Source organism: Rhamphochromis sp. 'chilingali' (assembly GCF_963969265.1).
Source record: "Rhamphochromis sp. 'chilingali' genome assembly, chromosome: 22".
Classification (NCBI taxonomy): Eukaryota; Metazoa; Chordata; class Actinopteri; order Cichliformes; family Cichlidae; genus Rhamphochromis; species Rhamphochromis sp. 'chilingali'.
Genome location: NC_137950.1, coordinates 22,726,781 through 22,834,809, shown reverse-complemented (window position 1 = coordinate 22,834,809; position 108,029 = coordinate 22,726,781). Strand labels below are relative to the sequence as shown.

At 40.8% G+C, this 108,029-nt stretch overlaps 10 protein-coding genes across 20 annotated transcripts; 4 read left to right on the top strand and 6 right to left on the bottom strand.

Moving 5' to 3' along the window:
* The first annotated feature begins 2,229 nt into the window (after positions 1–2,229).
* Positions 2,230–19,682, top strand: qki2 (QKI, KH domain containing, RNA binding 2). 6 transcript variants are annotated; one of them, XM_080872383.1, is made up of 9 exons: positions 2,230–2,917; positions 5,421–5,569; positions 6,710–6,826; positions 12,292–12,435; positions 13,615–13,702; positions 13,930–14,214; positions 15,462–15,485; positions 16,154–16,228; positions 18,155–19,682. In XM_080872383.1, the coding sequence occupies exons 1-9, from the start codon at positions 2,776–2,778 to the stop codon at positions 18,175–18,177; spliced, it is 1,047 nt and encodes a 348-aa protein (XP_080728509.1). In that variant the 5' UTR covers positions 2,230–2,775; the 3' UTR covers positions 18,178–19,682. The 6 variants fall into 6 exon arrangements, with proteins under 6 accessions (XP_080728509.1, XP_080728508.1, XP_080728511.1 ...); XM_080872382.1 differs by having other exon boundaries at positions 16,151–16,228; XM_080872385.1 differs by lacking the exon at positions 15,462–15,485.
* Positions 19,683–24,708: 5,026 nt separating this feature from the next.
* On the top strand, positions 24,709–28,865 carry timm23a (translocase of inner mitochondrial membrane 23 homolog a (yeast)). Its single transcript, XM_080873991.1, has 7 exons — positions 24,709–25,109; positions 25,229–25,287; positions 25,379–25,472; positions 26,436–26,520; positions 26,611–26,669; positions 26,858–26,968; positions 28,015–28,865. Exons 1-7 carry the CDS (start codon positions 25,004–25,006, stop codon positions 28,128–28,130), a joined length of 630 nt encoding a protein of 209 aa, XP_080730117.1. The 5' UTR covers positions 24,709–25,003; the 3' UTR covers positions 28,131–28,865.
* Positions 28,866–28,917: 52 nt separating this feature from the next.
* On the bottom strand, positions 28,918–32,506 carry LOC308390751 (elastase-1). The gene is made up of 8 exons (XM_080873027.1): positions 32,382–32,506; positions 31,891–31,957; positions 31,305–31,615; positions 31,115–31,224; positions 30,258–30,352; positions 29,890–30,170; positions 29,376–29,539; positions 28,918–29,277 (listed from the first exon to the last, which is right to left on the bottom strand). The coding sequence occupies exons 3-8, from the start codon at positions 31,438–31,440 to the stop codon at positions 29,098–29,100; spliced, it is 966 nt and encodes a 321-aa protein (XP_080729153.1). The 5' UTR covers positions 31,441–31,615; positions 31,891–31,957; positions 32,382–32,506; the 3' UTR covers positions 28,918–29,097.
* A 1,791-nt stretch (positions 32,507–34,297) lies between these two features.
* On the bottom strand, positions 34,298–38,165 carry LOC308391084 (uncharacterized protein). Its single transcript, XM_080873539.1, has 2 exons — positions 38,085–38,165; positions 34,298–36,526 (listed from the first exon to the last, which is right to left on the bottom strand). Exon 2 carries the CDS (start codon positions 36,509–36,511, stop codon positions 34,544–34,546), a length of 1,968 nt encoding a protein of 655 aa, XP_080729665.1. The 5' UTR covers positions 36,512–36,526; positions 38,085–38,165; the 3' UTR covers positions 34,298–34,543.
* A 2,293-nt stretch (positions 38,166–40,458) lies between these two features.
* Positions 40,459–47,095, top strand: syt15 (synaptotagmin XV). 3 transcript variants are annotated; one of them, XM_080873541.1, is made up of 8 exons: positions 40,459–40,562; positions 40,647–40,839; positions 41,489–41,631; positions 41,936–42,228; positions 43,188–43,355; positions 43,497–43,605; positions 43,750–43,932; positions 44,532–47,095. In XM_080873541.1, exons 1-8 carry the CDS (start codon positions 40,556–40,558, stop codon positions 44,669–44,671), a joined length of 1,236 nt encoding a protein of 411 aa, XP_080729667.1. In that variant the 5' UTR covers positions 40,459–40,555; the 3' UTR covers positions 44,672–47,095. The 3 variants fall into 3 exon arrangements, with proteins under 3 accessions (XP_080729667.1, XP_080729666.1, XP_080729668.1); XM_080873540.1 differs by having other exon boundaries at positions 43,188–43,605; XM_080873542.1 differs by lacking the exons at positions 40,647–40,839; positions 41,489–41,631 and having other exon boundaries at positions 40,537–40,562; positions 43,188–43,605.
* Positions 47,096–47,308: 213 nt separating this feature from the next.
* Positions 47,309–54,441, top strand: nat9 (N-acetyltransferase 9). 2 transcript variants are annotated; one of them, XM_080873365.1, is made up of 6 exons: positions 47,309–47,473; positions 48,416–48,525; positions 48,614–48,754; positions 48,886–48,945; positions 49,113–49,207; positions 49,299–54,441. In XM_080873365.1, the coding sequence occupies exons 1-6, from the start codon at positions 47,397–47,399 to the stop codon at positions 49,446–49,448; spliced, it is 633 nt and encodes a 210-aa protein (XP_080729491.1). In that variant the 5' UTR covers positions 47,309–47,396; the 3' UTR covers positions 49,449–54,441. The 2 variants fall into 2 exon arrangements, with proteins under 2 accessions (XP_080729491.1, XP_080729492.1); XM_080873366.1 differs by having other exon boundaries at positions 47,335–47,473; positions 48,397–48,525.
* Positions 54,442–54,592: 151 nt separating this feature from the next.
* lrrc59 (leucine rich repeat containing 59) lies at positions 54,593–58,308 on the bottom strand. 2 transcript variants are annotated; one of them, XM_080873364.1, is made up of 8 exons: positions 58,143–58,308; positions 57,888–57,997; positions 57,671–57,730; positions 57,153–57,311; positions 56,753–56,857; positions 56,598–56,670; positions 55,183–55,374; positions 54,593–54,998 (listed from the first exon to the last, which is right to left on the bottom strand). In XM_080873364.1, the coding sequence occupies exons 2-8, from the start codon at positions 57,987–57,989 to the stop codon at positions 54,718–54,720; spliced, it is 972 nt and encodes a 323-aa protein (XP_080729490.1). In that variant the 5' UTR covers positions 57,990–57,997; positions 58,143–58,308; the 3' UTR covers positions 54,593–54,717. The 2 variants fall into 2 exon arrangements, with proteins under 2 accessions (XP_080729490.1, XP_080729489.1); XM_080873363.1 differs by having other exon boundaries at positions 54,593–55,001; positions 58,143–58,305.
* Positions 58,309–59,853: 1,545 nt separating this feature from the next.
* LOC308390381 (uncharacterized protein) lies at positions 59,854–65,078 on the bottom strand. Its single transcript, XM_080872327.1, has 3 exons — positions 60,513–65,078; positions 60,276–60,349; positions 59,854–60,105 (listed from the first exon to the last, which is right to left on the bottom strand). Exons 1-3 carry the CDS (start codon positions 60,661–60,663, stop codon positions 59,869–59,871), a joined length of 462 nt encoding a protein of 153 aa, XP_080728453.1. The 5' UTR covers positions 60,664–65,078; the 3' UTR covers positions 59,854–59,868.
* Positions 65,079–70,183: 5,105 nt separating this feature from the next.
* Positions 70,184–80,250, bottom strand: LOC308390582 (5-hydroxytryptamine receptor 3A-like). Of its 2 annotated transcripts, XM_080872757.1 has the most exons (12): positions 80,142–80,173; positions 78,569–78,637; positions 78,248–78,502; positions 76,430–76,593; positions 76,102–76,146; positions 75,857–75,966; positions 75,027–75,196; positions 74,741–74,898; positions 73,004–73,214; positions 71,437–71,613; positions 71,244–71,305; positions 70,184–71,030 (listed from the first exon to the last, which is right to left on the bottom strand). In XM_080872757.1, the coding sequence occupies exons 4-12, from the start codon at positions 76,505–76,507 to the stop codon at positions 70,785–70,787; spliced, it is 1,257 nt and encodes a 418-aa protein (XP_080728883.1). In that variant the 5' UTR covers positions 76,508–76,593; positions 78,248–78,502; positions 78,569–78,637; positions 80,142–80,173; the 3' UTR covers positions 70,184–70,784. The 2 variants fall into 2 exon arrangements, with proteins under 2 accessions (XP_080728883.1, XP_080728882.1); XM_080872756.1 differs by lacking the exon at positions 78,248–78,502 and having other exon boundaries at positions 80,142–80,250.
* Positions 80,251–83,131: 2,881 nt separating this feature from the next.
* On the bottom strand, positions 83,132–99,064 carry LOC308390581 (5-hydroxytryptamine receptor 3A-like). The gene is made up of 11 exons (XM_080872755.1): positions 99,006–99,064; positions 93,575–93,655; positions 92,069–92,232; positions 91,591–91,635; positions 91,345–91,454; positions 84,996–85,165; positions 84,723–84,883; positions 84,360–84,570; positions 84,085–84,264; positions 83,889–83,992; positions 83,132–83,653 (listed from the first exon to the last, which is right to left on the bottom strand). Exons 1-11 carry the CDS (start codon positions 99,040–99,042, stop codon positions 83,426–83,428), a joined length of 1,491 nt encoding a protein of 496 aa, XP_080728881.1. The 5' UTR covers positions 99,043–99,064; the 3' UTR covers positions 83,132–83,425.
* Between the last annotated feature and the right edge of the window lie 8,965 nt (positions 99,065–108,029).

The window sequence follows — 108,029 nt, the reverse complement described above, 5'->3', positions numbered from 1 at the left end:
ACACTTCACTATGGGCCTGAATAAATATGGCAGACAGAAAGAAAAGCAGAGAGAGAAAGTCAGAGAGAGAGAGAGCGAGCGAGAGGCCCGTGACTGGTAGATGTGTGGCCTGTTCAGAGGGGCATTGTTAGAGCTATGAGAGGACAATGCACTGCCCCCGCCCTGAATACTCGCCATACCAGCTGACCAGCCATTACCAGCACTGCTGCACCGTTACAATTCCTGCTGCTCGGACACACACAAACACGTACACACACGGCCTCAATCATAAGTTTGGTCTTACAAGGAAAAAACACACTGTGTGTATAACACTGGAGAGAGGAGAGAAACCAGGTGGGAGGCCAGCACCGCCTGACAAAAGGCTTAAGCTGAGGCATGCATGGGCACACAGACTGTGTCGCCACTATGTGTGTGTGTGTGTGTGTGTGTGTGTGTGTGTGTGTGTGTGTGTGTGTGTGTGTGTGTGTGTGTGTGTGTGAGAGAGAGAGAGAGTGGACGCGAACATGCGTGTGATTTACAACAAGTTAAGTTTAGACCCTCGCACCTATCTGTTTCTTCAGCAGTAACATTTCTCCTGCTGGAGCAGCAGCAGCAGCCGTAACCACCCACAAAGGACAAATGCAGCACTCACACCATCTTATTATTTCAGTGACAAAAGTCTTCAAAGCAGTGAACAGGAGAGGAGAGGAGAGTTTTCCACTGGAGGATGAGTACAGTACTACCAACAAAAAGCAATTAGAATATATACATATACTAATTAAGAGGCACCTCAATGTTCAATTTAGATCTTAGGGCTGTGTATTCTTAACTGATAAATATAATCTGTGTAAAACTGTAATCTGAAAAGAGAAAATCTGTCAATTTTGAATCTATTGGCCAAAATCTCCTTTCAAATAGGAAATTTTTGCTGCTTTTCTCTCTATAGGTGGCTGGATCAAGTGACCATTTCCTGACATTAAAAGCAATCAACATATCAATCATTAATAAATGCAATCAGCAGTGTTGGGAAGCTCTTCGTTCATTTATTCAAGTACTGTACTTGTGCACAGCTGTGAGGTGCTTATATTACTGATTTAACACCTGCATATGAAACACTTTTTTTATTTGACAGCTTCAGCCCACTTCAAGGTTATTTTTTATATACATGTATAGAATACACAGCTCAGAGTAAACCAGTGATTTCCAACATGTGTGGCTTGCGACTTCTTATGAAAGCAATGTTTCAGACATTTAGGAGCATTTAGGTTTCCCTTTAAACGTCTCTGATTAAAGGATCAAATGTAGGAATAAAAGTGTTGATAAAAGCTTAGATTTTTGCAGTTCGTATTCCATTAATCATCTCATGTCCCCTTAAGCTTATCTTAGAGGCTGGGACTCCCTGCTGTATAGGATGAATACTGCTGTTTTCAGTTGCTTCAGTCACAGTAATATCATGTCTGATCATTTGTCAGTCACAAAGGTCATTTTTCAGAATACCTATCTTTGAAGTTTTGATTTTAAGTATTACATTAAATCATGCACAACTTTTTTTCTAGTATTTTTACTGGCTATTATTTGGCAGTTTTACTTTTTATTTATTTCTATGTTGTCATTAGTTATTGTGATTGATTATTGTTGTGTACCATCAAAAATATAATATTTTCCATAAATGCCTTTTCCTGAAAATGTTTGTCAGCATAACCAGTTTGAGGAGGTGTTGGTGCCTGTGTTTAGTGAGACTGGGAGGTATACTGGGAGAGTATACCCCCCCGTCTGTGTTTGTACTGGTGTTCAGTTCTGAACGTCACATCTGCTACCCCTGACAAAATATAAGCCGTGCTACCCATTACATAACGAAGGAAAAGGAAAATTAGTACTGAAAACTCGTGAAAACTAAACCAAAAATCGAACATATTTATAAGAAAACCTAAACTGTAATGAACAGATCTACTGAAATCAAAAGAAAACGAATCCAGTAAGGTAAGAAAAAGTACAATCGTCCTCTCTGCAGGACTTTAAGTTAAAAAATAATAATAATAAAGTGCATGAACCTCAAAACATTCAGATCCTGGGGGCGTACACCCTTCATGATTCGAGTGATGGACAGTAACTGTTGTAGAACAGGTGTGCATACCTATGCTGAGCTGTTTTATTGTTATTCAGTGTGTGTGTGTGCGGGGGTCAGGGAGAAAGAGGGGTGCTGCTTCTCAGGCTGCTGCTGCTGCCGAGGGGACGGGCACGAGCCTCCTCCTCCTCCTCCGCCCATCTCACAGATATCGGCTTCGCGCAGCACGCTCCCGATAGCCCACTCGTCTCGCTGCTGTACTGTAATCATATGATAGTGAGCCGATCCCCGCTGCAGAATACCCACACACCGGCGGACATAAGCAGAGGAGCCGCGGCGGATCAGACTAGTTGATGGTAAACTTGTAACCGCCGGAGACGTGCGCGGAGTCGGGCAAAGTGTCAAACCGAGCTGAACTCTCTCCCCGTACAGGAACTTTTTCAAACTCTGGAGAGTCGGGCAGAGGGGGAACCGTGTGGAAGAAGACAGGGCTCGCATACGAGATATTAACCGAGGGACAGTCGATTTTACAGGAGTTGAGAGTTGAATTTTCTCAGTAGGTGGAGAAGCGGTCAGCGGGTCGCGCTCGGCGGAGTCCTCTGGGATCCTCGCATCGCTTTTCGGGGCGTGTGTTTCTCCCCCTCAAAAAATAATAAATAAGAAAAAAGAAAATAAACCCTTCATCAAGTTTTCCCTGCTCGCTAGGTCACTTTATTGCTTAATCAAAAGCCATGGTTGGGGAGACAGAGGTGAAGGAGAGACCCAAGTCCAACCCGGACTATCTAATGCAGCTGATGAACGACCGAAAGGTGATGAGTTCCCTGCCCAACTTCAGCGGCATCTTCACGCATCTGGAGCGGCTGCTGGATGAAGGTAACCCCCGCATGTGTTTGAAGCTTTGAACTCTGTAGCCACTTGTCACACTACAGGGGGAGATGAGGCCATCTTCTCTCTCTGTCTCTCGTCCAGTTTAGTGGTCAGTGTTCATAAAACGTGGCCGTTATCGACTGACTTTATTGAATTAGTCATTAACTGAAGGAATTCCTCAGTGGCTCCCCAGAAACGTAACAGCAGTGTTACCCACATCACACAGTGGTAAATTATCCTGCTCACAGTCCAATAAGACTGTTTGGATATCAAAACATTTGCCGAGCTGTGAGTGTAAACCCACATTCTTGGCTTCAAATTGTGGATGTAGGGGATGTGTTTGTTGCATGAAGTCACATTTTAATTTGTTGAGAGAAGCAAAGCTCTCTCTCTCTCCCTTTCTCTTTCTCTCTCTCTCTCTCACACACACACACACACACACACACACACACACACACACACACACACACACACACACACACACACACACACACACACACATTCACAGAGGGGCAGTTGGTGATGGGAACAAACAGACAGTTGTTAGTCTTTCCCAGTGACCTAATGCGCAGGCTTGTGTGAATGCTTGAGCCCATCCCTGAGCAGGAACGAGACTCTGTCACTGTGCAAAATATTTGATATCTGTATCTGGCTGCTTACACACCCTGAAGTCATGCTTTCTGCACAGAGGATCAATGCACCTGATTAGTTGTACTTGTTGATATGCAAGATAAAAGAGAGGAATCGCAAAGAGACACAGCTCAAATGTCTCTAGTTGCCACCAGCTATCAAGGCCTGTTTTTGCTGCGGTTGCTGCACATCAGGATCACAGAGGTCCCGACTTTGCGCTCTGTGACAAGTCTCGTGACGCAGCAAGGTTGTTCTCATATCAGACGACCTCTACAGCTCGGTAAAGAGGTCGAGTTAACATCTCTGGTTGTGTTCGTGTTAAGGACTGACAGCTGAGCGTATTCATCCCTCAGTGGCGATAATGTGACACCCATGGTTAGCATGAAAGACATTGTGCCATTCCCATTTTTGAGGCTGCCTGTGTCTTCTGCTTGAGTTATGTGGTCAAGCTGCTCAGACGTAAGGCCTCTATATCAGAAAAAAAAAGTTTATGTAAGGCATTGTCAGGCTACTTGACTCCTCCAAGGCTGCACTCTTGCCCAGTCTATATATAAAGTCCTATGACAGGCTGAAGTGTTAAGATAAGGCCTGCTGCAGCTCCCTGCTTTGTCTTTTTTCCTTGGACTTTCTTGTTCTTCTTTCACTTCTCATTTTCCTCGAGCTACTTTTAACTCAAGTGTGACAAAAGCCGTGTTTGTCTGCACAGATTTGTTTGTGTGCTTGCTTTAATAGTCACTTCTGGTGTCCAATAGGTTAGAATTGGTCATTAGGGGATCATCGGTGTCACTGCGGCAGTGGCTGTAATTATAGCGTCCTACTGTAGTTATTACGGTCAGACTTATCACTCTCAGAGCAGGGAGACGTGCCTGTCAGCGTGCTTAGGTCAGATGATATTTGCGCCTCAAGGCAGTTATTCTGCCGTGTGTGTGTGTGTGTAAGTGTGTTTGTCAGTGTGTGAGTTCAAACCAGGGGTCTGTGTGTATGTGTCACATATGTGTTTGTCTGCTCCAGTACCAGTTATTATTGTGCTAGTGTGTCATTACAAAGGCATCAGAGGCTAGCATTGGTCATCGAGACAGCACTAAACAAACACACAGGCAGACAAACATAGTCTGTTTTATAACGGTGCTTCTGTAGCAAACCCCAGCCACAGATTAGACCTTTTAAGAAATTAATTTTTACACTTAAGTCAGCTGTTCTGGTTTTTCAGTGACTGCGTATGCTAATATGTTTTATAGTCTCTTCTGATGTTTCGTCGAGCTGAAACGTTTCAGAAAATCATTCGGGATCTATTTTTAAAGTTAATTTTAAAGCCAAATTCATTGATTGTAACTTATCCAAGTGATATTTGGACAAAACAAGATATTCGTACACAAAAAAAATGCTGATAAGTGAAAAAAGCGATTACAGATTAAAATTCTTGCTAATACTAGTATTAATACTAATACTTACTCATATTGCTTTATAAGATACCTTTTCCATATTTGCCTCTGAACGACTGCCCTGCACAGGACCCTCATTGACTGGTAGGTCACTAAGGCCCCCAGTAACTTCTGTTTTTCACTCGCATTATTTACACAGCGATCTGATCTATAGTTGTGTGTGTGTGTGTGTGTCACACAGAAAGAAATAGACAGGAGGCTGTCAGAAATGGAGGACACCTTATTGCAAAGCATACAGATTTTACATTGTGGTGCAGAATGCTTGTCTCCTGCCTGTTTGTCTGTCAGAGCTTCCTTTAATTCTGGCGACGGTGAGTCATCGTCCTAAGAAACGGACAGAAGAGAAGAAAGAAATGTGAAACTTGCTGTCCCCCTCCTCCATGGACAGACTTTCATAGTTCCTCCTCCTTTCTCTCTTTCTCCCCCCCCCCCCAAAGAAATTGGCAGGGTACGCAAAGACATGTACAACGACACGCTGAATGGCGGCATGTTCAACGGACGGGACATGGAGGAACTTCCCGAAGCTGTCGGTCCCGTGGCTCAGCTGCAGGAGAAGCTCTTCGTGCCTGTCAAAGAGTACCCAGATGTGAGTGGGCAAATCAGTGACCTTTGACCTTTCTGTTTACTTTTCACTGTTGTCGCTTTATCTCTTCTTAGTGCAGAAAGGATGCCAGAAAATCAGCGTGGCTCCTGATCACAGGGACATTTTGATTTAGATTTCATCTAAAAGCTGATTTCATTCTGAGATCATCTTTGTCTACACCCAGTGATGTAATCTGAACTTAAAATAGATCAATAATGAACCATAGCCAGTGGGTCCAATGGCATATAAATGAATAATTTGCAGGAATATCTCGGTTTGTTTACTCCAAAAGCCAATATTGTGATGTAAATCTCCCCACTGTGACGCTGTTTTCACCTTTAGGTTTATACCATAAATATTTACAGGAGCTCAAAACAGTGGATTAAGATTTTCCACCAAATATAAAGACAAGTGCACTGCATCCAGCACATCCCTGCTCACGCCAAGTACAGCTAAGCTAAGCACTTCAATATGAGTTATGCTGATCCAGATTGAACGACTCACATGATTTTCTCCACGCATCAGCTCGCCAAATTACCAAATACAATGACAGGCTGTCCTCGCTCACATGACAAGAGACTAACAGGACACATGCAGGACTACATTGGAAAATGGTTGAGATCAGGGTTAAATTTAGAGAGGAGTGTGCACACAAACCTGGATTTGTGTGAGTGTAGGTGAAAGTCGAGGGTGACCTTAGAGGTTGAAATATGTTGCAGCCATTACTCAAGTTAACTTCTGGTTAAACTGGAGGGAAGAAAAGGTGGAAGAAGCTGGACAGTTGTTATCAGACAAGTGGATAAAGACAGAGCAATAGGGAATAGTGGCAGAAAAAAAAGACACACACACACAAACACACACAGGGGGGCAGCTGTCCAGTTAATCACTCAGTCTTAGTGACAGATAAGGTTAAGAGAATGTCGCTATCCTGTCATGCCACGAGCACCAGCCAGCACCCATATAATGAGCTATTTTTGTCTCTCTTAGTAACACAAACACATCGCAGATGCACAAACCTCAAAGGCACACTCGCTCGTACAAATACTGGCACATAGTAAAGACACAGTTTTGGCTTGCAGTGCGCATCAAATCATTTCTTCCTTCAGCTCTGTTTATATCTGTGTGTTTCGCTCTTTTGCGCAGTTCAACTTTGTTGGGAGGATCTTGGGCCCACGTGGACTGACGGCCAAGCAACTGGAAGCGGAAACCGGCTGCAAGATTATGGTGCGAGGAAAGGGCTCCATGAGAGACAAGAAGAAGGTAAACGCACCAAGTAACGCTGAAGATACGTGTGTTTTATCATCACATTTAGGACTGTTTTCGTACATCTTCACGTTATCTTTTTTAAAAGTGAGTCTGATGTACTTTTCTCGATTTTCAGTCATCTCTATCCACAGGTTCAATGATGGGGTTAATTTTAATAGGTCATACCATTGCACCAAAAATGCAACTGCTTGGTTGGTTTCTCTTCTTTGATCTGTGAAATTCTAATTCTGGTTGCGACCTTTGAAGCTCCAACCACCTGCTGATCAAACCTTCTGTTTTTGAGGGGCAGCCAATGAGAAGAAGGCTAGCTAAAAGGAGCCTTAAAGGGAGAAGAGTTAAATGAGCTGTTTAATGCAGAAGATGACCTGAAGGGTCTACATAAATAGCTAGTATAAGAAGGATTACTTTGCATGGTGAATCAGGCAAAGCTACTCTACTAGAATCTGACAGCATGGAGGTGGGAGTGAGCAAATATATTTTGGGAAATATGAATTTGAAAGACTATTGATGAAGGGAACTGGTATAGAATGATTGCACCTCCAATCTTTCCACCTCAGATCCATTGTTCACTTGTTTTTTTACATATTAAAGAAAATGATATAACATTTTAACAAGTGGGGCCCAGGTAGGTGGATTTTATTGCCTCGGGGCATTGCAAAGCTGGCCGTTTTCCTCTCTTTTCAGTCTGCAGCCAATCTAAGCTTTTAGCTGTGGCAGTGATGGTATTCTCTTCATGTAACTCTGGAAGAAATCAAATCAAAGTGTAATAGTGTTTCATGGCAGGTTTACATTCCTTTTAGCTTGAAAGTCGACTTGGAGAAACTCTGGCTGAGGCAAGACATTACTGTCAAAGCTTCATTTTTGGTGTGTTTCCTATAGATCTTAGTTTTAGATGCTTTACAGCTCAACAATGAGATGAATCTGAAAAGCCTTTACACTCCTCCAGAGATTTAAAAACTGCTAAGACTTGCTTTGTAACTTGTTAACAGTACCTGTGATTTGGAGAAAGAATGTTTTAACCCACCACACACTGAAACATGGCTTAAAATTGTAGAAATCTATATGATATATAAGCTGAGTGAATCATCAAGCATCCCCATATGGAAAAGAAATAGAAAAACCTTGCATCAGATGTGGCCTACTTCATATAGTGAATCATATAAGGCTTATATGATTCACTCATGAAAGTGTCCACTTTCATATATTGTTTTAGTAAGTATCCAAAACATACAAGTTTCATTTATATAATTTTTCTAGGGATCTTATATCTGTTTTCACACAAGACAGATACAAACTTTATAAGATTTATATATATCTTTTCCATGTGGGTCTATATAATTCTAAATGAAAAATGTTTATATTAGTAAGTGTAATTTAAAAAAAATATGTTATTTTGTGGTTTAGATGATCTTAGTGTCTAACCTTTAACGAGTAGCTTAATTTTATCCATGTTCAGCAGCATGCACGATTAGCTTCTATGTTCAGGACATTGGGGACGTGTGATAGATATAGAGAGCGAGGCTGAAGTGGACGAAGAGAGACGGGTTTTTCCAGGCCCAGAATGGGACTTCTGAGGTCGTGGGGGGGGGGAGAGACAACAATATACGCACATGTGGTTCATGCACAGGAGAAACAATGAGTCCTTTTTCCTTCACTTCATATTTTATTTGCATGTAAAACTCCAAATTAAAAATACCCAAATTTCCCCCTATGCAGGAAAAACCCTGACAGAGAGCAACTAGATGTAACAGTTTTGGAAATCTCGGGGCCTTACTGGGTGAAATGATTAAACTGACGCATAGTTATGCATGACTTTTTGACCACTCTGCCACATCTAGCCACAAACACAGTTTAATGTTTCTCCGAGACCATGATAATTGTCATCCTAACGAGCTGACGTGCACGCAGAAGCAGACCATGTATCCCATGATGGGTCAAAGAGCTGAAAGACAGAAAGAAGGGTGGATAGATAAATAAAATGTAGGTTATATATAATTTTCTAGCTAATTGGAAAAGGCAGTGAGTTGAGATGAGTTGGCTCAGAAACTGAGAGACAGATTAAGTGGGAGCAAATCTATCTATCTATCTATCTATCTATCTATCTATCTATCTATCTATCTATCTATCTATCTATCTATCTATCTATCTATCTATCTATCTATCTATCTATCTATCTATCTATCTGTCTGTCTGTCTGTCTGTCTGTCTGTCTGTCTGTCTGTCTGTCTGTCTGTCTGTCTGTCTGTCTGTCTGTCTGTCTGTTCCTTCTCTCAAACTGAGTTTTGCTGCTCCGTTTTTCTTTCCTGTCCTGGTGTTCGGTCCATCTGTCCTCCCTTCCTCTCCCCTGGTGTCTGCTGTTGGACGGAGTCGGCTCAAGCTTTCCAAACGGCAGGTGGAGCAAGTCCAGCATTCCACCCCCCTCCCCAGTCACTCTCTCTCTCTCTCTCTCTCTCTCCAGAACATTCCCTACCCTGCACGCCCCTCAGTCAGAGACTCACACATACAGAAACACACAGAGACAGAGAGGGAAGGAAAACAGAGACACAGTGGGAGGCAACTGGGGGAGAAGGGAGAAAGATGTTGACTTTTAGTGCTCTTCAAAAATGATACATCTCACTTGACAAAACAGCCACAGAGGACACAATCTGCCGGAATGCCACACTGAGATCTCGGAATTTCTGTTTTAACTGTAGCTGCACCTCGCAGTTATCTTCACTGGGAAAATAGTCTATTTATAATTTGTAATATCTGGCAGTCAATTCTGAAAAACAAAATTACGATTCTGCTGTCGCGTTAGAAGTTGTGTGAAGCTTCACTCAGAGGATTAGCTCTGAAGGACAAGCTTGCTCATTCTTTCCTCGGAGTTAGATGATGAGATTGCTATCACTTTCATTTCTGTATAACAAATTTGAAACTGAAGAGGATTCACTTATCTTGGCATGAAGACTGAAAGGAAAGAAGCAAGCCTGGCAACTAAACTGTGCATAGTCAAGAAATGTTTCCTCACATAAGCCACGAATTTGCCATTTTGTCAAACTTTTGTTGTTTGGTTTGTTACTCGGCGGATTTTGTTATTCTAGGCTCGACCCAGATCGCTTGTTTCCCTCCCCTTGCACTACACTGCGAGTGTCGTGTCTGCTTGTTTATTCAAGTTGCTGCAAACAATGTGCTGCTCCTCTATGCACCGCTGTGCTTGAAGCTAAGGCTAACATCAACAACAACAATGGCAAACCAAAGCATTTGAAAAAAGGAAATTTGTACTGACAGAGTTGCTGGAGGAAAAGTTGTAGGCAAAGCTGTAGCGGTTGATGCTGGGGGCGGACGTGAATTTCCACAGCAGTCCCATTCACGTGCTGTTTTATTTAGTTGAAAACCAAGAATGTTCCTGTCAGACTTGAGTGGAAAAGATCTCTGGTGAACCATGAATGCCTAAGAAAAATCTGAAACCTTTGCTCAGATATTTTAGTCTAGACCAAGGGTATCAAACATGCAGCCCGGGGGCCAGAAGCAGTCCATCAAAGGATCTAATTTGGTCCAATAGGTGGATTTGCAAAGTCTGAAAAATAGTTGGAAGTTCAGCAAAGATACTTACTACACAGGAGAAGGAACCTGCTGTGTGAAAGTAAAGAGTATGTGTATCTGCAAATAAGTTGTGTAAATCTTAAAAAGTACACTAGTATTGTTGCAAGTGAAGAGTTTGTGGCTCTCCACTGTAATCTCTTAATTTCTTATCCACACAGAGTGAGTATAGGCTTACATGTGGAGTTGAACTGAAATCGCACCTTGTCTTATGACATCTCATGCTGCTCATCATCCATTTTCTAAATGGATCACTTATTAAATGTGAAAATTATTAACCAAGATCTATGTCTTGCTTTGTCTGGCAGATTTTTAAAAGAATGGGGTCAGTGTTCAGCTTTTAGGAGGAAATCTCCAGAATGTACTTATTTACATCACTAAAGAAAGAGAAAACTTTGGAGTGTCAGAGTTCTGGTATTTTCTTTTAATAAATAAAGTTTTAATGTAATGTTTTTACTAGTGTGGCTGACCGAATCACCCAACAGATTTTGCCAACCCAGGTGTCCATGTGAGGCTGACGATAACAAGCTTATTCCCAAACAGACTTTCTTCAAATTGCTTGAATTACATGATAGGAAATTGCAATTCACCGTTTTCAGCTACATGACTGGCGCCTGTTCCAACATACTGGACACACTCCATTAAACTCCAACACAAGCCTGTTGGTTTTTCCATCTGTTGTGAGCCTTAAATATTTAGATGATCTTCCCAAAAAATAAAAGATGTGTAAACAAACTGCAAGTTTTGGGTACCTGCAATCCATATACTGCATCTGTCACAGCATTTCACTAAAAGCTGTGAAGTCTGTGCCAGAGCTCAGCATTTGCAGTGTTTTACATATGTGTTGTGGGTTATACCTTCTTTTGGAAGAACAGCAGTTTTACGTACAGTTTATTCAATCTGAGCCAACATTTATGACATTTGGGAGATGAGACAGGAAAAGGACTTGTTCCTTGTCAAAGCAATAGTAAGGACTAGTTAAGGGAAGCATGCCATCTAACATGGATTGGTTGTTGTTAGATTGAGAGTCATTGTTCTGGGGCATTAAAAACAAGGCAGTAATATTTTGAAAAGGTTACATGACGTTTTTTAATCAAAACCCATGTCTGATGTCGGTTTTAATGACCCACCATTGACAGAGTTGCTGTGATCAATTGGTTTGCATAGCTGCACTCTGCTCTTCCCTATCAGTTGCGAAAAAAACGAGTAGCTCATTAGTGCATCCGAAAAACCGGCATTTCGGCAAAACAAAGCTGGTAAAAAAAATAACTCGGGCAGTGTAAGAAAGCTTTGTGTTGCCCTCCAGGTGGGCCCTTGTATAATGATGTGTCACATGAAAACTATGAATTATCTGTAACACACAAAAGCAGATAATGGAGCTATTTGGAACACAGATGCATCCAAAACATGTGTGTAACCAGGTTTACCAGGAAACCGACAAATGCAATCAGCTGCAGTGTCGTTGGTGTTTTACTTGACAACGACTTCATAAGCGTTGATTTATTAGTCATTTCACTATCAGTTTTAACGAAGTGACAGAGCAGGGAGAAGGGAAGAAAGGAGGTGTTAAAGACAAAAGAGATTTAGGGAGATGTTACACAAAAACTCAAGAGTGCAAAACCTTCAGTTCAGTTCAATGCAACACCAATCTTGTGTAACCACTGAAGAACAGCACGTTGTTCCACGAGTTTGATACGCCTCCCGAGTTGCATTAGACAACCTTGAGCCTTGTGTGTAGTTTGAGGGCGAACCAGAACCAGAGCCAAAGAAGAAAGAAAAGTGAAAATCCTGTTCCCTCTCCGTAGCAAAAGGACCGAGGTTGTGTGTGGTGCATTCAAAAAAGAGCTTCTTTTTTTTCTTAAACTGTTTGTGTGTTTCAGGAGGAGATGAACCGAGGGAAGCCCAACTGGGAGCACCTCAGCGAGGACCTCCACGTCCTGATCACAGTGGAGGACACACACAACCGCGCCAAGATCAAACTCCAGCGGGCCATCAACGAGGTCAAGAAACTTCTCGTGCCCGCTGTGAGTATCAGTATAGCGTTTTACGTACAGAACCGAGGGAAAAACTGTGTGACTGGATCAGAGTTCGCTGTGTTGGTATGCATGGAAGGGGGAAGGGGGATTGTCAGACCAAAAGTGTGTGTGTATATGTGTGTGTTTGTGCCTTTTTTTGTGTGTGTCTCTGTGTGTATGAGAGAGTATGTGTAAAGGGTTAGGGTAATTAGGGAACACGCATAAAGGGGTTTCCATGGAAACCCCGGGTTGTTTGAAAGGCTGAGGGAATGAATGGAGAGTCTGTTCACTCGTTCTCCCCACTCCATCACTGCTTTCACTCGTTCACAACTCACTTCATTCCCAACTACTGGCTACAGTATTCCTTTTTCTCCATGTTTTTTCTTTTTTTTTTTGTCCACACAAGAGAACATTTTGATTGCACTCCTCAACATTTCTCACATTCCCCAGCCCACCTACTGCCCCCCTACAGACTCACATAAACGTACACAGTGATCACACTGGAACATTGCGCACACACGGGCATATAGACACAGGGACACACACACCAATACTCTAAATTATCCCGTGTTTGACACATAACCACAAAGGCACATATTTCGAAATCACAAAGCCTTTCCTTTTTCATCTCTGCATTATTTGCAACAATAGAAACAGAATGAAAAGCCCAGCGGGAGGGGGGGGGGTCTATTGCAGCAATCAGCCGTCACTTCCCGTTCAGTCACAGCACGGTACACGCCAGCCCTCAGCTTTAAAGTATGTGAGGAGTGTGTGAAGGCAGTCAGGAGCTAAAACACCTGTTAATCTATGGTTGTGCATGTATGTGTGTTTGTGTGCAGGATAACGTCAATGATATGTGTTAGTTTAACCCAGCTGACCTTCCTCTCGAAATGTAAATCAGTCAAGCTTTTCACCACGCTGTAACTAGAGCTAAGAAGCTAGCGTCGCTGACACTGAATATGTCTTGTGTGGTGGGGCGGCTATGTTCAAGGTCTGCTCGGCTTCGTCACAGGCAGTGTTTAAGATCCCCGACGTTTTTCCCTTTAGAAAACATTTAGCATACTGTAAGATTTGATGACTTCTTGAAGGGAATCTGACAAAAGTTCATTCATTTGCTTGTGAATTGGTCAGTGACAGTCATGGCTAAGGAAGCTGATTGTGCTGCTCTGCTTGCATGTGCTGGTGTAGGCTGAGGGGGAGGACAACCTGAAGAAAATGCAGCTGATGGAGCTGGCCATTCTCAATGGGACCTACAGAGACGCCAATGTCAAGACGCGTAAGGATGACATCATAGATACATGTGGAGGAGGGTTGGTGGGTGACAAAGGAAGGGTCTTGGTACAGGAGTCCACTGTATATATGAACAATGCCTCTGTTTCTCCTTTTAAATAGACTGTTTGTTCTCCCTTCTTCTTCTCTGTCTATTGTATGTGCACTTTGTGTGCGCTCACATGTGGGTGTGTGCTCAGATTTTTCATTATTATATGTTTGTGTGCTTTACAGCCACCGCTGCCTTTCCTCTAGCGACCCCTCAGGCGCCTCGGATCATCACAGGCCCGACGCCCGTCCTGCCCCCCACCCTGCGCAACCCCGCCCCTGTCACCACACCTACACTCATGCCTCTGATCCGTCAGATCCAGAGCTCCACTCTCGTGCCGGGAGCCAATCCACATCCGGCGCTGGTGCAGCAAGGGCCCGAATCTGGAATCATCTACACGCCCTATGAGTATCCCTACACACTCACGCCCTCCATATTGGAATACCCGATTGACTCAACTGGAGTATTAGGTATATAAAAATGGAAAGTCCTGCACTGTCATGCGTAGTCAATGGATGTATTATGAGAACTGGATACTGGACTCCAATAAAAGTTTCTTACCAAACATTAGAAAAGAAAATCCTTCCGTAAGGGTTTCTTTTCCTTGCCCTTCCCATTTACCCCCAAAATTTCACACTGAAATACTGAACAGGGCCACAGCAAAGTTCTGCACTAGCATCACCAAACCTACATTTATAGATTTGTGGTTAGCAGAGTCATATAAAAGTGCACATTATTATTTTACTACATTTAATTTAAAGATAAGATTATCACAGTGTAGCTCACCGTGCAGTGCTGTCAGAGGTGCTGCTTGGGGCTCCCGGCCCCAGGGCTGACGAACTTTAAACTACAGCAATGGAAATGTGCATCCTTTATGATGACAGTAGGAGAGACCTGACCTCCCTAACAGGGCCTCTCCTGACTCCACTCACTCCCCTTCTACTGTGGCACGCATGAATCTGTTTAAACAACCCTACTAACGACTCAACGAAAGTGTCCCTCAGAATATAATGCTAATTGCTAGTCTAGCTTTAACGCTGGTTAACGGACACTTAAATAACATAACTTCCTCAAGCATCAAATAATTTGTTTTGTTTACTTTGATGTTTGCCATTTGTTATCGTAGCTAGCAGAGCAGCCTGGTGTGTCCAGATCTGCTGGCCATGACGTGACAGTTGAATGTGAGTTGGGAAGTCTGTTTACAATTTACTTGTTAATGTAGCCTGCAGGCTAGATGAACGTAGAAGCTAATAGTTACAGTATTAAAACGTCATAATCAGTCAGCTTGGTGCTGTTGCAAAAATAAAAATTAGATTAATGTGTTACCTGTTTGTTTTACAGGACTGCTGTTGGTGTTGTATCAGATTATTTAGTTGGAGAGGCCCTGTTGTGAAATTTTGTCCAAGGGCTAAAAAGATTCTATAATCGCCACTGGACACTATCACTATACAGTTACAATACAGCAATTGTACCAATCTTGATGCATTTCAAGGCAGTTAACTACGATAAATCATGATAACTGTGTTTCTAAACCCTTTCAAAAGATAAAAAGCAGGAATAAATTATTTATTCACTGCACTTTAGCGACAAAGTTTTCAGTTTAACTTAATTAAAGGGCCCAGTTTGCCACAGGGACAAATTGGTTACCATATCCAGTTCTTGTAATACATCCACAGCATATATAGATGCATGCAGAAGCTCATTGCTGGGCTAACAGTCCCTTCTCCCTGTGTTTTTGCAGGTATGGCTTTCCCAACCAAAGGCTAAGCGATAGCAACCCTTCCTAGCACACACACGGACTGGCTTGCAGAGACCCCTCCTCCCCTTTCCTCCTCCTCTCCCTCCCATCCTCCTACACACTTATCCCACAGAGCAAACATGCAAAGTTTGCTTATACTTTAGGATGACAGATTCCTCAACAGTCATTATGTAGTCAAGTGTCCATTCCTGTTAATTTCCTCTTTGTATTAGCACACTAGTGTTGTGGTGTGACAGCTATTTAACTTTTTTTAATAGTTCAGCTTCCGCTTGTAATTTTTTAACCTATTTTAGTGAACCCATAGATATTTTAGAGCTGCTGTTTGTGATTTAACCTATGTTAAAGCTTATTTTGATCACAGAGCTATATAGAGTGACTTTGCTTACAGCTGATGTTGAATCTACTAGTGAAGCTTAATGAGAAATTAGTGGTTTGGTTTAATATTTTCTTTAGAGAACAGAAGACCACAAAACAACAAAAGATTCTCTCTCTTAGAAGCGAGATGTGTTTGACTTATTTTCACCCTCAGCCTTGAACACTTTGTAAATTCCTGGTTTCACTGATGTTGGTGCCATGGGTGGACTGTCTGATGTCTTTCTGATGAGTAACCTTCTGTGTTCTGTTTTGGCGATGCCAATGGCTGTTAGCAGGTGCCATGACCACTAAGGTACGACGCCACGACAAGAGAATCCATCCTTACCAAAGGGTAGTGACCACAGACAGAGGTTAGTTAGCTCACCAGCCACTTTATGTGTATGTGTATCTGTATGTGTGAGTGTTAGCGTGTGTGCATGCAGACCAATGGACCAATTTCAGTTTACATGTGTCTGTAATATGGCATGCCTAAATAAGAAGTAACTGTGTCAGGCGAAAAGGTCACAATGTGAAACAGTATTTGTTGCAGTGAAAGTGAAATAAGTGAGCGGATTGGGAGGAACCATGTTAGGGGTGACAGCTGCAGCGGTTATCTGTGCTCGCCTGTTAACTTAAACTGGATGGCTCTCAGGCCGGGAACCTCTCAATTAGAATGGATCGTTCCATTCATGTGACTCGGTCCTTGTGACTCTGGATTCGGAGTCCTCTCTCAGAAACTTTTTTTTTTTTTTTGTTGTTGTTGTTTATCTCTTCAGTACTACTTTTGACCCTGCAAATACTGTGGGAAACATATTTATACCCAACTTCATTCCACTAGATTCCACAGATATTTTTTTATTACTGATGAAATCCTGTGTTACGCCCACTTACTACATGACACTTAAACGGATTTTCTTTCTTCTAAAGATCTTTCAATTCATGGCGATCTTTAGTTTTTACTACTAAAACACAGCGTGTGATAACTACTGAAGTCTGTGTTACAAGCTCTTTTGTACGAAATACTGTTGTTTGTGGTCTTATCGGTCGCCCACTGGACTTTATCATTGGGGCTGTTTACATCTTTCATTTATTTCCTAGCCAGAGTGGTGCTGTTACCATGTATTTAGCTGCAAAATAAATTTGTATATAGGGATTTTAAGTAAGGATTTAAGTGCTTATATAAAGCTTATGGAACAAGATCGCTTGGAAATACTTGTAGTTTGTTTTTGGTTTTTTTTTAGTTTGTAAATTTTTATTTTTGTTTTTATGGTATGCTTTTTATAGATGAAGTGTCTCCATGTAAAACTTTATTCAAAGTGTGTAGCTACTACTGTTTTAGTCACCGCGAAGGTGGCAATGAAGGCAGTGTTTTGCTCTGTGTATTTAAGATGAGGTGACCTTCTCGATTCACGGGCCTCGTGACTGTTTTATGCAATAGAAATGGACTTAGCTAGCTACAATATATGTGTGTGTGAGCGGTGGCGCTCTTGTTGTACACAATGGACAAAAAAACACTAAAAGGCAATAAAGATGACTATTGAAAAAAAAACAACATCTCTAAGGAAAACCAAAGCCTCTAAATTCTTGCAGATAGACTTGTCTATTGTGAAACTGTTTCTTAAGTCCCTCTAAAATCACCATCTCTTAACCTCTCATTGCTGTCTCTTACGGTGCCTCTTTGCTTACTGTAGTTTTTAGGCGCTCTTCTAATACTTCATAGCAAATGGATCAAACCATAATCAATAATCAGTTAATCACCAAGATCTTATGCCTGCTGCTAAACATGAGCTCCACTTGTGAGTAAATGAAAGTTTTTCTGAGGCCTGAGCACTTTTTTCCTTGGACATAAAGGTCACTCTCTCACCCACATGAAACCATGCCGTCTCCCTCTCTGTCCATGGTTTCACTGTCTGTCTGTGCTAGACGTAGCCCAGCTAGCATGAGTAGTATCACTATAGCAGCAGTCTCATGACAGGAGGGGCGCCTCCTAAACCTCAGCCCTGCTAACGCATTCATGAGCACATGTGAGCATTGCTAACCAGCCATTCCTTATGTCAACACCCAGAGGTTGATGTAAGTTTGCGCGAATGGTTATGCGGAGCTCATGAAGGTGTTGTGCAGCTCTTGTGTAATGCGCCTCCTGCTGTGTGACTGCAGTAGATCTGCCTTGTTGTCATCCCGACGCCACTAGCTGACACTAATCTCTCTTCTATCTTTTTTTCTTTTTATGTCCCCCCTTTTATGTGCCCTTTTTGTTTCCTTTCCACGTCTGTCCGTCTCTGTCCGTCTAACTCTAGCTGCCACGGCAACTAACCCATGACCCCTTGACCTTCTGACCTTTCCGTCCACTGATGACCCACCCATCTCTGCCCGCTGGCGCGCTCATTGGCCCGCGGCCCTGCCACTCCCCCAAGCTCAGCCAACCAGAGACCAGAACATTGGGAGCAACCCAGCTGCTTCTGTTTAACCAACCAACCAGACGACAGCGATCATGGGAATAAACCTCAGGACCCCGCCCATCACCGAGTCCTAACCCAAACTTTACCAAACGTGCCTTCTTCCGATAGCCCAAAGCCAGTCGAAATTACAACCTTAAGCAGTAGACTTTACTGAGGATGGGCCACAAACTGGTGAAGGGCTCCTAAATAACCCCCGGCTGTGCCACACTGTCTCTCTGAGCTGCCATGCCTTCAGTCCATTTGATGCAATAATAATAACATGGTAACTAAACTGATAATGGTGATACTTATCCAGCACAGAAACCCTCCATAAATACTAAACTGACGGAGATATGTTGGTGTTTTGATACATTTTTTTCCTCAGCGGGCACCTCTCTTACCTTATTCACATTATAACATTTATAATTCATTTACAAATGCTCACGTATTGTCATGCTTTCCTTTTAAAAAGACGGTTCCAGATATGCATTTGACAGGTCAGATACTGCACAGCACGTACCGTCAAAAATGTCTCTTACTTCCTCTTGGTAACACATAAAATGCCAACGTGGAGCTTTTTAAAAAAAACTTCTTTCATTATAAAGCGACAGGTGCTCGATGGGGAAAAAGAACAAACTGGAATCCAAAATGCCAAAGTATCTCTGAGTGTTTCCTAATAGGTAACGTGTCTTTATACTGAGACGACACATACAGGACGAATGCCAAGCCTGTGCAGTATGAATACACACATAAAGGGGAGGGAAGGTTGAACTCCTTTTGTCAAATTCTCGAGGACTTACACAACGATGCCTTTTTTTTCTCCACACTACAGTATTCAGCGAGCTTGAACAACAGTGCCTTTATTTATTGAGAGCAATGGAACAATGTTACACCTAAATCTTTTACTATGGCATCATGGCATTGTGCCCAGCTTGGTATTATATCATCTCCATTTTTACGACTTTACATCCACGGCTCTTCTCAATTCAAATTACGGTGCCAAGAGAATAAATAAAAATAATAAAAGGTGGCTCATTTGAATTAGAAGTGCAGCGCAGTATCGAAGCTACGTCTGAAATGTTTATGTGAGGTTCGGACGCCTCCGTAGAACAGTGTTACATTTTATGTCTTTGTTTTATTGTTTCTTTCGGGTGATTGTGCTGCTGGAGATGAAGTCGTCCTTATGTCTCTGCATGTGTTGTTTTTTTTGTTTTTTTTCGAGGGTGTGGTACGGTTTTACAAACACGCGCACACACACACACAAGCCAAGTGATGCCTTGATATAAGAGAAAACATGCATTCGTAACATCTGTAACAAGTTTATAATGTATTTTTATATCCTATTTTGTACGTGAAAATAACATTAAATGACCTTTTCAGATGAGAACATTATGCCTTATTATGGAGAATAATTTGATAACTATCACTATCCTTCATGTGTCATAAGTAATCATGTCACAATGTCCTGATAAACTGGAGTCTCTGATGTTCTCTGTATTAACTTGAGCCTCCTTTGCTTGCCTTCTGTGCCTTTTTGTATACTATGAGTGTGACAATTAACAGTGTAGTACAACATTAATCTACTCTTCAGTGCCAAGTGTAGGTTACTAACTGTTACCACTTCTGTGATTATTAACCTCTTTAATGGTATCTGTCTCTGCCTTTTAAAAAAAAATACATGTGTGTCTAAAAAGAATTAAAATGAAAACAGGAAGATACGTGTTGAACGATGATCTTTTAACTTTTAAAGTATTCTGAGCAGAAATAACTCTTTGTAAACGATTAAACTCATAGTTGTAAAACTAACAAACTTTGTTGCTTTTTCTCTGTAGCACTTAATTATGCAAATCGGCTTCCTTTCCGCATACTAATCACAAAACACTCCTCAGATTCACAAGGGGTGGGGAAAAAACCCAAGCTGATACTTAAAGACAAAAAGGAGGGAAAAGGGCCAAAACATGTTTTTCCCACTTCTCCTTTTTTTTTCTTCCTGTGTTCTGGCTCTCTGTCTTCCTCTGTTATTTAAGTGGACATTACACACATTGATGTGTGTAATAAGAGAGAAGAAAACACCCAGCTCACCATGGTTTCTCACAGGCATGCACATGTATAACAGAAAAAAAAATAAAACCGGCGTGTGGGTTTCAGGTTTGGGGGACGAGATGGCTGGGGAATTGAAGGGAAATTGATTGTGCAAGCTCGCCCTTAAACATCTGCAGAGTAAATATTCCACATGATCACGGTCCGTCCCTGAAGCCTCAGAAAACCACAGCTAATAACCCACATGCTGTGTGTCATGGTAGCTATTGCTTGTTTTCATTTAAACTGAGAAATTTGAGCCTGTCGACACCTGTAGTTAAGTAAAAGTTCTTTTTAAAACTGCAGATTTAAAGTTTCTCACATGCAAAAAAAAAAAAATCACATGAGGGTTTTTTCTGTGGTGAATGAACCCGTGGGTGGCTCATTCGCCCTCTCCCTGCCCTTCCTGCTTTCATTGTGGAGTCGGGGGGTGAGGGGGTGGGGGGGTTGATATTGAACTTCAGGCTTGGAGTTGAGCCTGCACTGTGGAGGCAACCCCACTGATCACAGAGAGAGAGAGAGAGAGAGAGAGAGAGAGAGAGGGGACATAATGTGACCGCTGCTGACAATCCTCTGGACAGGAAGAAGCAGAGTGGAAGCACTGAGTGGACATAGCAAGAGAGAAAAAAAGAGAAGAGAGAATGTGTGTGTGTGTGTGTGTGTGTGTGTGTGTGTGTGTGTGTGTGTGTGTGTGTGTGTGTGTGTGTGTGTGTGTGTGTGTGTGTGTGTGTGTGTGTGTGGATAGAGATGGGTGGGGGTGCGTGCATGTCTGGATGGGTGTGTACCCTTGTCTTCGTTTTTCCTGTTTTCACTTGAGTTTTTGTGCTTTTTTTAAATTCTTGTTCTCTGGTATGAAACACTCTTTAAGCATCTGGTAATGTATTCTGCAGTCAGCGCTCTCCATTGCCAACACTGGGGCCCAGGGCTCCCAGAGCTTACAATCAAAGTGTGTTAGCGTGTGCGTGTGTGTGTGTGTGTGTGAGAAAATGAGCAAAAAGTGAGAAGGAAAGACAGGTTGATTTACATTGCTATGTATGCACAGCATTCTCCACATAATGAACAACCCCTGATTTCCTCTGCTTGGTAAATATTTGATGACTGAGCGGTGGAATGATTTTAGCTGAAATTCAGAGGACTCCTACAAGCTGCTTAAAAGTTGTATTTCAAACCCCTCTCTCTCCCTCTCTTGTCCTCTTCCCATGTAAATAAGGCCAACTCCCCCTAACTCCACACACCCTTCTGAGGCAGTTTAAAGACCCAACACTGTCTCCTTGTATCCTTGGCAACCAGCATACACTGGGGTCCTGTCGTGGCCTCTCTGTCTTTTGTGTTTGGGAGCTCAGAGAGACAGAGAGAGAGAGAGGGAGAGGAAGAAGAGAGGAGAGGAAGGAGACGAAAACAAGACTTACTGAAAAAGACAACAAAGATGACATCACTGCTATTTTATCCCACAACTGAAAATTTGGTTTGTAGCCCAACAGTGATGATGACTATGATGATGAGTAGCCAGAGGCACAAAATGGGTAGCAGCTCAATCTGAGAGAGAGGGGGGGAGAGGCCCAGGGCTGAATGGGGCATTGTGGGAAAGACAGTGGGCACACTGGGCAGTAACACAGAGAACACTAACTCACAGATCATGCCAGAGAGTCTGAAAACACCCACACTGGGCGACAATGGCAAACTTCATCGCTCCACTTGGCCCCCTCTGAATACACACATACAATGGCAGAATCCAAATAAGATGCTCTGTTATTCGTGAAATTTAACACACTACATTCCTTCAGTGCCTCCATCCCTTTGGCCAGCAGCAGATGGCCTGGTCCGAGCTGCACTGAACGTGCACGTCATGTGTTGCACGACAGGTAGGGCACCCAGCTGGCCTGAAAGGTGTGACAGGTGTCGTGGAAGTTGTTTTACCTCCTCAGCTCTGCTTCCCTGCTTCAAGTAAATGCAAACGGCGTCATGCAAATTTAACTTGTATGTGCCACGACTGGTAACAAATTTAACCTAATCATTTAATTAAATCAAGCCTAATTAGAGCGAGGACCGAAAGGACCAGAACCAGCAGGTTTGACCCTCTGCAACCGGTTTCATCTGTACGGTGGGCTCTCTGCTGCCGCCCTGTGCCGAATGTGAGGAATTGCACCTTTTACTCGCGAAATGTTTGCAATAAACCGAACAGGTAAGGAGTTAAAAGACAGGAAAATAAAAAACCCACAGCATGCGTCAGCAGTAGAGCTCAATTCGTTATCTGATTGAATGACTAGTTCCAAGAAAGGTAAGACAATGAGTCTTGATGGGGATTTTTTTTTCACAATTTCACAAACTTCTGATAGAAGGATTAGATTAGAAATAAAATAAGTAAAAGTTGCAGTAAATCTATGAGAATTAAATAATGATTAATAATCATGGGGTTATCTGTTGTACATCTGATTTGTTTTATTGCACCATATGTCAAACATCTGAAATTCATCTACTTCATCTGGTGATGTTATCGGTTCATTCAATAGATGTGTCTATCAGACAATGAGGCATAATGATTGGATTTTTAAGACGTTCAAGTTTTTATACCCATTAAGTAAAAAGAAGTGTGCCGTGAGTATTTTGTACATAAAATAATTGTTGGTATATTTGCAAATTGCTCATTAAAGCATTTTTGAAGCTGACAATGGATACTTACAAATCATGAAGTCAAACTTGTTTTCAAGTGCAAGAACAATATTATATATTTACCAGTTTATACTGTATAATCATTATTACCAGGAGTAGCAGAATGTTAAAACAGATTACTTGATTGTTCCTCTTTCTCTTTTTTTTATTATATTTGACCATTATTGACATTTTCATATAATTACTTTTACTTACACGGAATATATTCTTGTACTACCAATGCAGTTTCTATCTTAAAAACATTCTATATCTGCTTTTATTATGCAAGGAATCATGAGGCTGGCTGCAGAACAATATGGATTTATCCTAGCCAATCAGCAAAGATCAGGCTATGTGACAGATAATGACATTATTGCATGCAATCAATCAGCAGTGACCTGGGGTATTTCACACCTCAGTGTTCTTTCAGGAAATTGAATTTTTCTACCCCCTACCAACTCCCACACCTGCGGTCATAACATTGAAACTAACAGTGGTAAAGTTGTTCTATTTTTTGTGGCATAAAAATGGTGGCACCTTATTTGATCACAGGCCCTGTTCACCTGAAACTAGTGCAAGCAATGGTAAGAACATTTTTTGACATACACCGGATGGATCTGTGAACCGTACTTATTTCGTATTTCAGACATTTTCAGGCTATAATAGTTAAATATGTGTAATTTTACGTTTTTTTTTTTTTTTTACCTTTTAGCAGTTTTTATTATACTTAAGTTGCATATATTGGTGTTTATTTTCCCTGTTAGTCTTATTAATGCTAAAAATGATTTAGTAATTCAATATTTGTGATTTACTTAATTTTGATTTGATTTACTTAATTTTGATTTCATTACATGTAAGAAAAAAACTGTACCACCAGTAGTTCTAATGTTTTTTCACTTTGTATTATATATTTAAAATTTCTGCATCAATATTTTATCATTTCATTTTTGGTAGATCTATTTTTTTTTTCTTGTTTCTTTTTGCAGTGGTCTACTTGGCTCTTGTATGGAAGCTTGCCCATTCAGTACTATGCAAGAGAATAACATAACATATTTGGGTTTAGACAAAACTGTGTGACTGAACTTACATTAACTTAAATATTTGAAGAAATGTATAAATCATTTGCCAAATTATCTTACTTGAGATTACAATAGCTTCACCAAGTACCATGAAGCAGTTGGCTGTGACTGGTGATATGCAGGTTTGTGTGTAAATATGTTATATACCATAATAACCACATTGTCTTATTGGATACTACTACCTTAGAGTAGTTTCACAAAGTATCACAAAGTCTGTCACTGGTATATGTAATATTCTGATTCATCAGAATTCTGATTTATCAGAATATTACATATATTATTATATTATATGATCTCTATAGGGTTGAAATTCTGAATTTCCATAGGTTAAAAGGATCTCGTGTCCACAACTACCATGCAGTCAGTTTTTTATGCTCTGCCTGCTCCTCAAGTTTGCCCTTCAGTTAAGTCAACAGATCCCAGATCCGTTGAACTGTCGTAAAACCGTGGTTTTATTAACGACATCAGAAAGACTTTTTAGTCGACTTATCACTAATAGATACGCAGTAGTACGAACTTTTGGTGTTAAAAATAAGTCTGAGCCGATTTTTTCTCTCATTTTTCACAAGTTACTGTGGGTTTTGATGACGTAACGACAGTGCAGCACCGGTCATCGCTTTACGGCGGAGCGTGCTGCTGGAGGTCAGAGGCATGACGATAACGCGAGATTGGTAATATCGAAGCAAAAAAGACGTAGTTTTCGCTCCAAAAATCCAGCAAGACCAACAAATACGACCTGTGTTGACGTTTCCTTTTGACAGCAGTGAATTCAGGAGCTCGTCTGATATACGTTTGTCTAATAGCTTAAGGGTTTCGACATATCTTGCTAACGTTAGCCAGTCGGCTGCTGTAGCAGCTCCCCTTCAGCCTCCTGTTTGACACTCGGAACATTTATCCAAGCATGGATAACAACTCACAAGGATCAGGGGGTGTTAAAGCAGGCCTGGGGAGTCTTTTTGGAGGGGGTGCACCTCAATACTCCAACACAGAGCTCGCAGGTGTCCCACGTAAGTGTCATGTAATCTAACTGTGATGCTAGCTGCTGTTACATTACTTCAGTGTTGCTGTACTGTCATTCAGTATCTGAAAAATCAACTCGGTCGATAATTGATCGTTTACATTACAGTGACTGGAATGAGCCCATTGTCCCCTTATCTGAACGTGGACCCACGTTTTCTGGTTCAGGTAAAGCTGAGTCTGTCTCCTTTTCTTTGCTGTGAGTGAGAATGTTTTGGATTTTTTTTCCGGGCATCACTGTTTGAATCTTGTGTTTTAGGACACAGATGAATTCATCTTACCTACAGGGGCCAATAAGACAAGAGGAAGATTTGAATTGGCTTTCTTTACCATCGGAGGCTCCTGCATGACTGGTAAGAAACTGGTACACTGACAAAACGGGTTTAATGCTGAATATGACTTGGAAATACAAATTAAAGTACTGTATAGTACAGACTAAGTACAAGTATGTTGATGTCCTTGTTTTGTCTGTCCAATTGATCTACATTTTTTTCTGTTGAGAGCGACAGCTGTGGTCAGAAGATTACATAAAGGAGGAATGATTGCACTGCATACATCTTTAGTGAAATCAAGATTTAATTTATTTTTGACAGAGTCTAAATTGCACGTAGAGGCTCAAATATAGTATACCAGCTATTATTTGGTTAGCAAGTTCCACCTGGATCAGATGCTTTTGGTTTCCATCAACAAGCTTCTGGTATAACTGTGGCTGGATATTTGATGACACTTCTTGGCAGAATTGATAGAGTTTATTTGCTGTTTCCCGCATGGACCTGGCTTTTAAGCAGAGTCTGTAACTTTGGAACATATTCATGTAACATTTACAGATATGTTCATATGGGTAACTGCAAATTTAAGACGAGCTTGAAGGTTTTTGGAGCAGGGGATCTTTCATGGTTGGCACTTTCTCAGCCCATGGTAATGTAAAACTGGCTTTTACATTGAATTTGACTTATGGACAGTGAGGCTGGTGTTTCGGTTTCCAGTTCATGGTAGGCTTGAGCCTTGGTGGTTCCTAGGTTGTTCCTGAACGTGTTAACCAATTTCCTGTCATATGAGGGTGACAGTTTTGGTCATCTTCCAGACCTTGAGCTTCAGCTATGTTTAAAAAGCAAAACAAAACAACAAAAACACAAGAGACAGACATAAAGTGTGGGCATAGAAACACAAATGCAACAAGAACACACACAGTTAATGGCATATAAATCTGTCCATGTTATTTATTAAACCCAAAGCATGATGCAGGTGGAATAGTGTGAAATAATTCTTTCACTGACTCTTTGTTGACCTGTTCTGCATCCTTGTTTGAAATGCAGGGGCGACATTTGGTGCTTTAAACGGCCTTAGAATGGGCTTGAAGGAGACCAGAGACATGGCATGGTCCAAACCACGTAACGTACAGTAAGTTTGGTTACAGAATTCAGTTTATCGAATGGTTTTACGCTTGGATTTGGGTTGCATATTGTTCAAATGTTTATCTTCCCTTCCCAGGATTCTCAACATGGTGACAAGGCAGGGCGCTTCATGGGCCAACACTCTGGGCTCTATTGGTAAAGCTTTATTGTTACTTAAAAATGATGTAGAGGTGTTACTGTAACAAGAATATCTATGAATCCCATGGTTGGAAGATCTTAGTGTTACTGATTTAAATGGATGGATGTATTTATAGGATTTTAAGTTTTCTAAATCAGTATATAATCATACTTTAATTATTTTGTTTTTCTTTATGTCACTGCAGCCTTGCTGTATAGTGCTTTTGGTGTTGCAATAGAGAAAGCCAGAGGAGCAGAAGACGATATCAACACAGTGGCTGCTGGGACATTAACGGGGATGCTCTTTAAATCCGGCGGTTGGTGTCTTTTCCTTTTTTCTGCTTCTACTTTATATCTGGCATTAATGTATATTAATGTACCTCTGTGTGTTTTTAACCTTTTAAATATTAGTTTTTACAAATAAATGATCCAAACATTAGTTTTAGCAAATATCAGGCTGTCAGCAAGCAAAATGGCATTTACCAATGTTGGTGTTCATCAGTTATTTGTCATTTATTTTGCTCTGCAGTTTGATAAAGACTGAAAATTTCTTAGGTCCTTGTTTACGAAATGGGTGACAACATAAACAAAGTAAACGCAAACATGTATGGAAATGCTCAGTTTGTTAGGTAAGCCTTGCCAGTACAGACTTGGACCCCATTTTACTTTCAGAGCTGCCTTAATTGTTCGTGGCATCGATTCAACAACGTCCTGGAGATTTTAGTCCACACTGACATGATAGTATCACACAGTTGCTGTGCATTTGTCAGCTGCACTTCCACGATGACTCACCACTTAGGTGGTCTGTTGGATGGAGATCTGGTGACTGTTGCCATTCAGCTGGCGGATTAGACAGTTGCGTTAACAAGCAGGTGAACAGGTGTACTAAATAAAAGGGCCAGTGAAGATGCTGGTTTAAGTTGTCAGTTAGCAGACGTTTAAAATCCTATTAAAATGATAGTTTGTTCAAAAGAATTTGTTAAATGTGACACATACAGTGTTCTTATTCTCTTATTTGAAAAGCTGTTAGCAGGGATTCTTTATATTAAATCAAGGCTAAATTTTGAACCACATGTCGTAATCATTAATACTGCACTGACTTTTTCATCTTATGCTGTATAAATGTTGTGTGGGCATGTTGTGACTTACAAAGGGCAGTACAGTGAATGCGCAGGCACTGAGATTATCTTTGGAAAGCACCTAAACTTTGTGTTATTAATTTACTTCATGCTGTTTGAAGTATTAGGTTTATCTTTGCCCACCTGGTACTTTGGCTAAGCTGAAGCAATTATTGTTTACTGTAATTAAAATGATTATTGTGATGCATGTTAAGCCGTATGACTCACTCTGTTTGTTTTCTCAGGTGGATTAAAGGGCGTAGCCCGTGGAGGTCTGGTCGGTTTAGCCTTGTCTGGTGCTTACGCTCTCTACAACAACTGGGACCATCTCACCGGCTCTCCTTCATCGAGGCTGTACTAAACTCCCCCACACAGCTGCTTCAACATTAGGGCCAAATATTTTGAGGACACAGCCTTTAACCACAGCGCTAAAAGACATTAGACTCTGGTCAAATGCTTTTTCTTTTTTTTTTCTTTTTTGTTTGATTTTTTGGGTTTTTTCATGGTGCGAATTGGTCGCAGTTCACTGGTTTCCCATCATAGCTGTTTTCCAGGAGCATTCTGGGAACTATGAGATGTGTCTTGGAAAAGTTTTGAACTGAATTAAAATGAAATCCAGACGTAGACCATCCAGTGACAGTTCTCCTTTCATTTATGTTGATTCTCTGAGGTGTTCCTGTCACTGATCTGATCAGTAATGAGAGCACTCTGTGAGGATGCGGTATAAAAATATGACTTTTTGTGATGATTGTTAATGTTACGCTAGATTTTAAACACCCATGATATTTGAGTTCAGTGAGTCAATTTGTAAGATGACCTCCAACATCTGTCGTGTTGTTTAGCCCTTGAATAACAACAGATTCATGTTCTGATTCATGTTGGACTGAAAGACTCTTCTGTAATAGAAGAACAGCTCAGACCTGCAGTCAGAGGGAAGCCTTGGGGTCAGTTTACTCTTCTATTTATTGAAACGTATTGGCTTCTGGCCCACTGTGGAAGAAGAAATCTCTGTAAACTGTACCTTGAAGTGCATGCTGTTAATGTGTCCATCAAACCCACTGTATTATAGATTAAAATAAAAAACAAAAACAAAGGAGCGGTTCAGAGCTTTTGCTTTTAACCAATTTTATTGCATAAATGAGATTGGATGTAAAAGGTGGTGAGCAGTGTGTACTATGCAGTGCTTCACCAGAGTATAAGTATATACTGTAAGAAGATGACAACACATTCAGAACATGAATTAACATCATGGAGTGGAAAGAACTGGCTGTGAGACTGTCTGTAGACGTCGGACATTTAACGGCAGAGCTTATGCTTGCTGCGAGCGCTCAGTGCAGGAAGAAGTCCCTGATGCGTGTTGCCTCGATCCAGGGGATGTAGGCGACGGTGCGGGTGAAGACGCTGGGTTTGTTCTCCACAGTGCAACCGATGGGGCCGAAACTCACCACGCCGTGCACCTCCCAGCGGTCCCGGTCCAGCTGGCACAGCAGAGGACCGCCAGAGTCACCCTGAGAAAGGAGGATGGAGACAGGTGTTGGAAGATGAGATGAGAATTGAGTCTGGTGGATGAAATTTGACTTCAGGATAGTTAAAAGTGTAGTCCTACCTGGCATGCAGCTGGTGGTTCCTCGGTGTCTCTGAACCCGGCGCAGATCATGGAGTCTCGGACGCGGTCTCCCCAGAATTTCTTCTGCCGACAGGTTTTGAAATCAATGATTGGTAGACGGGCTTGATTCAGAGCTTCTGCCAGAGACACGTTCTCCTTCCCACCTGAAAAATGACATGATTTAAGAAATTATATCTCTTAACGTCTTTCTGCTCTTCTTGACTTTTTAACTGTGTTTACATTATATCAATGGACATTTTCTTCGGTGGATGAATACTTCTGACATCCCTTAAAGCACCAGCTGGAATCTGAGATAGAAGGCTAAAAATATTTAGCTTATTATACCAAACATGATCGTTCTTTAAAAAGGTGTTGCTGTTCCTCTACCACTAACCCTCTACCAATAACCCTAGACCCTAGAAATTTTCCTAAAAAATGCATTAAGTTGCTTTTAAGATTTAAGCTCAAAGTTCTGTCATTGCACAGCATCTCAGTACCTTTCTGCACTACTCACCCCGGGTGTCTCCCCAGCCGGTCACCCAGCAGTAGTGTCCTGGTTTGAGGCTGGTCTGCTTGCGCGGCAGGCAGGCGTAGCGGATGAAGTTTGAGGGGACGATATCTGTGGCAGACTTAACCAGGGCAATGTCGTAGTCCAGCTCGCTGTGAGTGGGATAGCGGAAGTTCTCGTGCCGGTAGATCCTCTTCACCGGGATAATCCTCTCTGCAGTCTCTGAACGCTTCAGCTGGTGCTTCCCCAGGACAATCCTCCAGCTCCCAGCATCCTCAGCTTTACCCCTGATAGACGAAAAACACGTGTAGTTTTTGTGTAGTTGTTGAATTGGTATAAGCATGAAATTATAAGTGTACTAAATGTTTTCTTACTTTTGGAAGCAGTGAGCAGCAGTAAGGACCCAGGTCTTGTGGATGAGAGTGCCTCCACAGACATGAATGTACTGTTTACTTCCTCTAGGCCGAACCTGTGAGAAACAACCAGCTCAAAAAACGTGGCTTCTTACTGCTCAGATACTGAAATTAACCGGCTTTCCTTATTTTTTAAAAAAAAATGAGCCTAGTCATACATATTTCTCTCATCACTAATAAATGTAAATTTTAAATACTACGTTCTGCAAAGAAGTTCCAGAGCAAATAAACTGAATATCACATAGAGGAACTCATCAGTTTCCCTTGTGAGCAGCAATTGGCTACAGTAAAGAGGAGAGTCTCCAAATTCCGAGTGGGCGACCATCTGTCTCGCCTGGTTGGGGTGTGAATCAGAAACAAAACTGCATCTGCTGATCAAGTAAATTTGTTTGTGATTTTTCCTCCTTGTGTGGTGGTCCAAAACCTGAGTGGAAATTAGAGTCCAAAAATTATGTAGTTCTGGGTGGAAGGCATGTGCTGGGTAATTGGCTAAATGTTCAGGTCATCTATGACTTTTGACTGTTTTCGGCCAATTTGGCAGATTAATATTACTTGAGATGACAATAAAAGTGAAGACTGTGTGCTTTAAAGGCTTTTCATGGTCACTTCTGAATAAACCAGTGATTCTCAGAAGCTCCTAAAATTCCCATCCCTAAACCACAATTGAATTCTCCTTAAGAATACAGATAGGTTAGACATATCACTTAAAATGATAATGAAAATAATGATTAGTTACAGTCTAGAACTGATATGACCTTTTTAGGTCAATGTAAGACCTCCAGATTCTTTGAATACTGAGCCACGTCAAAGAGGTTTACCTGCAAAGAAACCTGCCAGGGCCAAGAGTGAGGCCTGGCCTCATTCCCAGACACAATCCTTTCAGCCATGTTGGGCTTGAAGTGGGCCATACCACAATCCTTAGGCCAGTCTAAAAAGAGAAAGGCAGAAAATATGAGCACCAAATATTTTGTTTTCCTCATATATTTAGAAGTGTTTTCAAGTCCTCACCCAGGTGAAGGATTTTATGCTGTGGCTGTTGTTCAGAGGTGAGTGTGTATGCAGCTGCAGGCAGGGACGCCTTGCTCAACAGCAGCGGCAGCAACAGAGACAGCAGCAGAAGCAGAGGAGGTCCTGGTACAGCCATCGTCTTCCAGAGAATCACCGGCCGGCCTGCGTTCCACGCTTTTTATACCAAGCACATGCAGATGTACATAAACAGGTACACACACACGCAAAAACAACACACCTCCAGGGACAATGAGCCGTGTCACAACAAAGGCTGAGCGCTGGATAGTTCTCCTCTAGCTTTGGAGTTTCCACTGTAAATGAAAAACAGGGGATTTTGGGGAGTCCCATCAGCACTTTCACACACATATAGTTTGCTCACATGACACTAATTTGCATGCAAGACAAAGACAACATAGTACTGTATGCAAACAAACATCACATCATGTCACGTGACTTAAAGCAGTGACATAGTGACCTGAAAATGACCTTTATCTCTGCATGTGGACTATTTAGATAAACTGGTATTCCAAATAACCAGTGTAGTTCTCACTGTGTAAAGATGACCCAGAAGAAAACATGTTTTTACCTTGAGCTCCTATGATTAGTAGTGTCCCTCGAAACTGGCAGTGGGGAAATAAAAACTGGGGTGGATTCTAGAGGACAAAATACAACACCCAGTGTATAAATGACTCATATAAACTCAAACAAACTTTTACTCTGGTCAGCTAGAACACGTAACAGATCTCACGCTGTCAACATCATTGTGAAGAGATGTCAAATATTTCAGTTGTTCTCATTTTTAGGTTTTTAGATTTTCAGGTTTTCTTACACATACAAATTTTCAATAAGATTAAATTCATTTCTCACTATTTACAGAAATACATAAAAAATAAACCCATAGCTTTTGGCTAGACTGGCATAATATTTTGTGTGAACATGAATTTTTCGCAGAGGATGATTCCTACGTCAACTTCCCGATCATAATGTCCACAATCAGGTCAAAATTCCACTGCTTTACATTTAAATATCTGTTGAACTAATGATAGCATTATCAATAATTTTAATAGTTTTGCAAACCTCTCTTTTTACAGGAAGAAACCTCCATCAGAACCAGGTCTGAGAGTTGCAGCCATCTACCATGATGGTTTGGAGGCGTCACCATCTGGTTGGAAAGCAGTTTGAGCTCCTATATTGAGGTCTTCTCTGGTGGCTGAGAGGGTTGCTTTCCTATTCATTTGTGAATGGACCTTGACTGTTATTTGCACTTGTGTGCCAAATCACACTTCCAGCCTCACAGAGCTGCTAGGTTTATTTTTGAATTGTCACTCACCTCGTGGGTATTTTGGTGAAGGACGTTAAAAGCCACAAGTGTTTGAATACTTTACATCTTTATTAAATTTTATGAACTTTTAAATAGCACAAAATATATCAGCTTTAAAGAACCATTATTGATTCTACTACAGTCCGTTCACCCAAATATTAACAACAACGTGTTCATGTGTTTATGTCACCTAAATTAAATTCTTTTGACAGACTATTTTGTAAATTATTTATAACTTATTGGCTTATCAATTTTCATAAAAATACAAGTGACCCTCCTGCTTCTTCTACACACAAATCCAGATCTGTGAAAATATGACAACAATAACTGCAGTAGAAGCCACTAGTGAGCTGAGCCTTTTTACCCTTGGTGAATGAGAGAGAATGTGCCTGCTCATCTGAATGGCAATGCCTGAATGGCCAAAACTCACAACTGTGGTTCACCAAGTTTACATACAGTTGAACGTTGTGTGTGTGTTTTTCCCCCCGCAGTGAACGAGTTGAGTGAGGTGATGTGTTGCTTCAAAAGTTCAAACAACAAAGTAGCCAAACAATTACACATTTTAGAAAAGAGACCAAAATTATAAAATGTGTATTTCTGAAACATTTTCATTTTATTATTTTGTTGTTGTTGCTGTTGTTGAAGATTTTTGTAATAGGTTTTGAAGGACTCAGACCTTTACTCCAGGTAGCACTTTTTAAATAAAAAACCCATTTACAAACACATTCGTGCATTCATAGTTTTAACACAAACGCGCAAAAGTACATTTTTAAGGGATTCGTGCTTAATAACATAAAACACATATTTGTGCAGAGAGCTAACTTAGCTACCGTGTATATTCCTTTGTTGTGTTTATTAAAGTCATAATGTGCGGAGTGGTTGGTAACCAGCAACCTGCCCAGTACATAACAATTATTTGCAGTGAAATGTCAATGTATGTATTTATTTTGCTTGAACTAAACAAACTAAGCAAAAAGAGTTGGGCAATAGTTCGACTGGCCCCCAACTCCAATGTGTGTAGGAACATCAATCCATCCATCAATCTCTTTTCTGATCTGGTTATTACACTAGGGCTCAGTGAGGCTAGAGCCCTGGACAGTTACGAAACCTTCAAAGGGCTAACAGGCTGTTTTTACACATGTACTTTTGACTTTACCCACAGTGGTGCATTTGAAAATACAAATGGCCAAGTGGATCAGACATTAACTGGTCTTATGGTAGCACGCCAATTCTCTTGTACAAAGTCAAAGTAATGTCAGATTGTAGCGGTGTGAGAATAATAATGCATTCACTGCCAACCAGTGGACAACGTGTGTACTGCCTTGCTAAAGGCTACATCAAGGAAACTCCCTGACCTAAACAACAGAGTTTTTCCAGTAGTACGAGTATGTCTGAAGGAGAGTGTGGAAAATATCTCGACTTGGGTCTCACAGATGTCTGAGGCTGTGAATTCGATAAGACACATAAAAAATATTTAGATTCAATTTAGAATGACGAATGAACCCAAAAAGCATGTCTTTGCACATAGAAAACTCTTACCCTTCACTTCTTATCCTTATGTCCATTGTGTTGCTCATTTGTAGTAATCACTCACAAACCAAAGAATTTCAGCAATGGACACCAATATTTTATTGTACATCTACAGGAACAAGTTTTAGTGATGACTGTTGACTTTTATGAAAAGTTTAGCAGAGTTACATCTATCTTCAACTAAACAGTGAATACCAGTGAGAGAGGAAAACATTACTAATGTTGCACCTGTTGAAAGATGTACCTAATAACAGAAAACATGCTGACAGAAAGTCTAGAATAGAGCTGAACAGAACTCTGAAACTCTTTCAGCTTCAATCCAAGGTTATGAATATTGTGCAACCTGAGGATTTAATTAGTTATCATAGATTTAATTTAGCCAGCTATATTAGTCATCTGCCTTTGTGGAGGCTCCACACCATCTTGGCCTCCTCAGTGACCTTAACACACTCTTCTTCCGGCTGTGTCCATTCCCAGATGAGGGGGACTTAGAATGGTGGCTGCCTTCCTCTCCACAAATCTCTTGCTCATCTTCTTTTGCTTTGTCATCTTCTGCTGTACTCTTTTTCTGTGAAGCTTCTTCTATTTCTATCTTATTTCCCCCTCCTTCCTGCTCTTCTTCTCTACCCTGTTCTGCTTCTGCTGTTCCTTCATTCTTAGGGGACACAGTGATATCAAGGTTTTGAGGAGGTTTAGGTGCTTTCTTCTTCTTTGAGGAACGTCTTGGCGGTTCTGGGCTGTTCTTGCTTTTCAGATGTTTTAGTATGGCTGTGTTCAACTCTTCAGGGTCCACAGATGCCCCATGAACATCCCATGTCATACCATCCTCATCCCATTGCACCTGCTTCATACTGCTCCTCCTTCCACCTAGCTCATCCCTATCCTCTGCCTGAATCTTCAGACACGGCCTCCTGCTCTCCAGATCATGTGAAGAAACAGAGGTAACTTCCAATGCAGGGTCTTCAACTTGTTTTTCCTCCTCCTCTGCACTGCTAACTGGGAACATGCTGGAAGATGCTGATACTAGATTGGAGTTAGACCCTGCTGAAGACTTCAGGTTCAGTCTGGATCCAGGTGGCGAGCCCAAGATAGAATGGGACCCCATGTTGGATGTGGAAATGTTCCTCTTGAGGTCCCACCATGAGCCAACAGGAGAGACCGTCTGCACAGCTGCATCTGCCATTTCTGGCCGTGACACTGGTGGAGCTTCTTGCCTGAACAGCTCTACCTTCATTGCCCTTTCAGTGCCCTCTCCGGCATTTAAGCAGCACCTGCAAGTGTCACCCAACCGTGAGTCACTCAGGGAAGAGACAAGTGGTGACCCCCAACCTCGACCTGTTGCACAGATTTGCTCTGGCTGCCACGGCAGCTCAAGATAGCAGACAGATGGTCCTGTTTTTGACTGCTGCTTTGGAGAATCAGGTGTCAGGTAGCTAAGCATTTGCACAGGGCTTCTTGCTTCTTCACCCTCCAGTATTCCTGTAGGGCTGGACAGCAGTTCTATCACGTCATCAACAAGGCATTCGGGATTTGAAGACACTCCTGCTTCATCTAAACTAACAGAGGACAGGATTGGGGAAGGGAACTGAAATGAAAGGGAATTATTCTCCAAGAAGCCTTCATCTTCTGTGCTGGTGAGCTGGAGTGTTTCAGGAGAGTGGGACTGAAAGCTTGAAGAGTTGTCAATCTTTGGGGATGAGAATGCAGGTGAAAGTTCTAGTAAATCTTCCTGCTGCAGTGAGTTCAGTGGAAGTGGTGAAGAAGAAGTCTGTACAGGTGGTAAAGTAGGCGTGTTGAGCGGGGAGATGAACGGTGAGGGTGTGGTTTCTGGAGAGGTCAGTTTGGACATCGGAGAATCTGGTGCTGCAGAACAAGTGGCTTCATGGATGAGACTGGAGGGGCGTGACACGACTGTGTCTGGAGTGCTGCTGCGGCTATGTGTGCTACCACTACACCCACTCCATCGCTGCATGTTGGAAACCCAATGCTCGCTGAGAGCAGGAGAGCTATTGATGTTAACATTATTGGTTGTGGATGCTAACTGGTGGCTGTTGGTGGTGTTGACATGTTGCCACATGTAAGCGTGCAGCGGCTGCAGTGTCACGGAGTTCTGCTCATAGTGGGTGTTTGTGCTTGAGCTGCGCCTCAGGTCCAGTCTGGTCCACGCTGGATCACGCTTGTGTGGCGGACTTGCAGCCATTAAAACATCCATGGAGCTCTTAGAGAGGGAGAAAATCGGTGCCTGATCATCTTCATCCTCCACCTTTGGAGCTCCACTGGAGTAAGAGAGCGACTGACTGACAGAAAAGCAAGCTGGCTGGTAGCTCTCAGATGCAGGGCGCCCAGCCCTCGCCATGGTAACGGCACTAACCTGTTTGGGAAGACACACCTTTTAACATTAATTCACTGTTTTTCACTGATGCAAAAGTATTGGCCACTAAGAGGGAAGCAGCAACACTTCTATGACACAATACTGACATAGAGTATCATCACCATTGTTGGGAAGGTTATTTTTGCAACGTAATAGTTTACACATGACTAAATACCCTGTTGATTACTCAATCAAAGTCACTTTACTATATTTTGATTATTTTTCTTATAAATAGTTGAAACTACTGTCTTCCTTCTCTCACCCCAACCGGTCGCAGCAGATGGCCCCGCCCCTCCCTGAGCCTGGTTCTGCCGGAGGTTTCTTCCTGTTAAAAGGGAGTTTTTCCTTCCCACTGTCGCCAGAGTGCTTGCTCACAGGGGTCATATGATTGTTGGGTTTTTTCTCTGTATGTATTATTGTAGGGTCTACCTTACAATATAAAGCACCTTGAGGCAACTGTTGTTGTGATTTGGTGCTGTATAAATAAAGTTGAATTGAATTGAACTAGTCTTGTGTGTGTTTCTTAATCAAACATTTCAGTGTTAAATGTCAGAATTTTCAACAATAATTAACAACTCTGTGCAGTGATGTCAGGACACTTTTATGATGATTTAAACATTCAGTTAGTAAAAGTCATTGGTCATCAGTCAAAAAGCTATTTGCAGGCATAGCAGGTTGTTTGGAACAATGTGTATTATTTATGGTGTCATACTCAAATTACAGTTTAAATTCATGGATATGTAGGTTAAAATAAGTAGCTTATTTTGATTCTAGTAGAGAGGTAGAAAAATTGTTCCCCAACTAACCACTCAAAAAAGTAGGTAGTGGGTGTAACTCTAGTTTTATGTGTTTAGCCCCCTTACAGGTACCAAGTTTGATACTTGTACAGCTCCATAGAGTCAAGGGAAGCTGCAGATTGTCATAATGTCACATGATACAGTTCATTATTGAAAACATCACATCTGACCACCTTACTAAAACTAAATTCAACAGTTTAGGAAATGCATGCCAAGACTTGGATGAGAAGGCCGATGCTCGCACTGAGTGCACGTATATGCTCACCCCCACACATCGGCAGGCACTCCAGATTAGCCAAATAAGATTACACAATCCAGATTATTTGGTCAACGAGACAAAGGGTAAATTGTTTGAGACAGAACTACAAAGCCTGTTTGGGACTCATTTAACAAAGACCCAAAAGAGACAAAGAATGATAACTACAGTGGATGGTGGAGTTTAGAATAAATTACAATCAACCTTTTTTAAATCTTTGATTTGTTCATGCTTTTCCTCTTTTTTTCTTCTATTCATTCATGATTCATAACTATAATGCTACTATTTCTGATAAAAAAAAAAGCCTGCATTCTTATTTCATTACCTAGCTGGCTCTGTCCAGCTCTGTCCCAAACTGACCTAGTAGTATTTAGACCACAACTGACCCGATGGTACCCAGACTACCTAATCTGCACAACATAAACTCTTAGTTACCCATAATGGTTATTCACATAAACAAAACAGTATTACATAAGACAGAAAAAAACAAATAGTAAAGTCCTACCTTTAAGTTCACAAGTTATGTCCTGTTTTAGCCTCTGCCATGCCACAGAGCGGGTAGCCCTAAATGGTGTCTTTCCTTCCTCCCCTCATTCCTTCCCCTCTCTTCCTCCCTCACTTCTTAATAAGATCACCTTTGCTGTCTCTAGCATTAAAACAACCCACAGCTTCGCACTCTGTGTCTGTCTGTTGTCAATTTGCTCAAGCTTAATCTCCCTCTCTGTCTTAGCTGGACTTCATTTGAAGCTGGCATCAGTGTAAATGTGATGATTTCCTTTTGTGAATTTGAGTTCTTTGGTATGTTGACGTGTGGGGGAAACAGAGGGGGCCATTACTCTACCTTTAGCCCAGAAGATTAACGGTCATCTTATTAGCTGCCGTCCAATCTCTGAGCAGTCTGAGCGTGTGGATGAATGCGTGTGTGTAAGTGATCAGTGGGTAAGCAAGTGGCTTATTTTGATTCTGAGTTAAGGTCAGGCCAGCTGTCATGACCACCATTGTATGTGTGTGCAGACTATTGTACTAGCAAAAGAAATCATATAGATGTTTAAATTAATTATGTTCGAAAGTCAACCATTCGAGAGATATATTTTACAGAATGCGTAGAAACTTTGAGCTCCTAATGGTTACAAAGGTAAAGTCGGGTGTTTTCATTAAAATCAGTCACCTTTCTTATACCATGAATGTTGATACCACATTTTAAGGGCAGTGCAGAGGCCCCTTCCACAAGATCTTCATTTCAGGATAAAGCAATGTTCTAATCAAACTGTATATAGTGGGGTGGGATGCTGCTGATTTCAACTGAGAATGTAATCAGGCAGTTAAAGGAACACTAAGGAACTCCTCAATCCCACTGCCTTGCCTTCTGCAATGGAACCAGAATCTGGGAAAGAGAGTGACCATCCGCTTCTTGTTGGGGTGAGGTTACTGATGCAGTTAAACAACTGCTCAGTGGCAGAGCCCCTGGGGTAGATAAGGTAGATAAGGTTATCCAAGACTGGCGTGGTGGTTCCCATCTTTAAGATGTCTGCCCCCCCGGCAAAGTCTGAGGCAGGGTGCTGGAGAAGAGTTGAATAGTTATTGGTAAATGAACTGGTTCTTATATAGTGCTTTTCTACTTTACTTGAGCACTCAAAGCACTTTATACTTTGAGTATGAAGTGCTTTTTCTGCATAAATGCACAAGTGCTTTCTATCTGACATTCACACACATTCATACTTTGAATGATAATCGGTTAGTATCTAGCCCAAGGGTATTTGGCATGCAGACTCACCAACCAGCCTTTTGATTAGTAGATGGTCTGCTCTACCTCCTGAGCTACAGTCACTCTGAAATGAATCCCTGGTTCACCAGTTGAACCTCAGATTCAGGAGGAACAATGTGGTTTTTGTCCTGGTGCTGGAACATTGGACCATCTTTTTATCCCCTTGAGAATACTTAAGGGCACCTGGGAGTCACATACTGATTGTTTGATTTAAACTCAACTGTAGAGGTGTACGGAGAAATCACAAAAATCCTGCCATTATCCAAAATCTCATGGACCTTACTGTTGCTACTCTTATATTAGCTATGAGGTACTACAGAGCCCCCAGTGACACTAGGTTGGATAATTCTTTGAATAAAACAAGTTCCCTCAGATTCAAAGTCTAATAAAGGATCAAAAGAACAGAAGACATAGTCTTGTTTTAAGATGTGATGCAGCAGAGTCACTTCAGCACTTAAGTAAGAGAGACACAAACAAGAGAAATGCAGCTGAGACCAAAATATCCTGACTTATTCTAAGAATAATTTACCACAACACAGCTAACAGCTTGATGACATTAACAGGGTTTTTTTTCGTGACGTTTTTTAAGGACACTCTTCCAGATCTGCAATTTTGCATGACTGGGTGCTAGTCATGGTTGGGAAACTGACCTTCATGTGTAAAACTGAAGCAATGGCTCACTAAGGAAGTTAATGAATGCCAGTAGTTGCCAGTCTCTAAGCTGGATCACAAAAGACTGTCAGTTCTGACAATGAACAAGAACAAAAATAAATCCTTAAAACCAGAAAGCACCATCAAACCCAACGAAAAAATGTCTCTCTGCAAGGAAAAAATGAGACAAAACCATTTATTAAATGTTTCATCTTTTAATTTATGCAAAGCAAACAATTAACAAATAAATTCCACTCTAAAGCTCAAGTTAGTTTCTGGTTGTTTAGTGAATTAATTTAACTTAGAATTAATTTGAGGCTCCACTGGAGCCCAACGGCAAATTTTTGCCCGGTGGGTCCTCAAGAGATTAATCCGGCCATGCATATAACAGCATGGGAACCAGCCAGATGTGTCGCACCCTCACAGCTCTGCGGAGTCACAAACGGTAACCTCTCACATTAACAATGAATGCTAAGCAGTAGCTTCATTCCTGGTGAGTCTGTCTGAGTCAAAGCTGACAAGGAAAGAAAAGTTATTCACGTGTTGGAGCTGACCTCTTCATGGCTGGTGAGCAGGAATCTAGATTAAACCTACTGCCTGTGATACACCTGTATTACACCCTATCGTTCCTCCTCTTTGTGTTTTGTTCAGATCACATGTTACAGCTTGCTGTTGGTCTGTCTGTGGGTGTCCTGTTGCTGTTGCTGCTGCTGATTCTGATAGTGTGCTACCTAAGGAGGAGGAAAAAAGAGCAGATGCAGTATGAAGAGCTGCTCTCTGCAGTGCCTTCAGTCCCGGCATGCTCTGCTCCAGTGATCCTGGTGTCTCAGGGCTCCTGGGCCACGTTAGTGAGCATTTTACATAAAATATCTACATACGGGCTCTTGAAGCATTAATTTATTAATTAAAAAAATATTACATATTAATAAGACTCAGAGGCTTTCCGCTTTATCACACGGTCCTCATCAGTGATTGCAGGTGGCTCCCAGTATTACACTATGGCTCATATTGGTTTGTCCTTGTGAATCTGTGTGGTCCTGGAGATACCTCCTGTAGCAGGAATCACTAAGGCAGATTTGAGTTCTTCAGCAGGTGTTTGCCAGCACACTAACACTAAAACTCAGTGACAAAACTATAACAATTTGGGTTGTGATTGGGCCCATGAGTACTGAGAAAATATCAATCTTTATAGACTAAAGATTAAAAATGTATTTCACGACATAAAGCCAGCATATCTTCTATTGGCTAGTATATGTTTAAGTCTTTATCTGTTAGATCTTGTTTCTAGTTTTTAACAGATGTTGTTTAATAGCCCATATTTCCCTTTTTTTCCAAGATTTTTTGTGTGAGAACGAGAGCGTCTATTATTTTCAGTTTGTGAGGAATTTAGTCAGACTTTTACTGACATCTCTGACCACTGACAGCTATTTGCTAAAGGCAGTTGCAGCACCACTCAACACTCATTTAATATTATTTGTCTCTATGTGTGGAAGGCCCCGTGAGATCGCTTTCACTCTACCTCCTCGCTTCATCACACAAAACCATGGAGATCGGAAAAATAACGAGCAGGACAAGAAAGAGGAGGAGGATCCCCAGCGGGACGTACTGGCTCATCGTGGGTCGCTCTCAGTGAGGAGTAGGTCATTGCTTCTTTTTATATGACAGCGTATCAAGACAGTTAGAGCCACTTTGTTGGTGCTGGTTTTATGCTTGTGGAAACATAAGAGGATAATAAGAGCATTCACCTACGATCACCTGAAGAAGATATTATTGTTGTTAAGACGTTTCAGTCTGGACAGATGTGGCGCTTTGGGGGGGACCAGCTCACCTACACTCCTTCAAACCAACAGGGCCAGTCCTGGGCCTGACAATTACACCAAAGTATCACATAGCTTTCATTAAGTTGAAGAAAAACTGTGATATTTTGCTGTTTCCTTCAGGCTGGTACCCAGTGGGGACGGTTTTGGCTGGTCTCTACTCTGTACCTCCTCTAAATGAGGTGGTGGCCCCCCCTCCCGGCATGGTCTCCCGCCTCTGCTTCTCCGTGGAGTATCGACACAGCAGCGAACAGCTCATGGTCTTCTTGCTCCGCCTCAGCAACCTCCCTCCACGTTTCCATGGCAACGTCACGATGGTGGAGCTCAGACTTCTCCCTGATGACAGGCGGCCCCGTCAAGCCAAGGCCCGGGGCACGGGTCCAGACCCCGAGTTCACCGACTGCTTCATTTTCCAGGTGAGGGCAGAAAAGTTTCCAGAAGTTCACATCTAGAAGTTAGAGACAAAAGAGAAGACAAAAATGATTTCCTTAACTTTTATTTAAAGCTGATATCATTTATGTTTTTATAATGTTTTGACTGGAGATGTGAAAGGGGACAAATACTGCTACCCAGGTCCCGAGTAATACACCCACTGAGAGAGAGGAAGAAGAGATGGAGGGTCAGATGGGCACAGAGATTTTTCTAATTTTTAGTATAATGATCATAAAATGGCAGCACGGTGGCACGGTGGTTAGCACTGTTGCCGCACAGCAAGAAGGTCCTGAGTTCAATTCCAACATCAGGCCGGGGTCTTTCTGTGTGGAGTTTGCATGTTCTCCCCGTGTTTGCGTGGGTTCCCTCCGGGTACTCCGGCTTCCTCCCACCGTCCAAAGACATGCAGCTTGTGGGGATAGGTTAACTGGATAATCCAAATTGTCACTAGGTGTGAATGTGCGAATGAATGTGAGTGTGAATGGTTGTCTGTCCCTGTATGTTGGCCCTGCGACAGACTGGCAACCTGTCCAGGGTGTACCCCGCCTCTCGCCCTATGACAGCTGGGATAGGCTCCAGCGCCCCCTGCGACCCTGAAAAAGGATAAGCGGAAGCGAATGGATGGATGGATGGATGATCATAAAATGCTTGAAGGATATCATTCTCTGAATGTTTAAAGGGAGCGTTGGGAGCTAGGAGCAACAAAACTGAACGCAGTCTGTGCAATTTCACACTTGACTTCAGAATCATGGGTGAAGGTCTAATTTCTGTATTGGCAACAGTATTGTTCCCATTCTGCAGTGATTAAATACTAAGAACAACAATTTATCAGAGTTCATTCAGTACACAGAGAAAGACTGACTGAGGTCATAGCTCAGATAAATATTGTGGATATATGAAATCTGCTTTTTGATGTTGAGGAATGAGTACAATGGCTCCACAGGTGTCAGCGTTGCGTGTGCTTCACAGCACCCTGAGTGTGTGTGTGCTGAGTGTGGAGCAGGATGGTAAACGCCATGTGGTGGGTAGGGTGCTGTTTTCTCTGGAGGGGGAGTTCGGTCAGGCTGGCAGGGTGCTCTGGAGAGACCTTGAGACTGAGGAAGACCCACAGGTACACACCAAACAACCACACACACACACACACACACACACACACACACACACACACACACACACACACACACACACACACACACACACCGTACTGCACATGAGTGCAAAGCTAAAAGTTCATGATTGCTGTGCTTGTCAGTGTTCAGAGCTGGGGGATGTGCAGATATCTCTCAGCTACAGTAGGTCCCTGCAGCGCCTTTCAGTGGTGGTTTTGAGGGCTCGAGGCATACAGCTGCTCACAGACGCAGGTACGAGGTGATTTATGGTTGTGGATGGAGCTTGTGTAGAGTACACAAATCCACTGTTTATCTACAAAAGAAAGAAAGTATGAGATAAATCTGGTTATGACCAAAGGAATGTCCGGTAATACAGCACCTGTGTGTGTTTCTAAGGTGTGTGTGTCCAGGTGAGCTTACAAAAGCACACTCAGGTGGTGAAGATGAAGCGCAGCTGTGTGGTGAAAGGTGAAAATGACCCCTACTTCAACTTCAGGTCGACCTTTAAACTGCGACCTCAGCACCTGGACGAGGCCTGCGTGAGGTTTGAGCTGCAGCAGCCGAGCAGCGTCCGCTCAGGTGACTGTTGGATGGGCTGAACTTCAGATCTAAACTTTGTTTGGAGATTAATGGAAATGATCAATGTGTCAGTGTTTCATAAGATAGGCATTAAAAGCTTTTCATCAAACACTCATCTTTGTCATTTTAAAATTTTAATTTCTGACATATAACTTCTGACAATAACAATAAGACCTCACCTACCTGACATTTAAAGAATGTCGAGTGTTTTAGGGCTTCTTTTAAAGAAGTAAAATGTTAGAAAAGCTCCAAGTATACTGAAAAGCATGTTTCTTGTTTATAGTTATATTATTTATATTTATTGAGTTTTTTGAGTTGTTTATTAGTAGAGGTATAATCATATTTAATAAAATGTTATCAGTCTGGAGAGTCCAAGGTTAGGCATTACTGTTAATTTGTCTTTAATGCTTTACGGGTTTTTACAAACTGTCCATTGGAAATAAAGGTTCTTATTCAAAGTTTATGTGTAACAGAAAAAAACTTATTTTTTCCCTTTTTAAAAATGTTTCCTCTTAGGAATTTATTATTAAAAAAATAAGTAAAAAACAGCATCTTCAGAAGATAACATTTCTCACTGGTTCTGTTTCTTTTCCTCTCAGAACCTCCGACCCCTCTGGGAGTGGTGGTGTTGGGTCCCTTCATGTACTCCAGGGGTCCTCAGCTGCAGCACTGGATAGACATGGTCAACACGGCACAGGAGCCCGTCACACTGTGGCACGGACTGCGCAGACCCACCTAACGCTAAAAGCATCCTCATATGAGTAGATATCAAAAATGAAATAAAATAAGTATGAATCAATCATCTACCATTTGTTAAGAAAAATTTCTACAGGAAACTCTGGAATACATCAAAGGAAAAAAGCTGAGAAAAGCTCATTGTTTAGTTTTTTGACCTGTAGCTTTACTCTCTTCGTTCACTGCTCTCAAAGTGTTGTTTTCAGCTGCTGCTGTGCAACATTTAGCAAATGTATTTTCAGGTGTCATCTTCTGTAGCTGATATTGAACAAATCAGAACTAAAAAAAATGGACTTAAATTCATCAGATCAGCACGAAGTTGAGTTTTTGCTGCCCCCAAATGGTGAAAAATAAATAAATAAATACATAAATAAATATTTGGGCTCCTACAAGTTTCAGTAACATTTTTTGTGCAATTCTCTGAAGATTCATGTATTACTTTAAAACAAAGGAATATGAATTCTAATGTGAGAAACTATGTAACATAACAATTAGATGATAGGGTTTAATAAAAATGCTGTAATAAGACTCAGATTTTAATATAGATCATCTTAAAGCCAGTGTAGGAAAGTCTTATTTGGCTTGTAAGCATTTCAAATGTAGAGATATTTTCAGTCTAAACCACCAACATAAGAGCAGCCAAACACAAAATATAGACTTTGATATAAACATTCTCATGTTCCTGCTTATTATTCGTCTTTCAACCTCTATGATTTATCCTCAGATCTTTCCGAGTGAACTCCAGAGTGCATCGTGTGTGTAGCAACGTTAGAAAGAGGCATGCTTGCCATATCAAGCTGGGATAAATGGTCTTGAGTTTGTTGTTCCGTGATTTTCTTTTGTGTGTTTTTAAAATTACATTATATTATACTATATTATATCTTAAAATGACTAGTTATTACAAATTGTAATTATTATAATTATTATTTTTATTACAAAAAATCTTACAAATAAGTGGATGGGATAGTCACTTTTTCTTTTTTTTCTCTTTTCTTTAGAAAAACAGAAAAAACTTTCATAATCTTTACGGTACTGTGCAAAAGTCTTGAGCCACTCATCCTTTCTTTGTGTTTTACAAAGAAAATGGGAAATAGGTTCAGCAAGTTATTAAAATATGTGCAAACATAGATGAAAATGCTGTAATTTGAAAATTCTAACTAAAGTCAAAATTTGGTATGACTGCCTTTATTCTTCTACACAGCCTGAAATCTCTCAGGTATCTTCCTTGTAATTTATCTCAGTAGTCTTCAGAAATAGATCTTCAGGATTCAGGAGATTCTTACTTGGATGTTGGCTTCCTTTTGTTCTGTTCTATGTCAAGATGATAACAAACTGCTTCAATAATGTTGCAGGAGGCCAATCAATGACTGGTAGCGTTCAGGTGTGTTTTTCACCCTGCTATGCTTTTACTGCATTGGCAATATGTTTGGTATCAATGTCATTGCTCAGAAATAAAGACACAGTCCTTTCCAGATGGTATTACATGTTGGCAAATTAAAATGCTCGACGCCACTGCTTGACATGCAACTCCAAACCGTGATTTAGCCTCAGCTTTGTTCCACAGATGGCTGTAGACACTCACTGTCGTACCGCTCTCCTCTGATAATAATTTAATATACAAAAATGTACATTTGGATTCATCACTTCATCAAACCTGTTGCCACTGATTTTCAGTCCAGTTCTTGTCTAATTTTGGATACCTCAGCCTTTTCTCCCCATCTCCCCTCGCTAGAGATTAGCCTCTTGACAGCCACCTTTCCACTGAGGGTGAACAGACAGATGAACTGAAGGGCCTGATGCATCTCTCAGGTCCTGTTTCAGGTCTTTCATTGATTTGTTTGGGATATTTCTCAAGGATATGACTTTCAGAAGCTGCTGATAGTTGGTTAGACTTGTCACTTCTTTAGTTGTCCACACTGTCCAGCTTCCTCAAACTTAAGGGCACACTGTACATCATGGAGGTTTTATGCTAATATCTTGATACAAAAATGCTACAAAATTTTATACAATTTAAAATCATTTAAAATAGTTTCTTTGCCAAAATGTCTGTTATGTGTAAGCACATGACTGGTTCATCCATGAGTCACAGGTTAGTGTTAGAAGTTTAAACTCCCCGGAAGGACATTATCACTTACTTTGAAACCAAAGAAAATAAATTATGTGCCATTGTCAATCTTAATATCTTACTAGGGAAATTCCACATGCATAAATGTAAATTTCAAAACTCAATCCCAATATTTAGTTTGTTTTTAATTGAAATTGAATATTACTTAAACTCTCTTAAATGGAATTCAAATTAAAAAGGTTTATCATTAATTGAAATTCATCCAGAAATTTTCAACAAATGAGCTGTCACAGATACAATTTTCAAGCACAAAGCTACTATAAAGTCTGTCACATCCCTTTTTTTCTTCTTTATTTATTTATTTACCCCTCTTATTTTCATTTTCATTGTATTGCTTATTGTTACTCTTATTTGCCCTGAATGTCTACTGTACAAACTGAACTGGAATGATTGACTGTTCACTTTACAATTTCAAATAAAGTTCTGCAAAAACAAAACAAAACCTCCCTGCCTTTCGTGCTTCCTAATCCTGTCCGGCAGGTGGCGCCTCCTGTCTGTGTGACTCCTGTGCGCAGCTGCAGGAAGCGTGTATGCGGAAGCGGTGTCTGAGCAGAAACGTGGATCGCTTTTAAAGTTATTACAGCTTCATCAGCGGTTTGATGCCATGAAGATAAACGAGAACACTTTACTGGAGGGACACAGAGTCGTGCTGGTTCCTTACAACGTAAACCACGTGCCCAGGTAACGTGAACAGCTGTTAGTGGAAGCGATCCCCGCATCACAGCTGTTTACTGTCCTCTGCCCCTTTTATTCCTCTTCTTATCACCACATTTTGTTACAATGTGTGTGTCTCTTTATGTGACAGTCTTTTAGTGCTAAGTATAAAACATTTGTTTACAATAGCATTTACAACTGCACAAGGAAAGGCAATACAAAGAATAAAGATTAATCCGTTCAGGTCATATTTACTGCTTAATGACACATTATTTGTCTTTAGTAAAGAGTATGTTTTAAGGCAGAGGTATCAAATACGTGGTCTTTCAAAGGCTTTGCGAAGTGTGAAACCTGGAAAAAGGAGGCATAATCTTAGCCTTTTCTCTGCTTTTGCACTATTAACTATTGTGTTGCAACTCGTTAAGATGTATTGCACTATAAGAGTGTTTCTAAACTGGTCATCCCCCTAAATTAATGTTAGAGATAACCTGTCATATAACACTGAAATAAAATGACTGAGCCACACAGTCATGCAGATGTTTTTCTCTGAGTTCTCATTCAGCTCATCGTTTGTTTTTCCATCGGATGCTTCTTTACATGTGAGTGTGGCTGTAAAAGTTAGTTAAATAGTTTGTCATGCAGCAGTTTTATTGACATAGCCAGCTGGAGAACTCCTGAACAGGTTGAGCCAGAAGCAAGATGCATATCTGCCACAGTTGTCTTCTATTATAGCCTTTTTCACAGCAAAATCACAAGTACCTCCCATATCATATCTGTATTAAAACATATAGTTCATAATTACCGTAATTCTGGCAATAATAGATTTTTCTCAACCCATTATTTATTTATTTTTTATTATTACAGCAAATGTTTCAATTTCTGAGTAATTTAGTTTGATCATAGTAACCAGCTGTCTTTGTTATTTCATATTTCCTGGGCGTCTTTATTAGTGAGTTTAACTTCATCCAGGTATCATGAGTGGATGAAGTCTCCGGAGCTGCAGCAGCTGACCGCTTCAGAGCCGCTGACCCTGGATCAGGAGTACGACATGCAGAAGAGCTGGAGGGAAGATGACGACAGTGAGGAGCCGTCAGTAGACATGATAGGAAAGCAATGCCAAGAAAAGCATTTTCATTGTGTTTGTGTGTTTTTATGTTGCCTTTCCAGAGTGCACGTTCATAATTTTGGACAAGCAGCAGTGGGCTGACCCCAGTGTGGAGGAGGAGCAGTGCATGGTGGGAGATGTCAACATCTTCCTGACTGATCCAACAGACCCTTCGCTGGCTGAGCTGGAGATCATGATAGCAGGTTCTTAAAAACATCTATAAGAGAGCAATCAGTGCATTTTTACATGCTCGGTGCAGACTTTTTGTTCAGTTGTTACATTGTTTTGATTCTGTGATAAAGAAGAAGTGTTTTTATTGTTTGTTTTTTAACAGAGCCCAGTTACAGAGGCAAGGGCATCGGAAAGGAGGTGACACGTATGATGATGTGCTATGGTGAGGCAGCCAGAACAGTCTGTCAGACTTTTAAAGATTTCTGTATGGAAATGAAAGATTTTTTCAGCCTTTTTTTAAGTACTGTAGACAGTATAGTACAGTTTTTACATTACATTTGTAAAAAACAGTTATTTTATGGTGGTGATTAGCGTGTTTTCCTCCATCAGGAGTCACCAAACTCGGAGTCAGAAAGTTCCAAGCAAAGATCGGGCTGGAGAACCAGGTCAGCATCACCATGTTCAAGAAGCTCCACTTCCAAGAGGTAACCAGATCCCACTGTGTGGAATTGTGGATATGCTCTATAAAATAAACCTTTTCTTTGGGAATTCAATACAAAGTCTTGCTTGCTGCAGGTGTCGCAGTGTGCAGTGTTTAAAGAGGTGACACTCGAGCTGACGGTAGATGAGTCCGTTCGGACGAAGCTGCTGGACGATGCAGCTCACGTGAAGGAACGAGATTACAGACAGACCTGCAGCAGCGGACCTGAACTGCTCTCACAGTGAGGTTCTATACTGAGCTTCTCACTCACCTTCTAAAGACTTCAGCTTGTGAAGCAGGATGATGTGACAGGATGACATGTGAATCTGAAAACTTGCAACAGAATTCTGTATTCGAGTCACAAGAAATGTTATTTTCTGTCACATAGTGGCAAAAAATTCTGATTATAAGACAAACAGAGGCAGACAAGGACAAAGCCATACCTCATTATACAATTTTAAATAAGGAAATCCAGATTCACAATAGAGTTGAATGGGTTCTTCCTTTTTGGATACGCTTCACCAGGTTTGTGGAATTCGTCTTGGTGGTTTTGGTGTGATCTTGCTGGATGTTGGACTTTGCGGAGGAAAAAACCTGCAAATTGTAACCTGAACACTGTTGAAAAACAAATGCATAGGTGTGAATATGACATCAAACTTTCATCCTCACGTATCAAATCGTGTACTGTAGTCGAGACATTGATTTAACCGTTGTCATCTCCGACCCGAGGAGTAAAATGAAATGAAAGATGCTGTGGCTGATGTTTTTAGTGGAGCTGGTTCACTTTATATTGATTGCGTACCACCTTAGCAAACTAGAAATCACTTGCCAATGCAAAGATTTGTGCTTCTCTATCTATAAACCAAGTTAATATCTTTGGTGTCCTTTGTTTGGAGAAGCTTTACACTTAAAATTGAAAGGTGATGTTTTTATGTTTGGTTCAGTATTTCTATTGACCAGTTCTGACTTTTTGAAACTAAACTTCAAATTGGACCAAACTGATGGTTTTAGTCACCAGCTTTCAGCAGCATTAGGCGCTACTTCTTTTTAATTATTCACTCTGTCCCCAGAATGAAATTAAGAGCTTTTTTCCACTTACTGATGCACAGCCATTAAAAACCACAGCCTAATGTGTTATTTACACATCTCTTATACATTAAAGTCTCATATTCCTCTTAATGTCACATATTTTTCTCAATTTTGTTGCTGAAAACTGGTTGGTGTCAAACATTAAATGCCAGCTGCGGGAGCTTTATTGCCATGTTTATTTTCATACTTCATACTCCTAAATCTCACTGTCCTCCTATTCAGTCAACAATGGACATTCATGAGGTCTTGAGATTCAGGAAAAAGGACTAGATGTTACAGTCCCTGATGCATTGCTTTAGATGGAGAGACTCTTGAGGGATGGCTGTCATGAGGAAAGGCAGCCCAGAAACTTTACCAGCAGTACACATCGTTCTGTGCCTCAACTTTTGGTCTTACCCAGGCTAATCTGCCATTTTCCTTCCTTGGTTAGGTTTAGGGATTAGAGATCTGATCTAGATTATCATTTTAAAGTTTAGGACACATCGTCAGTAGTGGACCTTGGATTCATCGGGTGTTTCGGCCATTATCACTAGACCCCCTCATATAAGGAGGCCCTGCCAGGGTTGATCAGGCCCTAGAGCGTGTCACTGGTTTATGTTAAACTGTTATTTTTCTTCTCCTTTCTTCTGTTTAGTTTCCTACAGTTTATTTTCTATCTATTCACTGCAACTGAGAAATAATACTTACCTCTTTAGCATTTATGGAGCCTAAATTCTTCAAAGGGGTAGAAATGATGATAGAGAGAAGTAACACAAAAGGGACAAGATAGGAGAGAGCAGAGAGGAGAGCCGGAAGGGGGGCGCCCAATCTGGCTTCCCAGACCTCCCCGCCGGATCGGGCTGTACGCTCCACCTCCCCACTGCCTCCCAGAAAAGGGGAGAAGGGCAGAATATAAGATCGTAACTAACAAACTAATTAAAATTTTCCTCTTCTCCTCATCAACTTCAGTTAAGTCGTATCATTACTGTGTGATATTAGCACAAGTGTGATACAAGCTAATGCTAGTCTACACCTTAAGGGAGTTCTGCAGTTAGGTCCATAAGTTTTTGGACATGTCATATTTGTGATTTTTGTCCCTGTACACAACCACAGTGGATTTCATATCAAAGAGCAGAGATGTGATTGAAATGCACGCTTTCATCTGCATCCACCTTCAGTTTCTGCTTCTTTGTGGGTCTTTCGGCCTTCAGTAACTGAAAACCATGCTACACTGGGTTCAGATCATGTGACTGACTGGGCTATTGAAGAATACAATCCAGATGATTCTTAAACTGTCAGGATTTCCTTTTTTATAAAGACATCTGTTGATTGCTGACCTGTGAAAGGTTTTTTCCCCATCAAGTTTAAGACTTGAAATCAACTCCAGATGAACTCCAGATTTATCTGCCTAATTTGTCATTAAATAATGATGGAACAGGCCTCATGGAGCTGTAAAATGGATTACTTCTGAGCCCTTAAAATAGGGAAAAGATATATAGAAATTCCAAAACAGGTGATATAATGTACTTTTTTTTCTCAAAATTACCCTCAAAAAAAGTAATTCTCCCAAAAACATGGACCTAACGAAAAGCAGATTGCATTGTGGCTGCTTGAATGATTGTTCAAGACTGAAATGATTTCTTTCAGTCTTGTTTTGTTAGACTTGAACTGAGAGGTACTTTTTTTTTTTGAAGAATTGCTACATTAACTTCAGTTGTGACACCAAACCTTTAATTGAATTTCCTTCCAACCCTATTTTGGAAAATCTGATTTAGGAAACACGAACCGCCACTAAAGGCACTTTCCACCCATTTTCTTTCTTTTTTTTAAAAACTTATTTGTTGTGGTTTCCCAGACTTCATTCACACAAAATGGTCGTATTAGACAAAAAGCTAATGGATGGCAGCGGCAGCTAAAACGGAACGCTTTGTTGGTCATATTAGGTGGTTTATAGTCTCAGGTTTCAATTGTCCAAGGAGTGCATTCTGAGTAATGTTTGTGGTATTGTTTGCAATTTCTAGCTCGTTTAGTTTAGTTTTAGTCTAGTTTTGGAGAATGGCTCTAACAGCACAGAGTCCTCTGAGGTGTCTTAGTGCAGCTGTAAAAGTGGATCAAGATGTTTTCTTAAACACTAACAATGATCATCAATGGTAACTTGAATATGAGCATTATAGTTCTTTTTTGACCTTCTAAGCTGCATTTCACCACCAAGCCCATCCTGGTGCTTTAACATATAACATACCAAATAATCACATGAGCTCCACCTGTTTGTCACATTGATGTAATAAAGTCAGAAGCTCCAGAGAAGCTACATTCAGGCTCATTACACACTGATTCTCTATTACTTTCTCCATCACCTGAGTACTTTATGTTTCACAACATTTTACAACAACGTTAAACATTTCACCAAACTGCAAAACCCAGGAAGCCAACTATCCAACTTGTTGGGGTTATAACTAAAGAAACGTGTCAGCGTTTACATAAATGACCAGGATGTTGACCATTTCTTCTATTCCATATTGCACCACCTCAACACTATTTTGAATGCTATGCTAAAGCTGAAATACGTCGAATTAGCAGAGGAGAGATGGAACTTAAAAAAAAATGCATAGTACAAGTCCTGCCTTTATTTATTGTCTGCAGCTAATGTCATGAAATGGCAGTGCAGAGACTGAACACTATATTTTACATTAACAAAGACAAAACTAGACCTGAACCTATTGACGGCATTTTCTTGTCACCAAGGTGTTATTCTGTCACAAACAATATATGAGCCAAATATGTTTTGCAGCACATTTAATTATGCCGACAGGAAAATTACACAAAAAAACAGATTTTTTTTTAAAAGGCTTTTTATTTACACTGCTAATTCAATATGCACATTGAACTAGCAGTCTTGGGGGTTAGAAAGACATAGATAGACATGCCACGCTTTTAAAAACAGCACACCACTCTTTCAATAAAGTGAAAATGAATGAAATTCACAACTAAAGATGTTTGAAACAGAATATCTGAATGAGTTTTATTTGTCCTTCACCGCTGCATCTGAATAAAACATTCATTTATTGCGACAGTAGCAAAGCTTGTTTATTGGTAGTCCAGTTTAAAGACAAATTTACAGTTTGTACATTGTTACTGAAAAATTAGGTCTGCGATAAATACTCACAGTTGGGAAGCAGGAAAAATCTATGAAATGATACAATCTGTGCAGGATTTATGAAAAAAAAAGAGTTATCAAGTTTAAAATGACCTGTTGTATTAGAATCATCAGCATTGGCTGAGCTTTAATTTATATCAGAACTGAAATTATTTAGTATTTCTAAATTTGCACATTGAGCTTTCAAGGTAAACGTTTGTTTTCTGATTTGCTGTTTTTTTTTTATTATAAACGCACATAAAGGAAACAGAGCTTTATAGTGAAATGGAAGACATCGAATTCAATCTTGGAAGATGGTTGTTGGGCCACTGGATGGAGGCCATCCTTTCCTATTGATAAAGATCTATGACATTCATACACCATCAAAGTAATGAATTACACTTTATTTATTTGTGCAGACAGATTTCTTGCACGTACTACAGCAGCATTTATTTATTATGCAGAAAAACCGAGATGTGCTGTTGAAATTGCCCTTTTCTTTTATTAAACGGGATTCGATTTGTGGTTAAGCAACTTTACACCGTCAGAAAGGGGATTTTTGCTCTTGTTAAAGATCTGGAAGCAGGAAACAGGATGTACTAAACAAGAGATTTTGCTCTCTGCTGGATAATACCGACACTTTTTCTTAATTACCTCTGATATCTTTGGTATTCGTGTGACTGAAAATGTTTTGCCGGCTGAGGATATAAGCTGTGACAACATAAAATCCACTTCTATCATTTGGACTCCAAAGTGCAAAATTAAGGAGGGTTGACTATATGGCTGGAAAGGCTTTGTATTGACACAGCTTTTACTGCACATGCTCAGACTGCCTAATCTAACACTGGCAAATGGACAACTGTGACTGGCAGCTAACATGTGACTGGTGCAGCACAGACAGGGCCCCCTGACACTTCACTGAACGTCTCTCAAATACAGCCTGTGCTCCGTGTAATGCACAGAAAACAAACCAGCTGGCTGCTGGTCAAAGTGCAAAACATGGTTGACAGGGAGACATTTAAGATGATTACTTCTTCTTCTTTTTTAAAAAACACACTGTAGTACAAAGAGGGTACAAGAGAGACAATTCCATAGGAATTTAAGATGGTTTTCACACCTGTTCCATTGTCATTTATCTGTACAGACCTTTCACCTCCCCAGCATCACAAACATGGTAAGGAGATGCAGGGTTACCCATTTTAATGAGACTCATGATTTCTCATATTTAAAAAACAAACACACAAAATCCCTTGGTTCACAGGTGATAGTGGAAAACCTGGAGCTCTGAGCTTTGATGGAGGCTTGAGTATTTAGTTCTTAGATGTTTGTGTGGATTCGAGAAACTCTTTCGCTGCAGTCGACAGATTCTGCACCAGCTGTCTGAGCACAATCTGCTGCTCTTTGGCCCAGGATAGGCCGTCGTCCACTGCGGCGTTTATCGGCAGACAGAAAGCTTCCTTTTGCAGGTCAGTCAGGTGACAGACAGCGGCGACTCCAGCCAATCCCACAAGCAGCAGGAGGAGGAGCTTGAAGATCAGACCAATGACAGAACGGCAAGGTTTAGGCTTAGACTCCACAGCGACCTTTTTATCTGCTGTAACGAAACACATGCTTGATATCAGAGTGACTCGTCAAACCAGAAATAAAAGATTTTCTGACCACTTTGAGTGATTTGTGCATTTCAAAGAAAAAGGAAAAAAGAAAAGGCCTGTTACAAGCTGAATAAAGTCTTCAAACATAGATACGAATACTTTCTATTTCAATAGATTTACCACCTGCTGCCTGTCCGTTCTTCTTCTTCTTCTCCTCACTTTTCTTCTTCTGTTGCTCTTGTGCAGCCAGTGCTGCCTTCTGAGCATTGTACTCTTTCCTCCTCTTCTCCTTCTCCTCTGCCTTTTCCCGTTTGCGAGCCTCCCTCTCTCTGGCCTCCCTCTCCCTCTGCTTCGCCTCCCTCTTCCTCTCCAGCTCTGATTAAAGGATGAAGGAAATGTGGCCAGAAGAGATGCAATTACACAGATTTATTCTTGCTGGGACATTATAAGCTTGTATTTCAGGGAGCTTTTTCCTGCTGTCCATAAATGAGATGAAGTGCATTTACTTCTTTTCACAGCGGCAACAAGACTCCCATTAACAACGATCCTCTCAGTCTGTTGTTTGCGATACTTTTTCAAATAATCCAGAACAAAAACAACCCATAAAATTATTGTGCGAGTCTGCACTAACCTTTAAATACATTTATCTAACTGAAAACTCAGATTTTTAACAATGATAGATTTGAGTGGTGGAGCAATGCATGACTGAATGAAAGAATTCATGAACACACTTTACAGTAAAGTCGTAAGTATAGTTTTCCTTGTTTCATTTGTCTTGATGTCTGCTTTTTAGATTCATACTATTTAGACTTTTTGTGTTTTAAACCCCCAACTAGGAACATAACATACTTGTGCCTGTGTAAAAATAAACTAGCGTAATAGCAGTCTTATTTTACACATGTAATCATTCTGTGTCACTGCAACTTTTAACCACAATGTTTTAATAGTAAGAACAATATTAATTGTGATAGAATTCACCCTCAAAGTCCCACATTTTCATCAGAATTATTTTTTATTATTCATTCATTTATTATTTATTTTTATTATTATTATTTTTCCTGTTTTATGGGGTTTTTTGTTTTAATAGCACTTCTGTAGTATTAATTCTATAATCCTCCATTTTTATTCAGTCAACATTTTCAAATCCTTTTATAGTCTGTTCCAAGGGCACAATGAGACTCGTGCTTCATTAATGTACATCAATCGGTGTGAATACTAATGGTTGATAACATCTAAGTTTCCTTACTATACGCAGAGCATTTTAAATGTGCGTTTTCATAATTTCTACAACCCTGGATCTCAGTAAGAAATACTTAACTTCACTGTATTCCACTGCATTTGTTTTTTTAAAGCTACAGATGAAGTTTCCGCTACATTTCACACAACTTCAAAAATGTGTTGTTTGTGTGGACGATACACAGGATAAATATGTTCCTGTAACACTTGGGGAGGATATGACCCCACTTTGCAAATCAGTTTCTTTTAATGTATCAAACAGTTTTCTCAACCAAATGCAACAGTATACTTGTTAGTTTAAAATAGCTTTTTTTCTCCTAGTTATTACTTTTTTGAAGTTCTCGAATGATTATGTTGCCTACCTTTTTCTCTTAAAAGTCGTTTCTCTCGAGCATGATCGACCTCCTCCTGAATGGCTCTCATGTGCTGCAGAACCTAAAAAAACCCCACGATCTTTAGTATTGGACGCATTTATGGTAATATCATCAATTTGCTGACTCGTCATTCTCTCTGTCACCTTAGTGGCGCACTGTTTGCACTGTTTCTCATCCAGACAGTCTCCTGCTGCCTTGGCCAGGCCAAGCTCCAGTGGGTTATCCTTTAGGTCCAACCATTTGAGACTCTGAACACAAAGACACACACAGAAAGAGCCAAAACTGAGCTTGGGAACCTCAACAACCACACGCTTCACACCTTGTAATTACAAAGTAAGAAAACAGCAAGTTATCAGCAGCAAAGGTTAACAAAAAAGCAAAGGATTTTTGTTTAGAAACATATACTAGCGTCTTCCGTGGATTTAGGAGATTTACATCCAGTAGGTCAAACTCTGGCTATGAATTTAGCTCTTTATGCTAAGCTAAGGCTGCTGGATGAGGCTAACTTAAACAATGGATGCACATCTATCAAAGAACACCCACCCTGAGCTGAGAGAAGCTCACTGGCAGGTTTGTCAGCTTATTGTTGTACAGGTCTAGATGCTGAAGGTTCACCAGGTTCCCCAGGTCATCTGGGAGACCGGTCAGCTGGTTTTTACTCAGATCCACCTTCACTAGGTGGGTCAGGTTGCAGAATTCTGGCTGCAGGAGGATAACCCAGTCAAAGAGACACACAGCAGTTATAAACATCCCAGCTCATTCATTAAGACATTTGAATGCATGCAGGGTAATTCAACTTGTCGCTCCCAGAGTTTCAGAAAATGTAAGTTACTGAAAATACTTCACTAAAGCAAGAGTGATTACTTTTTAAAACAATGAAAAAGTAACTAAGACAAAGAAATACTTAAAACATTTGAAGATGATCAATTACCTAATAAGATAAAATAATTTTGACCTCTAAAACTTCTCAAACAAACAGTCTTTGCAAGAAATTGTATTATTAAGAGCATCAACTTGATCAAAAACAAACAAAATGTTTAATCTGAGTGTTCAATACTCACAGGAAGGGAGGTAATGTTGTTACAAGATAAGTCCACAACTGTTACTTTGGGGAACAAGGCCTATTGGAAAACATCACATTACAAGTCAAGTTTGACATTAGTGGCAGGTAATTATTTAACAGACATTTTAACCAAGAAACAGAAATGGGAACAAACCACAGCAGAGTAACGGTGAGTGTAAAACTACAGTATGCTTTGAAGCAGCTGAGTAACTTACCAGCTCCCTGACTGGCACCTCAGTGAGATTACACAAGCTCAGGTCCACTTCATTCCCACTGATTTTATCCTTCAGGTTCAACACTTTGCTGTTTTTACTCATCCTGGAGTCTGTGGTGAGTAAACACACATCACAAGGACTGTCACAAAGAAATACTGACATGAGTGGCCAGTTTCTGTAGTTTTTTACTGCAGATACTTCTGAACTAGCAACAGGAAAACCCTGCAATGTGAACATTTTACGCGACCTGCTCACCTGTTTCGACAGCTGCGGCACAACTGTGTTAAAAAGTGAAACACGACGAAAGAGAGCGACGGATTCACCTTGTAAATGTGGTTAAAATGCGTTAGAAGGAGAGCTCTATAAGGCTGGAGAAACTGCTTCTGGCAGCACTGACTGCTTCAATGAAAATCCACGTCACTAACTGAGCGACAATACGGAGATACTGAAGCGAACAGCGCCCCCTGTAGCAACGGAGGAAACAGCGCACTGCAACCAGTGCTATCTTTGATCTTATTCTTAAAAGTCATAATATACTAAATTATAAATGATGAATATGATAATATGAAATTATTAAATAAAATATAAATTGTGAGTAATAATTATAAACAAATTAAAATAGTTAGTGTGTGGGGGCAATAGAAATGGCAGTTATATTTGATGTGTCAATCCATGCTTCTCTTCTTGACATCCCTCAAGTGCAAAAGAACCCAAACTTCAGCATCTTCTCTTAAATTTACATAGATGTGAAATTAAGAGGCTTAAACTGATTGTACAAGAGGAAGCTTTAATGAAAAGTTTTGCAATTGTGCAGCGTTTCTAATGGAAGAATTAATGAAAGAGTCCCTTTAGCGCTGAGCCCAAAGACAAATGATCTACTATATCTTTCACCAGGCATTGCTATTAAATTGAATGTTGAGAAATTCTGTAATTCAGAATTTGTGAAAATTTACATTGTGATTTGTAAATGTAAATTTACAAATAATAAAATTCTACCACCTGCAACTTTTAAAATACAACATCAAGAAATAGCCAGAACCAATGTTTTATCAATGCCAACTTTCTAGAAATTGGCAATAGTCTAACACTGCACCAAATTTAAAATATATTATATAATAAGAAGAAGAAGAAGAAGAAAGAAGAAAAAGTATTTACCATTTTGGATAGCTTACAGCGTGGAGGTAGATCTCTCTGGACTGCACACTCACCCACACACATACACTCAACAGGAACACTTTCCTTAATTCTCTGTGACACACATTTAGACATTGCTCAAATATTTTGGTTCATATTAACATGATAGTAGGACAAAGTTGCTGTCGATTTGTCAGCTGGACATCCATGATGTGATAATGTTTCAATACATCCCAAAGGTGCTAGGTTGATTGGCTGGTTATGTTTGATTGGCTATTTAGACATTTACAACAACAAGCAGTTAAACAAGTGTACCTCATAAAGACCGCTGATTGTACATTCCAATTTCCATTTATTTTATTTTTTTCATTTGATCACCTTTGATACATGCTCCTGGTTGGTTTTTTGGTTGTTATAGAAAGACATAATGACTACGCATTAAAAGAGCATACAGTTGTAAATGTGCACATAAAGCAGCAGTAGCTACATTGTTTTACATTCCCACAGATGAGCTTTTAACTCGATTTGTCAGCTACACTTACAAAACAATAGACTTTAAATAATTCATTGTGTACTTGAAGAATAAACTGAGCATTTCACATCAAAAGAGTGTAATACATACAGTAATGTATAACAGGTCAGTAAATATTAGATGCATCAGATGAGACAAAATTGACCTAACTGGCCTATTCCTTGGTTTAATCAAAAGGAAATGAACTACAGGTGTGAACAAAGACCACACATAAGTACATGTAATCGGCAATATTTATTATTATTATTATTATTATTATTATTATTATTATTATTATTATTGTTGTTGTTGTTATTTCATTGGACTTTAGAGATACTAGTCTTCAGAAGTTCTCCACAATGAAAACATAGTTCCTATAAATACAGTAACTGCTATGATATAGCAAATTAAGAAAACCCTGTTGATGACTTTAACCATTCTGGTCCAGTAGCCGGATTTCTCCTCTTTGCTCTCGTTGCTGTTGAGCAGATTCACAGTTTTCTCAATCTTCTCCAGCTCATCTGAGATCTTTTCCATATCAAATGACACCTCCATCAGTTTGTTGGTGCTACCCTAATGTGGTTTTGTAGAAAGGCAATTAACAAGGTTTTAGGCCATATATGGTCTATTAGTTGCTGCTACATGCAATAAACATTTTTTGCCTTATAATGTAATTTTTTTCTCATTCAGTATAGGGATATATTTCTTCCATGCTTATAATAGCTGTTGTACTTTAATCTAACCTCTTTGGTCACAGGTGGTGCTTCATCAGTAGCTGCATCATAGACAGATGCACAGTGAATGAATTTTGTCATGTCTAAAGGACATACAGAACGCCACATCATTAGAATGATACAAACAATCAGTATATAGTAAGCTCTGAAACAGTCTGAGCTTGTAAACCGTACCTACACATACAAGCCTGCAAGGGTAATAGAGGTTTGTATGATAAGCTTATATGATACTATGGGACAGCATACCTCTAAAAGAGCACTGAAAGTTGGATTTGCGCTGTTTTTCCCCACATCTCTCAGTCAGGCTTTGGTCCTCATTTGTCTCATTGTGTTGGGCTGTTGAGTCTTTCTCAATCAGATACATCACCAACATTGTCTCCAGTAGGCTGAGCAGCATGAGAGCAAAAATTCCAATACAGTAGATTGCTGAGGAGAGCAGACAGCATCAATAAGATGGAGAAGTAAATAATTATTGAGTCTGTAAGCCAGATTAACCAACAGTCTACAGCAGCACATAACCATTTTTTAAAGTTAAAAACTGCTATTGGTATCTACTAAAGAAACATTGTATGAATTTTGCAGTTTTTTAATTTGTATTTTATTCTTTTCCTTTTCAGAGTGCAACATTTTGAGAGTAGAGTATTAAAATCATACAGATATGACTTATTAAGGTTTGCACAACAATTAGCCCTGAAAAATAACAAAAACACTCATATACTGGTAAGTTTGTTTCCTTTATGTGAAATGCCAGGGGATGTATAATTGACATGATTGGACTGCTCAAAGCACTAACTGTATTGGCTGTGTACTGGTATTTTGATGTGATACAGCAGAACTTAACTGAAGTGAAATTAGACTGGAGCACAGAGTGAAGGCCAGAATCCCAGTAATCACAAGGACACATAATGTGTTGAGTCAGCAAAGTTACTTGTTGTTACAGTGAGATGAGCAGCTTGAAGTGTTTTGCGGGTGGATCAGTACATCTTTGGTTGCTTTGGTCATTATTAAAATTAATTGTGTTTTAAAACAAATAGCTCAGTGTTAAAAGATCTCAACTCTGCAGTAAAACTGGTGCACTATGCACAGTCAAACAAAGGATAGATTCAGCTGCATTACCTATAAGTGGAACCTTGTTTGAAGAGCAGGGCAGAATCTCATTGAGAATAAGTTGCATCACTGTGACAGCGAGCAGGACAGTGATCTTAAAGCCGAGTTTTTCGCCACCACTGTCGGAGATCAGGAAAGAAGCCAAGTCCAGAAACAAGAAGAAGAGGACTGGCAGCAAGAAATTGGCAATGTAGAGTACAGATCTCCTCTTCATGGTAATCTGCCAAATTTTATGTCAGGTGGTTATGTTGGATAGAGGTAACTATACATATGCTAACAAGATAGCCACAGAAAGACAAGTAACAATATCAAACATTTTTTTTGCTGCAATAAACAAAGATTATGTGACAATGTGCAGTAGCAAAAAGAATATTATATTCAGTTCAGTTCATTTTTATTTCAAACATGTGACTTCACAATCATTACAAAATATCATTCCATTCTTTTGTTTGAAAAGGAGTATTCAGAAGTATACACGTATTAGTCCCTACCCCCTCAAATTTTACCTCTCATTGATTTAATTTTCTTTTAGCCTTAAATTAAGCAAACAACATATGAAGCAAAAGTAAAGCAAAGACAAAAACAAAACAAACAAATAAACAAATAAACAAAACAAATAAACAAGCCCCACCACAGAATAGTTACTTTCATATAAATGAGGACTGACGGTTTGCAGATTGACAAATTATGAGACAAACAAACTAAAACACTATTACGAGCAACATTACCGCCCTGGGTTAACCCTGTTTTCTTCATTCTTATATTTGTTAAAAATGTGTTTTTGATATTTCATTTTAAACTGGTTTATGTTGTTACTTTCTTTCATTTCTTCTGTTAGACTGTTCCATAATTTAACTCCTGCTATAGAGATAGACAAACTTTTTAAAGTTGTTCTAACACTTTGTATTTTTAAATTCCATTTCCCTCTTAAGTTATACTCACCTTCTCTATCTATAATCAATTTACAGATTTCTTTTGGAAGCATTTTATTTCTTACTTTATATATTATTTGCACTGTTTTAAACTCCACTAAGTCTTGGAATTTAATAGCTTGCATTTTGAAAAATAGTCTATTTGTATGATCCCTGTACCCTGCATTATGTATTAATCTGATGGCCCTTTTCTGTATTATATTTATTTATAAATTATAAATAGCATCTTCTATCTGAGCATCCCTCCCTTGCACAGCTGTTCCCTATACCGTTATAGGAGTCATATACATGCCGCCGCTGCCTCAGTCTGGACTGGCTATATATTTTTGTTGATTGATGCAACTTGTAGTTTGTAGAGATCACCTGCAGATTATTTGCCCTGAGGCCTTCCATCCATCTATTTTGTGCTGTACATTCAGTTATTTTACTTGGTAGTTAACAATGTCTGCTTTCTCTGAGAATCAATGCCGTTTGATCGGTATGTAACTTTGACTTGCAAAGATCTTAGCATTATTCCTGTCACCATTGTTATGCTACATTTAAAGGAACATTTCTGTACACCTACACTCTCTTTTACAAATGAAGTATATATATGAGTAATTTATGTATATTAATAAAGTGACTATCCATCCATTCATCCATTCTCCTCCACTTATTTTTTTCAGGGTTGCGGGGAGGCTGGAGCCAATCCCAGCTGTCACAGGGCTGACACATAGACTCAGACAACTATTCGCTCTCACATTCACACCCGAATTCACACCTATGGGCAATTTAGAGTTTCAAATTAACCTATCCCCACTAACTACATGTCTTTGGACTGAGGAAGCCTGAGTACTCAGAGAGAACCCATGCAAACATGGGGAGAACTCAGGGGAGAACTTCAGTTTTCAGGCCCCTCTTCTGTGGAACCAGCTTCCAGTTTGGATTCAGGAGACAGACACTATCTCTACTTTTAAGATTAGGCTTAAAACTTCTCTTTTCGATAAAGCATATAGTTAGGGCTGGATCAGGTGACCCTGAATCATCCCTATAATGCTGCAATAGGTGTAGGTGGCTGTGGGATTCCTGTGATGCATTGAGTATTTCTTCTTCAGTCACCTTTCTCACTCACTATGTGTTAATAGACCTCTCTGCACTGAATACTACTTGTTTTTAATCTCTGTCTCTCTTCCACAGCATGCCTTTTATCCTGTCTTCCTTCTCTCACCCCAACCGGTCGCAGCAGATGGCCCCGCCCCTCCCTGAGCCTGGTTCTGCCGGAGGTTTCCTCTTGTTAAAAGGGAGTTTTTCCTTCCCACTGTCGCCAGAGTGTGCCCCCCCTTAATAAAGTGTATTTATCTGAAATATATCATTGCTAATTTGAACCAACTAACTTGGCAACAAGCACACTGCATTGCTCTACAACTTACTAAACCGCAGCAGCATGGATAGTGATATCCTTTATTTGCTGTAGAAAGATGAGTCATCATAGTGTGGCTAAAGTATGCAATGTACCCGATTGAAAAACAACTTTTTTATTCTGCTTTTAGCAATACTTACAGTGTAAATAATCGTAGTTTGGTTGAAGCCAAAATGGTTAACAGTTTTGTTGGTGACTGACATGTTGATGAACAGCCACTCGTACTGTGTGTGCATCACCTCACGAGACCACTCTGAGATCAAAGTACTGTTTTCCTGGTAGAATAACAGAATTTCTTTATCTGTAGTGAAATATAAAAATAACTGTGAGCAGTCCAACAAGGAAGGAATACATGTTGTGGTTTCTGATGCTGTGTGCTCATCAGACCATTGAAAACACATGCAAACAAAATGTTATGGGCTCACCAGAGTGCATGATAGACTTCACGGAGAGGTTGCAGCTCTGAATGTCAAAGGGGAATTTGTACACGTGCATCTTGCAGGTGCTTAGCACTACCTGATCATTCCTAAATTCAACCCAACCGTAATTCCTAATGTTGAGATAAGGACTTGGAGAGGCTTTGTCCTTCTCTGTCCTGAGTAACCAATGAGAACAAATTAGATTATGGTAACTAAAAATAGTATATTATCTGTTACGGACTGTAACAAGCTAAGTACACCTACTATGTAAACAAAAAACTCTCATGTATAAGAATGGTATTTTTTTAGTATCTATAGCATAAAACAGCTAACTAGCTACTGGTGGGAGGAGCTTAAATGGAAGATTCATCTAGCCACATCTTAGTTACTCACTGCGCTGCTTTAAACTGCTATGAACTAAAAATAAACTAGGGTGACCAAAGTCTAATTTCTGAAGTTCGAACACATTTTGATATTTTTTAAAATCAGCAGTTACACTGTCTGAAGGCTGCTGCATACAGCAGATACAGCACAGAAGAGAATATTACAGAAGAAAATGACCTGAAAAATATCACTTCTACATTTGAGAGAGATTTCAAGAGGCTTACAAGGTGAGATAGTGGATAGTTAATAATATTATTATTAATAATAAGAAGGATGCTACCGGTAAAAACTTTGAACAAAGAGGACTTAAACAGTTTTGTCTGCAAAGCAGTGATGTCTGACAAAATCACCACATTCAAGACAATGGATGCACTGTGATCATTGCATCATATTCCCTCTTTGTTTTTTGTATGGTGATTCAAAGTTTCAAAGACAAAATTAATGTCTCAGGTAAAGATTGTTTTTTTCTAACCTTTTCATTAGCTATATTTTCTATTCCATTAGCTATTTGATGACTGAAAGGTTACAGCTTGATGAAAATGTATGTTTTCCCTGCAAATTAATCTAAATGTCTCAGGCTTTTGTCATTTCTAAACAATAAATTTCTTTGGTAGTGACTGTTTGTGAATCAGTGAGTGTTTATTAAACTTACATTTCTTCAATAGTTAGATCCGGCATCCACAAAAGCTTGGTTGGAACTAATATATGATCAAGTCCACAGAACTCATTTGGATCCCACCAAATGTGCTCATTGTCCCATCTCTGCACAGAGGAATGAGAAAAAGAGAGACGAGGTACAAGTAGAGGGGAAAAAAAGCGAGGAAAAGATGAAAATGTCATTTTAAAAATAATACTTTTAATTTCACCAATAGAGTGAGAAATTATGTATTTTTAAGAATAGGCTCACCAAATAAACCCAAATGTAAGAAATGAAGGTCTGATCAGTTTCTCTCTGTGAGCAAAGAAATTGAGCAGTGTTACTTCAGGGAGAAGCTGAGCTTTTCTCAGTGCCATCTCACACCATCTGATGGCTAATGGCATACGGTTAATTCAGTTCAATTTTATTTATATAGCTGTAGCTAACTGCCACGACTGATTGGGGGTGAGGGAAGGAAGACAGGACAAAAGACACTCATCCGCAAACCACTGTGCAACCAGAGTCCACCACAACCCCCCGTTCCATGTCTTTTCTGACTTAATCAACAACTTTCCATGTAGTCAGAGAGGGGGGGGGGGGGGGGGGGGGGTGTCGGTCACATACAGATGGAAATGACAGTAATTAATTGACTTAAATTGTCCAGACTGAAATGCAGTATTTAAAAAATTTCCAGCTCCGTGAATGTAGCTGAAAAAGATGGTTTGCTATGATCCTTTTAATCAGCTACAGAGGAAATAACATTAAAAACAAGAGCAGTCATTAAAAATAAACAAAACAGTAAAAATAACTTACCACATCTAGGATGGCAAAAATTTTCATTTCAACAAATATCCATGTAAGATGATTGTGGCATTTAACAGGCCGGCTCAGAGTGTATTTGTGACTGTCTTGGGTTAGGTTCAGGTAGTTTACAACAGCCTGAGAACTGCAACTTTCATCTGTGTCCATTTGTCTATCTGAAATGAATACACATATAATGCATTAGAGAGTAAATTCCTGCAAGAAAAAGAAAAAACAAATTCCACCTTCCACTCTTCCATGCTAATTAAATTTGCTTTCAAAAAGCACTTCAGTGATCTGGTGGTTATCGAGACTTCAAACTTCATGTTTATCCATGTTAATGCTTATGAGCTAATGGTGTCAATGAACAACAGAACAACACTTCTGTGGGTACGTATAGACTGCTTCAGGAACCTTTTAACAAGCCATGAAAAGCATGGGATCACAAATGTAACCCAGGATCTAGGGGCTTGTGGTCACAAAAAGGCCTGAATTGAGCATGTATATGTAATCAATTCTCTAATGAAATTATTGTAAATGTGAAGATCTGAGCAGACAATTAAATTTAAAAACAGTCTTCATTTAAAAATAAGTTTTCTAAACGCATAAGTTTCAGCAAGTTGTTATTGACTCAACACAGGCATAAACACTCAACCCAGAATTAAAACAATAACCTGGTTCAGTCTCCATGTATACTCACAGTCTACAATATTAGACAGATTGAGAAGAAAGACAAGAAGAAGAAAAAGAAGAAGTTTTGCAGGTTTTGTTTCATACTTCGCATTCGTTCAAAGATCGGAATATCTTCAGGATTCTTTATCTCTGCCAAGTAATTAACTGAAAGAAGAACATATGGGATGTTATTTTCCACATTTTTCAGTATATGGTATTTGGTAAGTGTTGGTTTAATGTATTTATCTGTTAGTATATTTACCTTGGGAGGAGCAGCTATATTTTATGGCATCAAATCCATTTAAAATGCTCACAAGTACATGTGTACCTACTATTTTTTCTTTATTTAGTCAGGAAAATTATCCACAACAAAAACACTGCCTGGCTAAAGAAATGGGAAAGTTTAATGATTACACAATATTTATATAATTAGATTCTTACATGGCATTCCAATTTCTTGTAGCTCAGGACTGGAAGCATTTCCATCTGGCAAAAAAACAAACATATAAACAAACAATACACATCTATTAGATTATTCATATTTCATCATCTGTTAATAACATCTAACTATGTTCTTATCCACTTGTACAATTCATTGTCACTATGGGGCTGGCAGGGTATAGGGCACAGCTTGGAGAGGTTGCGAGCTCATCACAGGGCAAATACAGAGCAAAAAAGTTTTGAAGTGTTTGTTCTGTACCATAATCTTGTCTCTCTAAACTGGAGGCATTTCCACCTGAAAGAAATGAGTTTTTTAATACAAAAATGAAAAGCAAAATTTCCTACTTTGCATATTTTATCATCCAGGAAGGACAGTAAGATGACAATAGTTACAAATATCAACCATATTGTCAGTTTATGCAAGCCACAAAGAAAAGCTGCACTCGTGACTGATCTGGGCTGCCTCTTTTACTGCCAGCCCAGATCAGCTAATTGCTCAGTTTATACCATTTACCCACTTGGCAAATCTTATATATAATATTCTTTTAAAAGTAATAGTTTGTTTGAGCAGGAATTTAGCAACCAAAACTTGGCATGAAGGTTAATCATAGGCCTTTGTGTAAATATTGTCAGTAAATTATTCCAACTGGATACATCACAGAGATGTCTACAAGATGCTTAGAGAAGCAAGCATCTATCCTAGACTAAAATATTTATAATAAGTAAAAACAAACAGTCTTTCTATAAATTTAACACACATGCAGTACACAATAACGTCTCAGCTTACCTTTGAGGAGGAGTAGAAAAAAGAAACCCACAATTCTCATGGCTGTGAGTGTGTTAACCTCTCTATGTTGTCTGCACATGCTGCACTAATCTCACTGTCCTCACTGGAAGAGGGCGGGGCAAATGTAAAGACTTACTGCACATCCATGTCCACATCAATTGTAAGAGCATAATGGCTGCAGCATATTGGCAACCAGTAACACCAATGGTGCTGTTACAAAGTCAGTGAAAAAAAAAACTGCCTGAATGTGAAAGTAAATAAACAGAGCAAAATCAAAGCAAAATCAATATTTATTAGTAGAAATTAATAAAATGTGATAATCATTGTTTTGTACTAGTGCTGTATAAATTCCACTTAAGACGTGTGGACTACATTTCACACTTACATACAATCTCTTCAATGCATGTGGGCAGCCATCCACTTCCTCATCAGCTTTGCTAAAAGCTAGATGTGGTGAAGGACTTTTTTAGAAACTTTGGCTTCATCTTCCAGCAGAGGAAGATTTGAAGGGGGCAAACTCAAAAAGATAAAAAAGCGAATTCATTTCCCTCCACTTGATATTTGTTTATCATTGTTTGCATCTATTCCCAATTACCTTGTTGTAGTTAGAGTGCCCTGCACCAGCGTGGTCTTAAAGGTCATAACTGGAAAACACAAAGTAATAAATTTAAAGGTGGACTTCCACTTTTAACAGTCCAACATAATAGTTAAAGCTTCTCCTCTGTCTGCAATAAAGGTGGATGGAAAAGAAAGAAGGAGAAGTAAAATGCTTGGCTACAATCTCATCTCCATACAACTGGCCAATCACTCTTTACAGTCACTTTGTTTGTTTACTACTATAAATTGATGCATGCTCAGTAATCCTGCTTTCTTGACACTCTTCGGTGTACCCTTTTAAATAGTCTTAATAATTTTTTTCTAGGACTGAAAAGTGTCAGTTACATGATTTACATTACTTATCGTATACTCGGTCTTGGGGCAGCCCTTCAGTTCACCACTGAATGTAACACCACTGTAATAATAATTATTGTCATAGTCCATGTGTGCAAATTCAGCAGTGGCTTTAGCACGGAGAGAAAGACAAAGTACATACTATGGAGAGAGTAGAGATGATTTATTGCAGTGACATATAAAGACATGGAAAGTGAAAAGCAGTGAAAACTAAAAACCAGAATAACTAAAGGTGTTTCAGGGTCACCTAATCCAGACCTAAATACAACTCAGCTCCTCTGGCCACTGCAGGTCTATGAGTTTCCACTGACCCATGTTAAGGATTTGAGAGGAGGATTAGGCACTACCTGCACAGATTGTCTCAGCAGCATTGAACTTTATCGCAGCAAGAACAAGCTGAAAAACTTCCCTTCACCTTGTGTTTTGGAAGAATTCACGGTCACCCTGCCAAGCAAGTGATGCTATACAGGGACTCCAGCAACAACAAAGTCTCTGCAGCAGGCATTGAGGTCAGAACCAGCTAAAAGTGGAAGACATGGGGCAGTCAACCAGGTTGAATTGTGGTTGCAGCACAAGCAAGTTTATGGGAAAAGTGGCATCAGGATGAGCAGGGTTTGGAAGCTTTCCAAGGTCTGGAAGCCTGGAAGATGAATTGGACACAAGCCAGGGGCCTCATCATCACAGGCTGGCTGAGGGTGTCTGATGTCTTGATGACTCTGTCCAAGTTACATCAGAAGATATATGTTATGTAACCAGAAATAGTCTGGTTGAAAACCGAAAGTTTTATCCTTTTGATAACAATGGAGAGTGTGTCATTTCTGGATTTAACCTTAACCTAACCGAGTAAACAGAAATAGAGGGAAATATGATCTCTCTTTTCTAGTCCATGTTAGTACACTTGCTACAGCAAGAAAAAGAAACTGATTGAAAATCCAAGGCTTTTCAGGGAGTTTCTAGAATATTCAAATAATACAGAATTATGACAGTGTGGTCTAGAAGTGATTCACGGATGAACTAGGTTGAACTAGTATCATTCTGAGATTGAATGTTTCTAATTTTATTGATATGGCAGAGATGAAAGAAAACAGTTAGTTAGAAAGCAAAACTTTAAAGGATGTCCTGGGCAAAAATGACTCCAGGTTTTCTCACAGTGTAACTTTGAAGCCAAGGCAATCTCATCCACAAGAAGTACTGTATATGGCTAAATTCTCATTTTCAATATTTGGCTAAATCATTTTTCCAATCATATAATTAACCTTAACCCAGCAAGAAAAGCCATTATCACATAAAAATATGCATACACATACACAAACTAACAGCCCATCAAATGATTTCCAGACTTACAGCAACAGATGTCACTTTACTAAAATTCTCATCAAAATAAATACACATTTTAAATGAATTCAAAGAAAATGAAAGTACAATATAGAGGAGTACCAGTCAAAATTCCAATGACCAAAATAATCATTGAGGTCAGACTGGGTTCGACCCAATGTGTACATATCAGCTTTCGGTACAACATGTTAAAAAAAAAACAACAACTTACAGTTTAAAAATAAATATTTTAAAATAATATATCATATTAATCTAGTTGGTACATTTTAACTTTAACTGTAAAAAGCAATTAATAAATATAACAAAGTTGCGACCAGTTTGAACTTTAGAAGCTTAAACAGACTTGTTTTGTAATAATGCTTTAAAAGTCAGTATTTTCTACAGTGGGTCATTTTAAATTTGATGATGCATAATAGATAACTAAACATAACTACATTATCAGTGTGGATCAGACTCCACGTTTACATCTTTGGATTACTTTGTAACATGCCAGTATGAACTCTCACCAGCCTACATTGCATCAATGACTGTTCTGTCTTCTTTGGTTTGAATACATGGAAACTACAGGTGTGAAAACAGACGGTGCATAATGATTTCAAAATGTTTAACTTTGTTTTTAAACTAGCAATTTATTTATTGAGAGGGTTTTTCTTCTACCCATCATCATCTTCAGAACTGTTCCACATTATAAACATAACCCCTAAAAACAGAGTGACTGCTGAGACATAAAAAATCAAGAAAGCCCTGTTAATGATTTTAACCACTCTGGTCCAATAGCCTGACTTCATTTCTTCCTTCCTGTTACTGCTGAGTCGATTCATTGGTTTCTCAGTTGCCCCTGGTTCATCTGAAACTTTTTCCACAGCAAAGGACACGTCCATCAGTTTACTTCTGCTCCCCTGAAAGCGGTTTTGGAGAAAGATAATTAACATTAGCAGTGCATATTTGCAGATGTTTTTTTCCCACTCCATTTGGAACAAAAGAGATCATTCCAGATATACAAAAATGTTAAGAATAATCTCTTCCATGCAAACACAATGTCTGTTAAGATTTTTTTACACTTAAAAAAATAATAATTTAAAAATCCTTTAAAAGTGTAATATAATCCTCACCTCTTTGATCACCGATTGCATTTCTTCAGCAGGTGCATCACAGACAGATGCACAGTGACTATCTGGAAAAAACATATTAGGCATAAAGATAAAGGCAACACAATTTAAATTTATATAAATAATTAGTTGTACAATGAACCATTATTAATGTGTCTTTGAGTATATAAACCATAACTATACATCCAAAATATACCTGAAATTTCAAGGTTTCTGTGTGGATTGGATTTGTCACCACAGTTCACATCTGTGCTTTGGTCTCTACTAGTCTCGTTATCTTGAGCTGCAGAGTCTTTCTCAATCAGATGCATCACCAAAATTGTCTCCAGGAGGCTGAGCAGCATCAGAGCAAATATCCCAATGCAGTAGACAGCTGAGGAGAGCAGGCTGTGTCATTAATGTGGATATACAGTCATTGTAAAAAGAAAGTACATGGTTTCTTCTAAGGTTTTACATACAGAGGGTAATAAAATGTAATGTGGTTCTTACCAGGTGCTAAAATTAGGTAAATGGTTCAGATGAACAATAATGCATGACATGTTGCACTACGTTGCAAAGTAAGGTAAATACCCTACAATATTACAGAGGACACCCGAACAATCAGATAACCCCGTATGAGCAAGCACTTGGTGACAGTGGGAAGGAAAAATGTATTTTGTAACAGGAGGAAACCAGGGAGGGGCAGTCATCTGCCACGACTGATTGAGGGTAAATACAGACAAGAAGCAATTGCTGCTGCCCATCAGTCTGGGAAAAAACTTTTTAAAGTCCAACTTTCTAAAGTAAGAAATGTTAGTTACAATTGGAAACATTTAAGATAATTGCCAGTGTTGCCAGGAGTGGATGTCCCAATTCATCTCTAGGTCAGACAATGTAGCGCTCAGAGAAACTGCCAAAACACCCAAGAATTACATCTCAGACTCAGTCACAGGCCTCAGTTAGCATGAGTTCATGGGAGTACAGTCAGAAAAAGGCCAAACAAGCTTAGAATGGTTGCCAAGCGAAAGCCTGTTGCATCTAAAGAAACCGCAAGACTTCTGGAACACCGTCCTTGGGCCAGTATAATCATAGTGGAGATACTAAACATAATGCACAGCACTACATTTGGAAAATGAACAAACAGAGCATGTTAGTGTCAACTGTCAAACACAGTTGAGGAATGATGATTCAGGCTTGTTTTGCAGCCACAGGACCAAGGCACCTTGTAGTCCTTGAGTCCACCATGAATTCCTCTGTATACCAAAGTATTATAGAGTCAAATATGAGATTATCTGTTTGACAGTTTGATCTTGTCTGAAACTGAATGATAACAGGACAATGATCCCAAGCATTTCTACAACAGAATGGGTGAAAAAGAATCAGTGCTACAATGTTCCAGTCAAAAACCTCAACCTGATTGAAATGCTGTGGCAAGACCTTAGGAGAACTATGCATAAATTAATGAACTAAAGCAATGATGTAAGTAAATCAGCCAGAATTCCACCAAAATGATGTGAGAGACTGATAAAGTCAGAGAGAAAACGATTACTTTAAGTTCTGGCTGCTAAAGGGGGGACTACAAGCTACTGGCTTAGTTTCCTAGTTGAGCAGATAAATAATGACAGTGAAATATGTCATGTGTTGCTGTTCATCTGGTGTTCTATTAACTTAATTTTACTAACTGGTCAGGACCAGATGATCTTCTGATATGTAAATCCTTATAATTAACTGTGGCATGAATATACAACTGCTGTAACTATGTGCAGTTAAATACATTTCTTTACCTATAAGTGGAACCTTGTTTGAAGAACAGGGCAGAATGTCATTGAGGATAAGCTGCATCACTGTAACAGCCAGCAGGACGGTGACTTTGAAGCTGAGCTTCTCACCCCCAGTATCTGAGATGAGGAATGATGCCAAGTCCAGACACAAGAAGAAGAGGACTGGCAGAATGAAATTCACAATGTACAGGATAGACCTCCTCTTCATGGTAATCTGTGAAATTATGTTCAATTGGTTAATCAGATATATTGGTTATCCTCTTATATTTTTGACTGTAACATGTTTGCCCTGTATAAACTAGCTCTTTGTGGATTAAGGTTTTACCATGACCAGACTAAGAGTAGTGAATGTTAAGATTACCAGAAGGGGAAATTTAACAAAATTGTGCATATTAAACGATATACTATAGTGTCTAAATGTTTAAAATAACTACTGAGAAGCAGGTTTTTTTCAATCTGAACCGAATTATTCAATTACATCAAAAAAGCAGTTTTTCCATATTTATCTAGGGATAATTAATCAGTTATTCATGACAAAGAAACACCTCCATTTGTACTGGATAGTCTATATTTTGTGGACTTGAAAACTACATTCAACCACATCTTAAAGTTTCTTGTGGGGAAGCTGTTGATTTACTTGTTGGTCTTTGTTCTTATCTTCGTTTACGTTAACTAGCTCTGGTGACTGATATAAGAAGATTTTGGGTACGTGTGGGGAAATGAGCTTCATATGAAGGGTTACTAGGCTCAGCCTTACAGACAGACTAACAGACTGACTAACAACTTGCTCCTCAATGGAGCAAGTTGGGGTGATTTGGGAATCCGAACAGGGTGTTTGATTGATGCCTCCTAGGTGAGGTTTGTTGGGTAGAGCCTACTTGGAGGGGTCCAGGCGGAGCCTCATGACATGCTGAAGAGATCTCTCAGCTGTCCTGGGAACATCCTTTAGTGTTTCGCTGATTTCTAGTCTTTAGCTTTTGTTTCTGTGCCTTCCTTGTGTCCTCTGCGTTACTTCTAGTCATCCTTGTTTCTATGTTCGTGTATTTCCTCTTTCCTATTTCCTCATTACCCTCTGTGTGTATACATGGTCTATGTTGTCTTTTGTTCCTCCTCCTCTGTGTATCTCCCTCTGCATTTCCTCTGCATTTTGTCTGCTATTCTTCCCTCCGTGTTTCCACGTTTCAGGTTTTTCTAGTTCTATATTTCAGGTTTTGTGTTTGAAGTTTCATATTTAGCTTTTCCAGTTTAGGTTTTTCTTAGTTTATCTCAGCTCCCCGTGGCCTTTTGTTTTGCAGTGTTTTGTGCAGCCGACAATAAAGACTTGCTTTAAAAAAAAAAATCCACCTCCATCTCTGCTTGTCTGCGCTTTGGTCCACACCTCATTCTCTCCACATGATCTGCCCTCACAAATCGTGATAGATATAAGGTGATTATAATTGTATATTGATGCATACAAAAATAAGGTCAGCAAGTAGGGTTAAGATGTGAACCTGTGGTTTTTGCTACAAGACAAATCTATCAAGAAAATATAGAAGAATGTGTAAATAAACAGAAAAGGATGGTGTAAAATTCTTAAACAGATGAAGAAGAGCCTACATACCAAATGCACTGGTTTTTAGTTGGAACTATGAGATGTATTTGAGCTAATTCTTCTGTGTAAAACAGACCCAGTTGAAGGCCTGTAACATAGGCAAACGGGACAGTTTCCATTGATGTGTCTCTGCTTGAAAAAATACTTACAGTATAAACAACAGAAGTTTGGTTGAAGTTCAAGCGGTTGGTTTTGTTGGTGACTATCATGTTGATGAACAGCCACTCGTACTGTGTGTGCATCACTTCCCGAGACAACCGTGTGATCAAAGTGTTGTTTTCCTGGTAGTGTAACTGTATATCTTCATCTGAAATGAATATAAAAATAACTGTGACCAACTCAAACATGAAGAAATATGTTGTATATAATGTATATTGTACCTATATGATATCTGATGGTGTGAGTTCACCTAAACAAAACATGTTATGGACTCACCAGTGTGCAGGATAGACTTGAACGAAAGGTTGCAGCTCTGAATATCGAAGGGAAATTTGTAAACATGCATTTTGCAGGTGCTTAGCACAACCTGGTCATTTCTGAATTCAACCCAGCCAGCTGAGCTAATGCTGAGATAGGGACTCGGAGTAGCTTTGTCCTTCTCTGTCCTGTAAGAAAGCAAATATGGGACAAATGAGATCACTTGTAGTTTACCATTTTACAGACCATGAAAAACAAGTAACATTGTGGTGTGAGATGCAGTTTACAATGTAAAGCTCCAGGAGGCAAATCTAAAGATGTAATAAAAAACCCAACAAACACAAACTAGATCAATAGAACAATACACAATTTTTTTTCTGGTTGCCAGGGTGTCACTGACTGGTACTTAGATCTGGATAAGGAGTTGTGAGTTAATCACTTTAAACTATAGGCTAAATGAATTGCCGAAAGAGGTGTCAGGGTAACATATACCATTTTGAAAAGTTGTTATTTTTGTCAGTTTGCACGTACAGCATGCAAGTAGGCCAAAGAACAGGCTTAAGCATATCTACATAAGACACAAGCTATTAGTTTGGACCAAATAAATATTTCAAATAATAGTTTTTATACAATCTGGTATTGTCCATATTCTAGATTCAGTATGCACCTTAATGAATAAATGGATAGGCTTTTTTGAGTTTGGAGCAGTAGTGTATTATTTTATGTTTTATACAAGTGAATCAATAATGTTTTAGCTTTGTTGACATTTTTAAAAATAAATGAATGTTCTCTCATTACTGCATGTGGATCTGTCAGTGTGAGTGCATGTGCAAATATATTACACTTACATCTCTTCAATTGTTATGTCTGGTATCCACAAATATCCGGTAGGGACAGTTATGTATTTCAGTCCACAGAACTGATATGGGTCCCACCAAATGTACTCATTTTTCCATTTCTACCCATGAAGATGTACCAGATATATAAGAGGAGAAATACAGAAAGAGGGCAAATAGACACGTTTTCAAATAAATAATTTGAATTTCCACATTTCAGTAAAATATTGTGTATTTTAAAAGAAGAGAATACTGACCAAAGAAACCCAAATGTAAGAAATTAAAGTCTGGTCAATTTCCCTCTGTCAGCAAAGAAGTCACAAGTCAAGCTTAATAAAATACAATATACATACAAATATAAGTTATTGCTTATGAAAATACTTTTCTTTTAATTGTACCGCAGTGGTCCCAAATACAATACAACATGTATGCAAAGCTTTCCGGCTGCCCATTTAACTGTTAAATGGCTGCATGGAAAATACACACACGACATTTATTTTTAATAAATGTCATTTGTCAAATTAATACGTTAATTAAAGAAAAAAAAAGTCATTAAAAAAAAAACTCTAAAGAAGTACAACTTACCATATCTAAGATGGCATAGATTTTCATTTCAAGCACTACTGTCAAAGGGTGAGTGTGGTGTCTAACTGGCCGGCTCATGGTGTACTTATTATTGTCTTTAGTCAAGTTCAGGTGGTTTGCAACAGCCAGGAAAATGCAAAGTTCATCAATTTCTACTTTTTTATCTGAAATGAGATTAGATTTTGTATTAGTGAGGCAATGAGAGGAATGCATAAAAAAAAAAAAAGGAAACTTGAACACACTCAATTATGCTTTTCAATAAGAACTGCAGTGTCCTGGTGATTATCCAGGCTTTAAAATTGATATATGTTCTCTTCAGATCTGCTGAACATACGTCGTATTAAACATGACAACCACAGTAATCTCTGTGGGTAGATATTGACTGCTTCAGAAACCTTTTATCAATCTATTAAAAGCACTGACTCACAAATGAAAGCCGATATCCTGATTCTTGTGGCCACTAAAAGGCTTGGGTTGCAGGATGTGTCTCATCAGTTCTCTAATTACATTATTTGAAATATAAAGATCTATACAGACATTCAGAAAGGGTTCATTAATAATCTATTTCTTATTAATGTTAAAATTAATATCAGGAACTCCATACTATACACAACAAAACCCTGGCATAATAATTAAATTGCGTTGAGGCTGAACAAAAGTCTTGTTTCATGGCCTCACCATATTCCCCCCACAGCTACTGTCAGAGCTGCCCCCCGTCCGCCTGCTATTAGTACCATCTTACAGCTGCAGCTTCTTACAGCTGCTTCAGCAATGGAATTGTGAACATTGGACAATCACAGACGATGTCTCTGTTGGATTGGGATCAAAGTGTTGTGAGTCTTGGAGTCTTGTGACCCTCATAATAAGTTTGGAGTCTCCTGCATCCTTCCCCACCTGATCCAACTGAACACCAGGTGGTGACTGTTTGACAGCTCAGCTTGTCTCTCTAACCAAGTCCAAGAAATGTGGTTGCTGGACTGATGACATTATTACTAAATCAATCAGCAACCTGTGAACTTAGGAACACCCTTATGCTCAAACATGTTTAGTCCATAGACTAAGTTGATCTGATAGGTTAGTCCTAATAGGGTAACCTCATATTCATAGATGGACTAACTATGGTTTAGTTAGTCCATAAGGTAAATATGGACTAGTCCAGTGTTTCCTACACTTTGAGCCATGGCACATATTTCACATTAGAAAAATCACACGGCACCCCACCAAACAAAAATGTTACAAAAAGCATATTGATAATTTTTCCACGTGCACCAGGTATAGTGGAATTGTCTTGGCTTGTCCCCAGTATATCTTTTTTGCTTTCTTCAAACCACTACCCATGCTAGGACCTTCATCTGGGTCGGAATTATCTCCAGGACCCAGGTCAGACTGACTACTTTTTCTTTTCAAATATTTATCTATTGATATTACGCGCTGTCATCTCACTCACAGGATGACTATTATGTAATTTCTACCTTGTCTTTTTCCGTTTTACTGTAAGTTGGCAACCCATTTAATTGGAGCAAGACGTTATACTGCCCTCTAGAGGAAGATAATATAATTGTTCTGCCCGTTACTCATGCCGGTCGCTTAGAGTACCAATCAGGCGAAACCAGATAATCTTCCACAGCAAACCTGATCATTTCTCTTGGCACACCTCTGTACCGCGGCACAGTGGTTGGGAAACATTGGACTAGTCTATGGACCAACTATGGTTAGTCCATAGAGTAAGTTAGTCTTCTTGGTTAGTCCTCTGACTAACTTTGGTTATTCCATAACCCCTGGGGGAAACCCCAACATACTGGCAGCAAACAAACATACCTCTCACCAAGGGCGACTCCACATTGGAAACATAAACTAGACAGCTCCAGATTGCTCCCAGAGCCGAAGTTGTGTACTGAGGTGAGCCTGACTATATCTAGTCACCGTCTCTCAACCTTTTCGTTAGGTCAGGCTCCTTTCTCACAAGAGTGCTGATGTTTCATGTTCCAGGAACTAACAACAAGCAAGTGCCCTGCACTGCCACTGAACACTTATTGCACCTGACCTATATGGTGCCTCCTGCGGGTGATCAGCCTACAAGAGAAAAATATAAATGCACACATCTATAACTTCTGTGAACTCAAAGTTAGTTTTACTTACCTCTGGTCATGGTCTCATTGGGCATCAGTTGAGCATCATCTTGTAGCTCTAAAGTGGAGGTATTTCCACCTGAAAGAAAATAGTACCCCTGTTTTTTTTTTTAACAACTACTGTGTTGCAGTATATATTATTTCATCTTTTAACACTATTTATTTTAAATTTCCACAGATAATCTTCACAAGAGGTATGGGCTATTAAATGTTAAAAAAAAAAATCACCTCAAGATTTACCCTCTTAATGTTCCCGCAGTGTTTTTTGCATGCCTGAGCTGGATCCAGACTGGAATAGCAACATGAGCCTGCCCTCCAGTGGGCATACCAGTTACACGATGAATGGTAGAAATTTGGTGTTATGTGGATCTATTTGTATTCAGCAGTGGTGAGCTGACTTTTGTTTATTTATTTATTTATTTATTTATTTAAAAGTTAGTTAATCTGACCTCTGCTCATAGCTTGGTTCTGAAACAACTCAGCCGTAGAAGAGCTAGACTCTATTCCACTCAGCATTTCCTCTCTCCTATTATCTCCTATTTCTATTATAAAGCTTCTGTACTAATCACTGTTTGACCATAAGGCTGTTGCTAAAGCTCACTTGGCACCCAAAACCGTCAGACAAAGACTGAAGTTTAGTTTTACATTGCACCATCGGATGTGCAGCTGGATGTACTGGAGACTCAAGTAAAGAGAACAGTTCAGCTGTCAGCTAACTGGTGGTAAGTAAAAAATGCTGGATAGGCCCGACATGCCTAAATGTGCAAAGGATATACACAAAAGGGCTCACAAAAAAACAAGAAGGTACAAATGGGGGAAAACATGCAAGAATGTAACAAAATACATACTTTTGGCTAGGTTTCAAACAATATGAGACCTGGCAACATCGATAAATCCTTGCTTGGCTTCCCTGAGTCTCACTTCTGGTTTCCAATTACTGCAAAGATTAACTCTAAATGTTCCTCTGTACCAACCCAAGTGTTCTGTCCAGCCTGCACCGTCCCAGCTCATCTCCAGTCACAGATTCTCCTGTTTTCTTTTTGTGATAATAAAGACTGAAATAACATGTTTTGTGATCTCCTTCTCAGTTTCTGGGTTCTTCAACCATGGCCAGGTTGTTTTTAATTAGTTTTAATTTTTTCCACAATGTTTTTTGTGTTTTATAATTGTTTGAGAAAAGTAGGAAGATTATTTGGACAGTAGGTTTTATATATGAGTTTCATATCAAGCAGATTAAGCAGGAGAGCTTCTATTCAAACTAAATAAATGTTTCTATGGAGAAAAAAAGAAAAGAATAAAACTTTCTTGGTAAAGCTGAGTATCTAAATGTTACCACCTCATCATTATGTTGTCCCGATCCTCCTAATAACCAATTAAAATTGTGTTAAAGAATGAAGCTCACAACACAACAGATTTAGTAAATTGAAGCATTTAATTAACGGTTGTCAGCTGGTAGCTACTAGATGCTAACATAAGCCATTGTCTTACACTGAAAAAGATTTTACTGGTCAAAGCAAAAACAGTGTTTCTTAATTGAATTAAATGATAAGCTGCATGCATTGTACAGAAATAGTGAAACTTACCTTTGAGGATGAGGAGAAAGAAGAGAGATACAATCATCATAGCTGTGAGAGATCAATGAGCCCTGTCATGCTCTATGTGCTGTCTGGAGAGGCTTCCTGTTCTGCTAATGTCACTGCCACATACTGGAAAGGGGGGAGGGCAAATGTAATCACCAACTGTGTGCCTACCACATCCATCCTTAGAGAGTAATCACCATCAACAGTCAAAACAGCAGCAACTGCCAACTTTTGCTGTTACAAAGTCAGTGAACAGTACTGCCTGTAGCAAACACTGAAACATTTTTTTTTACATTTTAAAGATAAAAAATTAAAAAAAAGTGTAACTGAGACCCAGCAGAGCCGTTGTTGTAGCTTCTTTCATGACAAACCACCCATGTCTTGTGAGCCACAGTGTTTTTTAGCCTCCCTGTACTCCAAACAGGTACAGAGGATGGCTTTAACAATCCTTAAATATGGTCCCCATCCTCTAAGGGGTGAATTTCAGCTTCTTTCCACAGGACGGAGGTTTCTTTTTCCAAGCTGCAGGACAAAGCGTTATAAAAACAGCTTTGTCCCTGTTGCTGTCACTGAATTAAATAAGAACTGCTTTTGTTTTTGATTCAAAACGTTTAAATTACTATATATGTTCTACAGTGAGGTTTATATTTTTCTTTTAGGTATGTGTGTTTTTGAAGGGATGCCAAATGCTATCATTTTTCTGTAAAGCAAATTTACCTTGCCTATGGGTATAAATACAGTTACCTTGAAACACACAAACACAAATTGACTGGTTCTTTAGCACGTTTCTACTCATAGAGCTTAATGCACTTTTTTATACAACTTGCCTCATTCATCCTTTCATATAAGCACTTTTTTAAAAATGCTTTTCATATGTAAGTGATTTCTATCTTGTCCAAGGATGTTTGGCATGCAGACTGGAGCAGACAGGGGTCAAACCACCATCTTTCCAACTAGTAGGTGATCTGCTCTACATCCTGAGCCACAGCAACCCCAACATACTCACAATCACACATAAAAAGAACACAGCAAGATTTTTGTGAAGTTTGTACATCCATTTTTCCCCTCTTAGCTGTGCTGAGTAGTTGATCTACATAACAAATGAGCAAATTATGTTTTTCAACATTTGAAACTGACATTTTTTTTCTGCTAAACTGATTGCACACTTGTTGGAAGCTGTTGGAAACCCTTTAATGAAGACTTCTTGACCTGAATTAGAGGTAAAAAAAAATTTTGTTAATTGTCAGTCATTTAGTCATTAAAAGGAAATAGGAATAGGGGTTAAACTCCTGGTCCTGATTTGAAAGTTAATGGACCGAAATGCAACAACCAGGCTTTCTTTTTTTTTTTTTTTTAGCAGCCAGATTAATCTATTTTGGACCAGCTGAAGGGAAGCTGGGAAAAGCTTAACTATATGTTTTTTTTGCAATTGAAGGGACTGGCTTCCTTAGCCTATTGACATTTTTGCCACATTCAAAGTTTAATGAAGTTAAACATCCAATCTTTGATGATAATTAAACATTCACTGAGGTAAGATACCTTTTTTAGTTTGTTAGGTGAAGCATACTAATAAAAAGTTTAAGGAGGTGGCTCAAATGTAAAATATAAATAAAATAAAAAAGAACTGGTCTAGGGTTTGACCCTAGACTAGTCCCATCTGCAAATTCTTCAACTTATATTTGTGATTCCAATATAATCATAGAAGAAGTTATAGAAATGCTGAGCGGAAATGGGAAACAAACTTCCATGATCATTACCTTTACATGGAGTGCACTTTATAATTCAAAGAGTCAGTTGGTTGTGCAACAAACACACAAACACACAAAGATATACATAAGAAAAAAATAAAAAGCTTTTTAATGTTTATTCCAACAGGATACAGATGTAAATGAAAGATATACAACACTCATGAACTGCATTGCTTTATATTGCCATGCATATAATGTGATGTGAACTAAAGTTACAGTGAATAAATGTGAGTTCAAAGTGGACCGAAATATGAGGTCCATCACACAGTACAAATGTTATAAAGTGTAGGAAAAGGGGTCTAAATTAGGGCTGGGTATCGTCACTGATTTCTAGAATCGATTCAATTCCGATTCACAAGGTCCGAATCGAATCAATTCGATCCACGATTTGATTCAATTTGATTCGTTTAGATTTGAGATTGCCTCAGACAGTCAGAAATATTATAATTCAGATCATGCATCGGTACATCTCCATATTTTTACATCTATAATAAGAAAGCTGACACTTTCAAGACTTTATCAAAGGTGTGAGCATCACAGCAGAAGCCTTTGTGTCAAAGTAGATGAGGATAAAACACAGAAAAACATGAAGGCGATTTTCCAGGCCTCGGATTTTATAAAAATATTCTGCCGTAGATCAAAAACCAAAGAAAAACGTTAATCAACATATGAACATTACCTGATGCTGCTGAAGTGAAGCAGCGTCAGGGACACAGCTAAGCATTTTGCAATTTTGCATAAATTTAAAAAGATTAAATTTGTTCAGTAGCCTATTGAACAGGAGAAATTAGGCTTTCTTTTCAGAAGAAAGTAAAAGGAAAAAAACAGCGGCGGACAGCGCTGTAAACAACGGTAGACTAGTGCATAACAAGCAAGCGAATAATGCAGAAAACAGATTTTTAGACGGGAAACTGTTCTTGAAGTACAAAGAGAGAGAGAGAGAGAGAGAGCGCTGTGCATGAAGTGTGATTTTATCCTGGTGGAAGCAAAACAGCAAAAGTAAGAGGGAGTTCATGACGATGTTTATGTGAAGCCTAGTTTGGGTCTTCTTTTGCTGCTGGTTCGGTCAATATTGTTTGGAGAGAGATAAAACTAACAGCTTTAGAATCTAGCGCTAAACACAGAGCGCGGACCGGTCGAAACATCAGAATCAGCGAGCTGTCGGCTTTCAGCCCCGACCGTGTCCGTGCTGTCGGGTGAGAAAGGCGACATCTCACTGATTCTGATCCACGGTCCGCGCTTTGTGCAGAATCCGTGTACCTGCTCTCATTTACTGTTTTAGCTGTTTGGTGGTTGTTGAAATTTTGTGAGGTTTAACATGAGAATAAAATATATTTATATTAAAAAATCGATTCAGGATTTTAATGAATGATATCACGTTATCCAAGCTAGAATCGATTTTAATCGATAAATCGATAATCAAAACCGACCCCTAGTCTAAATGCATACTTTAGACTTGGACTTAATAAAGGAACAGAAACTTTTAGTTAAGTAAAGTTAATCCTCATGCTAATGATTTAAAGTAAAGTAACTTTCGGCCTACTCATCTTCAGCACTGTTCCACAATAAAATCATAATTGCCAAAAACACAGTCACTGTTGTCAAATAAAAAATGACAAAAACCCTGTTGATATGTTTTACTATATTGGTCCAGTAGCCGGACTTCTTGTTGGTACTGTGCAGAGTCACGGTTTTCCTAGTCTCCCGCAGGTCACCCGAGACTTTTTCCAGTGGAAAGAACATCTTCATCAGGTTGCAGCTACAACCCTGAAAAAATAGTTTTGTTGAAATGTAATCAATAACATTACATATACAGCCATTTATAGTCTAGTTGCTGCTACATTTCACACACTGATTTGTTTTCACATTGATTTAGTGAAAGTGTTTACTTTCAACACCCATGTTAGGGTTTGGGATAATCTCTCTCTCATGCAACATGATGTCTTTCATCAGTTTTTATATTTCACTTGAAAAACACTTAAAAGTCCAATTTAACTCCAACCTTTATAGTCAGTGGTGGCAGACTGTTGATTGATGTAGACACAGTTGGTCTTTCATCCACAGATACATCATGAACAGATGCACAATGACTACATCTCTTCATGTCTGGAATAAAAAAAATAGACGGGAAGAACAATGCAACACAGCTAGAATTACATAGATAGGTGACAGACAACGACTGCTACAATTAAGCACACCTCTAAAACAGCTGTGAAAGTTGGATATGTCCTGTTTCTCCTCACAGCACTCCACCAGGCTTTGGTTTCCATCTGTCTCATTATCCTGGGCTGGCGAGTCTTTCTCAATCAGATGCATCACCAAAATTGTCTCCAGGAGGCTGAGCAGCATCAGAGCAAAAACCCCAATGCAATAGACAGCTAAGGAGGGCATCCAGCATGAAAGTGGACAAATCACTTAATGACTTGATAGCTTGATTAATTCACTGCATGAAGTCAAATATGCTCTTCTTTACCTATAAGTGGAATACTGTCTGAAGAGCTGGGCAGAATCTCATTGAGAAGAAGCTGCATCACTGTGACAGCGAGCAGGACAGTGATCTTGAAGCCGAGCTTCTCACCTCCACTGTCTAATATCAGGAAGGAGGCTAAGTCCAGAACCAAGAAGAAGAAGACTGGCAGCAAGAAATTGGCAATGTAGAGGACAGACCTCCTCTTCATGGTAATCTGTCAATTTGCATGTGAGGTGGTTAATCATCCTACTCCTACTCTATATTGGACATGTATTATGGTCACAAAAAGGAAAGTAATGAAAAAGCAGCGAAATTGATTAATGCTTTTTTCCCCATTTCTGTGCAGCTGCTCCCAGAAATACTCACAGTGTAAACAATCATAAGTTGGTTGAAGTCAAATTCATTGACAGTTTTGGTGGTAACTGACATGTTGATAAACAGCCACTCGTATTGTGTCTGCATCACATTTCGAGACCATTCTGTGACCGTATTATTGGTTTCGTTGAATTGTAACTTTATTTCTTCATCTGAAGTGAAACATAAAAATAAAAGATCAGCAAGAAAGAAATATATATTTTTGTATCTGATGGTTTGGGTTTATAACTTCATGAACGGCACGCATATATGCTATGGGCTCACCAGAGTGCATGATAGACTTAAAGGAGAGGTTACACCTCTGAACATCAAAAGGGAATTTGTACACGTGCAGCTTGCAGGTGCTTACGATCACCTGGTCATTTCTGTATTCAACCAAACCACCGCTTTCAATGGAGAGATAAGGACTCGGAGAGGCTTTGTCTCTCTCTGTCCTGTAAGACAGAAAATTACAATCAGTTATAGCCACTCAAAAAAGCAGCATCAGTTATGACAAATAGGTAGACAGAATCCTACTCAAATCTTACTCTCCAGCTGAGGAGGATTAATGCATTAAGCCACCATGTCTTAATTACTTATGTTAGAATCCAGATAAAACCTGCAACATCAAGTGGCGACTTACACAAGAGTTTGTGTTAAATTACTTAATAATTTCAGCTAGAAATGATGGACTAGAAATTCTGACAAAGTTTGGTAACCAATGATCTCTTCCCTCCCAATTGTCCTCAGACACGCCTTTATCCACACCTCATCAAGCTCAGACCACCAGGATCAATACGAATGACCCACACAAACATGCCTGCGTGGGACAAAAATGAACCCTAGGGCTGTTCCACACAGAGTCCAACTGGTAATACCCACACATGGACCACAGAAGTTTTGCCCTTTGTTGCCCTCAAGAGCAAATCATACCTTTTCATCTCTGCTCTGGAGAATACAGCATCTGTTACTATGGAGAATGTACCCCATTAAGAACTGACCCATTTTCGTAGTATAAGAAAAACTAAGGATTTAATCTGTAGTTACTGGATAAGCCATGAGTACCATTCAGAGAAAGTTGGGAAATAGCTTTAAGATGGTGAAAGATGTACCCATAGGCCTCTTCCTTGATTCAGACATGGTCTTTCTTTTTTCATGTAAAGGAGCTACTCTAACTTGCATTCCTGTCATGGTCTGTGGAATGCGTGATGCTCGGGTAGCCACACCCCCGGGCTGGGCCATCACTAGCACACCTGCTCTCCATCCCGGTGATTACACGGAGATCCACTTAATCCGGCGCTGACGGATGCTCCACGCCAGTCCGTAGTCATCCCCACAGTGGTAACCAGACTTCCACGAAAAGTGTGCATTCTCTTCTGCTTGGAACTTTGTTTAACCTGCCTACTTCTGTCCAGATTTCTACTCGGCGTCTGCTACCTGCCTGTCCTCCGGCTCAACTGGATCTCGCGGCGCTCACCTGGCCCACTCGCCATTCCACGGACTTCCTGCCCCCACGGACTGCCACACTTCCCTCCCGAGCTCCCACGGTTCCGTTCTATCGTAAGCCCCTACTCTAACTCAGTCCTGATATGTTCTACCCGCTTCCTGGCTCCCTAGTAATCATCTCCCCTTTCTATTGCAGCCCCCCGCCGTCCCGATCCCGGCTTCCTCGTGTCATTGTTTCCCCGGATTTTTAGTTTCTGTTTTGCTCTCTACTTTCCCCGGGTCGCCTTTCGTTGTTTTAATAAAGTGTCTTTTTGTTAGCTCGGAGTCTGCGCCTGGATCCTTTCGTGCCCGCGCACCACGGCGCATGACAGTACGGACTGGCCAAGATGGATCCAGCAGACCCGATACGTTCAGCTATTAATAAGCAGGGTGCCATGCTCGGCCGACACGATCAGTTACTTTCTTCGCTTCAGGATCAGTATCAGGAGCTGAGCGAGAAACAGGGAGAGATGTGCGCTAAACAGCCCGACTCGGCGTACCGCTGTGTGACGTCTCCGCCGCCGGAACCCTTCCACGGCGAATTGGACCAGTGTGGGGGGTTCCTTTTTCAGTGTACTCTTTTCTTCAGTCGCTCGCCACTCGCCTTCCCCACTGACGCGGCCAAGATTTCCCACTTCGTGGGACTACTGAGGGGAAGGGCGTTGGCGTGGGCTGAAGCCTATTTATCTGCTAACCCGATACAGCGCTGCGACTTCGATGACTTCCTCGACGAGTTTAAAGCAACCTTCTCTCCGTCAGTTTCCGAGGATGATGCCGCTCAAAAGCTACTGGTGCTCCGCCAGGGTCGGCGTAGCGTTGCGGAGTATTTAGTGGAGTTTCGCACCGTGGCAACCGCTGTTGGCTGGCCCGATTCGGCCCTAAGGGGAATTTTTTTACGCTCCCTGAACGATCAGATGAAGGATCAGCTCGCGTTTCACGAGGCGGCTAAAACGTTCGAGGATTTGGTGTCACTCGCCCGTAGGATCGATAAGCGTCTACGGGAGAGGGAGGCCGAACGGCGGTCCAAGCCACCGAAACCCGTGTTGCACCCAGACTTTCGCGTGTCACTGCCCCTGTCCCCTTTTAGCTCTCCAGCGGCGTGCGCTCGCTCACAGTCTCCTCCTCCGCCGGAGCCGATGCAGATCGGGCGCTCTCGGCTCTCGCCGGAGGAGAGGGAACGCCGTTTTCGGGCCGGGGACTGCTTATACTGTGGGAAGCCGGGACACCGCATCGCCAGCTGCCCGGTTCGCCCAAACGGACCAGCTCACCGGTAGGTTCGGGGATACGGGTGGGCTGCACATTGAATACTATTAGACCCCGATTGATTGTGTCCGTTGCCATAATAACCAATAAAAAGACTGTCACATGCAGCGCATTAGTGGATTCTGGGGCGGAGCAGAATCTCATGGATGAAAGACTGGCTAAAGAGCTGGAAATTCCACTCACTCTGTTGGAACCTCCCCTCCCTGCGTCAGCGCTGAATAAACAAGTGTTTGCTTACATCACTCATCAGACCGCGCCCGTGACATTAGTCACTTCCGGGAACCACAACGAATCGCTTTCGTTCTTTACCTTCCCGTCTCCCGACACCCCGCTCGTGTTAGGCTACCCGTGGCTGCAAAGACATAATCCCCACATCGATTGGGCAGGAAGCAAGATCGCCAGTTGGAGTTTGTTCTGCCTTGCGAATTGCCTGAGATCAGCAGTTCTCGCTCCACCCACTAACCCGACCCCACCTGTTACACAAGCACCTGACCTCTCCTCCATCCCACCCGAATACCACGACTTACAGGAAGTGTTTAACAAAGACAAGGCTTGCTCTCTGCCACCACACCGCCCCTATGACTGCGCCATCGACCTGCTACCTGGTGCCCCGCTGCCCTCCGGCCGGTTGTACAACCTGTCTCGCCCCGAGAGGGAGTCTATGGAAAACTACATCCGAGAATCACTCGCGGCCGGTATCATTCGACCCTCTTCTTCCCCAGTCGCTGCGGGCTTCTTCTTCGTGGGGAAAAAGGACGGTTCGCTGCGGCCATGCATTGACTACCGGGGCTTAAATGACATCACCGTAAAGAACAAGTACCCTCTTCCGTTGATTAACTCTGTTTTTGGCTCTCTCCAGGAAGCCACCGTTTTCACAAAACTGGACCTGCGAAACGCATACCATCTGGTCCGAATAAGGGAGGGGGACGAGTGGAAAACCGCTTTTAACACGCCACTGGGCCACTTCGAGTATTTGGTTATGCCATTCGGCTTAACTAACGCCCCTGCGGTTTTTCAGACGCTAGTGAATGATGTGCTCCGAGACTTCCTGAACGTGTTTGTTTTTGTATACTTGGATGACATCCTCGTTTTTTCCAGGACCATGGAGGAGCATCACGTTCACGTCCGGAGCGTCCTGCAACGGTTACTGGAAAACAGACTGTTTGTCAAAGCAGAAAAATGCGAGTTTCACGCCTCATCGGTTTCCTTTTTGGGCTATGTCTTAGCAGGAGGACAGGTGAAGACGGACCCAGCTAAGATCAAGGCGGTTCTGGAGTGGCCAGTCCCGGATTCGTGGAAGAAGCTCCAATGCTTTCTCGGGTTCGCGAACTTCTACCGACGTTTCATTCGAAACTACAGCCACGTCGCCGCGCCTCTCACTCGCCTCACTTCTCCTAAGGTACCTTTCACCTGGCCCCTGGAGGCCCACACAGCGTTCACCAAATTGAAGGCATTGTTCACTACGGCGCCCATTCTGCTCCACCCCGACACCACCAAACAATTCATCGTCGAGGTGGACGCGTCCGACACCGGAGTCGGGGCTGTTCTCTCTCAGCGGTCTGGACCTCAAGGTAAGCTCCAGCCGTGCGCCTACTTCTCTCGCCGGCTCACCCCTACTGAAAGAAATTATGACGTAGGCGATAAGGAGCTCTTGGCCATAAAACTCGCCTTGGAGGAGTGGCGCCACTGGCTGGAGGGAGCCGAGCAGCCTTTTCTCATATGGACGGACCATAAGAATCTAATTTATCTTAGGACTGCTAAAAGGTTAAACTCTCGCCAAGCCCGCTGGTCCCTGTTTTTTACACGCTTTAACTTCACTCTCTCGTATCGCCCAGGTTCACGGAATGCCAAGCCAGATGCGCTCTCCCGCCAGTACTCCCCAGACACGGAGACATCGTCACCAACCACCATTCTCCCCCCAACCTGTGTGGTGGGCGCCCTCTCCTGGGATGTTGAGGAGGTTATCCGCCAGGCCCTCCCGGGAGACCCTGACCCGGGTACCGGACCCCCCGGACGGCGTTTTGTCCCCGCTGCTGCCCGCGGAGCGGTAATCCATTGGGTCCACACTGCACGTTTTTCGTGTCACCCTGGCGTGAGCAGAACCATTGGTCTTCTCAAACGGCATTTCTGGTGGAAGACTTTACGACAAGATGCGAGGGAGTACGTGGCTGCCTGCACTGTCTGCGCCCGCAACAAATTGTCCACTAAGCACCCAGCGGGCCTGCTCCATCCGCTCAGCACGCCTCACCGGCCTTGGTCTCATATCTCATTAGATTTCATTACCGGTCTTCCTTGTTCCTCGGGAAAGAGCGTCATCCTCACCATCATCGACCGGTTCTCTAAAGCCGCCCACTTCGTCCCGCTACCGAAACTACCCTCCGCCCCTGACACAGCCCTAGCCCTAATTGAAAACGTGTTCCGGCTCCATGGTATTCCCCTTGACATCGTCTCAGACCGAGGCCCACAGTTCACTTCACAAGTGTGGAGGACCTTTTGTTCCATTTTGGGCGCGAGAGTTAGTTTAAGCTCGGGTTTCCATCCGCAATCTAACGGCCAGACCGAGCGGCTTAACCAGGAGCTAGAGGCTGCGCTACGGTGCATGGCGTCCCAAAACCCCACTTCCTGGGTCACCTTTCTGCCCTGGGTTGAATATGCACATAACTCACTTACCTCGTCTGCCACAGGTTTGTCCCCGTTCGAGGCATCCCTCGGTTATCAGCCTCCTCTTTTCCCTGAAGACGAACTCGGTCTCGCAGTCCCCTCCGCTCGGCACCATCTCCGGCGCTGCCAGCGGGTCTGGCTCAGGGCCCGCCAAGCTCTCCTGCGGACGAAGGAACAGCACACACGCCATGCCAACCGCCGTCGCACCCCCGCCCCCGACTATCAGCCGGGGCAGAAGGTCTGGCTGGCCGCCAAAAACATTCCGCTGCGTGTGTCCTCCCGGAAGCTGGCCCCCCGCTTCATTGGCCCGTATGAAGTTGATGCGGTTGTTAACCCGGCGGCAGTTCGGCTCAAGCTCCCTACTTCCTGGCGCATACATCCCACGTTCCACGTTTCCCAGGTCAAACCTGTCCGCCGCAGCCCATTGTGCCCTCCGTCCGAGCCCCCTCCTCCCGCCCGGCTTGTCGCCGGTCACCCGGCCTATGCGGTCCGGCGCATCGTGGCTGAGCGCCGGCGTGGGCGTGGGTGGCAGTTCCTGGTGGACTGGGTGGGGTACGGTCCCGAGGACCGCCTCTGGGTTCCGCGTTCCTTCATTCTGGACCCGTCCCTCATCGCTGATTTCCGCGCTTCTCTCCGCAGGCCGCAGTCCGGTCGGTCGCCTGGGGGCGACCCTTGAGGGGGGGGCACTGTCATGGTCTGTGGAATGCGTGATGCTCGGGTAGCCACACCCCCGGGCTGGGCCATCACTAGCACACCTGCTCTCCATCCCGGTGATTACACGGAGATCCACTTAATCCGGCGCTGACGGATGCTCCACGCCAGTCCGTAGTCATCCCCACAGTGGTAACCAGACTTCCACGAAAAGTGTGCATTCTCTTCTGCTTGGAACTTTGTTTAACCTGCCTACTTCTGTCCAGATTTCTACTCGGCGTCTGCTACCTGCCTGTCCTCCGGCTCAACTGGATCTCGCGGCGCTCACCTGGCCCACTCGCCATTCCACGGACTTCCTGCCCCCACGGACTGCCACACTTCCCTCCCGAGCTCCCACGGTTCCGTTCTATCGTAAGCCCCTACTCTAACTCAGTCCTGATATGTTCTCCCCGCTTCCTGGCTCCCTAGTAATCATCTCCCCTTTCTATTGCAGCCCCATTAGCTGTAGCTTAATGCCTTATTGCTAGTGACTGTATGGTCTGTGTGAGTTTATGTGCATATATGTTAAACTTACATCTCTGAAATAGTTATATCTGGCATCCACAAATATTCAGTAGGAATTGTTATTTGTTTAATTCCACAGAATTGATCTGGATCCCACTTAGTGTACTCGTTTTTCCATGACTAGTCAGAGGGATACAAATAAGAGGAAAGAGATACAAACAAGGAGAAAAAGACAAAAGATGAAAACACGTAATTTCAAGCAATTTCAATTTCAACAATACTGTGAAAATTGATGTATTTGAAAGAGAAAACTCACCAAATAAACCCAAATGTAAGAAATTAAGGTCTGGTCAATTTCTCTCTGTGAACAAAGAAATCAAGCAGTGTTCAAGCTCAAATGGTTGAGCCTGACTTGTGCCACAGTAATCCTAGAAAGACCTGGGTAAGATCAACAGTATGCAGCCTCCAATAGACAAGAAAAACCCAACATCTGGGAAGTCTTAAATGGTCTTAGACAACTAACAGAAGCATAGAAGGCCACAAAAAGACAGACATTGATGTATTCATAGATGAAGCTTATGGATCTCCATAATTAAGAGAATACCAAACTGAGAGAATACATGACATGGAAAACTGAAATTATGCATATGAAGCAGACAAATATGCACCAATTGAGCAGACTTTTGACATTATTTTATTATCGAAAGAAACAAACTATTTGGTAACAAAAATGTCCATTATCATTTATTCAAACTAAAACACACAAACATACACAAGTAGCTTGAACAACTTACCATATCCAGAATAGCGTAGAGTTTCATGTCAAGCACAACATCTGTATGATGACTGTTGTTTATAATGGGCCGGCTCACAGTGTACTTAATACTGTCTTTACTTAGATCCAGGTGCTGTACAATAGCCTGAAAATTGCAGAGTTTCTCCACTTCCACTTCATTATCTAAAAGGACACATAAAAAGACATTCTTGACATTGATGTTATGATATGAAAACAATAAAGCAGCTTCTGTGCTTTCATTTCAGATTTTCAATTTATTGCAGGTCTGGATAACTGTGTCAAGAAAACAAAAAACAAACAAACAACAAAAACAGACGACATCACTTGTTGGCATGTACAGTACTGTGGAAACGCCTTCAGTCATCTTTATTTTCTTTATATTTTGCTATTAAAAGTGAAGAGATTAATTGAAAGGTTAGCAAGCATACATGTAATTACTGTATATGAAGCAAAAACTTCATTTATACAATTCCAGCTTGAAATTCAACACTTCGTATAAAAAACAATATTATCCAACATAGTCTGAGCTCTCTTAGGCAAACTTTCTTGTAATTTCTTAAAGTAGTCTTCAGTAGTAGTTTTCTAATCTTCACTAAGGACATTCAAAGCTCTTCTTTGGATGTTAGTGGCCTTTTGTTCTATTATCTGTCATAATGATTTCACATTATTTAATTAATTTCGAGGTCTATCTTTGACTGTTAGTTTTCCATTCTGTGCTTTTGTATCCATTTTATTCTTTTACTGCATTAGCAGTGTGGTTGCCAAGCTAAAAAAAATAAATAAATAAAGATGCTGATCAGCTGCTCCTGTATACCTGATCAAAATCTGACAGTACTTTTCTGCATTCATACTTCAAACAGTTTTGACTGGCTCCCGAACCCCACTGGCTTGAGTGAAGCCCCACATCATAACAAAACCTCCATCATGTTTCACAGTTGGCTGTGGTACCTCTCTGCTGAGCTCCTCTATACATATAGACAAAGGTTTCAATCCAAAAGTACAAATTTTGGATTCTTCAGTCTACAAAACTTGTTGCGACTGATTATCAGTTCTTGTGTAATTTGACATACCTCAGCCTTTTCACCCTGAGCCTCTTGACAGCCTCCATTCCACTGAGACCATTTCTGTTGAGGCTTTGGTGAATGGCAGGTGGGGCTGAAGGGCCAGATCCATCTCTTAGCCCTGTATCAGATCTTTGTTGGATTGTTTTTTGTTTCTTAAAGCCATGAACTTGAGATACTGTTTGTGTGCTCATGTTCGGATGAGGTTTTTGACTAATAGCTCTTTGAGAATTGCTTTGTTGGTGCAAAAATACTATTTTATGTCAGTCAAACTGTGTTATCCTCTGTCATAGGCTTAAGAAAATGGTTAGGTGGAAGTGCTGGAATGAAAACGACTCCCAAGGAGAGAAAAACTGAGAGACTGGAAATAAGAGGTGGCAAAAGACTTTAAGAGAGAGAGAGAGAGAGAGAGAGAGAGCGAGATAGAGAGAGACGCTATGTACCTCTTATAGTGGTCTCACTGGTCATCTGTTGATCTTCCTGTAGCTCTGAACTGGATGCATTTTCAGCTGACAATGAGTGTACTAATTTTTAAAAATAAAAAATGTGTTAATATGACTTGCTTTACTTTAATATGTGGTTAGAATTAATTTGAGGTTTTATTTAAAAATGCAGTGTCATGAATAACTGTGTGGCAGGCAGGATGCTGAACCAAACACAAAACTCTGGAAACAGTATGAACTCAATTCAATTGCTGAACAATGACAAACAAAGGAAGTCCAAAAACACACACAGAGCGAGATATGAAAATTAAAAACTAGGAATAATGGAACCAAGAAACACAGAGCAGGGGAGCACACAGCAAAGTGAGATGACACGGAAAAGGGCAAGAGGAGAGAATATTTACACAAGGTAAAACAGGTGGGAAACAAATCGGTGAAAATGAGACAAAGGAAATGAAATGAAATGAAAAGCACAAGAAACCAAGACACCAAAATCTGTTTGATTTTGGTGTCTTGGTGTCCAAAAACAACCACAGAGTTAAGACTGGAGGAACAGAATGGGGTCATGAAAGAGAACTAACAAATATAAGGAAACATTATGAGCAAAGAAGTAAAGGCAAAAATATCAGAGACATAAAAGCACAAGAATAAAATCATAAACAACAACTTTGATAAAATCCTTTCACGAAGCCCAAAGCAAACCTTGAACCACAAAACTGAAAAACTCAGGTTTAAGACTCAGGGATTATGACACTAATGGATGTTAGATATCACAGGAAAATATATCGTACGGTTACAGTGTAACCTTGGTTCTCTTAGTGGGAGACTATCTCTCCACACCGTTACATATTCCATATGTACGGAGTACAAGCCCCCTGGTCGTGGTGTGTGGATATTTCTTTAAGACACTCCAGCACGCCCGGCTACGCCCCACAGCTTACGTATAAAACAGCTGTGTGGACGTGACACCGGTGATGATCAGAACGCATCTCCGAGCGGCCTCACGGTGGAGAGATAGTCTCTCACTAAGAGAACCAAGGTTACACTGTAACCATACGTTCTCTAGCATATCGAGACTATCTCTCCACATATTCCATATGTACGGGGTAACTCTGTAAGACACCCCGCGAGGAGACAGTGCACCACCGAGAGTGAAGGTGCCGGGAGTCAGTGACAACGCACCAAGAGAGACACCACCCTGGTCAGGGCTTCGCAATGCGAAGGCCGAGCCAGGGGGTGGAGGCAGCAGTCTGCAGACGCTAGACTGCTCTGAACCGGTCATGCAGGACACAGGACCGCAAGTGATTGGCCGCTCAAGGTCAGCCCGGGAACCGCGAGGCAGACCGGCAGGGAACGCAGCACACCGAGCTACCAAGTAGCATCCCGCTGGTCGCATAGGCCTACGACATGAGGGCAATGCCAGACAGAGAGTCGGCGCTACAGGCTGGAGAACTCTCACTCGCCACAGCGAGGTCCGACTGGCGTGTACGCCGGCGAAGCGGGCAACACGCCAGGGGAACACAGCCAGCAACCGCAGGTGAAGCTTTGGATGTGACCCGTCCATCCTCAAAGCCGAAGCCACCCCGAGCTGTTCACAGACAGGGAGGGGGGGGGCTGGCAGCCTAGCCGGCATAAGTGGAGGGCTGAGCAAGGCGATGACCCGAAGGTCCACCCCCAGCACCGTCACCACGTGCTTGTCTGTAGACAGAGGAGCCTCAAGAGTGAACTCGCAATGAGACACTCGAGATCATACACAAAGTCCCAGCTACTGGGCGTCCCCGTGCTGGCCGTGTAAGTCCGTGACACACAGGCAAAGCACAGACAGGGAGCCAGCATCGCAGGCTGGGGGACACTCACTCGCTTGCTAAGGCATCAGACACAGCGAGGATCGACCGGCGGGCAAGCCGGCAAATGCGGCAACATGCCAGGAGAACACAGCCTGCAGTCGCAGCAGCCTATATGCCAGACAGAGACTGGCCAAGGAGGCTGGAGAACACACATTTGCTGGCTGACGTATCAGACATAGCGAGGCCCGACTATTGCTGCATTCGCTGGCTTACACGCCAGGGGAACACAGCAAGCAGCTGTAGTGCAGCCGCTGGAGAGGAGCTCCAAGCCAGGGACGCGACCCACAGGTCGCCCCAGGGCCAAGCGGCACAACACACTCGCTGGCTGACTTATCAGACACAGCGAGGCCTGGCTAACACGCAACGGGTGAACCGCCTGCAGGGAGCCAGGCGCTGTGGGCTGGAGAACACTCACTCGCTGAGCATCAGACACAGCGAGGTCCAGCTGGCGCGTAAACCGGCGAAGCGCGGGCAATACGCCAGGGGAACACAGCCTGCAGCAGCAGCAGTAGCAGCAGCAGCAGAGGCTGAAGCTGCAGTCAGAGCCGAGAAGCCGCCCCACTCGAGCAATGACAGGAGCCCTGCTGGCCGTGTGAACCGCGCACTGCGGGCAACACACTAGGCTGTAGAATGCCACTCGCCGCAGCGAGGTGCGACTGGCGTGGAAGCCGGCGAACGTGGGCAAACACCAGGGCAACACAGCCTACCAAGCCACTCGAGCACAGCAGCTGGCTATCGCTGTGACAGAAGCCCGCGATATGCGGATGATGCCCCAGAAGGGAAGGCGGAGCCACCACCTAGAGAAGTCAAGCCACAACAGAGACTTGCCTGGCACTAGGCAGTGACACAGTGCCAGGGAGAAAGAGCCTGTCGAAGCATCTCGGCCACTCAGTGGATTAGCCCAGGGAGGACGAGGCCCAGGGCCTGTCCCAGGAGTAGAGCAGCTGACCTGCACCAACCACGATAGGGGAGGTGCTGGTGGCTCAGGCCACTAAGGGCCCAAGTGAGGAGCAACCCAAGGTTCATCACCAGTGCATAGCAGCCACTCTGCAGAGTCTATAGACAGGGGGCCAGCAGAGGGGGCCTGATGAGACACTAACAGACAGACGGGAGGTGTCAACTCACTGAGCGGGCACCTGCTGGCCATGTGACCCACGATACAGGGGAAACCCACTAGATGGAGAGCCAGCGCTGCGTGCTGGAGAACACCCACTCAGCGACTGACATATCAGACACAGCAAGGTCCGACTGGCGTGTGAGTCGGCGAACCGTGGGCTATACGCCAGAGGAACACAGCCCGCAGCAGCAGTACAGCTGCAAGACGCAGGGCCAAGGCAGGGATGCAACCTGTAGGGTCCATTCAACCACGGAGCCGCCCAGCCGTCCACAGACGGGGGGGCTGGCAGTCCAGCCCGCTGATGGCTAAGCGGGGACTTAACCCAAAGGTCTGCCCCAGGGCTAAGCGGTCGCAAGCGCTGTCCGCAGACAGGGGAGCAGCAGGTGTGAACTTCGAAATGAGACACAGTGCGGCAGGCTGGAGAACACTCACTCGCCGGCTGAAAAATCAGACACAGCCAGGCACAGCCACACTGCTCGTGCCTACCGTAAAAAGGCAAAATGCCATTCACAGACATGTTTGGGACGGTGGGCTGCCATACTTCTTCTACCAAGCAAGGGGGCGGGGCCACACGCTAACCAGGAAGGTAGCCGGTGTCGTGCCAAACTAGATATCACCAACAGAATTTGTTTCCCCTGCGTCGGGAGCACACGCTGGACTGTCCAAATCACGGACAAACAGTATCCCACATTGTTGATTTTTAGTTTACAAACACTTCTTATAATGACTAACTACTCCTGACATTTTTGAGATGTTAGCTCTTTATACAACGAAGTTATAGTGGGATACAAATAATATCAGGCTGATCCTGACACAATTTGTTCCCCCTATGTAAATCACGGACAAACAGTATCCCACATTGCTGATTTTTAGTTCACAAACACTTTTTATTATGAAGCATTACTCCTGAAACTTTGGAGGATTTAGCTCTTTATATAGTAAAGTTACAGGAGAATAAAAATAGTTATCAGCCAAAATGTTAATGGTTTGTTAAAATAATCCCATCTGATACCCCGTGAGCAATAAACATATAATTTTCTGTTGTAACCCCCAAACTGAATGGTAATGTAATGATACTAATTTTTCACTTTTTCACAAAATGAATGGTCAAAATGAATGAAGCGTTGGCCGGCACTTAAGCCTGTTTTTTTTTTCGAGGCGATATGCCAGGGAAGGGGGACCAACCAAGGGAAAGCAAGGGCTAGCTAGGGGGTACCAAGCTAAGGGATACCAGGGGAATAGCGGGGAACACCAGGGCACACAGGGGGAATCTACCAGGGGAGAGGCAGCGCCCACGGAGGATGCCGAAGCACGCTCCTGACGGACGCACATTCATACCCCACTCTCAAGGCTCTCTCTCTCACTCACTCTCTCTCTCTCTCTCTCTCACACACACACACACACTCTCTCTCTCTCTCTCACTTACACACACAAACACACACACACTGGTGTCACGTCCGCACAGCTGTTTTATACATAAGCTATGGGGCGTAGCCGGGCGTGCTGGAGTGTCTTAAAGAAATATCCACACGCCACGACCAAGAGGGCTCCTACCCCGTACATATGGAATATGTAAAGGTGTGGAGAGATAGTCTAGAGAACAAATGTTTAAATTAAGTCATTTTACAGTTGACACTGACAATTATCAGTTCAGTTTGATTGCAACACATCTGAAAAAAGCTGGATGGGGAAAAAACGGCTGAAAAAGTAAAATAACAAAAAAGAACTAGCTGGAGAAACATTTTGCAAACCATTAGGTTAATAGCAGGAAGCCAGTGAGCATGATTAGATGTAAAAAGACCGTCTGAGCAAAGCAGATTTTCTCAGAAGTAAAGCTGGGCAGAAAATCAATAATCTACGAAAAAACTGTATTTTAAATAGTAGAACAACTTCAGAATAATATTCCTCAATATAAAATTGTGAAGACTTTGAATGTCTCATCATCTACAGGACATAATATCATCAAAAGATTCTAAGAATCTTAAACCTCTGGGAATTTAAGACTTATCTATAGCAACACATTTGTAGCTAAAGAGTCCAGGTTCCAAAATGCCTGCCTGCAGTCCATCTGAAAACATTTTGTACATCTTCATATTGAATATACTTTATTAAATATACTTAATATATACTTATAATATATACTTAATATACTTAATATACTTAAGTTTAAATCCGTCTGAGTTACTAGATACCAGATGTGTTATCTTTCTTTCTCTCTTTCTTTTTATTTTATATCTCTGATCTATTAATTACAAAAAAGTGGAATTTAATTTAGTAAACAAGATATATTTACTGGGAAATTATAGAGGAACCTGTTCTTGCACTGAAATGCAATCTATTACAAGTAAAGAAGCGTTACTGATTAAAATAAAATAAAATATAAAAATATATTTATACTCATAAAAAATAAAGTAAATTAAATGGTATAAATTGTCATCTCCATTTAATTAGAATAATCTGAGCTTACCCACAAGTAACAGCAGGAAGAAGAAACTTGCAATCATTGTAGCCTTGAGAGACCAGAGAGCTTTTTCACCCTCTCTGTGGTGTCTTGAGAGTTTTCTATTTTCCTCTATTGATGTCATAGCCCTGCCCAACAGAGGGTGGGGCAAATTGTATCTATCCTAACAGAGTGGTAACAAAAGCTTAAACACTAATTTGTTTAAGCTTTTGTTTTTAAAAAAAGCCATGGAATTAATATTTTTCCTGCATTCAACCAAACCCTTAATATTCTATTTTCCAGCTCAAACTTTTACGTTCCTGTCATTAATCTGGTTGATTATTGTATTTTCTTTCTATTTTGAATAAAAGTTAACTTTTTTTTAAACAGTATCAATATTTAATCATTAAAAGTAATTGAATCAGACTGATTACATACCAATCTAAACAATAGAAGAGCTTTAACTCTGGCTTTTAATTAAAAACATTAATAGAAAACAATTGAAAATGTGCTGGTATTATGGATGATTATGAATTAAGAAAACAAAACATTTTTTCTAAATTTATTGTCTATTTCCTTCTGCATGTGTCTTTAAATAGATGTTTCTACAGATAAAATTTCACTAATGTTCATTGTACTGGTCTTGTTTGTGGAATTGGTGTGCTTTATAAGAATCTACAGATGATTTTAGAGCATTTTAGAGCATCCAGGTAATAAAGGCATGTGAATCCACAATTCATGTCCAGGTTGTGTAAATGTTGTAAAACTGTATCAGACTTGCAAACAACAGATCCTATGTCACCGGAATATACAAAACTGAATTATATCTAGACAGCCACACATTTCTTTATCATCTTTCAGATGTTCAGATATTTATCAATCAAAGCAGCAAAATATGAATGTGAGGAGAAGAAAACATATTTCAGCGCTCGATCAGGAGACGCAGTTCGGTCCCATTTGGCAAAAAGAGAAAGTTGATAACTGTGATCTTATTGTTGCTTTATCAGTAATCAGTGATCAGACACTGAAAATATTCAAGTTCATTACGTACTGCTGTTCCAATGTCAGCATTCATTTTTATCCATTAAGATATCAGTGCTTTAAAAAAAATCAAGCATGAAAATTGTGTTTTCCTTGCACTAGGAAAAAGCAAAACAAATACATTTATGTTAAAAGAAAGAATTATTATGTGACAGTGTAGTCTGACCCTAATAGGAACAGTACACATTCGTACATTCAGAGTTGTGAGTAGTGCAACCATGCTGAATGGATGTTAAGGTATGCAATTAGGTTTTGCATCTACAGTGAAGTAGGTAGAACACGGACAATGACATTTCCAGGAATACTTACAGTGTAAACAACTATAGACTGACTGAAGCCAAAATGGTTGACACTGTTATTAGTGACTGACATGTTAATGAGGAGATACTCTCACTATCATATTCCTACATGTAAACAGGAATGTAAAAATAACTGAGCAGATCAGGAAGGAATATATATATATTTTGTGGTATATGGTTGTATGTGTTCTTGACACCTTGAACACTCATTGGTTTTATAAGCAAAAGAAACACACAAAATATTTGGCAAAGGAAATATCAATATGAAAACCATCAAAAAATCAATCAATGGTTTCATTTCAGTGATTACTTCTGCAATATAATGAGTGTGGTTCATAATAGGTGTCTTCTGACTGTCTTTGCTCCATTTCCATTTCTTCAGAAATCATATCACGCATGCTGTGTCGGAGATTAAATTCATGACATTAAAACAATGAAGCAATTTCCATGCTTTCATTTTTTTCTCATTAAAAACACTGGAACGCTGGTTGTCATCAGGGATCCAAATGACATAGTCACATGTATTTACACTGATTTGTGTTCATACAGTTATGTGTAGCCTATTTGCACAGTAAAGTGCTATGTATTGAGACATAATGAAAAAAAAGTCACCTGATAATTAAAAAAAACCCACATGAGTGTGTGGTTGTTTTGCCCTTTCCTTTTTGTATTGCTCCACCCCTAGGTCACAAGACTCCTCCCAGTGGGTGTGTCTTAAGTTAAAAGTTAAAGCACTCTCACTAGGAGGGTGGACATTGGTAGGAGCTGATTATTGTCACTATTTCTGGACCACCATAAAACTGGAAGTTGAACCCTTACCCTGTCATCCTTGATTTTTATTCAGTGGGAAGACTGGAGAGCACTGCAGCGACAAATGGTAGGTGGTGTGTGTGTGTGTGTGTGTGTGTGTGTGTGTGTGTGTGTGTGTGTGTGTGTGTGTGTGTGTGTGTGTGTGTGTGAGAGAGAGAGAGAGAGAGAGACCATGTGAGAGATATGTGGGTGTATAGATTTCTTTTACAGACAACACCACAGTTCTCCCTCTGGATACTTGTAATAAAGAAACCTCTTCCTCTTCCACCTCTATGTGATTTAAAGGATGCACTTGACTCAGCTGAAGTGCTTTGTAGGAGTAGGAGTGTAGGATGGATGTGGTTATACTATATCTGAGGATTACGGACTCAGTGGTGTTGCAGAGACTGTTCTTCATGAACTGAAGCATTACATAAGCCATGTGTGAGGTGTAAAATGCCCTTGTAGATGATAGTGACGCAGCTTCATATGATTGGAAAGTATTGGAGGGGAATGCATGATATTTAATCAGGTCATACTACAAATTGATGTCAGATTGGATATCTGTCCAGGGTATAGCCAGCCTCCAGCCCAATGCCCCCCAAGTGTCCCCACCCCCAGATTTAAACCTTAGCTAACTTTTAACAATTTAAATAGTTGCCTTGAAGTGGGGTTAGTTATAGACATCAAAAGTTTGGACTAGTCTGTAAATATGTTAATTTTATAGATGAAGCTAGCCACTTTAACATGACAGTCTCATCGGTAATTTTAAATTTGCTGGAAAGATGGGTTAGTTGTGCAAGAAACATACAGAGAAAGGAGAAGTTTATTTATTTATTTTTTACATTTTTAGAACCAGATAACAGGACTGATTATTTCATGCTAATACACAAAGTATCTAGGAAGCAAATAGATTTACAGGAAACATGAGCTACAATGCTTGATGTTGCCAGAAATAAGCAAGCGTGGCTATTGTAGCGCAGGAGGTAGAGCATCTACTAGTTGGAAGATTGGTGGTTCGATCCAGGGCTGCTCCATGCTACAGTGGGGCAAAAAAGTATTTAGTCAGCCACCGATTGTGCAAGTTCCCCCACTTAAAATGATGACAGAGGTCAGTAATTTGCACCAGAGGTACACTTCAACTGTGAGAGACAGAATGTGAAAAAAAAATCCATGAATTCACATGGTAGGATTTGTAAAGAATTTATTCGTAAATCAGGGTGGAAAATAAGTATTTGGTCACCTCAAACAAGGAAAATCTCTGGCTCTCACAGACCTGTAACGTCTTCTGTAAGAAGCTTTTCTGTCCCCCACTCGTTACCTGTATGAATGGCACCTGTTTGAACTCATCATCTGTATAAAAGACACCTGTCCACAGCCTCAAACAGTCAGACTCCAAACTCTGCCATGGCCAAGACCAAAGAGCTTTCGAAGGACACCAGGAAAAGTATTGTAGACCTGCACCAGACTGGGAAGAGTGAATCTACAATAGGCAAGCAGCTCGGTGTGAAAAAATCAACTGTGGGAGCAATCATCAGAAAATGGAAGACATACAAGACCACTGATAATCTCCCTCGATCTGGGGCTCCACGCAAGATCTCATCCCGTGGGGTCAAAATGATCATGAGAACGGTGAGCAAAGATCCCAGAACCACACGGAGGGACCTGGTGAATGACCTGCAGAGAGCTGGGACCAAAGTAACAAAGGTCACCATCAGTAACACACTACAACGGCAGGGAATCAAATCCCGCAGTGCCAGACGTGTTCCGCTGCTGAAGCCAGTGCATGTCCAGGCCCGTCTGAAGTTTGCCAGAGAGCACATGGATGATACAGCAGAGGATTGGGAGAATGTCATGTGGTCAGATGAAACCAAAGTAGAACTTTTTGGTATAAACTCAACTCGTCGTGTTTGGAGGAAGAAGAATACTGAGTTGCATCCCAAGAACACCATACCTACTGTGAAGCATGGGGGTGGAAACATCATGCTATGGGGCTGTTTTTCTGCCAAGGGGACAGGACGACTGATCCGTGTTAAGGACAGAATGAATGGGGCCATGTATCGTGAGATTTTGAGCCAAAACCTCCTTCCATCAGTGAGAACTTTGAAGATGAAACGAGGCTGGGTCTTCCAACATGACAATGATCCAAAACACACCGCCCGGGCAACAAAGGAGTGGCTCCGTAAGAAGCATTTGAAAGTCCTGGAGTGGCCTAGCCAGTCTCCAGACCTCAACCCCATAGAAAATCTGTGGCGGGAGTTGAAAGTCCGTGTTGCTCGGTGACAGCCCCAAAACATCACTGCTCTCGAGAAGATCTGCATGGAGGAATGGGCCAAAATACCAGCTACTGTGTGTGCAAACCTGGTAAAGACCTATAGTAAACGTTTGACCTCTGTTATTGCCAACAAAGGTTATGTTACAAAGTATTGAGTTGTATTTTTGTTATTGACCAAATACTTATTTTCCACCCTGATTTACGAATAAATTCTTTACAAATCCTACCATGTGGATTCATGGATTTTTTTTTCACATTCTGTCTCTCACAGTTGAAGTGTACCTCTGGTGCAAATTACTGACCTCTGTCATCATTTTAAGTGGGGGAACTTGCACAATCGGTGGCTGACTAAATACTTTTTTGCCCCACTGTAAATATCCTAACCCCAAGTTGCCTTCTCTTTTGCCTAAATAAGGCAAGTTGTATAAAGCACTTTGATTGCTCAGGTATAGTAGGAAAGTACTATTTATGATCCAGTCCATTTACCATATTTGACACAAGTCATAAAAGATCTACACTTCCAATACACTGTACTTTAAATATATTCATTAGTTAGGATTGGCAGAACATTAGCATTTTGTTTATTACTTGTCAAACATGTACATAGATCAGTAATTGGTGTCAAAATTAATGAAATGAAATATTCCATTATAGGCAGACATTGCTCAAGTTCCTGTCTGAACGAATACAAAGTTTAACTGAGCTTAAAGAAAATCTTTAAAAGAAGTGGAGAAGTTAATTCACCATTCCACTGCATACCAGACAACACAAACAACGTGTTAGACTGTCTTAACTTCACCCATTGTGTAAATATGTTATAAACCTTATTTAAAGGGAGCTAAAAAAAAAAAAAAACAGACTTTAAAGGCAAGCCAGCAGGATTAAAGGTAAATAACACAACATTAATACCTAAGACAGAGATAGAGTAGATAATAAGATGGGAGGGAATACTAGAGAGGCTAGACTAAACTAAAGAAAAGAATCAAATATAAAGAACAACTCTAACACCAACCAAAAACAGAATACAAACTAAAAATAATGACTAAGAAGCTTAAGGACCTGATATTACATTGCAGCTAACATGCAGTATCTGCTAGCTGTTAGTTACATTACAGCTAACCACTGGATTTTCCCTTTTCAGTGCAACTAGTCAAATAACAAGGAGCCAAATACTGCTAGAGACAAAGACAGTCAAAGTGGACAGTATATCCTTGGTTTCTTGCAGCCTGAAACTGATCCCCTTAAACTGATTTTTAGGTTTAGTGTCCTTATTTTCCTCCAAGTTATCAATTCTGTCACTAGTTAGCTAAGATAAACTAATGTAAGTGTATTTGCTGCAACCAACCAACCGACCGACCTGGTGACATAACATCCCGTGCTGACAGAAGATGGTGCTAAACATCCTTTTAAAACTTTAAGCAGTTATTTCTTAAGTCCAGCTTCACAGACACTGTTACATCCCTTTCAGTTTTTGAGAGTAGGGCTCCATCCGTAAATATCCTCTTTAAACACTTCTGACTGGTTTTAAAGTAAATTACTGTGAACCATCATCAACCTGCACCTTAATAGAACGAGTTTTATTTGGACCAATGGGAAAGAACAGCAGGGGTGAACACATTAAAAATAAGTTCATGTTGATCTTAATCACTTCATTTTTTTTGTTTGCTTTTTACTTCAGCCCTAGTAGTTTTCACTGTTCCACAATGAAAACATAGTTCCCAAAAACACAGTGAGTGTTGTGATATAAAAAATTAAGAACATCTTATTGATTCTTTTAGCTATTCTAGTCCAGTAGCCAGACTTCACGTCTTTCCTTTTACTGCCAAGCAGATTCATTGTTTTCCCGTTCTCTTCCAGTTCATTTAAGACTTGTTTGAGATTAAGGGATGCCTCCATCAATTTGCTGCTGCTATCCTGTAAAAGTATAGATTTATTTTTTTAAGAAGGAAATGAACAAGCTTGCAAATTATATACAGAAATAAATTAAGTATTAATTTACACATAACCATATCTCTAAGGAAATATATAACTTTATTTGTGGGCAGCTACAGTTTAGATTGGATGGGTTGTTACCAACATCTGCGAAGAATTTCATATCAATAATACCTTTAAAAAAAGATTTACTTAGAAAATTGGTGATGTGTTTAATATTTTACCTGCAGTACATGTATGGTGAAATGACTGCTGGTACTTTTTAAAAACTGGTTTGTTGCCATTGTGACTGGAATAATAGTTTAACTGATATGCAAACACACATTTTAACTTTCATGCAACATGACAACTTTTTATATGGTTTTTTTTCTTCCTAAAAACGTGTTAATTCTCACCTCTTTGGTCACAGATTCTGTTTCATCAGGCGATGCATCATATACAGGTGCACAGTGACAACATTTCTTCATCCCTGGAATGACATATTAAACACAAAAAGCAACATAATTGAAACCATAACCAGAAATGTAAACTTGCATACATGATATCTTTTAGATCCAAAAGTAGAATAACTGTTATGATTAAGCTCACCTGTAAAAACAGCATTTTAAGTTTTAAGTGCTACTCACTTAGGCTTTGGTCACCATCTGTCTTGTTGTTTTGTGTAGCAGAGTCTTTATCAAGCAGATGCATCACTAAAATGCTTTCCAAGAGGCTGAGCAGCATCAGAGTAAAAACCCCAACGCAGTAGAGAGCTGAGGAGAGTAGGTTGTGTTAATGTGATTAACTAATGTCTTCCATCAAATAAACTCGTCTTCTTTACCTATAAGTGGAACCTTGTTTGAAGAGCTCGGCAGAATGTCATTGAGTATAAGCTGCATCACGGTGACAGCAAGCAGGACAGTCACCTTGAAACTGAGCTTCTCACCCCCACTATCTGAGATCAGGAAGGAGACCAAGTCCAGAATTAAGAAGAAGAGGATCGGCAGAATGAAATTGGCAATGTAGAGGACAGATCTCCTCTTCATGGTAATCTGTGAAATCATGTGTCAAGTGGTTAATCATCCTTCTACTTTGCATTAACTATTAAGGCAGGCACAAAAAGTAAATAAGGAAAAACAAGTGTGCACAGAGAAAAGATGCAAATGCAGAGAACGCTGAGTGAGAAAAATCACCTTCATGCTTATGACACTGACTTTTGTTCTGTCCTCATCACAACTTCAAATTACACTGAGAATGTTTCAGAAAGCCAGAGAAAGTATAGTATAGTATACATGGGTATAGCACCTTTATTTTGAAAATCACCAAATTCTCAATGCCCTATGACTGGCTTCCTGCCCTTCTTCAGCTTCCATAAAAAATAGACCGGATTGTAATTTAAGCCACATGAAGCGAGACTTGCTTAATGCGACACTGCTGAAATGCATTGCGGAGCATCTAGAGGAATTGCAAATATCTTGAATGGATGTAACCAACTCCTGCAGCCATGTTGGCACCAGAACACTTTATTTCCTTCTCTTACAGACTTTCCTTGGCTGCCAGCACCCATTTGGTGCCCCTTGGTATCTCTTGCCTATGCCCCAATGTGCCCCTCTGTAAATAAACCCAACTCTTAGTCTATTTCACCAGTAACCATGATAGAACAACCCGGCCAATCTCCAGGCCCAGCAGACTTGGAAACAGTCCATATACCCGTCATGGGGCCATGTTAGGTGAGTATGACCAAGTTCTCGGTGCTTTGGTCCAGCAACTAAAGCCAACTTCACAGCAGATTAGTCAAATGGATTGTACCCTGCAGGCCATTCACTCTAAGTTTACTCCCACTTTTTGTTACAATGCTCCTTGTTGGTTGAACTCCCTGCTTGAGCTTTACCAAATGATTTCCCATATGGTTGGTCTTCTTGTGGGACCAGTTGTTAGATTAGCCTTGGGCATATTTAACAACTAACCCAACATCTTGAGTTTATTTTGAAAGCTTAACCAGGCTAAACCAGGCTATCGCCCAAAAGCGATCATCTGTCAAAACGTGATTGCCTGTATTTAATGACTTGTTGGCCTATAATATGTGAAACAAATATCAAATGTATCTCTGATGAATTATATTGATTCTTGAGCTACAAACAACATTCCTGTACTAATGTTTTGGCAGACAATCACGTTTTGGCACAATACCTTGTTTGATCACAACCTCTGTGAGGATGAGATTATTTGCCAGCTGTTTGCTCTCCATCTGGGAGAGGTTCAATAACATTAAAATATTTTTGGATTAAAAAAAATCTTATAATAATCATTTTATTTGATACTGATCTAGTTGGTTTTGTAGAATTGCTGCAGTATACTATTAGAACACAATGACTTTTCTGACAATATACTTCTTCCCATAATCATTAAAGTAATAATCAGCAATAAATAAACATTTGGTACATTCAGTATCCAGTGCCATTTTTTTTATCAACAGGGCAAAAATTACTTTGTTGGAGCTTAAGAACGCGGCAACCGAAGTAGGTGTCAGTAATCATAAATGTGGTGAAGAAACCTAGGAATTGAAAGCTGCCGGGGGGAAAAAGCTACACAATGGATTACCTTTGTTTTCATGACAAATGAATTAAACTAGAAATATGGTTTGGCTTGATGCTGTGTGGCTAAAGTGGATAAATGTTTTCAAAATACTTACAGTGTAAACAAGCATAGATTGAAATGAGTCCAAATCACTGGTTT

Coding starts and splice junctions, on each gene's coding strand:
- LOC308391084 (XM_080873539.1), bottom strand. CDS start 36,511: ATGGCGAGGGCTGGGCGCCCTGCATCTGAGAGCTACCAGCCAGCTTGC.
- LOC308390751 (XM_080873027.1), bottom strand. CDS start 31,440: ATGGCTGTACCAGGACCTCCTCTGCTTCTGCTGCTGTCTCTGTTGCTG. Junction 30,353..31,114: donor CCTGGCAGGTTTCTTTGCAG/GTAAACCTCTTT, acceptor TGTTTCTCACAG/GTTCGGCCTAGAGGAAGTAA. Junction 29,540..29,889: donor CGGCTGGGGAGACACCCGGG/GTGAGTAGTGCA, acceptor GTCATTTTTCAG/GTGGGAAGGAGAACGTGTCT.
- nat9 (XM_080873365.1), top strand. CDS start 47,397: ATGAAGATAAACGAGAACACTTTACTGGAGGGACACAGAGTCGTGCTG. Junction 48,755..48,885: donor GCTGGAGATCATGATAGCAG/GTTCTTAAAAAC, acceptor GTTTTTTAACAG/AGCCCAGTTACAGAGGCAAG. Junction 49,208..49,298: donor AGAAGCTCCACTTCCAAGAG/GTAACCAGATCC, acceptor TGCTTGCTGCAG/GTGTCGCAGTGTGCAGTGTT.
- LOC308390381 (XM_080872327.1), bottom strand. CDS start 60,663: ATGCTGCTCAGCCTACTGGAGACAATGTTGGTGATGTATCTGATTGAG. Junction 60,350..60,512: donor CTTTCAGTGCTCTTTTAGAG/GTATGCTGTCCC, acceptor TATGTCCTTTAG/ACATGACAAAATTCATTCAC. Junction 60,106..60,275: donor CACCACCTGTGACCAAAGAG/GTTAGATTAAAG, acceptor AAACCACATTAG/GGTAGCACCAACAAACTGAT.
- LOC308390582 (XM_080872756.1), bottom strand. CDS start 80,181: ATGATGATTGTATCTCTCTTCTTTCTCCTCATCCTCAAAG. Junction 78,638..80,141: donor CTTTCTCCTCATCCTCAAAG/GTAAGTTTCACT, acceptor ATTTTCTTTCAG/GTGGAAATACCTCCACTTTA. Junction 76,594..78,568: donor CAATGAGACCATGACCAGAG/GTAAGTAAAACT, acceptor ATCTCATTTCAG/ATAAAAAAGTAGAAATTGAT.
- syt15 (XM_080873540.1), top strand. Junction 40,840..41,488: donor TCTCAGGGCTCCTGGGCCAC/GTTAGTGAGCAT, acceptor TATGTGTGGAAG/GCCCCGTGAGATCGCTTTCA. Junction 41,632..41,935: donor TGGGTCGCTCTCAGTGAGGA/GTAGGTCATTGC, acceptor TGTTTCCTTCAG/GCTGGTACCCAGTGGGGACG.
- qki2 (XM_080872382.1), top strand. CDS start 2,776: ATGGTTGGGGAGACAGAGGTGAAGGAGAGACCCAAGTCCAACCCGGAC. Junction 14,215..15,461: donor TGACTCAACTGGAGTATTAG/GTATATAAAAAT, acceptor CTGGGCTAACAG/TCCCTTCTCCCTGTGTTTTT. Junction 16,229..18,154: donor GGTAGTGACCACAGACAGAG/GTTAGTTAGCTC, acceptor GTCTAACTCTAG/CTGCCACGGCAACTAACCCA.
- LOC308390581 (XM_080872755.1), bottom strand. CDS start 99,042: ATGATTGCAAGTTTCTTCTTCCTGCTGTTACTTGTGG. Junction 84,571..84,722: donor AACTTATGATTGTTTACACT/GTGAGTATTTCT, acceptor GCAAATTGACAG/ATTACCATGAAGAGGAGGTC. Junction 83,654..83,888: donor TGCCACCACTGACTATAAAG/GTTGGAGTTAAA, acceptor CTATTTTTTCAG/GGTTGTAGCTGCAACCTGAT.
- timm23a (XM_080873991.1), top strand. CDS start 25,004: ATGGATAACAACTCACAAGGATCAGGGGGTGTTAAAGCAGGCCTGGGG. Junction 25,110..25,228: donor AGAGCTCGCAGGTGTCCCAC/GTAAGTGTCATG, acceptor TTTACATTACAG/TGACTGGAATGAGCCCATTG. Junction 25,473..26,435: donor CGGAGGCTCCTGCATGACTG/GTAAGAAACTGG, acceptor TTTGAAATGCAG/GGGCGACATTTGGTGCTTTA.
- lrrc59 (XM_080873363.1), bottom strand. CDS start 57,989: ATGAGTAAAAACAGCAAAGTGTTGAACCTGAAGGATAAAATCAGTGGG. Junction 57,731..57,887: donor AGGTGCCAGTCAGGGAGCTG/GTAAGTTACTCA, acceptor GTTTTCCAATAG/GCCTTGTTCCCCAAAGTAAC. Junction 55,375..56,597: donor ACGACTTTTAAGAGAAAAAG/GTAGGCAACATA, acceptor TCCTTTAATCAG/AGCTGGAGAGGAAGAGGGAG.